The following is a 144,179-nucleotide window of genomic DNA, read 5'->3' as shown; positions in this document are numbered from 1 at the left end:
GACTACACAGCGATTCTTCAAACAGCTCTTGTTTATTCAGAGGCCAGAACAGAACTAAGCTGAAGGGTTCAGCCAGCCTGCTTATATAGAGCTCCAGTACACATAATTGTAACAACTTTCTAAAACTATCCAATCACTGAACGTCACTTTTGATCCCTTATTTGCATAACTATCTACAGTATCCCCCTGCTGGCCCAGGGTGAGAACTTCAGTATATAACACCCCTCCCCACCGAGATAAGGCGTTAGTTACAATTGTAATGGTTTCCTTATATACAGCACTACACGTAATGGTTCAATTAGGCACAAAAGCATATTGGTTACATTTCACATACTTCCATTAGACCAACAGTATTACATGTCCAACAACATAGTCCTTTAAATAAGTTGGACGCTTGGAAACTCTGCCAGACTGCCGGGGAGCGGTACCCAGGTCTGGTGGGCTGCCCGATTCTTGCTGAGGCTGTGGAGTGACCCTAGAAACCAAGTCCACTGGAACCGCTGCTGTGGGTGGAACCTCCACAAGTGGAGTTGGTGGAATGTCAGGCACGGCAGTGGTCTGAGTCTGTGGGAAGTCCGGCAGACCCTCTGAAGCGGCTTGGTTCAGCTCCACGCCTGCAGTTTGTGAGAGAGGTGTAGGTGGAGCCTCGCCATCTGTAAGTGTCTGTTCCAGAGCCATGAGCGCAGTTGGGGGCACTGCGGTAGTGTCAAAGTCCCCAACCCTGCGCCTAAGCTGGTCTATGTGCCGGTGCCACAAACGTCCGTCTTCGAGTGCCACCTGGTATGAGCGAGGTCCAGTGACTCCCACTACTGTGGCTGGCACCCAAGGAATGTCCCCCACAAAGTTCCGGGCAAAGACCTGGTTTCCTGGAACAAATGATTGTGGTGCGTTGACACAGCCTGGGGGTTTGGCCACGGCAAAGTTTGGGCAAAGTTCGAGCGGAGACCTGAGGTGGCGACCCATAAGCAGTTCGGCAGGACTCCGCCTTGTGGCCGCATGAGGGGTGATGTGTTGATGTGTTGCACGAACAATTATTCAGCAACCCGCACATGCCAGTCTCCCCGGTCCTAGCGCACTAGTGCCTCTTTTGCTGAGCGCACCATTCTCTCCGCTTGCCCGTTGCTGGATGGATGAAATGGTGCCGTTAGGGCATGGCGGATGCCCAGTCCCAAAAGGTATCGCTCAAAAGTGCCTGAGGTGAACTGCGGTCCGTTGTCAGAGATGAGGACATCAGGACACCCATGCGTTGCAAAGAGGCCTCGCAGCACCCGTATAACTGCCTGGGTAGTGGTGGAGGGCATCAGGGCCACCTCCAGCCATTTGGAATAGGCGTCCACCACTACCATAAAGGTCCGGCCACGAAAGGGGCCGACCAGATCGATGTGCACCCTTGACCAGGGTGTCTTGGGCGTCTCCCAGGTGTGTCCCTTAGCTGCCGGTGGCGCAGGCCTCGATTCTTGCCATGCTTGACAGGCGGAAACCCAGGCAGTGATGGCATCGTCCATGTTAGGCCACCAGACGTAACACCAAGCCAACGCCTTCATTTTGACGATTGCCGGGTGGCCAAGAGCTTCAAGGATGCATTGACAGAGTCTTTGGGGAATCACAACGCGGTCTCCCCATAGCAGACAGCCGCGAGGAACCGAGAGTTCGTGTTGTCTGGTTGCGAAGGGCTGGAACACCGATGCAAAAGGCCCTTGTGGCCACCCCACCCCCACACCCAGTTGAGCACATGGCTAATGGTGTGATCCTTGGCAGATGCAGAGGCCACAGTGGCAGCCGATACAGACGCTGCCGGAAGATCCTCAGTCAGGAGAAGCGATGAAGCAGGAGCCGGGTCTTCCACAAATGCTGGAAGAGGGCAATGGCTGAGGGCGTCGGCATGGCCCATCAATTTCCCAGGGCGATGGACGAGCTGGTAATGGTAGGCAGCCAGGAAAACAGTCCATCGCAGCAAGCCTGGCGAGAGGACCAGTGGAGTTGGTCGATCACCAGCGAGGAGGCCCAGCAGCGGTTTATGGTCGGTGATGAGGTCGAAAGCCCTGCCGTAGAGGTATTCATGGAACCTCTTCACTCCAGCCACAAGTGCCAGTGCCTCCTTGTCAAGCTGGCTGTAATTCAGTCAGAGATAGCGTCCTGGAAAAGTAGGCGAGCGGTGCTTCTCTTCTGTCTGGAAAACAGTGACTAAGAACAGCGCCGATGCCAAAAGCTGAGGCGTCGCAGGCAAGGACCAGCAGCCTGGCTTCACTGTACTGTACCAGCACACTGTCCGATGAAAGGAGAGCCTTGAAGGCCGCCATCTCCCGATGACCCCAGGACCAACGTATCTTCATGCTGAGGAGTCGGTGGAGAGGCTCAGCCACCGTGGCTTTGTGGGGCAGGAACATGTTATAAAAGTTCAGCAGTCCCAGGAATGCCTGCAACTCCGTCTTGTTCTTTGGGCTGGGGGCCTGCTGGATAGCGCGGATCTTGGATGTGGTCGTGTGAAGGCCGGAGGCATCGATAAGATAGCCCAGGAACTCCACCTGTGGAATGGCGATCTGGCACTTCTCCCTCTTTACCTTGAGCGCGGCCTCCTGGAACCTGGTCAGCACGGTGTGGAGGCGCTTGAACGCAGCAGGTGTTAAACAACAGGAACCGGGTAAGCGTGCTGCTGAAGTGCCTTGTTGATTGTGCACTTGTAGTCAGCGCAGATTCTCACCAACCCATCCGGCTTGACAGGCGTGATGATGGGGGTTTCCCACTTGGCGTGGTCAACCAGCTCCAAAACTCCTTGGGCGATCAGCTTGTCCAGTTGTTCATCCACCTTAGCCTTGAGAGCAAAGGGAACCCGGCGTGGCTTTAGCTTGATGGGGGCGACTTGTGGATCAAGGCTAAAGGAGATGTGTGTACCTGTATATTGCCCCAAGTGCCGTCAAAAACCTCAGCAAAGTCTTTGACCAGATCCTCAGTCTCTGCGTTAGAGATGCAGTTGATGCCGGAGACTTCCATCAAACCAGTCTAGCCCTAGGAGGCTTGGCCACTGACCTTCAACCACCACCAGTCAGAGCAGGCCTGAAAAATCCTTGAAGGCGATCCGGAACCGGCCAACGCCTACCACAGGAATGTCATTTCCCTGGTACTCTTTCACTCTCAGCGGTGAGAGTCGAGTTGCCTTTTAGACACTCTGGGTACCAGTCTTTTGATGGTGCTCCAAGACACGATGGACAGGGCAGACCCAGTGTCAATCTCCATGTCACATGGAGCTCCTTCAATGAGCACTGTGACGTTTAGCTTGTGTCGCGTAGGCGAGTCGGTTTGGCCAATAGTGGTTCCAGACGGGCAGTGGCGGTTGGTGAGAGTGAAACAGATTTCCTTGGCGGACTGGAGTGAAGACTTGGACTTGCAAGTCGGTGAAGGGGGGGTGCCGGATGGAGCCGATCGGCAGACCTTAGCAATGTGGCCCCTTCTGGAACACTTCCGACAGATGGCATCTCTTAATCAACACTTGGCACGGGAATGGTTGCCTCCGCAGCCGGCACATTCCGATTGACCTTTGGACTTCTGTTGGAACTTCCTGCGCTCCCGCTTTGTCTGGTGCACGTCATCGTCTTCACTGGAGGATGCCTCATCACTGCTGGCCTCTTCGTGATGCACTGGAACTGTCTTCCTAGCAAGACGCGGGCTGCTGGCCTTGCGGATCTCCTGGGCAAAGTGTTCAGCAGCTTCCGAGGCCACGGCCTCCTCAATGGCTTTCTGCAGCGTGAGGTTTGGTTTGGCGAGGAGACACCGTTGCAGACGGATGTCCCGGACCCCGCAGACAATTTGATCCATCAGGGCATTGTCTAAGTCTCGGAACTTGCAGTGCATTGCAGCCTGTCGCAGGGTGGTGGTGTAGTTGTTGATTGACTCCCCCTCTGCCTGGTTCCGGTGGTAGAACGCATGGCGGGCAGCAATCTTGGACGGCTTTGGCGCGTAGTGGTTGAGGAGCTTCTCTTGAATTGTGTCCCACAGTGCTGCCTGGACTGCTTCAGGTGCAAGCTGCTTCAGGTGCAAGCAATGCTCAGGCCATCTCAAACACCTCAGGCCCACAGAGGATTCTTTTTCTATGTAGATGGAACCCAAAACAACCTGTTTTGCTTTGTTTAGCCTTATTACACTTCGTTTTGCTATTTGTGGGTGAATGAACACCGAAAGAACAATCCAAGCTTATTCGTCCTCTTTCTACTCAGATGGAACCAAAACTCGTATGCTTGATTTGGGCTGATAACAAAGATGTCACTCTGCGGTTTTTGGGTGAATGTGCATTCTAACCCAAAAAAAAAACAATTTGAAATAAGCCTGATCAGAGCTTCATCATCTTCTTTTTATGTAGATGGAACCCAAAACACCTTTTTGCTTTGGTTGGGGGTGATTCTGGTGCACACACAAAAAACACCATGCGAATTGAAATAAGCCCAATCAAAGCTTATTCGTCTTCTTTCTACGCATATGGAAGCGAAAAGACGGTGTTTTGTTATTTTGGTCTCATTATATACACTTTGCGATTTCTGGGTAAATGTGCATTAACACCAAAGAACACGACTTGAAATAAGCGAAATCCAAGATTCTTCTTTCTATGTAGATGGAACCCAAAACAACCTGTTTTGCTTTGTTTAGGCTTAGTACACTTCGCTTTGCTATTTGTAGGTGAATGAACAATTTGTTCAGGACCTGAGACAGTGGTGGGCAACCCAAATTCCCTTCTAAATTCAATCCTGGCAGGAACTACATGGTAAAGCGCTGCAGATCTATGCTCTGCGTTCTTCAGTATCCCTCTAGCCCCTGAGAGTCAATTCCTCTTCGCCTTCACCTGGGGACCTAGTTAAGTAACCTGGACCAGACTACCCCAGGGTTATGCGGAATCACCCGCTATATTTTCTGCAATATTACACCAGGATTTACAGGATGTACATCTGTCTGGTCTACCTATCTGCTCTATGTAGATGACATTTTAATATGTTCTACCAGCGAGGGCGCGTGTAAATTAGACACAAAACACCTCCTTCTCGAGCTAGCATATAAAGGACACAAGGTGTCCCCTAAGAAGCTGCAATACTGCAAGCAGGAAATAAAATACCTCAGACATATCCTGGGGATAGGCACCCGAAGCCTAGCAACTGACAGAATAGAGGCAGTCACCAAAATCCCCCTCCCCAAAACAAAGAGACAATTGCGGGGCTTCCTTGGTATGGCAGGCTTCTGCCAAGCTTGGATTGCCGGCTACAGCGAAACAACTAAACCCCAGTCAGCTATGACCCGCCAAGATCATCCTGATGAACTTGTTTGGGAAGAGGAAGCCTATAACTCCTTTGAACGCCTTAAGAGGGAATTACGATCTGCCCCCGCCTTGAGCCTCCCGGACTATCGCATCCCTTTCAACCTATTCATTCATGAACAAATGGGGGCAGCCTCAGGAGTTCTTACCCAGCCCTTCTGAGATCAAGAAAGGCCAGTGGCATATTACAGTCTACAACTCAATACTGCAAAGGGAGCAGTGAGTTGCTTGAGAGCCATTGCTGCCTCTACGCTCCTCCTTCAAAAGGCTCAAGAGACAGTGTTAGGACATGAGATCACAATCCATGTTCCCCACGCGGTCTCAACCCTTCTAACTCTAAGGGACTGCCACCACTTCTCAAATCCACGTCTAAACCGTTATGAAGCCCTCCTGTTCACTCCATCCAATGTCACTATTAAATGGGTCAACTCCCTAAACCCAGCAACCCTACTATCCCTCCTGTTGCGTTTGCAAAGTAAAGGAAGGATTGAACTCTGATTAATAAGAATACACACAGAGGCTTGAACCAGCAAGATTCTGGGAAGGGTGCGTATAAATCGTCTCTCTCTCTGTGCCTGTCCATGTGCAGCCCCTGGCCCAGGCCGTTTTATTCTGGGGTAAACAAAGAACAGAACTACAAAGAAGAGCATCTGGCAACCCATCTAGTAATAAACAATCAGTACATATGATAAGAAGGATGACCAGGAGGACAGCGGATCATTATCACCTTCATGTGAGATCTGTTTCCTGGCCCTAAGATTAACATCCTAAGATTAATATATAAGAAACTGCTTCAAAGAAACTTGCCCACTATCTTTATGGCCCAGGATGCCTGCCTGGCGAAGCAACTGCTGTGTACGTGACATGTGAAGAAGAGAGGAATAGAACAGGGATGCAGGGGTGTAGAGAATCATTTCAAAATAGTTTAAACCCAGTCAACGCAATGCTTTCATTGCTGACACAGATGGCTTACCCTATATCTGTTATAATTCCTCATAGCAATCCCACCTGATCACTACATCTCTGGATATTTGCACACCTACACCCTCCCAGATGATGGCACCCTGCACCATGATTGTACAAAGATAGTCCACCAAGCTGAGAAACCCCGAGAAGATTTAGACCACCTCCCTCTAGCAAACCCTGATCTAATACTCTACACAGACGGCAGTTCCAAAGTCATAAACGGGGAAAGGAAGACTGGATATGCCGTAGTCTCTGACTTTGAAGTCTTAGAAGCCAACCCTATAAACCCTCAATATAGTGCCCAGGCGGCAGAGTTAATTGCCCTCATAAGGGCTTGTGAGATTAGCGAAGGAAGAAGGACAACCATTTACACTGACAGCAAATATTGCTTCGGACTAGTACACACAACTGGCCATATATGGCTCCAAAGAGGCTTCCTGACCGCAGCTGGTTCTCAGCTCTCCCACGCCGCCCTAGTGGAAAGATTACTAACAGCCATCCACATGCCCAAAGCAATAGCTGTCGTCCACTGCAGAACACATACAAAGGGGAGGGACTCAGTCTCCAAAGGTGACAGGCAAGCCAACAGGGCAGCCCAAATGGCCTCACTACGCACCTCAGAGGACGAGACTGAGTTCCAAGGTATACAACTCCCTGCCGACATTGACTTCAAACAAATGTACCAATCGGCCACTGAAGAGGAAAAAACAATGTGGGAAATCCATGGGTGCCAACAAAACGGATGGCGTCTGGCTCCTCCCAGACGGCAGAACCGTCATGCCAAAAGCCTGGACTCCAAAATTTGTGAGGGTCCTCCACCAACAGACATATTGGGGAAAGGGAAGACTAATAGACCATGTCCAAAGGTGCTGGTATACTCCAGGGATAGCGGCTGCAGCCACAGCAGCCTCAAAGAATTGCATAACATGCATAACATGAGAGTTTACAGCTGGATTTCATCGACTTACCCCAGTGTCAGGGGTTCAAACATGCCCTAATCATAGTGGACAAATTCTCCTGGGTGGAGGGATTCCCTTGCAAGAAGGCAACCGCTTCAGTACTCGCCAGGGCCCTTTTACAGGATATCATTCCCCGGTATGGAGTACCCCGTCGACTGGACAGTGACAGGGGAATCCACTTTACTGCAGAGGTAGTCCCACAGGAGGCCCAAGCTCTTCGAATAAAGTGGGAATTCCATACACCCTACCACCCAGCCTCATCAGGACAAGTAGAGAGCATGAATCAAGAGGATAAAGGTTCAGCTAGGGAAACTTTGTAGTACCACCAGACTAAAATGGGTAAATGCACTCCCACTAGTTCTCCATAATATTCGGAGTGACCCCACTGGACTGTTAAAACTGTCCCCCTTTGAACTTCTGTTTGGGAGACCCTCTCCCCCTATTTATAACACTTTATTTCCCCTCTTAGAACTTGAGGTGGAGGAAGCAGAACTTACTAATTATGTCATTCAGTTCCAAAAACAGCTACAACATCTCCACAAGTATGCTGCCATAGAGGGACAGAATCTACCAATCAACGTCCTAGCACACTCCTTCCACCCAAGGGACTGGATCCTGGTTAAAGTGTACCAGAAGCTGCCCCTTCAACCTGCCTGGGAGGGCCTGTACCAAGTGCTTCTAACCTCACCTACTGCTGTGAAGGTGGGAGAAAAGAACGCCTGACTACATCACACTAGGTGCAAGGCAGCACCACCGCCCCAGGAGGCGCAGGAGAGCCAGGGAGAGGACTACACCTTTGATGCCCCGCCTCCCGCCGCAACCTCCTACATCAACAAGGACCAGGACCAACAGACCGGACCAGATCGGGGTCAGGATCGGGCCCAATAGACCGGACCAAATACCACCTCTGAGCCCATCTGGACCTCCGAAGTTCTCCCGGACACAACCACCATCAAACTACACCTCAAACATGTTTGACAGCTCCACTGACAGCTCATTGCTTTGTCGCTTTCCTTCAGCGCTCCGTTTGACAGCTCAACCGACAGCTCCACTGACAGCTCACCACTTCATAGCTCAACTCCTCTTTTCCGAGCGCCAACCCAGCCCTCCGTTCATCCTGTTTACCACCCCGCTGTTGAACATGGAATATTCCCCACCCTTTTTATTTATTTTATTTTTTTAAAGATATTTATTAAAGTTTCAAAAATTATATAAAAACAAAACAACACAACAATACAAACAAACACAAACAAAAACAAGTATAATTTCAATCCCTTATTTTCTTGTAACTTACTTCCCCGACTTCCTCATACCTCCCCTTTCTGTATTCCAATTTCTAATTATTAATTCAGCAAATCCTCTCCCTTGTTTTTCATTTAATTTTTAGCCTTTCTTTTCTTTTTACTTAACCATTACAGCTGGAAACCACATAATTTCTAAACCAACGTCATTCTAACATTCATTAATTTTGCAATGTTTCCTAAGATAGTCCTTAAATTTCTTCCAATCTTCTTCCGCTGTCTCTCTTCCCTGGTCTCGGATTCTGCCAGTCATTTCTGCCAGTCCCATATCACCTTCACCTGCCATTCTTCCAAGGTGGGTAGATCTTGTGTCTTCCAATACTTTGCGATGAGTATTCTTGTTGCTGTTGTAGCATACATAAAGAATGTTCTATCCTTCTTTGGCACCAATTGGCCAACCATACCCAGGAGAAAGGCCTCTGGTTTCTTCAGGAATGTATATTTAAATACCTTTTTCATTTCATTATATATCATTTCCCAGAAAGCCTTAATCTTTGGGCATGTCCACCAAAGGTGAAAGAATGTACCTTCAGTCTCTTTACATTTCCAACATTTATTATCAGGTAAGTGGTAGATTTTTGCAAGCACCTTCTATTTTTGGCACCTTCTATTTCCTGTTCAGTTATTTTCTGATTCAAAACTATTTTGCTTTCATATTCCCCACCCTTTTTATCCTCTCCTCCCTGACCAGGATCTCCGCTTTCGCATCGAGCCACTGCACTGGATTACAAACAAACTACCATTTCTTGGACTTTCACAGTATCGAATCTGGGGGGAAATCCAACCCTGACTGAATGGGGGACTTTGACTTCTGTCTCCCTGAGTCACTGACTCTGTTGCACCATTCATTAGTACCCAGACTTACCAATAACCAGTACTGGGAACTCTTTATACGAGAACAAAATCTCCAACGTATAGGGTCAGCCGTCCTCACTCTCAACCATCAGTATTGGTACTGATATGTACCATGGGGACATATTCACCCAGTGCTTTTCAAGCTGCACTGGCTCCCGGTGGAATACAGGGTCAGATTTAAGGTGCTGTGTCAGGGAACTGACATCAGAGTGAGAGGCGGAGGCAGGGCTCCAGAGCGATGCCGGAGAGGGGACCAGCAGGGGGGAAGGAATTCAGCGCAACACCAGTAGAGAAGGGAGGGAGATGGAGGAATTGGAGACTGGTCTCCAAGACCCTGCATCAGAGACTAGTGGAGAGAGCGCTGGCACACCCCTGCCTTCCCCTTACTTGCGCAGACGAGTTCCGCGCAGGGAAAATAGGAGGAGACTTGGGGTCAAACAGCTCTTATGCTGGAAAAGGTTCAAGAAACGCCCACTGACAGATTCTGCAAGCGACTGACTGGCCACGGAATGTGGGCTGTCAGCCAAGGCATGGTGAACCAGGCGATCGGACACAACTAGCCGGCAACTTATGCACAAGTAACCCCTTACAACCATTACAGCAATCTGTCAGTCTCTGAAGTTACTTGTGCACAGGCAGGGAATCATGAGCCAGACTCGAGGTGCCGGTGCAGCGGAGCAGGCTGCGGGTGTGCAGGACTTGGTGAAGAGGAACCAGGACCTGGAAAGGCATGTAGCTCTGCTGACGGCGCGGCTGGATGAACGGCGGACCCAGGATGCGCAGGTTAGACCCACCCCAGTGGCAAAGAAGGTACCAGGGCTGGTACACAAGTTTGGGGGGAAGCCCCAGGACTATAATGGGTTCCGAACGGAAATAGAGTACGCTTTGGAGCTGCAATGTGATGACTTTGCTGACGATGCAGAGAGGGTGGCGTATATCGTGGGGCACCTTCAGGATGGCGCGCGGGAATGGGTGAGGCCCCTAATGGCCTCGCAGAACCCCGCCATGAAGGACGTTCGGAAGTTCTTCCAGGCAATGGACGCAATGTATTCAAGCCAAATTGGGCAGAGTGTAACCCAGCGGGAGCTGATGAGATGCAAGCAGGGGGATCTATCCGTTAGAGACTACTGGTCCCGCTTTGCAATGCTAATACACCGGCTCGAATGAGATCTAGATGACCCGCCCATACGGATGCTGTTTGAGGAGGGGTTGTCCCCAACCGTGAAGGAGGAGCTCTCCCGCGCACCCCGCCCGCAATCTATGGATGAACTGACCAAAGCTGCACTTGCGATAGGAGCGAGGCAGGAAGCGCGCGCTTTGGAAAGGCGGGAAGGGAGATGAGAACGTTGCCCTGACTACCGCATTCCGGAGATGCCAAGGCAGCCTTCTGGGGACGTTGAGCCAATGGAAATCGATGGTGCGCGTGCGCGCGAGGCTTCGAGCGCCAACCAAGGATTCAAACGGGAGGGGAAGGCAGCCAAAAGCACCAAGAAGTGTTTCCTCTCCCAACGGCCAGGACACTTTGCCAGGGTATGTCCACAAAGAAAGGCTTGGCAAGGGATGGTGGGGGCCGCTGGGAGCGAGGAGGAGGCGGAGGAGGACAAGGTGCAGGGAAGCGCTTGGCTGCCCACAGGGGGGCGCAGCAGCCAGGCGAGCAACTAATGGAAGTGCCCCAACCAGACCCACCCAAGGCGTCTATAGCGATAGAGGTGATGCTAGAACTCCCAAACGGACACCCAGTCAAGGTTAAGGCAATGCTGGACTCAGGCAGCTCTTGCAATTTTTTCAGCAAGGAGTTCGCACTAGAGCACCAAATACACCTGCTGCCACTTGATTTTCCCCTTCAGGTCACCACGCTAGATGGCAGGGAGCTGCTGGGAGGGGAGGTGACACATCAAACACCACCAATGAGTATGAAGGTTTCCAGACACACCGAAACCATTGCCTTTCATGTGGCCAAACTGGCGGGACCCCCGATAATACTGGGCATGAGCTGGCTAGTGCTACATGATCCAGTGGTGGCTTGGCATCAACAGACAGTCACCTTCGGGTCAGCGCACTGTTTGGAACACTGTCTGGGGGGGAAAGGCCAAGGGGGAGGTTGGCCAGGCTGGCAGCAACTACACTGGAGCCGAGAGCAGAGGTGCCGCCCCAGTACGTGGACTTACAGGAGGTCTTCAGCGAGAGGGAGGCGGACAGACTGCCACCACATAGGCCCTTTGATTGTCAAATCAACCTACTCCCTGGGGCGCAGCTGCCAGTGGGTAAGCTGTACGCCATGTCGGACCGGGAGATGCAGGAGATGCGGAACTTTATCGACAAGAACCTAAAAAGGGGGTTCATAAGGGAATCTAAGGCAGTGGGGGCAGCCCTGTGTTCTTCGTGGACAAAAAAAACATGGATCAGCCTAGCCTTGTAGTGGACTATAGAAGATTAAACCTCGTATCGGAACCCGTGACCTTCCCAATGCCCAGAATTGATGATATTCTAACTCGGGTAAGGAAGGGGAAGATCTTTACCAAGCTGGACCTCAGGGGAGCGTACAATTTGATTAGAATGAGGGAGGGGGACGAATGGAAAACCACCATGTTTACCCCCCTTGGGGCCTTTGAGTACCTAGTTATGCCATTTGGATTACAGTCGGGCTCAGCCTGTTTTCAAAGCTTCATGCACCATGTGCTGGGACCCCTGCTGTACAAGAACTGCGTAGCATTTCTGGACGACGTCCTGCTCTATTCGGACAATGAAAAGCAGCATGTCCAGGACGTCAGGGAAGTGCTGAAGCGGCTGCAGAGGCATCAGTTGTGGGTCAAGCTGGAGAAGTGCCAGTTTCACGCCAGAGAAGTGGAATTTCTGGGATACAAGTTATCAGACAAGGGCCTAGCCATGGACCCCAGCAAGGTGCAGGCAGTGCTAGAATGGAAGACCCCCAAAACCCGGAAGGATGTGCAGAGGTTCCTAGGGTTCGGCAACTTCTACCGGAAGTTCATCAAGAACTTCGCCCACTTGACCGCACCCATCATGGATTGTCTCAGTAGCAAAAAAAGGTTCATCTGGACTGAAAGTGCTCAACGATCCTTCAAGAGGCTAAAGAAGGCGTTCGCCTCGGAGGAACAGCTCCTGCACGTGGATCTACAGAAGCCGATGAGGCTGGAAACAGACGCATCAGACCGGACGGTGGGAGCGGTGTTGCTGCAGCCAGGAGGGAGCCAACACACCTGGAGACCGTGCGCCTTCTACTCGCGGAAACTGAGCAAATCAGAACAAAACTACACGGTGTATGATCGCGAACTGCTCGCAATTTACATAGCCTTTCGGCAGTGGAGACACCTACTAATAGGGGCTCAGCACAAGATTCAGGTGTGCACGGATCACAAGAACTTGGAATATTGGAGAACGGCTCGAGTGCTCAACCAGAGACAGATTCGATGGGCACAGGAGTTCTCCAAGTTCTTCTTTGAGATCAAGTACGTGCCGGGAGAAGAGAACGTGAGGGCAGACGCACTGTCCCGGAAGCCGGAGTACATGGAAGGAGAAGGACCGCCGGAAGTAAGACACGTGTTCCCAGAGGAACAATGGGTGTGTGGGGGAGCGTTGGTTGGGAAACGAGAACTGACCGCGCTGATTCGCCAGGACGAATTTGCCCAAACCAGAATCAGAGAACTCAGGGAAGCGAGGGGAGACCAGGGAGGCTTTGAGGAAAGGGAAGGACTGCTGTACTACAAGGGAGCAATGTATGTGCCCGGGGAAGCCTTGCGGGAAAGGGTGCTCAAACAGCTTCACGACAACCCAACAGCGGGGCACTTTGGGCAACACAAAACTATGTTACTGGTTACTAGGCAGTTCTGGTGGCCAAGGGTGAGGGAAGATGTACGAGAGTATGTACATGGCTGTGACCGCTGCCAACGGGCCAAGGGGGAGAGGGCGGCCCCGGCAGGGTTACTGGAACCCTTACCCACACCGGGAAGACCAGGGGAGGTGGTGTCGATCGATTTCATGACAGATTTACCCAAATCCAGAGGGAGGACAGCAGTCATGGTAGTAGTAGATCTGCTAACCAAAATGTGCCATTTTATAGCGTGTTCACATGCAGTAACGGCCGAGGAAACCGCCTGGTTGTTTGTGGATCACATCTTCAGGTTGCATGGAGCTCCTTCGAGGGTTATCTCCGACCGAGGGAAACAATTTACCTCGAGGTTCTGGAGGAGGCTCATGAACTTATTGCAGGTGGAGGTGGGATTCTCGACGGCGAGACACCCGGAGACCAACGGGCAAGCAGAGAGGGCGAACAGCATTTTACAGCAATACCTGCGCTGCTACGTCAACGAGAGACAGAACGATTGGGTAGAGAAGCTAGCCCTAGCGGAGTTTGCGTATAACAACGCTGAGCATGTGTTCACGGGGATGAGCCCGTTCATGGCTAACTATGGGTGCCATCCCAGGGCCTTTCCCGGGAGGGGGGAGGAAGGATGGAGCGTACCCGCTGCAGAGCAGTTCGTGGAAGAAATGGAAGCCCTGCACCATCAGGTTAAGATGAACCTGGAAAGGGCCAAGGAAGTGTACAAGAGGCAAGCAGCCAAACGTCGCCGGGAAGGGGACACTATAAGGGTGGGGGACCGGGTGTGGTTATCCACCCAAGGCCTACCCTTCAAGGGATGATGTAAGAAACTACAGCCAAAACGGCTGGGGCCCTTCTTTTTTTTATAATAATATTTATTAAAATTTTTGTTTAAACAGTAAGAAAACATACAGAATAACATATAATTTTCCAATATCCACATTTCATTCACCTCATTGGACTTCCTCACAACTCTTGTTCCTGCGTTCCAAAATCTTAAAATTTACCAGCAATTTATTAACTTGTTTCAATTCTTATAATATAATTTTCCAATATTATATCCCTAATTTTAGATAATTTAAATCCCGGTTTTAAAAACTTAATTTTAACATAGTATTTATCCAAAATTTATCTTTTCTTTTAATTACATTTATCTTCATATTCCTTTTAACTAATTTATTGGTACCGTATTGTTGCTAATCTTACATCTTTCTTAACATTCATACAATTTGCAATGTTTTTGTAAATAATCCTTAAATTTCTTCCAGTCCTCCTCCACAACTTCTTCTCCCAGGTCTCGGATTCTGCCAGTCATTTCCGCCAGTTCCATGTAGTCCATCAGTTGCATCTGCCATTCTTCCAGTGTGGGCAAATCTTGGGTTTTCCAGTATTTAGCGATGAGTATCCTTGCTGCTGTTGTAGCATACATAAAAAAAGTTCGGTCTTTCTTTAACACCCTCTGGCCGACAATGCCTAAAAGAAAGGCCTCTGGTTTCTTAGGGAAGGTATACTTGAATACCTTTTTCAGCTCATTATATATCATTTCCCAGAAAGCCTTAACTCTAGGGCAGGTCCACCAGAGGTGAAAGAACGTTCCTTCAGTTTCTTTACATTTCCAACATTTATTATCTGACAAATGGTATATCTTTGCAAGCTTGACTGGGGTCATGTACCACCTGTATATCATTTTCATAATATTTTCTTTCAAGGCATTACATGCCGTGAATCTCAGGCCGGTGGTCCATAACCTTTCCCAGTCAGCAAACATAATATTATACCCTATGTCCTGTGCCCATTTTATCATAGCTGATTTGACCGTTTCATCTTGTGTGTTCCATTTTAGCAGCAAGTTATACATTCTTGAAAGTATCTTAGAACTGGGTTCTAACAGTTCTGTTTCTAACTTTGATTTTTCCACCTGGAATCCTATCTTTTTGTCCAACTTAAAAACTTCTTTAATCTGAGCATAATGTAACCAATCTCGCACTTTATCCTTTAGTTTCTCCAAACTCTGCAACCTCCAGTTATCTCCATCTTTTTCTATTATTTCCCAATATTTCGGCCATTTGGCCTCCATATTGAGTCTTTTCGGGGCCTTAGCTTCCATTGGTGATGTCAGAGCTGCCTCCAGGTCCCAGCTCACAGAGGACCAACGCTAGTCAGTAATAATGTACAAAAGTCTTTATTGAAGTCCAGTTTCCATTTCCAAGCCGCAGCGTGCAGCTCTACGTCTTAGAACCTAGATCGGCGAAGCTCCGTCTGAGTCTCCACCCCCTGTACACCAGTTTAAGACTCTAGCCTTACTCCACCTCTTCCGTCGCTCTTTTCTCCTCTGGGTCCTTCTGCCCCCCGGGGTCTCCTCCTTTCTGGACTCTTCTGACGCTGACCCCCCTGACTCTTGTCCCTCCTTCCGGCGGGCTTTAGGACCTGGCTCCCTATCCGGGCTACCTGCTGTGCCGCTCGCCTGTACATTTGAACTTGGCGCGCGCGCCCAGCCTCCAACCTTCCTCTTGACCGTTTCCTCACTCTCCGATAGAGGCGTGGCCAATCCTGACTCATCTCCTCCCGCTGGCGGTGAGCAGCCTGATCCCGATACCTGGGACTCCTCCCCTCTACTGCGCTCTGGTGGGGAAGTTTTTCCAACTGCTGCTCTCTGAGTCCCCTCTGGCCCCTTCTTCCTGGGGTGTCCCCCTAGGCACCCCCCTTGCTCTGACCATGGGAGCCCCTTTCTGTGAATCTTCCGATTCGCTGGAAAGACTCAGAGACCTCGGACCACTGTCATCGCTTACGCTTCCTTCGGATTCCTCCCCCTCGCTCTCCATTTCCTCCCTTTCCTTTGCCTCTGCTCCTGAGCCCCTGACAGGTGATAACCACCTTGGGGTCTTATTTTCCAATAAGTCTTTATATTTTGTCCAGACATTGAACACTGTTTTTCTGACAATATGGTTCTTGAAAGCCGTATGGATTTTAACCTTGTCATACCACAAATATGCATGCCATCCAAAAGCATTGTTAAATCCTTCCAAATCTAAAACATCAGTGTTTTCAAGAAGCAGCCAGTCCTTCAACCAGCAGAAAGCTGCTGATTCATAGTACAACTTTAAGTCTGGCAGGGCAAAGCCCCCTCTTTCTTTAGCATCAGTTAATATCTTAAACTTAATTCTGGGCTTTTTGCCCTGCCAGACAAATTTAGAGATATCTCTCTGCCACCTCCCAAAACACTCCATTTTATCCACAATCTGTAAAGTTTGAAACAAAAACAGCATTTTTGGCAATACATTCATCTTTATAGCAGCAATATGTCCTGACAAGGAAAGTTTCAATCTTGACCAAACTTCTAGATCCCTTTTAATTTCAGACCAGCATTTTTCATAATTATCCTTAAATAAACTCATGTTCTTCGCTGTTATGTTTACCCCTAGGTATTTTACTTTTTTAACCACGTTTAGCTCTGTCTCTTTCTGAAACCTTTCTGATTCTAAAGAAGTCAATTTTTTTTCCAAAACCTTGGTTTTCTGCTTATTAAGTTTAAATCCTGCCACCCGACCAAACTCATAAATCAGTTGCAATACCCTTTTGGTACTTGACTCTGGCTCCTGTAGGGTCAATATTAGGTCATCTGCAAATGGTTTAAATTTATACTGTTTCGCTCCGACCTGAATTCCTTCCACCAACCGGTCTCCTCTAATCATATTCAAGAGCACTTCCAGGACCGAAATAAATAGCAAAGGGGAAATAGGGCAACCTTGTCGTGTTCCTTTTTCAATTTTGAACTCTTCCGTCACCACATTGTTCACTATTAATTTAGCCTTTTGCTCCGAATAGATTGCCTCTATCCCATTCTCAAACTCCCGCCCCACTCCCATCCCTTCCAAGTTTTTCTTCATAAACTTCCATGAGATATTATCAAAGGCCTTCTCCGCATCTATGAATATCAACACTGCTTTTGTATTGATATTTGTTTGCAAAAGTTCCAAAATGTCAACAATATTCCTTGTATTAGCAAACAAATGTCTACCTGGGAGAAAGCCTGCTTGGTCCTTGTGAATTACTTCATTTAACACTTTTTTGAATCTACTTGCTAAAATGTCTGCAAATATTTTGTAATCCACATTTAGGAGAGAGATGGGGCGGTAGTTCTTAAGTTGTGTCTTTTCAGTTTCTAGTTTGGGTATCAATGTGATGAAAGCTTCTTTCCACGACTCAGTTCAGTTTTTGTCTCTTTTTCATGCTAGCAGCTTTCCAAATTTATTTGCCGATTCAAAGGATCTTTGTTTCATTATCTTAACTTTCCATTCCACTTCCTGATTTATCAATTTTGCATATTGTGCTTGGTAAAGTTTAATTTCTCTTAAAATCTCCTTTGACTTTGGTCTCGTTCTTAACTTCTTCTCACCTTCTTTAATTTTCTCCAGAATCTTCTCTTTTTTCTCATTCTGTGCTTTTTTCTTTATAGTGTTCTGTTGTATCAGAAACCCCCTCATAACCGCCTTACTTGCGTCCCAGACAGTTCTTTTTTCCACCGTGGTGTTCAAATTTATCTCAAAATAGTCCTTCAAAGCTTTTTGGGCCTTTTTAACAATCTCCTGATCTCTAAACAGATTGTCATTCATCCTCCATCTGAAGGAGCCGGTTGGAGTTAGTCTCATGTCCATCTTTACAGCGTTATGGTCGGAGCAGGTCTTTGGGCAGATTTCCACTTTTTTTATCTTGGGTGCCAGGCCTCTAGTTATCCATATTTGGTCGATTCTTGTCCATGTCAGTTGGGCTTCAGAAAAGAATGTTCCTTCTCTTCCTAGAGGGTTCTTTGTTCTCCAAATGTCAATCAAGTCCATGTTGTCAGTCAGTTCAAAGAATGTTTTGGGTAGTCTGCCATCTTTTGTTACGTTTTGGCTATGTGAGTTATCCATGTTGGTTGATACCACCCCATTCATGTCTCCCATCATAATGATGTTGTCATAATTCAGATATTCCAGCATTATCTCATGCAGCTTCTTGTAGAATTCCGATTTTCCCTCATTTGGCGTGTAAATTCCTAATATCAAAAACTTTTCACCTTGATTTTGAATCTCAATTGCCAAAATTCTTCCTTGTTTATCTTTAAATAAAAGTTTTGGTGACAGGCTCTCTTTTGCATATATCACCACACCTCTTTTCTTTACTCGATCCGAAGAGATAAATTCTTGGCCTAATCTTTTATTTATTAACACTTTTATATGCAGCCTGGTCATATGTGTTTCTTGCAAACAAATAATGTCCAATTGTTCTTTTTTCAATATATGAAATATCCTTCTCCTTTTCTCCGGGGAGTTGGCGCCATTTATGTTCCAGCTCAGAAGTTGCAGAGACATCCTGGATAAATCTGTTATTGCTCTGGTGGTGGTATCTTTTTTTCTGGTCTTCAGACCCCGAAGGTGTAGGTGTAGGTACAGGCAGTGGTCCAGCCCCTGAGGGTCTTTCAATCCCTTTCTGAAGGTCCTCTCCGTAGGTATTCAAAAATTTCTCTTTATCTTCAGCTGTTTTAATTTTCACCTTCTTCCCTCTGAACGTAAAAGATAGTCCTTGGGGGAATTCCCACCTAAAAATAATTGAATTACTCCTCAGCAGCCTTACTAGTTCAGTGTAGGTGGATCTAAGGTCCAAAAGTTGTTTTGGAATATCTTTGTAAATCTCTGCTCTTTTATCCAAAATTTCAAGTGACTTTTCGTAGTTGTCAGGGACTGCCGCTAGGTCCCAGCTCACAGAGGACCAACGCCCAGTGGATCTTATATACAAAAGTCTTTATTGAAGTTTAGTTTCCATTTCCAAGCTCTGGGCGCGCAGACCCCACGTCTTGACGCTAGATCGGCTAAGTCCCCTCTGACTCGCTGCTAAAGCCACACCACTTTAAGATTCTCGCTTTGCTCCACCTCCTACGCTGCTCCTTCCTACGCTGGGTCCTTCTGCCCTCAGGGGTTATCTCTTTCCTCGATTCCTCTGACGCTGACCCCCCTGAGCTCCACCCTTCCTTCCGGCGGGCTTTAGGACCTGGCTCCCTGTCCGGACTCCCTGCTGTGCCGCTCGCCTGTACATTTGAACTTGGCGCGCGCGCCCAGCCGGTAACCTTCCTTCTGACCGTTTCCCCGCTTCCGGATGTGGGCGTGGCCAACCCTGCCTCCTCTCCTCCCGCCGGTGGCAAGAACACTGGTCCCGACTCCTGGGACTCCCCCTCCCCACTGCGCTCAGGTGGGGAAGCTGGTCCCGATTTCCAGCTGCTGCTCAGAGACTCCCCGCTGGCCCCTCCCTCCTGAGGTTTCTCCCCTGGAACCTCCCTCGCTCTGGCCATCGGTGCTCCCTTCTGTGAGTCCTCCGATTCGCTAGAGAGGCTTGAGTCACGACTCTGGTAACTGTCACTGCCTGCACCCCCTTCGTCCTCTTCCTCCTCACTCTCCATTTGCTCCCCCTCCTGTGTCTCTCCTTCTGAACCCCTGACAGTAGTGTAGTCCTAATATTTTGTCTCTTTCCTCCTTGGATCTCAGGGTAATCAAACAGTCTCTGGGCTTGTCTTTCCTTGTTGATTTTCCAAGTCTAAAAGCAGTCACAATTTTAAAGTCCTTTTCTTCCTCCAAAGGCCACCACTTGGAAAATTCCTTTGTCAAAAACTCAATTAAGTTCCCTTGTTCAGGTTCAAGTTCTGGTATAAACCTCAATTTCAAGTTGTTATCCTGAGCCCGTAGTTCGATCATAGACAGGTAGGCCTGCTGTTCTCCAACCTGCTTATGCAGTGGTCTAACCTCCTGCTCCAGTACCTCAGTTTTCTGGATGGCTTCCTCTGCCAATTTCCGATTTTCTGCAGTGGATTCAAATAGTTTGCCAATTGATTGTGCATTCAAGGTAACTTGTTCAGCTAGTTTATTGACACTGTCTCTAGTCTGATCAATCTTTGGAAATCAAATTATTAAAGCCAATTATTTAAAACTTCAAACTTTTCCAAATTCCAATACTTCAAAAGCAATGTCCAAACAGCCTTTAGTTTCCAAGGAACCTTCAGTTTCCTTGTGTTTAGCAGAGTTGGTCTCAAGGTATAACAATGTCTCAACAAGTGCAGGATGGAATAATTCAATGTAACAGTTCCACTAGAGCTCAGCTTGTAATAGCACAAAGCAACAAAGTGTCAAAGTTTGCAATCTGACAGTTCTATTATATAGGCAGTCTGACTGCCTGGGGTTCTCTGTCAATTTGTAAATCCAGCAGAGAAGGTAAAGCCCAGTTCATATTACGAAGTAAACCTTTTAAAGGGTTAAATCTTAGAAGCAACTTTAATAGATGTAAGAATTGATTGCCTTTTAGCGCCTCTTCAAAGGCTCCAAACATCAAAGTCCTTTGCTTTGAATCGTAAGCAGTGACAAGAGACGGACTTCCTGGTTTCGTCTCTCGCTTTTAGCCGAATTAGCAATAATTTAGCCTCCAAATCTTTCTTTTCTTTTCTTACTCACGAGTTGTTGTTTTCGGATCGGATGTTCCCAGGAAAAGAGGACAGCGCTCGCCGACAGCAGCTACGCGGCTTCACTCCACAGAAAGAGCGATTGACTCACAGCACTGCGCCAACCCTTCCACGTTCCGGGACCTCTTACGAGGTCCCTTCTGCGTTTCGGGGGGCGCTCCTGGTGCCCGCCGAGTCCCACGGCCACAGGCTTTCGCTGCCTGTGGTTTTCCGACATGGGTCTCCGCTTCGCCGTAGCGGACGACCCGTTTCTGCAGAGCTCCCTCTTCGCAGTTAGAAGAGGGCAAAACGGCTGGGGCCCTTCGAGGTAACCCGGTGGCATTCCAGCTCAAATTGCCAGACAGCATGAAAATCCATCCGGTGTTCCATAGGTCACTGCTCTCACCGTACAGGGGGGAGCGGAGGCTCCGGGGGGAAGTAGGGGAAGGGCTCACACACCCACAAGTGGAGGAAAGGGAACACCACCAACAGGTGACGGAGATCCTGGATTCGCGATGGCGGGGGCGGCAGGTGGAGTACCTGGTAGCGTGGGAAGGAGAACCCGAGTCTGAAAACACGTGGGTTCCCGCGGGGGAGGTAGATGATGAGTATCTGGTGGAAGAGTTCCACAACAGGTATCCGAGGAAGCCCAAACCCCTGGAGAGATTCTGGGAGGAGCAATTTGCCACCACCGATGAGGAAGAGGAGGATTTTGCGGGTTTTCCAGCTTCCGAAGAGGAAGGAGGGGAAGCGTCAGGAAAGAAGGAATCAGACTGGGAAGCCCGTCCCGCACGAAGAAATCAGAGCGGGTGGGAAGCGGGGTTTGAATCCTCGGACAACGACGGCAGCTCCTTTCGGGGGTTCCCTGCATCGTCGGCTGAAGAGGGGGACAAGGTTACGTCACCGGGTCGCGCCGGGGGTGGAGGGGGTCCTGGGGGGGGTGGATGTCAGGGAACTGACATCAGAGCGAGAGGCGGAGGCAGGGCTCCAGAGCGATGCCGGAGAGGGGACCAGCAGGGGGGAAGGAATTCAGCGCAACACCAGTAGAGAAGGGAGGGAGATGGAGGAATTGGAGACTGGTCTCCAAGACCCTGCATCAGAGACTAGTGGAGAGAGCGCTGCCACAACAAAACAAATAAAAAAAAAGCCCTGGAGATTGCTTAGTAATTTTTAATACCATCGAAATGAAGAATACAATACTAAGAACGAGCTTTAAAAGAAAGTTAGTGATTGGAGACCACCCAATCATCATTTTTAAAGAAATTCCAGTCAGAATTCTTCGCAAAAGGGAAGGATACACTCAGCTGACAAATGTGCTGAAGAGAAACACAATCCAATATAAATGGGAATTCCCAGAAGGGGTTTCTTTTTATTACAAGAATAAAAAAATCAAGTTGACAGATACACTTGAAGCAGAAAAGTTCCTGAGAAGATATGAAAAAGATCTGGGTAGAGAGGAGGCAAGACAGCGAGGAGGTGATTTGGTTGTGGGAGGGGCGGGGGGGGGGCAGAGCTGGGGGTGGGGGGTCGGAGGAGGAGACGGAAGATACAAAGTCAGAAGAAGAAGGAGAAGGTAGAGAATCCAAAAGAAAGAACAACACTAGATTATAAAGCAGAAACAAGGATAAAGTGTACTTAGCAATAACCCGAAATGTCTCTTAAGTTTTTTTCGTGGAATGTGAATGGTTTTAACGATAAGTCCAAGAGAAATAAATTTGAAAAGATTATAAAGAAAAAAAACATTGATGTCATTTGTTGCCAAGAAACCCATGTTGCTAAAAAACACAAACATATTTTAATATATAAAAGGTTGGGAATAGAATTCATCAATTCAGACCTTAAGAAAAAGAGAGGAGTAGTAATCTATGCGAAAGAGAAACTAGAGCCCAAACAAATATGCAAGGATGAGGAAGGAAGAATCTTAGGAATTCAAATTAACCACCAGGGAGAGAGAATAAATGTGGTAACAGTTTATGCCCCAAACTCAAATAGAATGGAATTCTTTAAAAAATTGGAGCAACTATTATTAGATGTAGATAACAACAAATTGATCCTACTCAGAGATTTAAATGCGGTACCGACACCAGAACTAGATAGAAGTACAAGGAAAAAAAATCTAAATCAAGGGAAATTACCGAAATCTTTCAACGATTTGGAAGAAAACCTGGACTTAATAGATATATGGAGACACAGAAACCCTACAATGAAACAATTCACCCACTTCTCTGAACCACACCAGAGTTGGAGCAGGCTGGACCAGATATGGATCTCGAGAGAATTAATAATTAGAACGGAGAGATGTGAAATCTTACCCAGAACTTTATCGGATCACAGCCCAATAACATTACAATTAAAATGGAAGACCCAAGGGATGTACAGATGGAGAATGAATGACTACCTATTCGAAAAAGAAGAAGTGATCGAAAAAGCAAAAACCACTATAAAAAACTACTTTGACTTAAATATCAATAAAGAGATTGGAATAGACACAGTATGGGATGCCAGTAAGGCTGTGTTAAGAGGTCTTCTGATACAACAAAACTCTCAAAGGAAAAAGGCTAAGGAAAGAAAAAAAGAAGAATTAATCCTCCAACTGAAAGAATGCGAAAAAAATATGATAAAAACCCAAAAGATGACGGCCATAAGCAACAATATAAAATGCTCCAAACACAATACTCCAGTGTTTCCCAACCGGTGTTCCGCGGCACACTAGTGTGCCGCGAGACGTTGCCTGGTGTGCCGTGGGAGGGAGGCGGGCGAGGCGGGCGGCCTTTCCCGAGGTGCGCAGGCCGAGTGGCGGCCGGCGAGGGGCGGGCAGGAAGCAGCCGGGCAGCGGAGCTCCTCCCGGGCCGGACGGGGAGGGGCTGCGGGGACTCGCCCCGGCGCCCCGTCCGCGCCTCCAGGTGAGGCGGGTGGCCGGAGGGCTCGGCTGCCCTGACCGACCCAGTCGCCAGTTCCCGCTTGGCCCTTCCCGGAGGAGCGCCTCGCGCGCCCCTTGCGGAAAGACTTCCTCGGGAGTAAGCCCCACCCGCCGCCGCTGGAGTTGCTGCCGGGAGGAGGCGGCTTTCCCCTCGGCGGGGCGGGGCGCGCTTGGCGACGAGGAGGCGGCCCCCCGCTTCTCTTCAGGTGCGCTGCTCTTCGCTCCGGGACCAGAGGAGTGAGGTGCGCGGCGGCGGCGGGCGAGGTTGCGCCGGGTGGACGCTGGGCGACCCGGGGCTGCTCCGAAGAGGCGGCTCTGCCGGGCGAGGTAACTCTTGGGAGCGGAGCCTGGCGCTTCTCAAGCCACACTTGCTAATTTATGAGCAGCCACATTAAAATAAATCCCCGGGGCATCTTTTCGGGTGCCCTCCACTCTCCATTTTCACTCCCTCGTTGGATTCCCCTCTCCCAGCGCAGAACCAGAAAAGTTGACATTTCTTCCCTCTCACCCTCGCCTTTTGTGGAAACCTCCCTTAGCGGGGTTGCTGTCTGAACAGACAATTGTTCCGATTTCATTTTGAACAGTAACTTTAAAATTAATGTGCCTTTTCCAAAATCTTTGGCTCCGAGGCGGTTAGTTCATTTTGGCATGCGGAGTGACCTGCTTATTTATTGGCGGCCGTGAGGGTGAGGATAAACGGGGAAACCTTCCTTCCCCCCATTCCAGCTTTCCCCTGGCAGTGCCCACTTCTTGCACTGAGAATTTGCCCTTGTTTTGGAAACTCTTTGCAGTAGCCGCACTTGGGCAACAACATTTTCTAATGGTGGTGTGCCTCGAGATTTTTTTCATGAAACAAGTGTGCCTTTGCCCAAAAAAGGTTGGGAAACACTGCAATACTCAACATTTATAAGCCAAGAGGTAGAATGGGGAATAAAGTTAATGAAACAAAAGTTCTTCGAGTCGGTAAATAAAATTGGGAAGCTCCTGGCGTGGCAACTGAGAAAAAGAAGAAAACTTAGCACCATAAACAAAATAAAAGTAGAAGAGCAAGTTCTGGAAGACCCTAAGGAAATAAAAAAGAATTTCTTTAAATTTTATGAGAACCTATATAAAAGAGAAGAAGAAGATTTAACGAGTATTATAAAATACTTAGAAGAAAACAGCCCCCAAAAAATAACGGAAGAAGAAAGAACCGCCTTAAATAGACCTATAAAAATAGAGGAGATTCGAGAAGCAATTAAGAGGATGAAATTAGGAAAAGCCCCAGGACCAGATGGGTTATCTGCCAAGTATTGCAAGGTCCTAGCGGAATATATAACACCAGTACTATGTGATGTAATAAACAAGATTTTAAGAGGAGGAAAAATGCCAGCATCTTGGAAAGAAGCCTACATCACGTTGATCCCGAAACCAGATTCAGACAAACTTAACATTAAGAATTACAGACCGATTTCTCTACTGAATAACGATTATAAAATCTTTGCAGACATAATGGCACATAGACTTAAAAAGTGTTTAATTAACCTCATTCACAGTGACCAGGCCAGCTTTCTCCCCAATAGACAAATAAAAGACAACATCAGACATACAATAGACATCATCGAATATCTAGAATGTCACAACGAAATTCCAGCCGCTTTAATGTTCGTTGATGCCGAGAAGGCCTTCGATAACGTTTCCTGGGGCTTCCTAATAAAATGTTTGGAAAAAACAGGGATAGAGGGAACATTCCTAGGAGGAGTTAGAGCAATCTATACACAACAAAGAGCTAGATTAATTATAAATAACAACTTGACAGAACAATTTGAAATAGCAAAAGGTACTCGACAGGGGTGCCCTCTATCACCGCTGTTGTATATCATGGTTTTAGAGACAATTACAAATAAGATAAGGAAAACCCCAGAGATCCATGGTATAAAAATTGGAGTGAAAGAATATAAACTGAAAACATATGCAGATGATCTTATGTTGTCATTGGAAGAACCAAAGGAGAGTATCGGCAATGTTTTAAAATTACTAGAAGAATTTGGAAAATTATCGGGATTTAAACTGAACAGAGAAAAAACCAAAATAATGACTAAAAATATGAAAGAAGATACAAAAAACGAGCTTGAAAGACAAACTGGAATTAAAATAATTAAAAAAGTAAAATACCTTGTGTCAGGGTTTCAGGGAGAGAAGAGCAGATGGGGGAGGAGACAGAGAGCGAGGGGGAAGAATCCCAGAGAGATGAGGAGGAGGATGACGATGACCAAAGGTCGTCCATGAGTCTGTCCAGTGAGTCAGAGGACTCCCAAAAGGGGGCCCCCCTGGTCAGACCAAAGGGAGGCCAAGGGGGAAGCAGTGAGGAGCAGGGGAGCGAAGGGAGAAGCCCCAGTGGGAGTTGGACACCGGAGCCGGCTTCTCAGCCGGAACGGAGTGAAGGGGGTGGAGTTACCAGTGTGTCAGAGGGAGCAGAGCAAGAAGGAGACAGGGGAAGGAGGTCGGAGCAGGACGCTCAGCCGGAAGGGGTGGAGAGCAGCACCGGGAGCAGTGTAGCGGTCGAGAGAAAGGTCAGAAGCAACGTACGCACGCCAAGTTCAAATGTAGAGGCACGCGGAAGTGAGGAGAGCCCTGGGGAGGAGCCCGGCCCCAAAGCGAGAAGGAGGGAGGCAGAGGCGTCAGAGGATTCAGCCTCGGGCGAGTCCCGGCGAGGGGGAACCCAGGGGGGCAGAAAGACCCTGCGGAAAAGGAAGGAGAGGAAGAGGTGGTCCAGCACAAGCCTCTTAAATTGGTGTAGAGGCGGTACGGATTCAGAGGGTACTTCAGCGGTCTAACGTTACAGACGTAGAGTCACAGAGATGGAATGTAAATGGAGCAATGATCTTCAATAAAGACTTTTGTAAATAAACTGGATCGGATTTGGGTCTCTTGTGAGCTGGGACCAGACGGGTGGCTCTGACACCTTGGAATCTGGATAACTATGAAAAATATAAATTTGATTGAAAATAATTATAAGAAAACATGGAAAGAAATAATGAAGGACTTGGATACATGGAACAGATTACATCTCTCGTGGTTGGGCAGAATGGCAGCGATCAAAATGAGTTTATTACCTAAATTACTCTTCTTATTTCAGAACATCCCAATAATCAGGGGAACTTCAATATTTAAAGATTGGCAGAGATTACTTTCCAAATTTATCTGGCAGGGAAAAAGACCCAGAATCAAATTCAAACTGCTTACAGATCAAAGAGATAGGGGGGTCTTGCGGTTCCAAATTTGAGGTTGAGGCTGCATGCCTCTGTTGGGTAAAAGACTGGATCGTCATTAAAAATAAAGATTTGTTAGACCTAGAGGGGTTTAACCTAAGGTTTGGTTGGCACGCTTACCTATGGCGAGATAAGGGAAGGGTTCATAAAGGTTTTTCTAACCATATCTTTAGAGGGCCACTATTGGAAGCGTGGGAAAGGAATAAAAAATTGTTGGAGCAGAAAACGCCCTGGTGGTTATCACCAATCGATATTTTAACAATTAAAAAATCAAACATTGAGGGAGAAAGTTGGACATATGAGGATTTACTAACTAAAACAGAAGCCGGGTGGAGGATTAGACCATACGAAGAAATAAAAAATAAGTTGACCGGCTGGATCCAATACCACCAAATAAATTCAATGTGGATGGAAGATAAAAAGATTGGAATAAGTGAGAAAAAATCCAGATTCCAGATTGAAATAATAGAAAGTAAAACGAAATTATTATCAAAAATGTATAACCAGTTGCTTGAGTGGGACACCAAGGATGAGGAAGTAAAGGAGGTGATGGTGAAGTGGGCGGTAGATCTTGGGTACAATATAGAGTTTGACAAATGGAAGGCACTATGGTGTAAAGATATGAATTTTTCTGCATGCACGACACTCAAGGAAAATATGTACAAGATGATGTACAGATGGTACATAACGCCGATAAAATTGCATAAAATTTATAGAACGGGAGATAAATTGTGCTGGAAATGTAAGAATAAGGAGGGCGAATTCATTCACATGTGGTGGACGTGCGAGATTCTTAAAAAATTTTGGGAATCCATCTATAATGAGCTAAAAAAAATTCTTAAATACACGTTTGCTAAAAAACCTGAAGCTTTCCTGCTGGGGATAATTGGTAAGGACATCAAAGAAGAAGATAGAACCTTTTTTCAATATGCAACCGCGGCCGCCAGAACCCTCATAGCACAGCACTGGAAAACATCAAAAATCCCAACACTACAGGAATGGCAATTAAAATTATCTGATTATTTAGAACTGGCAAAATTGACACAGAAAATAAGAAACCAAAAAAGTACAAAATTTAGCAATGAATGGGATAAATTTAGGACATATATGGAAACAGAGACAAGGGGAAAAACAAAATGTTAATCAGTAATATATATGTATTCAAAAAATCACAGTAGGCACGAGATAGCGCTTACTACGCAAAAAATTTATTTTGGAATAGATACAGCAGATAGATAATTAAGATAACATTATCCAAAATCGAGATAAAAGGAAGTCGATTAATGTTGTTGTAAAATAAATGTAAGTTGAGTTGTTTATGTTGTATGTATTTAATGTTTTTCTTTTTCTTTTTGTTTTTTTCTTTTGTTTGTTTGTTTTGTTTGTTCCTGTCTTCTGTATGTTTTGTGAAGTATACCTATGCAAAATCTAAAAAAAAATTTAAAAAAAAAAAAAGGAGAGAGCGCTGGCACACCACTGCCTTCCCCTTACTTGCACAGACGAGTTCCGCGCAGGGAAAATAGGAGGAGACTTGGGGTCAAACAGCTCTTATGCTGGAAAAGGTTCAAGAAACGCCCACTGACAGATTCTGCAAGCGACTGACCGGCCACGGAGTGTGGGCTGTCAGCCAAGGCATGGTGAACCAGGCAATCGGACACAACTAGCAGGCAACTTACGCACAAGTAACCCCTTACAACCATTACACGCTGCTTTTGACCTTTAAAGCCCTTCACGGCCCAGGACCCTCGTACCTACGGGACCGCCTCTCCCAGTATGCCCCACGGTCCATAAATAGTAACACTCTAGTGGTCCTGGGCCCTAAGGAAGTTAGATTGGCTTCAACCAGAGCCAGGGCCTTTTCAACTCTTTTCTTTTCCTTTTCCTCCTGCGAGGAGGCTACATTTTAATATTTCAATATTTCAATATTTTATTGTTGTATTTTTAATTTTGTTTTTAAGTTGTAATAATTCAACTTGTTTTTATTATTGCTTGTAAGCCGCCCTGAGCCCGGCCTTGGCTGGGGAGGGCGGGGTATAAATAAAAATTATTATTATTATTATTACTGCCTGAGATGCAACAATGGGACTTACCTACTTTATGGCCAGGGAGAGATCTCTAGAAATCCGAACTGGACCGAAATTGAAGCCGGAGGGGCTACACACGTGTACACAGACTCACACCACCCTTCCGAAAATTTGATCTTTGGTTTCCAATGCCTTTTTATGACCCCTGAGCCACGAAAACCCTAACTGCAAGGACTCCGCCTAAGGCGATTCTGTTGCCTATGGAACCTTGGACTCACTCACGATTGGAGAGGGGCAGAGTACCTGGAGGGTTGGCACCATCCTATACACCCCTCCCACACCCCTGTGTGGGACAACACCGGTCCTTTGAGATGTGGCGGGATTGCTAAGGACAGATGGCTCCTGAATACCACTGACACCTGGTTGGCACCGCGCCCCGGCAGCTTGGCACAGACCTCTCCTTCCCGGGAGAAGATCTCCTTTTGTCCTGGGAGCAGAACTCTTACATCAAACTTCTTAGCCAGGTGGCTAAAGAAACTCCCTACTTGAACTGTTGGATCTGTGCCCATGCACCCAGCCACCTCCAGCAAAGTCTTCCGCTAGTTCCAGTAGCCATAACACTGGAACAATACTGTTCCGGAGATGTTGCCTCCTGGAACCTAACCACTTTAAACCTTACCCACAAATATCTGTACCTCACAGGTCCCACCAAGGGACCCCTCTATTGCCACTTCACCAGAGAAGGGACCGCTATCGGAACTAGCACCTGCAATGTCAACCTCGAGATTCTAGCCACAGGACAAGTGACTGTCACCAACCCAATGCGTTCCCAGACCTTTCCAAACCTCACCCTTGCTTGGGCCAACGCAATCGGCCACCCACCCACTTGGAAGCCACAACACTCAGACCTTATGCTATTGCAGACCTTTGCATCTGGCAGAATGGAATCGTTCCTCAGTGGCTTGTTCTGGGTGTGCGGACACCGGGCATACACCTGGATAAGCCCACACATGTCTGGGTTCTGCTTTGTCGGATACATTGTGTCAGGGGCTCAGGAGCAGAGGCACAGGAGAGGGAGGAAATGGAGAGCGAGGGGGAGGAATCCGAGGGGAGCGTAGGCGATGACAGTGGTCCGAGGGATTCCCTGAGTCTCTCCAGCGAATCGGAAGATTCACAGAAGGGGGCGCCCATGGCCAGGGCAAGGGGGGTGCCTAGGGGGACACCCCAGGAAGAGCGGGCCAGAGGGGACTCAGAGAGCAGCAGTTGGAAATCAGGACCAGCTTCCCCACCAGAGCGCAGTGGGGGGGAGGAGTCCCAGGTATCGGGATCAGGCTACTCACGCCTCCATCGGAGTCGGGCACTGTTGCCTGCTTACGGAGCTGGATCTAACCACGTCAACATTCTCAGACTCACTGAAGTTCATGCAAGAAGCCACTCAGATAACAGACTCTTCGGTATCTGAGCTCTCTGAGGTAGGTTACAAACGAGGATTGCTACAGACCTTTTATTGTCAAGTCAAGGGGGGACCTGTGCTTTGATAGGCGCCGAATGTTGCACATATGTGACTGACCAATCGTTGAACATCACCGGGCACTTAAATAACATACACAAATTTGCAGGGAGGCTCAGTGACATTCAACATGAAGGACTGTCAGACTTTGATCTTTGGGGTTGGCTACCCAAGTTAGGCTGGCTTCGACAACTACTCAAAGGGATCGTTTTGACCCTAGGCACCTAGGGTTTTAGACCCCCCCCCAACTGTCAATCACTGTGCTCTTATTAAGAGGTCTGTTCTGCAAAATACAGCAGTCGGACCTTTAGTTTTGTGGCACCTGGCCTTTGGAATGCCCTTCCCTTGAATATTACATTTAGCAGGAGCTTGGACTAGACGACTCTACAATTTTGTGATTCTATGACTGGAGAGGTGCCACCTCTTTTTGGTACCAGCTGAAGACCTTCCTCTTCCAACAAGCCTTTTAAGATTAGATATTTCCCAGACTGGAATGGTCTGTTTTTAAGAGGTTTTTATCATTTTATCACGTTTGCTGCCTTGGGCAACTTTGGGATAGAAGTTTAATAAACAAAAAATGCACACACAAACAAATACATTAATAAAAAAAGTCCCTGGCAAGAATACCACTGAATGCAGGAAGAGCAGAGGACTGGAGTTATAGGAACCAATTCATCTTTTTCTCTCTCAGTCCACTTCTTTTTTGCTTTGATCCATTTTTAAATCTGTGAGTCCTTTGATTCCCTTTGGCAACAGAATCAATTTTTGGAGCAAAGGGTGAGCTGCTGAAAGAAGAGAGACAAAAGCTATTTATTTTTCCACTCCCAAACCCCTGAAAAATGTCAGATTTTGTGCAGACATGTGGATGCCCTGTAAAGTGATTGAATGAAGCAGGATGTGCCTCACTAAATAGCTGGTCTTGAAGCAGCCTGGTATTCAGTTCTTCCAAACAGGCCAAGATTCTGCCTAGTCCAGATCTCATGGAGACCTCCTGTATGAAAGAGGCAAGAAACCCCACAGAGAACAAATGAGGACCTGGAAGAACCTTCAGAAGCCCCACAAGGCAGCCTGAACCGCCTTGGCTGTTCTTACCACCACCGAAAACTGCCCTGACCACATTCTGAGCCCTCTCTTGATCCCTGATGCTCCCTCTCTGGACCTCAGGAGATGGCAGTGGACCCTGATGGGAAGCTCAGAGCTGCAACAAGGTACTTGCTTGGCTGCCAGAAGGCACCATCACAAGGCATCTTTTGGGGAGCAAAGGTCTACTCAGCTCCTGTGCCCACAGCATACACTTAAAGCACTATGACACCACTCCAGACAGTCATGGCTTCCTGGGAGCTGTAGTCTGTTGAGGATGCTGAGAGCTGTCAGGAGATTCCCCCTCACAGAACTTCATTAGTTTGCAGAGACAACACCCTTCTGTTGCCCGCAATACGGTGAAGATATAAACTAGGAAGTATCTGGCCTAGTCAAGCTACTTTCATGAGAATCAAACTTTTCCTGATGTGATCTTGCTGGAAAAGATTATAACAGAGATGAACTCACCTACGTATGTCTGAAACTTCCTCCCCTACCCTCCCAGAGCTACAGTTCCCAGAGTAGCTATACAATCAATCCCTCTTCCCAGGAAACTCTGAGAACTGTAGTTCTGGGAGGGGTATAGGGGGCTCCTGACAATGCTCAGCACCCATAATCCTTTGGGGAAAACATGACTGTTTAAAGAGGTATCATAGTGCTTTAAAGGTATGACTTGAATGTGGCCTAAGCGTTGGCCATGGACAGAATGGGCAGGTTGCATTCAACTGATGGCCACTGATAAGACCTTTCCCTTTTGCTGTAAAGAGCTGTGTGCAATGAGCTGGAGAAGAAGCAGAAGCCGCAGCAGCAATCACCACCTTAGTAATAACCCATGAACTTTAGTGGTAATTTTACTATTGGAAACCAAGCTCCAACTATTCAAAATGCAAGGGAAATCTCCATGCAGTGTGTCACCCATAATCACCAAACTATCATGTGACAATTGCAGCAATAAAAAAGCAGGAACATGGGGATGCAATCACACTCTTTGCAATTCCCAAGTAATCTTCAAAAATCTGGAATGAAGCATTACAGGGCAATGAAGTGATCCTCTGTTTAGAAATCAACAAGCCACTGCTGTCAAAAGGGAGGGATATTGCCTTAGACAGGGTATCAAAGGCTTGATTCCAGAACTGAACCCAGAGCCTCACAAAAATTCCTGGATATTTCATACTATCTACAGGAAACTCTGGTATTAAGCATTTGGCAGGTGAAGGACATCATCCTAAGCAGTGAACTTTCCTAATTTTAAAATAATTATAGTTGATTAATGGTGCTGTGACATGCTACAGAGATGTATATAAATGCCCCCCCCCCAGCTGATTTCGCAACACCGCAGTCCCAAAGTGCTTTGAATCCAAAGTACATAAATCACCAGGAGCTGTCTTTAGGTTAGAGCACATCTTTAAAAAAATTATGAAGAGCACCACCTTCACTCTCACTTTCTCTGCATTTAAATAAAGTCTTCACAAGCACGACTTCCACTACTTCCACTGAAGATTCTTCTTGCTATAATTCAGACACAGCAACACCAAATCATAATCAGAAGAAAATAAAATACATTTGCAAGGCCAGGCAGAGTTGATGGCACCTGGGAGACTGATGGGTAGGAGCTGATAGAGGAGCCAGCAGTGTCAGACTCGACTCTGTTCATTACCATGATAAAATGGTAATGAAGGCTGAGGGTGCAAATTCAAAATGGAGCCAGATGGATAAACAAGTGCATAGGCACAGTGGCAGAGCTTCAGTGCATAGGCACTGGGGGCAGAGAGCAGGTGGGGGCAGGGTTGGCACGCGTCCTGGGGGCGCGGTATGCCGCCAGTGGGGGTGGGGTGCCCAGCGCGGGCGGGGGGGGGGGGCAGCCACGCTGGAACCCCACTGGGATTGTGCTGCTGGGGGCGGTGCGCTCCCCCCGTCCCCTCTTCCTCCACCAGTGCATAGGCAGCACATGACTCTGCCTCTGGAACAGAAGCATTGCTTGTAGCCATCTCTGATAATACACTTTCATGATCCTTGTATGATTTTGCTATCCTCTTGGACTACTGTTGTGCTGAATATTTAGCCCACATTTTAATTTTAAGGGAGCCAAGGTGTGGCTGTGAGAGTCCCTTCTCTCATTCTAAAATTATCACCCCAGGGATTTGCATTCTGCAGCTTTCCTAGGCAACCACTCTTCAAAGCCCAGAGAAAGGCACAATAAGGGAACTCCTACTAGGAGGCATATTCAGATCAAGAAGTGTGAGCAGCCCGGGAGGCTGAGGGGTGTTAAGGAAATCATAGCATTGTAAAGTTGGAAGGGCCTCCCCAAGGGTCATCTAGTCCAACCCCCTGCAATGCAGGAATCTCAACTGAAGTATCTATGCCAGATGGCCATCCAACCTCTGTTTAAAAGCCTCCAAGGAGTCTGTTCCACTTTTAAATGGCTCTTATCTTCAGAACGTTCTTCCCAGTTTAATCAGAATGTCCTCTTTTGTTATTTGAATCTGTTGGTTCGGGTACCACTCTCTGGAGCAGCAAAAAACAGGCTTGTTTCTGTTGGGATACTGCCAGGGAGATATCAGCCATCATGACTCCACGTCGCCTCCGGACGTCCATCAATTAGCGACACGAGCTCCAGAAATAGCTTGCCACATTCCAGAGCTGATGCACGCTCTATCAGCAGAATTTGCACAGCGAAAGATGCACTAAGAAGAGTGCATCTTTATAACTTTATTCAGCGTTGGTCAGAACATAGGAAAAAATATGACTGCCTGCTTGCGGGTTCAGGCACAGAGAGAGAGAAACGAAAGCAAAAGAAAACATAAACTTCCTGTGAACAGGAAATACGCAGACTCTGTGACTCACAAAGCCTGCTCCCTTTTAAGGTGGAACGGAAATATCCTAACAGTTTCCATGAGGCAGCCCTCTACAATTCTATGGTTCTATGTAAGATAGCAAGTGGCTTTTTTGCCAACTCTGCAGTGGGTGGCACACTCTGCTTGCTGGCTCAGACAGAACACATATTGGAGGGTCTTGCACTTTCTCTGGCTCTCCTCCCACTCCAGGGATCTCCAAGAGCAGGCCTTGTGCAAGACCAGCATTATATGAAAACAGCAGCCTCTCAAGCAGAGAGGCTGAACTGAGATCCATTGACTTTCTGTAATGCTCCTAGAAGGATAGGCTAAAAGGGGAATTCAGACAAATGAGCCCAGGCAGATGGCTTGATTTTCTGAAATGCTGCACCATGCAGAGATGAGAGACAGGGACATCTCCATCATCTCCTTCCTCAGGTTGCAGCAGATGGATCCAGCACAGCAGTCTCCTTGTAGAACCACCCAGCCCAAAATGCCACCTTTGCCAGCCGTTGGTCTTACCTTTGCAAGCCCCTGCAGCACCCAGGTGGCAGGTGGCGGTCAAGACTCGCCAGATGGCCTTCTGCTCCTCCACCACAATTCCCAGGATCTCCATGGCAGCCTGGAGCTGAGCAAATGCAGCTGAGGCCTTCTGCTTCTCTTCAGCCTGCAAGGAGAGAAAGGAACAGCCAGGTCTATGGCATGAGGGCATGGGTTGGGACCAGAGATACCAAGGTACCAAGGTGCCTTCAGAAAGAATGGCAGCATACAAAGCACCCTTAAAAAGAACCCGACAGGGCCAGAACCTCTCCAAAATACATCACCTACATTGATTAGTCTTAAACCAGCATGTGAACATAGGAAACTAAGAAAAACCTGCTGGGTCAGGCCAATGACCCATCTAATTCAGGATCCTGCTCCCACAGTGAATGCCCCAAAGGGAAACCCATAAGCAGGACCCAAGCTCAAGAGCCCTCTCCTTCCCTCCTGCAGCTTCCAGCCCCAGGTTGGCGAAGGTTCCAGTAGAAGGAACCCCCAAGCTACAGAACTGAATGAGAGATAGTTCCTAGGTTACTTCCCTTGTAAGGATGGTAGAAACTTTCAGTTTCAGTTTCTTTAGTCACAGGCAAAAATACACCATAAATAAGACATTGTGGGGGCCAGGCGTCTGCTGAGGGGGAGCAGAACCTCAGATAATGGAGTACTTTCAATGCTTTTCAATAATATTTGTGGATCTGCCCCTCCTTGGCTATACCCATGTCTTAAGTTTAGCTCTCCTCATTTCCATGTCACCTTAAAAATATTTTGCCACATTCCCACATCAGTTTGCAATTAAAAGAAAAAATCACCAGCATTTTTAGTGCAAATTTCTCAAAACATGCACATAGTTTGTATGTATAATTTGCCTAATGTATTTTTGTAAAACAATTTAAATTAATGTAATACATTTCTGTATGTTATTTCCCTAATACATGCATTTCTGGACACATGGCTTGACTGGAGGACAACCTTGCAAAATTCAACAAGTGTGGATTTCAAACAATGGCTGCACTTCTGTACTCATTTTGTTTTGGGAAGTGCAAATTAAGTAGGTTTGCCTTTAAATGCCAATTGAATCACATTTCTCCTCCATCCCTAGTCCCTTGTTGTGTTTGAGTGTGATCAACAGACAGAATTCAGTATGGCTGGGCTAAGCAGTTGGGAGGAGGTGCAATTCCTTATTTCTCCTCCCAATAAAAACATTACAAGTGGCAAGACTATTTGAGGAGACAAAATATTCTCGTTACTAAATACGCTAGCTTTGTGTTCTCCTGGGGAGGTGGTGGTATTGTCAAAGGCTGCCCCTGTCAGGAGCAACCATGACTCTTCTGCACATGGTTGTGTGGAGGCAAACATGACCCCTCCAAGGCACCTACAATATATGGGTCTCCTCTTTTGCCTTATCCACTTTTCTGAGGAAAGGCTTTTACAAAGGGGGAGCCATTAAGATTCCAAATGGAAAACTGGATAAAATAAAGGAACCTGTCAGGGGTTCAGGAGCAGAGGCACAGGGGAAGGAGGAAGCGGAGAGCGAAGGGGAACAATCCGAAGGCAGTGTAGGTGTGGATGACAGTGGGGCAAGAGATTCCATGAGTCTGTCCAGTGATTCGGAAGATTCCCAGAAGGGGGCACCTATAGCCAGAGCAAGGGGGGTCCCGGGGGGGACGCACCAGAAACAAGGGACCAGCGGTGACTCCCAAAGCAGCAGCTGGAGATCGGGACCAGCTTCCCCACCGGAGCGTAGCGGGGGGGGGAAGGGTCCCACGTGTCAGGGCCGGCTTCCCCTCCAGGGGAAAGAGAAGATGAGTCAGGGCTGACCACGCCCCTATCGCTGAGTGAGGGAACAGAGGGGAAGTCAGAGCCAGCTAGCCCCGCCAAAGGGGGAAGCAGTGAAAGGAGCAGTGTAACGGTCAGGAGGAAGGTTGCCGGCTGGGAGCGCGCGCCAAGTTCAAATGCACAGGCGCGCGGGACAGCCGGGAGCGCAGACTGGGAGCCAGGTCCTAAAGCACGCCAGAGGCAGGGGGAAGAATCCGGGGACTCAGCATCAGAAGAGTCCAGAAAGGGCAACACCCCAGCGGGCAGAAGGACCCAGAGGAGAAAGGAGCAAAGGAGGAGGTGGAGCAAGGCTAGGGTCTTGAACTGGTGTCTGGGGGGAGGAGATTCAGACGGAGCTTCAGAGGTCTAGGGTTGAGACGTAGAGCTGCGCGCCGCGGCTTTGGAATGGAAACTGAACCTTAATAAAGACTTTTGTATATAACAAGAACTGGCGTTGGTCCTCTGTGAGCTGGGACCTTGGGCAGCTCTGACAGTAAGCTCCGTCTCCATAAAACCTTCGCAGCGTGAGTTGGCGCAGCGGGGGGCAAAACTTGGTGTTTTGCGAGCTCACGAAGATCGGCAAGGATGGCTACAGAGCAAAAAGTGGCAGCCCTGCAAGAAGCAGTCACGAGGCTGTCCATGGAAGTAGAAGCATCCAGAAAGAGAGAGGAAGAAACAGCAGCGCATTGCCAGGATCTGCAAATCAGGTGGGAAATGTTGAAGAAGGAGGGGCTGCCAGGACCCAAGCCGGAGGGAGTTGGCCTCGGGAAGAGGGGGGGCAGCATCGTATCCCATTTCGACGGGAATTTGCAGCAGTATCCTAACTTCAGGGCAGACATAGTTTTCGCGCTCAGTTTGCTTCGGAAAGACTTTAGAGATGAGGAGGAGAAAGTGGGGTTCATAATAACTCATCTGCATGGGGAAGCTAAATCGTGGCTGCGCAATTTGTGGCGCGAAAATGACCCCGCCCTCCAGGATTCAACAGCCTTTATCAAAGCGATGGACGCTTGTTTTCAATCAACAGTTGATGTGGATCTGGCCAGAAGGGAAATGCATGGGTTGAAGCAAGGGAAAGCCACTGTGAGACAATATCACTCCCGCTTTTTTGCGTTGGTAAATGCACTGGGCTGGGAAAAGGACTCAGCAGCCGTCCGAGACCTGTTCTGGGAGGGGCTGAATGGGGCTGTGAAGGATGAAATTGCAAGGGGGGACAGACCCAGCAGCACAACGGAAGTAGTCCACAGAGCGCTGGCGATAGGAGTGCGTCTGGAAGAACGCCCTTGGAACAAAGATGACGGACGTTTGGGACGCACGCCAGCCAGATCAGCTCCTTTCCTGCCCAGAGAGCCAGCGCGCGCCCAGTCCACGCCTCCACTGGGAGGGAGAGAAGAGCCGATGGGGATAGGTGGCGCCAGGGCTCAGACAGCAACCAGAGCCCAAACACCAGGAGCAGTCAAGGCGAAGCCTCCAAGAGGGAGCAGGAAGTGCTACATCTGCGACAGTGCACAGCACATGGCCAAAGAGTGTCCCCAGAGGCTCCAAAAGCACACTGCAGCCTCAGCAACAGTAAAAGGAGCAGAGCAGCGAGAGGCACAGCTGCAGGGAAATGACGAAGCCTGGCTGGAAGCGGAAGCACTGGGGCCCAGCCAGGCGAGTCAGTGAAGCGGTCCCCAGAGATTTTACAGCCCACAGACCCACTCCCGCCCAAACCAGTGGTGCAACTCACTGCATCGCTCCAGCTACCCAATGGACTCACTATGGAAGTGCCCATTACCATTGACTCTGGTAGTAATGCAGACTTTATAGGAGTGGATTTCATCAAGCAACATCGCATAGCGCTACTGCCAGCCACGATGCCCCTGAGAGTCGTCACGGTCGATGGAAGAGACTTGCTGGGGGGACAGGTGGTCAAGCAAACGCTGCCGATGGTGATGCAAATTGGAAATCACCGGGAAGTCATCAGCTTCAATGTCACCCACCTGTCGGACACGCCTGTAGTATTGGGCATGAGTTGGCTGCACAGGCACAGCCCGGCATTGGCATGGTACCAGCGTCAATTAACTTTCGGCTCCTCCTACTGCGCAGAACACTGCATCTTGACTAGCCCGGAGGGAGAGGGGCAAGAGGATGACCTGCAGCTACACTTAGGCACGCTGCAAGCAGTACCCCACAAGTACGCAGCGTTTTTGGAGGTTTTCTGCGAGAAGGAAGCGGACAAGCTGCCTCCCCACAGGCCCTACGATTGCAAGATTGACCTCCTGCCGAGGGCGACGCTGCCGACCGGGAAACTGTATTCCATGTCAGAAGACGAACTGCAAGAACTCAGGGAGTTCATAGATCACAACTTGAAGCGAGGTTTCATACAGGAGTCCAAAGCAGTGGGGGGCAGTCCCGTGTTTTTCGTGAAGAAGAAAGACACGAACCAACAGAGATTAGTGTGTGATTACAGGGTCATAAATTCGAGGACGAAGCCCACGGCATTCCCCATGCCCAAGATCGACGACCTACTCGCGACGGTGAGGAAGGGACGCATCTTCACCAAGTTGGATCTTCGAGGGGCGTACAACCTCATACGTGTGCGAGAGGGCGATGAGTGGAAGACGGCCATGTTTACGCCCTTGGGCACCTATGAATACAGAGTTATGCCATTTGGTTTACAAAATGGCTCCCATTGTTTTCAAGCTTTCATGCACCACGTCTTAGCGGGACTCCTTTACAAGAAGTGCGTCTGCTTCCTGGACGACATCCTGATTTTTTCCTGCAAAGACTACGGGAGCACAGACTTTACGCCAAACTGGAAAAGTGCCAGTTCGACATGACGGAGGTGGATTTCCTGGGCTACAAGCTGTCCGACAAGGGACTCGCCATGGACAGCACCAAGGTCCGCTCGGTGTTGGACTGGAAGAGCCCGTGCAATCGGAAGGAGGTCCAGAAATTCGTCGGCTTCGCCAACTTTTATCGCAAGTTCATCAAGGGGTTCGCGATGGAGACGGCAGCCATCACGGACACCCTCAGCTCCAAGAAGAAGAAGTTCACCTGGACGGACCAGGCGGAACAGTCCTTTCAGAGACTCAAGCGTCTCTTCGCTTCCGAAGAACAGCTACTACATGTCAACCCCAGCAAACCAATGAGGGTTGAGACGGACGCCTCGGACAGAGCGGTGGGGGCGGTCCTGTTGCAACAAGATCCGCAAGGGGACTGGAGGCCGTGTGCATTCTACTCCAGGAAACTCAGCAAGTCGGAACAGAACTACACCATCTGGGACAGGGAGTTGCTGGCCGTTCATGCAGCCTTCAAAGCGTGGCGGCACTTCCTCGTCGGAGCCAAACACACGGTGCAGGTACGCACGGACCATAAGAACCTGGAGTACTGGCGCACGGCGCGGTTCCTGAACCAGAGACACATCCGCTGGGCGGAGTTCTTCGCGGATTTCGACTTCAGGATAGAATACATCCTGGGAGGCAACAACGTCATGGCGGATGCGCTATCCAGGAAGCCGCAGTATCTCGAGGAAGCGGCACCGGTGGCAGCCAAACACATTTTCGCACCGGAAGCGTGGGCGTGCGCTTCGGCCACCGTGGACCTGGACGCCGTACGTCGCGCGCTGCAGACGGATTCCTTCGCACGATCCAAGATGGAGGAGGTGCGGAGAGGCACAGCGAAGGACGACGAGTTCCAGATACGCAACGGGCTGCTCATCCGCAAGGGGGCCCTCTACGTGCCGGGGGACGACCTCCGCGCGAAAGTGCTGCAGCAGTTACACGACGCACCCAGCGCCGGGCACTTGGGCAAGGACAAGACGGCGGAATTAGTAGCCAGAGACTTTTGGTGGCCCAAGATGAGGGGAGAAGTCGCGGATTACGTCACGAGGTGTGACACATGCCAAAGGGCCAAACCAGTACACAGGCCGCCAGCGGGACTGTTGGAACCGCTACAGACGCCTCTCGAGCCGTGGGAGAAAGTGGCCCTGGACTTTGTCACAGATCTGCCCAGCTCACGAGGCAAGACAGCGGTGCTAGTGGTCGTGGACCTGTTCACCAAGATGGCGCACTTCATTCCTTGCGCGAAGGTGGCCACGGCGGAACAGACAGCCAAGCTGTTCATAGACCACGTGTTCAAGGTTCACGGCTTGCCGCGGTCCATCTTGTCCGACCGGGGTCGCCAATTTATCTCGAGCTTCTGGCAGAAGCTGCTGGGCATCCTGAACGTCAAGATCAACTTAGCGTCGGCAAGACATCTGCAAACCAACGGACAAGCGGAGAGGGTCAACGCCATCATGCAGCAGTACCTGCGATGCTACGCGAATCAACAGCCCTCGACCTGGGTGGACTACCTACCGCTAACCGAGTTTGCCTACAACAACATGAAGCACGTATCCACAGGGGTGACACCGTTCTTCGTCAACAATGGACGACATCCCAGAACCTTCCCGGGGTTAGAGAAAGTGGGGGAGGGGGAGACACAGGGAGCGGAGGCTTGGGCAGAGGAATTGCGGGAGGTCCACGAGCAGCTCCGAAGGCATTTAGAACGGGCAAAGCAAGCATACAAGGTGCAGGCAGACAGGCACAGGAGAGTCGGGGAAGACATACGGGTAGGGGACTGGGTCTGGTTAGCAGCCCAGGCAGTGCCAGCCAGGACGTTAGCTAAGAAGAAGCTCAGACACAAACAGCTAGGACCTTACCAAGTCGAGGCACAAATCAATCCGGTAGCCTTCCGGTTGACACTCCCGGAGGGTTCCAGAATGCACCCGGTCTTTCATAGATCAGTGCTTACACCCTACAAGGAACCCCACAGGTTCCAGGCGCCAGGGAACGTACCAGACCCACCCCGCAGATCGCCAACAGGGGGAGGGTCGCCGAGAGCAGGGCCACTCAACGAGGTCACGGAGATTTTGGACTCGAGATGGGGGGAAGAGGGGGTTGAGTATCTCCTCGCCAGGGAAGGTACCCCGGCCAGCGCCAACAGCTGGGTGCCATACTATGCGGTGGAGGAGCACTACCTCAAAGACGAGTTCCATGCACTCTTCCCACACAGACCTATGCCGGCAGATTACTTCGACGAATATCTTTTCACACCCACAATTTCAGCCAGCACGTTCCAGGGGTTCTCATCAGACGAGGAACCAGCACCAGACACACGTTCCCCGGAGGGATCACTCTCGGGGTTTGCCACAGACCGCTCTTATTGGTGGGACAATCAACCGGAGGTGGGGTGGAGCAGGGAGCTGCTGGAGGGGCCTTGGCAGGCAGCATCCCCCGAGACGACCGGGGGGGAGACGGACATGGACGTGTTGGGGGAGGACCCTGGGTTCGAGCACAGCTGCAGAGAGATGGAAGCAGAGGAGATCGATGTCGATGAGCCCATTCCGGACTGGCCGGACCCAACCAGCCGGCTGCACATCAGAGGGGAGGAACTGTATCCCGCACTCACCCTCACAACACTGGAGCACCTGGAACCCGCACCCGAAGAGGAGGAGGGGGGAAGGGGGGGGCTTCGAAGGGGGGATGGATGTCAGGGGTTCAGGAGCAGAGGCACAGGGGAAGGAGGAAGCGGAGAGCGAAGGGGAACAATCCGAAGGCAGTGTAGGTGAGGATGACAGTGGGGCAAGAGATTCCATGAGTCTGTCCAGTGATTCGGAAGATTCCCAGAAGGGGGCACCTATAGCCAGAGCAAGGGGGGTCCCGGGGGGGACGCACCAGAAACAAGGGACCAGCGGTGACTCCCAAAGCAGCAGCTGGAGATTGGGACCAGCTACCCCACCGGAGTGTAGCGGGGGGGAAGGGTCCCACGTGTCAGGGCCGGCTTCCCCTCCAGGGGAAAGAGAAGATGAGTCAGGGCTGACCACGCCCCTATCGCTGAGTGAGGGAACAGAGGGGAAGTCAGAGCCAGCTAGCCCCGCCAAAGGGGGAAGCAGTGAAAGGAGCAGTGTAACGGTCAGGAGGAAGGTTACCGGCTGGGCGCGCGCGCCAAGTTCAAATGCACAGGCGCGCGGGACAGCCGGGAGCGCAGACTGGGAGCCAGGTCCTAAAGCACGCCGGAGGCAGGGGGAAGAATCCGGGGACTCAGCATCAGAAGAGTCCAGAAAGGGCAACACCCCAGCGGGCAGAAGGACCCAGAGGAGAAAGGAGCAAAGGAGGAGGTGGAGCAAGGCTAGGGTCTTGAACTGGTGTCTGGGGGGAGGAGATTCAGACGGAGCTTCAGCGGTCTCCGGTTGAGACGTAGAGCTGCGCGCCGCGGCTTTGGAATGGAAACTGAACCTTAATAAAGACTTTTGTATATAACAAGAACTGGCGTTGGTCCTCTGTGAGCTGGGACCTTGGGCAGCTCTGACAGAACCAGTGAGCTAAAACTTGGCATCATTCATACAAGAGAAAAGGTTTGTGAATTTTCAGAAAATGTGCATAAAAGTTGAAAACCTTGGAGGCAGAGATGACTCTACTTCAGAGCAGTAGATGGAAGTGGGGCTTCCATTTGATGAGCACCTACAGCTCTTGACCACAGACAAAGTTGCTGAAAGAGCACAGGGTGGTTAATCCTGCCATGTCTCTCCCACACTGGACATGACTGGGGTCATTCCCCAGCACTGGGCAGCTTTTTCTAATTTCAGAAAAGGTTCTCCGTTGCATCTCTGCATGATTGATTGTTGCTGAATTCCGTACTTCCAAGCAGTCTCCGCTAGGATGATTAATTCTAACTCTGGCAATTCTCTGCGTTGTGATTACTGACTCAGATACATGGCCAGAATCACCAGTCCTCCTCCAGTGAGGTTGCCTGACGCCTCTCTGTATGTCACAGCTCTGTGCTTCTTTCTACCCATTCAGAATGGATGAGTGACCGACAGGTGAGTGACTCTGGCAGTCACAGGTGAGTGACAGAAACCCAAGGAAGTGGCTTCTCCAAGGCTGAGTAATTCTTACTTAAATGTATTTGAAAAGTAAACCTTTTCAATAGTGTTTTCAGTTCTAATTAAGCCATGCTCTTGGCTACCAAACATTTGAGACTTGAGATCTTGAAGCTTTCAAAGGGTAGTGTGTTTGGCTCAAAGCAACTTTCTGAGACACTACAGCTGGAATAGACAGAAGGGCTGAGCATCCGCTGAGGACGGCAGAAAATCCCATTAACCAGCAAGTCCCAGAACTCTTTCAGACATCTAAGGGCCCCTCCCCATTCAACTTCAACAGACAGCATGTGTCACCAGATCAGAGAACACACAGCAAAGCTCCAATCTGTCACATTCCTCCTCAGTGCTTCCTTGGAGTAGAGCCTCTGGCTGTGAGGCAGACCATTTCATTGGGAATCCTGTTTTGCTAAGGTTTTTTTGTGTGTGTGTTTATTTTTTTGAGCCATTCTTTGAAGTGTTGCTTTTAAAGCAGGGTGAAAACAATAAATTGAGAGGAAGTTTGTTTCATGATCAGAACTTCAGAACATGGTGTGAAAAGAAGCATGATTCCTGGCTTGGCACTCACTCCAGCTACTCTCAGTGACACACCTCTGTTTTGTTTTGGGGGTTGAGAGCATTGCCTGCTGAAAGACCCGATGCCTCACTCCTCCAGATTTGCAGGTTAGTTGGCTGTGTGCCTTTGGCAGTAGAGGCATAGACACAAGCAGCAAGGCTCCTCTCTAAATCTCTGCCACTGGGTGGCTTCCAAGGAATAATAATGTAAGAACCAAAGAATAGTCTGCTGGAACAGGCCCACCTGCTAGAACATGGCCCACCTAGTCCAGCATCCTGTTCTCACAGTGGCCAACCAGATGACAATGGGAAACCCACAAGCATGGCTGCTTCTGACTGTGGAGGCAGAGCAAGGCCCTCTCCTCCATAAATTTGTCGAATCCACTTTTAAAGCCATCCAAATTGGTGGCCATGTCCCATCACTGCCTCCTGTGGAAACTTCAGTTGGGGTGGGGGTCAGGACAGTATGTGGGAAAGGGAGACCTACAATAGCTGGGAGTGCTCACCCCTTCCCCCATCTTCCCTGCCTGCCTAAGAGAGCCACTGTAACCCTCTTCATGTGTCCTTGTAGTTTGCCTTCCATTCTTGTGCAAGGACACAGCCTTTCAGGGGGATTCTTCATGCAGTGGTGCTTAGAGTCTGCCTCCCCCACTGCAGTGTCCCTCCAGACACACAAAATCCTCCACTCAGTGTTTCTGCACAAGTCAGCAGAATGAATCGGGCTCTGGTGGAAAGTGCTAACAGCACAAGTTCAAGGTGGGTCGCCCAGCCCAGACACACAGAGGGTGTTGACAGCAGCAGACTCAATGATAACAGAAAAAAACTGAAGGGGTCCTGGCACAAGCCAGTCATTTCACTCAGCAGGGAAGCTCAAAGCAGCTCTGGCATAAATGGGATGCAGATTGGAGCCTACATTGGCCAAAGTGCATATTTGCATCACTAATCTCTCACCCTCCCTATTTCTTCCCTGTGAACAATCAGACGCTGACATCAAATGTGCCAGGGAGACAATTAAAATCTTCACATGTGAAAAAAAACAAAAAACCAGAAGTCAGGAAGCAGACTGAAGGGTATTGCTCTGAGGAAGAATGGTGTGACCCCCCTCTCCCTCTGTGCAAGGGCCTAATCCTGAAGCTCCTCTGGAGCGGGGGGATAGTATCGACCTAGAGCAATGGTTCATGGAAGGACACAGTTCGGGAACTGACAGTTGGACGGAGCTGGGAGAAGAGCAACCAAGGGGAGAGGAACGGGAAGAGAGAGAGCTGGTTGAATCTCCCTCACTAGAAAGTGTGCTTCCCATGAGCCCTAGAGCCACGCCTCCAGATAGGGCAGCCTCTCAGAAGGCTCAGTGGTGAAGGGATCACGTGGTGAGGAGACAGAAAGACGGAAGTAACTAGAGGGAAGTGGGAGGAACTTAATTGGGAGCACCTGCACAATGAGAATGGACGCTGAATGTTTGTGCTGTGTTCAATAAACCTCTCTACTGTGGCAAAAGACTGCTTTCGCTTCATGCTGTTATCCACAGAGAGGGGGAAGGTAAGCCTCGCCTGGCAGCCTGACACCAACTGAAACTTGAATTCTCCAAATCTGCAACTGACACTGGCCTGTTCAGACATAGAATCACAGAACTGGAGAGTTGGAAGGGAGCCCCAAGGGTCCTCTAGTCCAACCCCCTGCAATGCAGGAATCTCAGCTAAAGCATCCATGACAGATGACCATCCAACCTCTGTTTAAAAACCTCCAAGGAAGAAGAGTCCAGTGTTGAACAGCTCTTCTGTCAGAAAGTTCTTCCTGATGTTTAGTTGGAATCTCCTTTAATGTAACTTGAAGCCATTGGTTTGAGTCCTGCCCTCCAGAGTAGGAGAAAACAAGCTTGCTCCATCTTCCATGAGACAGCCCTTGAGATATTTGAAGATGGCTATGAAATCTCTGTCTCCTCTTTTCTAGGCTAAGAATACCCAGCTCCTTCAACCGTTCCTCATAAGGCTTGGTTTCCAGACCCTTGATCATATTGGTTGCCCGCCTCTGCACACTTTCCAGCTTGTCAATGTCCTTCTTAAATTGTGGTGCCCAGAACTGGACACAGTATTCCAGGTGTGGTCTCACCAAGGCAGAATAGAATGGGACTATTACTTCCCCTGATTGGGACACTCTACTGTTGATGCAGCCTACGATGACATTAGCTTTCTTTCTTTTTTGCAGCTGCATCACACATGTTAAGCTCCTTTCACATTTACTGCTAGTAAGCCAGGTGACCCCCATTTATGCATCTGGTTCTTCCTGCCTAAGTGGAGAACCTTACATTTGTACCTATTGAAATTCATTTTGTTAGCCTGGGCCCCGTTCTCCAATCTGTTAAGGTCATTTTGAATCCCAGTTCTTTCTTCTGCGGCATTAGCCACCCCTCTCAGGGGATGCTCATCATATGTGTAATCTGCACATTTGATGAGCATCCCCTCAATTCCTTCATCCAAGTCATTTATAAAGACATTGAACAACAGTCCCAAGACAGAACCCTGCAGCACCCAACTTGTAACATTTTTCCAGGATGATGAGGAACAATTAATGGGTTCTCTTTGGGTTAGGTCAGTACTGGTGTACGGAGGGGGGTGGGGGAGTGCACCGCACAGGGTATCATTTGGGGAAAGGGTGCCATCATGGCCGCCACACCCCGGGACACGCGCCACACGCCATGCAACCTCGGGATGTGCACCAGCCACGCCCCCGCCTGTTCTCCGGTCTGGGGGCTGCAGCAGGTTGCTCCGCCACTGACTGTGGGTGAGGACCAGGTCCAAGATAGATGATTCCCTTGTTGCTTCTTCCAACTTCTGGGAAATGAAATTGTCAGCTAGATAATGGAGGAATATGTTGGACCTTACAGGAAACCCATCTGCAATCCATTTTTCCCAAGCTCACAAGCTTCAAATGCAGAAAACAACATCTTAAACTTTTTCAGACCTGGAACCCACGCTTATTTCTTTATAAGAATATTTTTAAAGTACCAACTCATTTTTAGAAATTGATGTGGTATAGCTTTCATTCAAACATGAATTTGTGGACTCTCCTCTTAGCTGGTCCCAGGACAGTTGTTGTGAGCCACCTTCTGTAAGCTCTGGCCGCAGACCCACCCACTGAAGATCCAAGCTTTGGCCCAAGTGTTCTGGAATAGAATTCCCATCAGCCCCAGCATCATATGGCCATGCTGACAGGGGCAGATGGGAGCTGCAGTCGAAAACATCTGGAGGGCACCAGTTGTGGTGGGAGGATGCTACTGTTCACAGAAAACCTTCCCATTAGGAAGCACCATAGCTCCGTGACCGAGTATCTGCATTGCAAACAGAAGCGCCCAGCATCTTCAGGTAGGGTTGGGAGAGAATCTTGCCTGAAACCTTAGAGCAGGGGTCCCCAAACTACAGCCCGCAGGCTGGATGTGTCACGCCACGGTCCTGGATCTGGCCTGCCCGAGGTCAGGAGAGGAAAATGCCCGGAGTTGCTGGAGGACGGTTGCCAGCCTCGGCCGCAGGTTTGGCTTGCCTTCCGCTGTGCATGGGGGCATGAAAGGCCTGCACATGGACTGGGCCATGGGAGTGAGGGAGATCCATGTGTAGGCTGAGTTGTAGAGACGAACATTGGTGATATTGACCATCTCATTAGCCAAAAGCAGGCCCATACTTCCCATTGAAATACTTATAAGCCAATAAAGCAAGATGAGCGCCGCAACCCCAGAGTCGGCCACGACTGGACCTAATGGTCAGGGTCCCTTTACCTTTACCTATTCACCAAACTAAATGTTTTTCCTTCTGCAGTGTTGGATGGCAGATTGAGAGGAGTTCCCTTCCAGGACAGACTTTGCTCGTGTGACCAAGACATCGATTCTATAGAACATATTTTGCTGCACTGTGCGAAATACGAGCAAGCCAGGGCTGAACTGATATTACCCTTGCTGGTACCTTTCCCAGGAAAATCAGAGGCTCACTATGTCAGGTTCCTATTGGAAGACTGGACAAACGCTAGAACATTAGCAGTGGCAAAGTTTTTATCGGTGGTTGCAAGAACCAATGATCCCTATCTTTAAGTCTGAACAAAATGCTTGTTTAACCTGGTGGTAGGCTGTCTGAATTGTGTACAGTGGACGCTCGGGTTGCGCACGTGATCCATGTGGGATGCACGTTCGCAACCCGCAGTGGCTCATCTGCACACGCGCGGGTTGCAATTTGGCGCTTCTGCACACACACAACTGCCGAAACTCGGAAGTAACCTGTTCCGGTACTTCCGGGTTTCACCGGGTCCGTAACCCAAAAAAAATGCAACCTGAAGCATCTGTAATCCCAGGTATGACTGTATTGTTTTGTAATGATTTGTTGGGTCTCTGGACCGTAATAAAGACTGATGATGATTTACTCGAAACTACTTTTCAAAAATTAGATACTGCTTCTTATAATGCCAAAATCAACATCTTGACATAATATATTAAAATGTAGCTTTCCAGTTGACCACCAAGTCCAGTATGTACAAAACACAAGTCCTATATTGTCAGCACCATAGTACATTCTTTTCTAATTTCTTCATCTTCTCTTGTATTTTGCTGTCTGTCCTATTGCTTAGAAGAGTGGTGTGAAATAATCTTCTAAGTGTCTAATGAAGATGATTGGGTTGGCAAACAAAAGAACTTGGCACTGATGGAAACTGGCACAGGCAGACAAGACAAGGATTCCTGGATATTTCCCTGTTTCGCCCAAGGGGGCTTCATCAGCTGTGCATGGTTCTAAATCATATAAACATAGACACTTTGTAATATAATAGCTACACAAATTCCAAAGTAACATACAAAGATATAAAAAATGTACATACCAGTACTATATATAATAGCTACATGAAGCTTATTCGTAATGGATTCTCAGTCGTGGTGACCCAATAGGCAACAAGTGCAGATAATTCATGTTAATTCACTCTTAAAGGAACATTGTTCAATGACATACTACAAACAGTAAATTGTTACAACAGGCATACTATATGGTCATAAAGGTTTTTCCAACATATAACTTAAGAAAACAACTATAATCTATGGTAATTTAGTGTTTAACCATAAAGGATGAAGCATATTCCATAGGAAAACAAACCTACTTTCTTTCTCTTGTAGAACCTTCCTTGCTTTGATCTAGAGGCCCCTGGTAAACCTAAAGAACAAAAAATGTTAGATCATCTTCAGTATGTGATTCCTGAATGAAGTGCTGTACCAAAGGTGCATCTACGTTTCTGTTTCTGATCCTACTGCGATGCTCTGATAGGTCCTGATAGGTCTTATGATTTGCCCAACATACAGTAAGCCACAAGGGGACTTAATTATATAAACAACCCGTGCTGTGGCACACATGACTGTATGGTAAAGTTGAAGTCTTAACTATTCTTTTACTAGTAATGCAAACCTACATGTGGTGCAATGTCCACATTTGAAAAAAACCTGTTGTCAAAGTCTACTGTGTAGATGTGTGTTTTAAGACAGTGTGTACTCACATATCCCTAAGTAATCTAGTACGTCGTTTGGCGAGGCAGGGAAAGACTTCACAGCCAGGAATTTCTTTCAGAATATACCAATGGCTTCTTGTTATTTTTTCAATTTTGGCTGTCATGTAGTTGTACTCAAAGGAAACATAAATCCTCCTATGACTCTTGTTGGTATCAGAGCGGGTTTTTAAAAGTGTTGACCTATCTTGCATTGTAGTTCTCTGCATTGCAGCGGAGACTACTATGCATGCGATGTTGATTTTGGCATTATAAGAAGCTGTATCTAATTTTTGAAAAGTAGTTTCGAGTAGATAGCTTTGCAATTGTTACTATATGGCGTTTACGTATCTAAACTTCCAAGCTGCAAATCACGACTCAGAGTTCAAGGGCCAATGGCAGAGGCCCAAATCCTGAAATGTTCTGTGATTGGACATCATTTATCAAATCAATTTATCAAATTATCACAGGAGCTCAGAATCCTTAGTCCAGATTCAAGCTCAGGCAAAGACAGACCACTGAATACATAACAGTGAAAATATATTATTCCTTTCCACTTGGGATAATCTTGCCATAAATGCCCAAAACTAGCCTGACTAAGGAGTGGTGGAGAGGTATACTTCTGAATATTCAATAATTCCATAACATTTGCAGTATCAGATTGAGGTCTGCTGCTTCACATCAACAAGCTGAATGGATTTTCTCCATGACTTTATACTTTCCTTAATGGTAAATATTAAGTAGGGTAGACAAATTGCAACATTGAGCTATTGTAGTTCCCATGCCAATATTGTAGTTCCCCATTTAAAATTCCTTCTTGATCCATGTCAGTGGAGGCTTGTCCTTAAGGGGGACTGGGGCACTGCTCCACCAAGCTCAATTGTTTCTCGGCTGTCCTCCAACAGCCTGCTTCTTTCTTACATCCTTTCTAGGGTTGGCATGAGCAGTGAGCTCTTTCCTCCTCAGTCTCAGGGCTGCCTTTGCAGAACTCAACAAGGGGGGGAGGGCATGCCCACATGCCCCTGTCCAGGGGAGGAGAGGGGCAGGGAAGCTGCTGCTCAGGCTCCTTGAGTGTGCCAGGTCAGAGGTGACCCGGAGGTGGAACTGCTGCTGTGACTGAGAGCGAGGTGCACTGCGGCCACCCACCCTCCTGCTCTCTTCCCCGGGTCAGGCCTAACCTAAGGACAGAGCTGTGGCCAGCAGAAGCACAGCAGCTTAGGTCAGCTCCTTCTCACGTGGAGCCAGGCACCAATGAGGGAGCCTGCTGTGGGGGCACCTGTTTGTGCCCCCTGCCACAAATTTGTGCCCCCACGGCCCACACATGCTACACTTCTGGGTGGGGACAAAACCAGAATTACTGTAGTTGGCTCCATCCATGGGCGTAGCCAGGATTTTTGTTAGTGGGGGCAGGCCTTTTGTTAGGGGGTACATAGTTAGCTATGTATTTTTATTTATTTTTATTTATTTGGCCCCCCTTGGCTACACCCATGGCTCCATCTATCATAACATTTTGGAAATGCCCTGACCCACCCACCCCAACACTGAGGTTGATTTTCTGAGATATCAGGTGCTCAAGCACAAGTCATACATAAAGAATCACTGCTGTTTCTTTTTGTGTAGCCTGTTTACCTCAGTTTTTTATTCTCTAAGGAAGGTTCTGTAAAGTGCAGGATAATGTAGTAGCTCACAGCATGGCAGGATGATCCCAAGAAGCTCAGTTAGTTGGGGAAATGGGCATAGCCAGGGGGTGAAGCAGCCACCCCTAAATCAAGTAAATAAATAAAAATACAGAGAGTTTGATATTCCAGATGCAATCACACTTCTTCCTTAGAGCAGCCTCCTATTCATTTATTTCTTGTTGAAAGATAAAGAAGTGTTTTGTAGAAACTAGCAACGACCTTATATATCAAGACGACACATGTCATAGTAACTGTTTTTCAGGGCAGTTTGTCTAGTAACAAAAGCAACTGTTGCTATGAACACTGACTAGTTACTAGAATAATAAGATGAAAGCTGGAGGTGGGGTTCGGGGTGGGGTTAGTCTTTCTTTAAACAAACATGTAAGTATGGATGCCAAGAAAAATAAGTAAGACAAGCGTTTCTGTGGGGGAGGGAGTTTATTGACTGCTCAGATATAAGACTCACAACATCATTTTATAACCAAAGAAAGTGCCTTTTTGTGACCATTAAAACAAATCAACTGGAATTATATTCACAGAAAGCCTTTAGCAGAATCATTTCCTGTCCTCGGAATCCAGCTGGAAGTGTTGGGCTGCATAATCAAAAAGGCCAGTAAGTTACTGTGAGACAAACAGAGGAAGCTGTGTTCCTTTTCAAATCTGTCTGTCAACAGTCACACACACCAAGCAAAAGCCACCCATAACAGACATTTTCCTTGATAAATGGGAGAACTGTCCGATAATCAACAACCATATAATTTTATCAAGTAGTATTAGTTTGATCTGACGGAAACGGCACATTTCCTGAGAAGCACTGAAAGAACGCTTCATTTAACTACAAATCCCCAAATCTGGGATCCCATCAAAACTGATGTTTGGCAAAAGTTTTGCAGCAAACCCCCCACATTTTGTAACACCCCACAAACAGAGTAATTGATACATCAAACCGGGGTTCATAATTAATATCCAAAACCCAACATTGTCCGATTCACTCCAAACTGGTGCCAAAGTCTGGCAAAAGTTTTGTAGCATTTTGCAGCACCCCACAAACCAAGTAACTGACAGGGGTCATGAGGTCAGCCAAAAACCCAACGTCGTCTGATTCACTCCAAATCCAAGCCAAAGTCTGGCAAAATGTTTGCAGTAAAAACCGCATGTTTTGCAGTGCCCCCCAAACGGAGTGGTTCCTAGCACATCAGGAAGCAGAGTCAAGACAACCAAAAGTGGATAAATATAACAACTTGAGGATCGGCAAAACTAGTCAGATTCGACCAATGTAACCAAATCAAATTAAGTCTGGGCAGGTGTGCTTGGTCACCTCCACCCACAAACACACAAGAGCTCAAACAGAGCTCTTTGCAGATCCTTAAGAATCATGTCACAACCGAAATCAGAAAGATGCATACCACCAGATCTATACAACTGTGGGGCACAGAACATAATTCTGCCATGAGGGATATAAGCAGCCACATTTTCAAACACAAACGTCATTGTAGAATGATTAGCTTTATGTCTTGCCCATCCACCTTCTTAGGAAGGCTGCCCCCACTCCATAAGCACCTCTACAACATTGCAAACCAAACTATGATAAGCTCACGGATGAGGAAGCACAGCTGATGGAGATATTTAGTGATCTCAACTGAATTTACCTCACCAGATTGTTATCCCCAAGATGGATGACCAGAATATCAGGGTTAGGGTTAGGGCATGGGATAGGTGGACGTTCAGGGTTAGGGTTAGTGCCTGGGTTTTTTTTCATGCTTTTTAAGCTTCTAATAATATTGCTGTCACGGCTAAAATGGCCGCTGTTTCTTTAATGCGAATAAAGCTGGGTCAGCATGACTCAGCAGTCTGCACCAAGTTGTATACATAAGTGAGAAATGTTAGTTTGTTGCTGAGGCTGGTGTTTGGGTTGGTTGGTTGGTTAGTGCTGGTGTGTATAGTTATTCAAACGTGTTTTGCACAAAGTCTTTTAAGAATAAAACTCTGCAAGGATATTCTTCTGGACTCTTTTATGCCGACAAGGGTCTGAGGACCAGGCTGAGGAGACAAAGGGAGGTCAGAACCATTTCCTTCTTTTTTTTTTGCTTTTTACAAACACTGACAGGTTATGGGCCCAGTGTTTCTGAGCATGTGCAGAGTGTATAACGACTGATAGCATCTCAGCAGGGAGCTGGTGAGTCCTGGTGGTGCATGGAGCCAGTGGCTGTGTGTTGGAGCAGTTGGTGGCAAGCTGTAACTGTCTGCAACGACGCTGGAGCGGCTAGGATCTGAGGATCAGGAAAGCACTCAGCGTCGGCTACTGGAACAGTTTGAACTGCTAGAGGACCACAGTAGGCGACTCACAGAGGGGCTACACCAGTTGCAGAGCCAGGTGGGACCTGAGGGTCAACAGAGGCGGCAGCTAGAAGCCGATGAGTGCCAGCCAGGACCATCCAGTTGGACTCTAAAGAGAGAGTCAGGAGAGATTGCTGAAGACCCCACAGAAGGGGCTCAGCAAGCACCAGCAGAGATGGCAGATTTCCAGTCTTCCCAAGTTGTAAATATTGGGGAAGACATCCCTTTTGAACTTCTCTCAGAAAACAACTGGCTGAGTTGGTCAATTAAAATGCAGCAGTTGTTAAGGAGAGATGGACTATGGGACTGTGTTGAAACTGAGGTTTTGAGGACTGACTCTGCTGAGAAAAAACGGCTGGATGAAAGGGCTCGTGCCCAAATTATGCTGTGTTTGAGCAACTCTCAGTTATTGCATGTAGCAAATGCCAGCACAGCGTTTGAGTGCTGGAATTTATTAAGGGCAATGCATGTCAGAGAAACTGCTGGAACTATAATTTCTCTGACCAGAAGGCTGTTCAGGACTGTTATGAAAGAAGGTGAGAGTTTGCCCAAGCTGAAAAGCTCTTCGCTCGCCCTGTTGTGCAGTTGCAAACAGATAGGGGCGGAGAATTTCTGAACAAACAATTTGGGACATGGTTGCGACATAAGGGGATCACTCATCGCTTGACTAACCCTTATAGCCCTGCTGAAAATGGTCTGTGTGAAAGACGTGGGGCTGTAATACAGTCAGTAAAGGACTGCCTGCTAGTGGATGCAGGATTGGGTCACAACCATAGGCTGTGGGGCGAGGCTCTCCTTACCGCAAACTTTTTGATTAATAGAACCTGGTCTAGCTCTATAAAAGATATTCCTTATCGTGTGTTGTTTGGGAAAGAACCAGAGTGGACAATGCTCCATAACTGGGGTGCTTGGGCACATGTAAATATCCCCAAAGCTCAGCGCCAGAAAGGGGGTTTGTGGGTGTCAGGGAACTGCCATCGGAGCCAGAGGCGGAGGGAAGGCTCTAGAGCGATGCCAGAAAGGGTCGCAGCAGGGAGAGAGGCAGCCCATCTGCTGGGGAAGGAAATCAGCGTAACACCAGTGGAGAAGGGGGGCAGATGGGGGAATCGGAGACTCCAGGACTCTTCACCGGAGACCAGTGGTGAGAGCCTGGGTACTCCAGACTTCCGCGCAGGGAGAGTAGGAGGAGACTTGGCGTCAAAGAACTTCTTTGCTGGAAGAAGTTCAAGAAACGCCCACTGACGGATTCTGCCAGCGGCTAAAACAGCCACGAAGTGAGAGGCTGTCCAGACAGAAAGGGTTCAACCAGGTAACATAGCCAGGAGTGGCGGCAACTTACGCACGAGCAACCCCTAGAACCATTACAGTGGGATATCAGTCCTATGGCAAAGGGTGGCGTTTTAATTTACGCCCAGGACGCATGGTTCTGTCACGAAGTGCAGACTTTGCGGACCAGGACAGATGGACTGCGATCCATGCCAACCCTGATTGCCTACTGCCCCTACAAGTAAGAGAAGAGGCTTCTTTTCAGCCATTGGCAACACAGGAGCAGCATGAGGAGGAGGCACAGATTTCCCCAAAAGATGTGGCAATAGATAATACTTCTCTAGAGGAAGAGGAAGAAGAGCCAGAGATAAGGGGGGAAGAAGTAGTTGTGCCTAGGCGCTCCCAGCGTTCAAACAAGGGTGTATCTCCTCAGCGTTTGACCCTAGGAGGAGTGAGAGTATGCAATGTGAGTTGTGTGGAACCACAAAGTTATAATGAAATCTTAGACTTGCCCCCTGGAGAACGTGCTTTGTGGGAACAAGCTATGAAAGAAGAAATGGACTCTTTTAAACGTAACAAAGTGTCACTTCCGGAGGCGGCGCGAAATGGCAATGGCGGTCCTCTTTAGTCTCTAAAGAGGGGCTCCGCAGAAAAGGATCGTCCGCTACGGCTCAGCGACGATCCATCGAGAAAAACCACGAGCAGAGTGAGCTCGTGGCCGTGGGACTCAGCGGGCACCTGGAGCGACCCCCGAAACGAAGAAGGGACCCCGTAAGGGGTTCCGGAAGCGCAGAGGGGAAGCGGTGCTGAGAGTTCATCGCTCTTTCTGCGGGAGCGAAGCCGCGCGGCTGCTGCCGATGAGCGCCGACCTTTCTTCTTCAACCATTGGATTCTAAATCATCTACTCGTGAGTAAGTGTTACTCTATTTTGGATTTACAAACTTAGAAATTCGGCTGAAAGCGGGAGACGAAAAAGAGGAGGTCCGTCTCCCGGCAAAGCTTACAGATCAAAGGCAAAGGAACTGACAGGCTGGAAGCAGTAGAAAGGATTTTAAAAGTGGAAGTATTATGCGTCTGACAGAACTGAGGATTGAAATGAAAGGCAAGTTTTTTTTTTTAAATTAATTTACTCTACAGTGTGGAACCTTCTCCTTTGGTGGACTTTAAAGTTTAAAACCCAGCCTCGGGATGGCAGGGGAAAAGAATGTCTTTTGCGGATACAATTTATAAAATTGAAATAGATACATAGAGGCAACTCTGGATTACATAACTAAGTAACTGTATCCTGCGCCTTGGAAGGTGACATTTGTGGCAATTTTGGAAGGGCTCTGCTTGTTGAAAAAATGTTTTAAGGACTATTGGTAAACTATTTAGACGCAGGAACTTTAATGGCGACCAAAACTTTTTTCCTTCTCTCCTGAACTCCAATTGTACTCCCTCTAACTGTACTCCCTCTAGTGGAGACTGGGATTTACAACTTCTTGGGAACTAACTTTGTTTTGTCTCTCCGCTGTGGTTATCTACACTGAGGTCTGTCCTTCCCATGGAACATTGGACAGCTTGACCTTGACTCATAGACAGGTGGGGAATGAGTGGCCAACCGAAAACAAGATCTGCAAAAGCGAAAGCAGCAAAAGGCCAGCTTGTGCAAACAACTTTGACTTCCCAGTCACGTAGATCATCAGTTCCTGCTGTACTGAAGGGAACTGAACTTCCAACAGTAGCTGAATTGAAGGGAACTGAACCCTCAACAACAGCTGAACTAAAGGAAGCTGAACAACCAGCAATAGAGGATATGGCTGCAGGTGGATCTGATGTACTTCTGAAGGAAATGCTACAACAATTTGCAATTTTAAATAAGAAGGTTGATGACCAAACAGCAAAAATTGATTTAGCCACATCCTCTATTACAAAGCTATCTGAACAAGTGGCACAGCACTCACAAGCAATTGGGAATCTAAAAGACGCTACTTCTGAGAATCGGAAATTGGCCGAAGCTGCGAACGAAAAAGCTGACCAAGCAATTCAAAAAGTGGATGAATTGAAAGGAGAGGTAAGGCCACTACATAAGCACATCAGTGACCAGCAGGCCTACCTGTCTATGGTGGAATTGAGAAACCGGGAAAATAATTTAAGATTACGTTCTATCCCAGAGCTTGAAAAGGAAGATTTGACTGGTTTTTTGACAGTAGAATTTTCCAAATTCTGGGGAATAAAGGAGGACGAAGACTTTAAAATAACAACGGCATTTAGATTGGGAAGTGTCACCAGGAAGGACAGACCAAGAGACTGCCTGATTATCCTAAGGACCAAACAGGAGAGAGACAAAATACTTGACCTTCACTTTAATAAATCACTTGAGATCCAGGATAGAAGAGCGGAAATTTACAAGGATATACCAAAACAATTACTGGATCTCAGGGCCATCTATACTGACCTAGCAAGACTTTTGAGAGGCAACGGAATACCTTATAGGTGGGAGTTCCCACAAGGCCTATCTTTTAAATACAAAGGAAAGAAGGTTAGAATCAAGACAAAAGAGGACAACCAGAAGTTCCTGCACGACCACGGAGAGGATCTTCAGAAGGGAACAGCAGTTCCTTGGCCTCCGCCACAGCCTGGATTGGAACCAATACCATCTCCCTCAGACCCGGACAAAAAGGAGGACACCCCATAGAGAGCAACAACAGATTGATACAGGATGTCTCTGCAGCTGTACAGTTGGAATATTAATGGCGCAAATTCCCCGGAAAAACGAAAAAGGATTTTTCATATTTTGAAAAAGGAAAATTTGGATGTAATTTGCTTGCAAGAAACGCACGTGACTAGGCTCCACAGGAAAGTACTAATTAACAAAAGACTAGGCCAAGAATTTGTTTCATCAGACAAAGTAAAAAAGAGAGGCCTGGTGATCTACGTAAAGGAGAACCTAGCACCGAAATTTTTGTTTAAAGATGAGCAAGGGAGAATCTTGGCAATTGAAATACAATCTCAAGGAGAAAAAGTTTTGATATTAGGAATTTATGCACCAAATGAGGGGAAAGCAGAATTTTATAAGAAGCTACATGAGACATTACTGGACTATCTGGACTATTCGAACATCATTATGATGGGAGACATGAATGGGGTAGTCTCCACTTTGATGGATAAGTCACAGAGCCAAAATTTAACTAAGGATGGCAGACTACCGAAAACTTTTTTTGAACTGACAGACAATATGGATTTGATTGACATTTGGCGGACAAGGAACCCCCTAGGTAGAGAGGGAACTTTCTTTTCTGAGGCCCACTTATCATGGACGAGAATCGACCAAATCTGGACAACTAGAGGGCTGGCACCGAAGACTATAAGAGTGGAAATCTGCCCAAAGACTTGCTCCGACCATAACGCCCTGAAAATGGAATTGAGACTTACTCCAGCCGGATCCTTCAGATGGAAAATGAATGACACCCTCTTTAGAGATCAAGAGATTGTAAAGAAGGCCCAAAAAACATTAAAGGACTATTTTGAAATCAACTTGAACACTTCAGTGGAAAAAAGAACAATCTGGGACGCTAGTAAAGCTGTAATGAGGGGGTTTCTGATACAACAAAACACAATTAAGAAAAAACTCTGGAATGGGAAAAAGGATAAAATATTAGAGAAGATAAGAGATGGAGAGAAAAGATTGAGATCTAAACCAAAATCCAAAGAGATCTTGCGAGAAATCAAATTCTATCAGGCACAATATTTGAAATTGATAAACCAAGAAGTGGAATGGAAAATTAAACAAATGAGACAAAGATCCTTTGAGTCAGCAAACAAATGTGGAAAACTGCTGGCATGGCAGTTGAAAAAAAGACAGAAATTTAATTACGTTACCAATTTAGAGGTGGAAGGGAAAAATATCCAGAAACCAGGTGAAATTAGAAAGTGTTTCCAGAAATACTTCAAAAAGTTGTATACACAAGGGCCTGAGGAAGTGTCTGAGATGGAACGATTTTTGAAACTCAATGGTTTACCAGAACTATCCCAGGAGAAGAGATCAATCTTGAACTGTAAAATAACACAACAGGAAATTGAGGATGCCATTCAGAATATGCAGTTGGGCAAATCTCCAGGCCCAGATGGGCTCACCTCCAAGTATTATAAGATACTAAAAGACTACTTGACTCTTCCATTAATGGAGGTTTGCAATCAGATTATGGGGGGAGGAAGGGCACCGGAAACGTGGAAAGAAGCTTTCATTTTTTTTTAATATAATTTTTATTAAGTTTATAATATACAAAATCCAACTTCCAAATACATATTTCCATAGATCTAATAGACTCCCCCCATCTTCCGAGCACTGCATTCTCTATCGATTCAAAACCTCAGCAATTTGTTAACTTATTTTAAACATAATAATATGTCTTCCATTTTATCGTGATATCTGGTCTCTAAACATTACAGTCCAAATCCATTAATTTTTAGTTTCAACACAATAAAATTATTTCATTACACCACTTCTGTCTTGTTATACCTTATTTTCCAATTCAAAAATTTTCCGATGCTGAAGCTGTAATTTCCTAAAAAGGAGCATTTTTTAACATTCATACAACTTATAATGCTTTTTCAAATAATCCTTGAACTTTTCCCAAACTTCCTCCATTTCTTCTTCTCCCGAGTCTCGAATTCTGCCAGTCATTTCAGCCAGTTCCATATAGTCCATCAGCTGCGTCTGCCATTCTTCCAATGTGGGTAGATTTTGTGTCTTCCAGTGCTTTGCCATCAAGATCCTTGCTGCTGTAGTAGCATACATAAAGAAAATTCTATCTTTCTTTGCCACCCTCTGGTCCACCATGCCCAGGAGGAAGGCCTCCGGTTTCTTGGGTAAGGTAAATCTAAGCACCTTTTTTAGTTCATTATGTATCATCTCCCAGAAGGCCTTCACCTTCGGGCAGGTCCACCAGAGGTGTAAGAATGTCCCTTCCTCCTCTTTACATTTCCAACATTTGTTGTCAGACAGGTGATATATCTTTGCAAGCTTGACTAGGGTCATGTACCACCGGTATATCATTTTCATAATATTTTCCTTCAGGGCACTACATGCCGTAAATTTCATTCCGGTGCGTGGAAAGAAGCTTTCATCACATTGATACCCAAAGTGGAAACTGAAAAGAATCAACTTAGGAACTACCGTCCCATCTCACTCCTAAATGTGGATTACAAAATATTTGCAGACATTTTGGCAAGTAGATTGAAAAAGGTCTTAAATGAAGTAATTCATAAGGACCAAGCAGGCTTTCTTCCTGGTAGGCATTTGTTTGACAATACTAGGAATATTATTGATATCCTGGAACTTTTACAAACAAATATTAACACTAAAGCAGTGTTAATTTTTATTGATGCTGAGAAGGCCTTTGACAATATTTCTTGGAAATTTATGAAGAAAAACTTGGAAGGGATGGGAGTGGGACGGGGGTTTGAAAATGGCTTAGAAGCAATTTATTCAGAACAAAAAGCTAAGTTGATAGTGAACAATGTGGTGACAGAGGAGTTCCATATTGAAAAAGGAACACGCCAGGGGTGCCCCCTATCCCCACTATTATTTATATCAGTCCTGGAGGTTTTGCTGAACATGATTAGGAGGGACCGGCAAATACAGGGGATTACGGTCGGAGTGAAACAATATAAATTGAAAGCATTTGCAGACGACTTAGTAATAACACTACAGGAGCCAGAATCTAGTACAAAAAGAGTTCTGGAATTGATACAAGAATTTGGTCGGGTGGCAGGATTTAAGTTGAACAAACAAAAAACTAAAGTTTTGGGGAAAAACTTGACGCCTTTAGAAATAGAGGGGTTTCAGAAGGAAACAGAGCTAACTGTGGTCAAGAAAGTGAAATACCTGGGGGTAAACTTGACGCCTAAAAATCTGAATTTGTTTAAGGACAATTATGAGAAATGCTGGTCAGAAGTTAAGAAAGATTTGGAAACTTGGTCGAGACTGAAGCTTTCCTTGCTGGGCCGAATTGCTGCTGTTAAGATGAATGTTTTGCCAAAAATGTTGTTTTTATTTCAAACCTTACAGGTCGTGGACAGAGTGGAATGTTTTGGAAAGTGGCAGAGGGATATATCAAAGTTTGTCTGGCAGGGCAAAAAGCCCCGAATAAAGTTTAAAATACTAACTGATGCAAAAGAAAGAGGGGGGTTTGCCCTGCCGGACTTAAGGTTATACTATGAGGCGGCAGCCTTCTGCTGGTTGAAAGATTGGATCTTATTAGAGAATACAGATGTCCTAGACCTGGAAGGTTTTAACAATTCGTTAGGATGGCATGCGTATCTGTGGTACGGCAAGGCAAAAACACATGGAATGTTCAAAAACCATATTGTCAGGAAAGCAATCTTTATGGTCTGGATGAAATATAAAGACTTACTGGAAAGTAAGACTCCGAGGTGGTTATCACCAGTGGAGGCCAAGGCGCGGAAAAAACCCAATATGGAGGCCGGTTGGCCGAAATATTGGGAACTAATAGAAAAAATTGGTGACAATTGGAGGTTGCGGGGCTTTGAAAACTTAAAAGATAAGGTGCAAGACTGGTTTCATTATGCCCAAATTAACGAGGTTGTTAAGTTAGATAAAAAAACAGGATTCCAGGTGGAAAAATCGAAACTTGAGACAGAGCTGTTAGAACCAAAGACCAAGGTATTATCGAGAATGTATAACTTGCTGCTTAAATGGAATACACAGGATGAGACAGTTAAATCAGCCATGATAAAGTGGGCTCAAGACATTGGTTATAATATCATGTTTGAAGACTGGGAAAGGTTATGGACCACCGGTATGAAATTTACGGCATGTAATGCCTTGAAAGAAAACATCATGAAAATGATATGCAGGTGGTACATGACCCCAGTCAAGCTTGCTAAGATATACCATTTGTCTGATAACAAATGTTGGAAGTGTAAGGAAGCTGAAGGAACATTTTTTCACGTTTGGTGGACTTGCCCAAGAGTGAAGGCCTTCTGGGAAATGATCTACAACGAGTTAAAAAAGGTGTTTAAGTACACCTTCCCTAAAAAACCGGAGGCCTTCCTCTTGGGTATTGTCGGCCAAAGGGTGTTAAAGAAGGATAGAACGTTTTTTATGTATGCCACCACGGCAGCAAGAATTCTGATCGCCAAATATTGGAAGACTCAAGATTTGCCCACACTGGAAGAGTGGCAAACGCAACTGATTGACTATATGGAGTTAGCCGAAATGACTGCCAGAATCCGAGACCTGGGAGAAGAAGCAATGGAGGAGGACTGGAAAAAATTTAAGAACTATCTGCAAAAATTTTATAAGCTATATGAACTATAAAATGACGCATAATTTGAAATGCTAGCCCCAGCAATGAGTGTGTAACATTTATGAAATTGGATAACATTATTGAAAGAATCAAAGTTTAAATGTTAAAAATGATAATACGTTTTGTTTTTAGAGTAAATGAGCAATAAGGGATTTAAACTTAAACTGCAATTGAAAGTACAAAAGAAACACATGAAACAAGGTTATAATTTGCTGATAAATTTATTGTTAAGAATGCATTGTGCGGGAGATGCGGGGAAGTTCGATAGAAAGTTGAAATAAGTTGTTGAAGGGTTATGAATTTTTTATCTTCTTTTTGCCTATTTTTTGTTTTTTCCTCTTTTTTCTTCTTTTTTCTGTCTATGTCTGAAAAAACACAATAAAAACTATTTAAAAAAAAAATAAACGTAACAAAGTGTTTGAGGTTATAATGCCGGCACCTGGTGGCAGAGTGGTGTCATGCAAGTGGGTTTACCCTTGCATCTGGGGAACCACGTTTTCGAGCCAGATTAGTAGCCAGAGGGTTCACTCAAATTAAAGGGGAGAGTTATGATGAAGTGTTTTCTCCCACTGTAAATAGTGAAAATTTTTGTTTAACGCTTTCCATTGCTACTGTAAGACAACTAGCTGTGCACCATTTTGATGTTGATGCTGCATATCTGCATGCAAATTTAGACCATGAAGTGTTAATGAGACAACCCCCTGGGTTTGAAGAGGATAATGGTGCAGTCTGGCATTTGAAAAAAGCTGTTTACGGTCTCAAACAAAGTGGAAGGTGTTGGAACCAGTGTTTAAATGAAGCCCTTGTAAAACTTGGATTTAAAAGGAGTGTGGCTGATCCATGCCTGTTGTAATGGTTATAGGGGTTGCTCGTGCGTAAGTTGCCGCCACTCCTGGCTAGGTTACCTGATTGAACCCTTTCTGTCTGGACAGCCCTTCACTTTGTGGCTGTTTCAGTCGCTGGCAGAATCCGTCAGTGGGCGTTTCTTGAACTTCTTCCAGCAAAGAAGTTCTTTGACGCCAAGTCTCCTCCTACTCTCCCTGCGCGGAAGTCTTCTGCGCAGGGAGGGTGTGGGCAGCCGAGCACCCGTGCTCTCTCCACTGGTCTCTGGTGAAGAGTCCTGGAGCCTCCTCTCCGATTCCCCCATCTGCCCCCCTTCTCCACTGGTGTTACGCTGATTTCCTTCCCCATCAGATGGGCTGCCTCTCTGCCTGCTGGGACCCTCTCCGGCATCCCTCTGGAGCCTTCCCTCCGCCTCTGGCTCCAATGGCAGTTCCCTGACATCCACCTCCCCCCCAGGACCCCCTCCACCCCGGCCCAACCTTCTGATTCAACCTCGTCCCTTTCCTCGGCCGACGATGCGGGGAATCCCTGGAAGGAGCTGTCGCCCTCCTCTGAGGATTCAAAACCCGCTTCCCACCCGCTCCGATCTCTTCCCGCGGGGTGGGCCTCCCAGTCTGATTCTTCTCCCTCTGACACCTCTCCTCCTTCCTCTTCGGAGGCAGGAAAACCCACAAAGTCCTCTTCGTCGTCTGTGGTTCCAAATTCTTCCTCCCAGAATCTCGCTAGTGGTTTTGGTTTATCTGGGAACAGGCTGTGGAACTCTTCCACCAGATACCCGTCATTGATCGCCTCAGCGGGAACCCACGTGTTTTCTGACCTGGGTTCTCCCTCCCAAGCTACCAAGCACTCCACCTGGCAACCTTGCCACCTTGAATCGAGTATTCTGGGCTGCATCAATAGGAGTATAGCATCTAGATCAAGGGAAGTAATAGTGTCACTGTATTCTGCTCTGGTCAGACCTCACCTGGAGTACTGTGTCCAGTTCTGGGCACCACAGTTCAAGAAGGACACTGACAAACTGGAACGTGTCCAGAGGAGGGCAACCAAAATGGTCAAAGGCCTGGAAATGATGCCTTATGAGGAACGGCTAAGGGAGCTGGGCATGTTTAGCCTGGAGAAGAGGAGGTTAAGGGGTTATATGATAGCCATGTTCAAATATGTAAAAGGATGTCACATAGAGGAGGGAGAAAGGTTGTTTTCTGCTGCTCCAGAGAAGCGGACACGGAGCAATGGATCCAAACTACAAGAAAGAAGATTCTACCTAAACATTAGGAAGAACTTCCTGACAGTAAGAGCTGTTCGACAGTGGAATTTGCTGCCAAGGAGTGTGGTGGAGTCTCTTTGGAGGTCTTTAAGCAGAGGCTTGACAACCATATGTCAGGAGTGCTCTGATGGTGTTTCCTGCTTGGCAGGGGGTTGGACTCGATGGCCCTTGTGGTCTCTTCCAATTCTATGATTCTGTGATTCTGTGATTCTGTGATTCTATGATTCTATGATTCTATGATTCTATGATTCTATGATTCTATGATTCTATGATTCTATGATTCTATGATTCTATGATTCTATTTCTGTGGCTTGGTTGTGGTGTTCCCTCTCCTCTACCCGCAGGTGGATGGTGACTCCTCCCTCCCGCCCCAGAAATTCCCGCCCCTCCCTGTACGATGAGAGTAGGGACCTATGGAACACCGGGTGTATCTTCATGCTGTCAGGCAACTTGAGCTTGAATGCCACGGGGTTCACCTGCTGTGTTACCTCAAAATGTCCCAGCCGCCTTGGCTGCAAATTCTTGCACCCTCCCTTCAGAGGTAACCCTTGGGTTGACAACCACACCCGGTCTCCCACCCGTATGGCCTCCCCCTCCCGACGGTGCTTGTCTGCCTGCCTCTTGTAAACTTCCTTGGCCCGCTCCAAGTTCATCTTGAGTTGCTGGTGCAAGGCCTCCATTTCTTCCACAAACTGCTCTGCTGCAGGTACACTCCATCCTTCCTCCCCTCTCCCCGGGAAGGCCCTGGGGTGACACCCATAATTGGCCATGAATGGGCTCATTCCTGTGGACACATGTTCAGCGTTATTGTACGTAAATTCAGCCAGCGCTAGTTTCTCTACCCAATCATTCTGTCTCTCACTGACGTAGCAGCGTAGGTATTGCTGGAGTACACTATTCGCTCTTTCTGCTTGCCCGTTGGTTTCCGGGTGTCTCGCCGTCGAGAAGCCCACCTCGATCTGCAGCAAGCTCATGAGCTTCCTCCAGAACCGGGAAGTAAATTGTTTCCCGCGATCTGAGATGACCCTCGAGAGAGCCCCATGCAGCCTGAAGATGTGATCCACAAACAACCTGGCTGTTTCCTCTACCGTCACCGCATGTGAGCATGCTATGAAATGGCACATTTTTGTCAGTAGATCGACTACTAGCATGACTGCTGTCTTCCCCCTTGACTTGGGCAAATCTGTCATAAAATCGATGGACACCACCTCCCAGGGTCTTCCCGGCGTGGGTAAGGGTTCCAGTAACCCTGGGGGGGCAGCCCTCTCCCCCTTTGCCCTCTGGCAGCGGTCGCACCCCCGTACATATTCCCGTACATCTTCCCTTGGCCACCAGAACTGCCTGGTGACAAGCAGCATGGTTTTGTGCTGTCCAAAGTGCCCCGCTGTTGGGTTGTCGTGGAGTTGTTTGAGTACCTTTCCCCTCAAAGTCTCCCCCGGTACATACAGCGCCCCCTTATAGTACAGTAGCCCTTCCTTTTCCTCAAACCCTCCATGGTTTTCCCTTCCGTCCCGGAGTTCCCTGATTTTAGTTTGAGCGAACTCGTCGTTTCTAGTAAGCCCGGCCAGTTCTTGTTTCCCAACCAACGCTCCCCCCCACACCCATTGGTTCTCGGGGAACACGTGTTGGATCTCCGGCTGTCCCTCTCCTTCCATGTACTCCGGCTTCTGGGAGAGAGCATCTGCTCTTACGTTTTCCTCTCCCGGCACGTATCGGATCTCGAAAGAAAACCTGGAGAACTCCTGTGCCCATCGAATCTGTCTCTGGTTAAGTACTCGCGCAGTCCTCCAGTATTCCAAGTTCTTGTGATCCGTACAAACCTGGATCTTGTGCTGCGCCCCTATTAACAGATGTCTCCATCGGCGAAACGCTGCATAGATCGCAAGCAGTTCGCGGTCATGCACCGTGTAGTTTTGCTCCAACTTGCTCAGCTTCCTTGAGAAAAAGGCACACGGCCTCCAGCCCTGCTGGGCCCCTGGCTGCAAAAGTACCACTCTGATGGCTCGGTCTGACGCATCGGTCTCCAGCCTCATGGGCTTCTCCAGATCAACGTGCAGGAGCTGCTCTTCCGAAGCGAAGGCCTTCTTCAGTCTTTCGAAGGATTGCTGGGCTCTTTCTGTCCAGGCGAACTTCTTTTTGCTACTGAGACAATTTGTGATGGGCGCTGTCAAGTGGGCGAAGTTCTTGATGAACTTCCTCTAGAAGTTGCTGAACCCTAGGAACCTCTGCACGTCCTTCTGGGTTTTGGGGGCCTTCCATTCCAGCACCGCCTGCACCTTGCTGGGGTCCATACCTAGGCCCTTGTCTGACATCTTGTACCCCAGAAATTCAACCTCTCTGGCGTGAAATTGGCATTTTTCCAGCTTGACCCACAACTGGTGCTTCTGCAGTCTCTTTAGCACTTCCCTGATGTCTCTGACATGTTGCTTCTCATTGTCCGAATAGATTAAGACGTCATCCAAAAAGGCTACGCAGTTCTTGTACAGCAGAGACCCCAACACGTGGTGCATGAAAGCTTGAAAGCAGGCGGAGCCCGACTGTAATCCAAATGGCATAACTAAGTACTCAAAGGCCCCCAGGGGGGTAAACTGTTGGAATTCTGCCTGGGTCAGAGGAATGTGCCACAGCGTAGGCACCGGCAGATATTCCTTGGCGACCTCCCCGCTGCTACTCCCGACAGATAAGCAGCTAGGTCTCGGCGATTCTTCCCAGATGTTTGAGAAGAACACACCGTTCATTCTCTCTCCCCTTTGGTGTCCCCCAGGGAGGGGAAAGAAGCAGACAGAAATCTATTTACATTCTTTATTTCTGTCTCTTACATCAGTACAGAGAAAACATGTCTGCACTCAACAGCAGTAAGAATAAACTCCACCCATGTACTTCCAGTACGGGTCATATGACACACACACTGAGCTAACATCCGGTGCTCAGTACAGAATGGACTGCCCCTTTGTTCCCATGGCAACAGTCACAAACATCCTGTTTGGCTTTCCAGCCACAAGCAGCTGGCTTGGCTGCTAGAGCCTTTGCTTGCTGCAGCATTGGTGCTTTATGATATCAATGCGTGCTGCAAGCAAAGTGTCATCCAGAGAAGAAAACAAACAGTTGTTATACTTATAACACTTCCCTGTTGTTTCAGTTCCACCCTTGGAACTACCCGCCACTGGTTTTACCAATGGTACCTCTCTGGTTGTGTGACTTCCAAGGAATGAGTGCTTCTGCATTACCTTGGTTAACAACTCCCTGTTGTGCCTTTGTCTCTGACTCAGACACAGCTTCAATCTGTCCTTGGTCGTTTACAACAGCAACACATGCAATAGCTAGGTTTGCAAACTCTTTTGAATACCTCTTTGGTGGTACACCCTTCGTTGCTCTCTCAGACCTACGTAAGAGTTGCTGCTCTTCTCTGCTTTCTGGTTCAGCCTCTGAACTCTCTGGAGAACTAGTACTAAGCTTAATCAGTGGTTCATCCTCCTCTTCTGAGGGTCTAGTCATTATGTGAGATTTCTTCTCAATGACTGTGACAACTGAGCTGTCTGAGCTATCGCTGTCATCATCAGTACTACTGAACTCAATAAGATCAAACTCATCATCAGAATCATCAGAATCATCTCCAGTGGGAAATGTGTGAACAATCACTCTCTCCTGTTCAGGAGCACTCTCTAGATATTTTGTGAGAATCACTTGACCAGATTCAGACAAAATTACTCTGTAGAGACCCTTTTCATAACCCACAAAAATGCCCCTGGCATTCTTTACCCCACCTGGAGCTTCTGTCCTCACATGAGACCCAAAAACCTTGAAATGGGCAACTGAAGGTTTTCTATGGAACAGTTTCTCAAAAGGAGAACATCCCAACTCTTTTGAAACCTTTCTCAACCACGTATAAGTGAATGACATTAGTGATTCAGCCCAGTACTCATTTGGCAGATGTGAACTTAGCAATTGCGCCTCCATTCCCTTTTGCAATTCTTTGTTCACCCTAACACAAACACATCTTTTCCAAGCTTCTTTGGAGCTAGCAATTTTGTGTCTTATCCCTTTCTTCTTCAGGAACCTCTGGAAATCCTGTGAAAGAAAAAGCGGCATCTCATCTGTACAAAGACAAGCAATGTTAGCATCATGCATATTTTTAACCTTGTCACAAAACTCTTTAAACCTTTCTAAGGCTTCTTTTGGTTTCTGCAAAAGATAAATCCAGACATAATTTGTGAAAGAATCCATACACACAAGGTAATATTTTGCATTGCCCCTAGATGGTGCTAGAGGACCAATCACATCAGCATACACCCGCTGAAATGCTCTGTCGACCCTCAAGGTCACCTTCTTGGTGTTCTTCTTGGTCAGACCTGCAAAAGAGATCACGTTAGAATCACAAGAATTACATTCCATGTAATCACTTTGATCAAAAGTCAACAAATACAGTCCATCTTTCTCTTTGGCAGAAAGATACAACTCTCCATCTTTGTAGATCTCGCAGTTCTCATCATCATAGGACAGTTTTAGTCCCTTCTTGGCGATCTGCGAAACGCTGAGCAGATTGAACTTCAATTCTGGAACCAAGTAAACATTGTTTATAGTCAAGTTCAGACTCTCAAGATACACAGTCCCAATTCCGGTGGCTTCCAACTTCTGACCGTTGGCCTGTTGTACAGCGAAGCTTTGCTTCTTAAACGACGAAAATAGCTCTCTGTTCAGGGACATGTGAACCGTGGCGCCCGTGTCTATGACAAAGAAATTCCCCGCTTCTGGTGTGGCTTTTAGCGACATCAAAGCCTTTGCAGTCTTTGCCTTTGGGATGGTATGACTTTTGTCTGACGCCTCAGACTTTGTGGAGCTTCCCTTGTCTCCTTTGTTCTGACGTGGCTTCTTGCAGTACCGCTGAAGATGCCCAGTCTGGCCACAATTGTAACATCGGACAACGTTTAAAGCTATAGCATTTTCTCCAGTAGCAACAGCAGTGGGGGTGTCAGAACTCCGTTCTTGTCTCCCCCTGTCCTTGACCTCCAGGGCAGCAAGTCTGTCCTGTTCATTCAGAACCACGGCAAAGACCCTCTCCGAGGTCAAATCATTCGCCGGAAGGGACCCAAGCTGACTGGCAACGGATTTGTAAGTCCGATTCAGGCTGTTTATCACCATGAAGCAAAACACTTCCTCCTGCAAACGGAAATTGCGTTCCACCATCTGTTGACGCAGATATTTCATTTCCGTCAGATGCGCTTGAACATCTCCATCAGGCGCAAGCCTCAGATTGGTCAGCTTTTCAAAATACAGCAACGCTGAAGAACCTGCATCTCTCTGATGTGTCCTTCGCAAAGTGTCCCAAAACTCTTTCGCGTGCTCTAAATCCTGAATATGCACAAGCTGCGAGTCTGACACACACAGAATTATAGCCGTTCTGGCCTTCACATTTTGTGACTCCCAAGCACGTGTTGGTGCTGCAGGGATGGGGTTCTCAATCACTTCAAACAGTCTCTGATTCTGCAGCAGGGCCTTCATCTTAATAGACCAAGATGCATAATTGTCATTGGTCAGGAGGGGTGGAGAAGGCAAGCCTCCGCCCTTCTTAGCATCCATTTTGAGTCCTTGCATTAATTCTCAAACACAGGCCTCTAAAATCCAAAAGCTGGTTTGTTTACACTCTTGTGCACCTGGCAGCTCAGACACTGGCTGCGTTGGAAAGTCCCTTCCAACAGTTCATGAGATACTTTAGTCAAAACATTCCATTGTGACTTTCACTTCTCTGACGAGCGTTGCTTAGCAACAGTGCATTCCTTCCCTTGGACAGGAAACCACAAGAATGTCTGGAATGCAGGCCTCTTCTCACTTGGAGCTGTTTTCCCAAACGCTGCTCCCCGTGAACCAGAGAATAACTCAATCTGCGTTCACTCTTTTAAGCCCGAAAATCTCATACCTTGGGCTCCTGAGGCTTGGCTGTCAGCGCCTTCTGGTCAGCTTCTGGCTGCAGAGGATCAGCTTTCTCACTTCAGGCGTCCATGGAGCGATGAAAACAGCAGCTCTGCTACTCTTTTGTTGTTGCAGACTCCCATGGATCGAAGAAACCAGCAACCGGCATCTGCTACCACTGTTGGAATTCTGCCTGGGTCAGAGGAATGTGCCACAGCGTAGGCACCGGCAGATATTCCTTGGCGACCTCCCCGCTGCTACTCCCGACAGATAAGCAGCTAGGTCTCGGCGATTCTTCCCAGATGTTTGAGAAGAACACACCGTTCATTCTCTCTCCCCTTTGGTGTCCCCCAGGGAGGGGAAAGAAGCAGACAGAAATCTATTTACATTCTTTATTTCTGTCTCTTACATCAGTACAGAGAAAACATGTCTGCACTCAACAGCAGTAAGAATAAACTCCACCCATGTACTTCCAGTACGGGTCATATGACACACACACTGAGCTAACATCCGGTGCTCAGTACAGAATGGACTGCCCCTTTGTTCCCATGGCAACAGTCACAAACATCCTTTTTGGCTTTCCAGCCACAAGCAGCTGGCTTGGCTGCTAGAGCCTTTGCTTGCTGCAGCATTGGTGCTTTATGATAACATGAACATGGTGGTTTTCCATTCGTCCCCCTCCCTCATCCTAATCAAATTGTACGCTCCCCTGAGGTCCAGCTTGGTAAAAAATTTCCCCTGCCTCACCCGTGTTAAAATGTTGTCAATCCTGGGCATTGGGAAGGTCACGGGTTCTGACACCAGGTTGACGCCCCGGTAGTCCACGACGAGCCTGGGCTGATTAGTATCCTTTTTGTCCACAAAGAACACCGGACTGCCCCCCACCGCCTTTGATTCTCTTATGAACCCTCTCTTCAGGTTCTTGTCAATAAATTGCTGCAACTCCTGCATCTCCCGGTCAGACATGGCATACAGCTTACCCACCGGCAGCTGAGCCCCTGGGAGTAAGTTGATTTGGCAGTCAAAGGGCCTATGGGGGGTAGTCTATCCGCCTCCTTCTCGCTGAAGACTTCCTTCAGATCAGCATATTGTGCTGGCACCTCCCCTTTTGGCTCCACAGCCATTCCAGCCACCCTGGCCACTGTCCCCCAGACAGTGTTCCAAGCAGTAAGCTGACCCAAAGGTGACTGACCGCTGATGCCATGACACTACTGGATCATGCAGTGCCAGCCAGCTCATCCCCAGTATTATTGGGGGTCCTGCCAGTGTGGCTCCGTGAAAGGCAATGGTCTCCATGTGCCTGGAAACCCTCATTCTCATTGGCGGGGTCTGGTGTGTCACTCCCCCCCCCCAGAAGTTCCCTGCCATCGATGGTGGTCACTTGCAAGGGAAAATCCAGGGGCAGCAGGTGGAGTTGGTGCTCTAGAGCGAAGTCCCTGCTGAAGAAATTGCAGGAGCTGCCTGAATCCAGCAGCCCCTCCACCTTGACTGGGTGCCCATTCGGGAGTTCTAGCACCACTTCTATGGCTATAGCTGCCCTGGGAGGGTCAGGCTGGGGCACTTCTATTGGTTGCTGGCCTGGCTGCTGCTCCCGCTGGTTGGCAGCCAGGCGTTGTCGTTTTCCTGCGCCTGCCCTTCTTCCCCCTTCTCCTCACAGCCAGCAGCTCCCACCATCCCTTGCCAGGCATTTCTTTGAGGGCAGACCCTGGCAAAATGTCCTGGCCGTTGGCAGAGGAAACACTTCTTGGTGGTTTTCCAATCCTTTCCCTCCCTCTTGCGACCTTCACTGGAGTTTGAAACCTCGCGCGTGCGCACGCCATCTATTTCCATTGGCTCAGCCGCCTGGGAAAGCTGTCTCGGTATTTCAGGAATGCGGTAGTCATGGCAACGTTCCCCTCTCACTTCACGTTTCTCCTGAGCCCGCGCTTCCTGACGTACTCCAATCGCAAGCACAGCCTTGGTCAGCTGATCCATCGACTGCGGGCGGGGCGCGCGGGACAGCTCGTCCTTCACAGTTGGGGACAACCCCTCCTCAAACAACATTTGAATAGGTTCAGAGTCCAGATCCCACCCGAGCCGGTGGATCAACATCGCAAAGCGCGACCAGTAGTCTCTAACTGATTGGCTCCCCTGCTTGCACCCCATCAATTCCCGTCGAGTCACTCATCCATTGCCTGATAGAATTTCCTAAGGTCCTTCAAGGCAGCATTTTGCGTCGCCATTAGGGGCCTGATCCATTCCCGTGCCCCATCCTCTAGATGCCCCACAATATAGGCTACCCTTTCCCCATCATCAGCAAAGTCATTATGCTGCAGTTCCAAAGCGTACTCTATTTCCGTTCAGAACGCGTTGTAGTCCTGGGGCTTCCCCCCAAACTTGTGTACCAGCCCTGGTACCTTCCTTGCGATGGGGGTGGGTCTGACCTGTGCATCCTGAGTCCGTCTTTCGTCCAGCCGCGCCGTCAGGAGAGCCACATGCTGTTCCAAATCTCGGTTCCTTTCTACCAGATTTTGCACTCCAGCTGCTTGCTCCGTCTCTCCGGCTTCTCTGGTTTGGCTCATTATGCAGCCTCCCTGTAGCTGCACACAAGCAACGTCGGGGACTGACGGATTGCTGTAATGGTTATAGGGGATGCTCGTGCGTAAGTTGCCGCCACTCCTGGCTAGGTTACCTGGTTGAACCCTTTCTGTCTGGACAGCCCTTCACTTCATGGCTGTTTCAGTCGCTGGCATACAGTAATCCGTCAGTGGGCGTTTCTTGAACTTCTTCCAGCAAAGAAGTTATTTGACGCCAAGTCTCCTCCTACTCTCCCTGCGTGGAAGTCTTCTGCGCAGGGAGGGTGTGGGCAGCGGAGCACCCGTGCTCTCTCCGCTGGTCTCTGGTGAAGAGTCCTGGAGCCTCCTCTCCGATTCCCCCATCTGCCCCCCTTCTCCACTGGTGTTACGCTGATTTCCTTCCCCAGCAGATGGGCTGCCTCTCTGCCTGCTGGGACCCTCTCCGGCATCCCTCTGGAGCCTTCCCTCCGCCTCTGGCTCCGATGGCAGTTCCCTGACACCTGTACACCAAGGGGACAGGCAACAAATATCTAATGCTCTTAGTCTTTGTTGATGATTTGCTTGTAGCAGGGAGTTCCACAGATGAGATCCAGAAGCTCACAAGTCAACTGAAAAAGAGGTTTAAGCTCAAAGCCTTGGGGCCTGTAAGCAATTACTTGGGAGTAGAAGTAAGGCAGGAAGCTGATGGAAGCTTCCTATTGAGTCAGAAAGAGAAAATTCTTCATTTGATAGAGCAGTTTGGCATGGAAAACTGCAAGCCAGTTCAGACTCCCATGACACCAGATTTCCCAAAGACAGTGTGTGATGATGAATTTGATCAGCCTGAGTTGTATCACTCAAAAATAGGATCACTGCTGTATTTAAGCCAGTGGTCAAGGCCAGACATTGCATGTGCTACAAATGTTCTAAGCCAATGTGTATCTAAACCCAGTACTGCCGATTGGTGTGCTTCGAAAAGGCTTATCAGATATCTAAAGGGGACATTAAATGTATGTGTCAGAGCTGCCTCCAGGTCCCAGCTCACAGAGGACCAACGCTAGCCGGTTGTAATGTACAAAAGTCTTTATTGAAGTTCAGTTTCCATTTACAAGCCGCAGCGTGCAGCTCTACGTCTTAGAACCTAGACCGGCGAAGCTCCGTCTGAGTCTCCGCCCCCTGTACACCAGTTTAAGACTCTAGCCTTACTCCACCTCTTCCGTTGTTCTTTCCTCCTCTGGGTCCTTCTGCCCCCCGGGGTCTCCTCCTTTCTGGACTCTTCTGACGCTGACCCCCCTGACTCTTGTCCCTCCTTCCGGCGGGCTTTAGGACCTGGCTCCCTATCCGGGCTACCTGCTGTGCCGCTCGCCTGTACATTTGAACTTGGCGCGCGCGCCCAGCCTCCAACTTTCCTCTCGACCGTTTCCGCGCTCTCCAATGGAGGCGTGGTCAATCCTGACTCATCTCCTCCCGCTGGTGGTGAGCAGCCTGATCCCGATACCTGGGACTCCTCCCCCCCCCACTGCGCTCTGGTGGGGAAGCTGGTCCTGATTTCCAACTGCTGCTCTCTGAGTCCCCTCTGGCCCCTTCTTCCTGGGGTGTCCCCCTAGGCACCCCCTTGCTCTGACCATGGGCGCCCCCTTCTGTGAATCTTCCTCCCCCTCGCTCTCCATTTCCTCCCTCTCCTGTGCCTCTGCTCCTGAGCCCCTGACAGTATGTTTGAAGATATCTAGTACACAAGATGAAATACTAGAAGTATTTGTTGATGCGGACTGGGGAAGCTGTGTAGCTACCAGAAAATCTACAAGTGGAATGGTTATGATGTTTGCCAATTCCATAATTGGATGGAGGTCAAAGAAACAAGGATTTGTTGCGACCTCATCCTGTGAGGCAGAATATGGGAGCCTGTCGCTAGCATGCAATGAAATCATGTGGTTTATACAGATACTAAAAGATCTAGATTGTAAAGTAGATTTACCTATCCAAGTGTATGAAGATAGCCAATCGTGCATTGCATTAACAGGCTTGGAAATAATGAAATCCGCATCAAAACATATTGCTATCCGTCATGTGAATGTTAGAGATTGTGTACAGAATGGGGTAATCAAACTGGAGTATTGTCAATCACAAGATAATCTTGCTGATTTGTTTACCAAGCCTTTGCCAGCAACATGCCATAATGAATTGATGACAAAACTGGGTTTATGTATATAATGTATGTATGTATTGTTTCTGTTGGTTTTTTTTGCATTTAAGAAACAGAAGGGGTGTCACGGCTAAAATGGCCGCTGTTTCTTTAATGCGAATAAAGCTGGGTCAACATGACTCAGCGGTCTGCACCAAGTTGTATACATAAGTGAGAAATGTTAGTTTGTTGCTGAGGCTGGTGTTTGGGTTGGTTGGTTAGTGCTGGTGTGTATAGTTATTCAAACGTGTTTTGCACAAAGACTTTTAAGAATAAAACTCTGCAAGGATATTCTTCTGGACTCTTTTATGCCGACAAGGGTCTGAGGACCAGGCTGAGGAGACAAAGGGAGGTCAGAACCCTTTCCTTCTTTTTTTTTTGCTTTTTACAAACACTGACAATTGCTTCATTTTTGTGAGACTGGATAATTCCAAAAAGTAAGCAAACTACCTGAAACGTAGCAAAACTAAGAGAAATGTGAAAACCAAAAGTGAGATACCAGAAACCCAAGAAGGAAGGAATTCATGAAAAAGGAAAATTGCCAGACAGAGACTTCAATCAAATCATTACCAAATTCACCAGAATCCCAAAACCAATTGAAAAGAAGCAGATTTATAACTTTGTAATCAACTTTGCATCGCCTCCCCTCTCCCACGAAGTGTTGCTATCTTTCCTTTCCGGGGATTTCTGTTTGTCTTTGGCTGTGGACTGCCACGGACGCTTAACGGAGTATAAATCAATTTTACAATGGCTAAGAGTACTTCTGCTGACTCACGTGCTCTGACATTTTCTTAGACCAACATTTTCCTGGTTTGAGGAACGGAAATGAATTGTATAAGACTGACATAGATTGAGAAGGGGGTTGAAAAATCACAGAGAGGGAGCGACTCAAACAGTGACATCAGCTGGTGAATAAAAATTTTGCACTCTTTCGAAAAAGACGTTCCTCTAACAAGACTTATAAGATCAATTACAGGGATTTTTGCAAGATCAGCAACTAGTGAAGATACCAAAGTGCTGCATCATAATGTGCTGAAAGAGACAAGGTTTCATAATTTTTTATAGACCTTATACCCCATTACTGGAATAGCATTCCTGTTGCCTCTGGAAGAGTAACATCTAGAGAGAACTTAATAGTACATAATATTATTGCATTGTACATCATTAATTGAAAATACTCACCAGCTCCTTTCTTATTATTTATATATACTTTTCAAATTTTCTTCCCCCTCTTTATTCCTTTACAAATTATAAATAGCATTATTATTATTACGTTCTCTTGCTTTATTTCTCTCTTACCCTCCCATCTTTTCTTTGTTTCTTTTGTAAAAAAATTTGGGGTATTTTTTGTTTGGTTTTGTTTGTTTTGTTTCTCTGCTTCATTTTTGTTGTTTTTCTGGTTTTGTTTTTGTGTGCTTTTTGATTTGTGTGGTTTTGTCTTGTGTTTTGTCTTTTGTTTTTTTGCATTTTTCTGTTTTTGTTTGCTTTGCCTTTCGCCATCTATTGGTAGCTAATGCAGCTGATATTAGCATCAGATGTCATTAGTTTTGTTGTAAGGTGCTGATTAACTGAACCGCTAACCTGTTTAAAGATTTATATATATGATCTATCACCCTGAATGAGTAAGTGAACGCAAGGATTGCAATCATTTATTATATTTATTTGATCTGATGAATTTGTGATAGTTCTGTATTGATGATTGGCTGTAACTAATTAGATAATTGTTCATAATCAATTTTAAATATATTTAGTGAAACTGGTGAATATAAAGAATTAGTGGATACATAGGCCGGAGATTATTATCAGATTGGTAAAACTATCGTGATTGCATTAAGAAAGATTGAATTTCGTTGATATTCAGTCTGTAAGACAGAAAGAAAGAGAACAAATTACCTTGTGAGCTAACTGAATTTCTTAGTGATGTCTGGTAAAAAAAAACAACTGTGTCGGGTTCTGCGGCAGTTTCAGCCTCACAAATCAGGAGAACTTCTGTAATTGACATGGATCAACCACTAGATATGAGAGAATTAATTTTAAGTTTGAAGAAAGATATCCAAGATTTAAAAAATAATGTAAATGAAAAGGCAAAAGCAACAGAAGAAAAACTTATTTCAATGGGTGTTAAAATAGATGAAAATGTGAAAATAACAGCTGAGTTATCAACTCAGGTCAACAATTTAGTACAAAAAAATTCAGAACTGACGAAAATAGTGCTAGACCTTAAAGGTAAAACACAGAACCTAGAGGAAGCTCAGAAAAAAATACAAAATGAAAATAGACAGTTGAAAAGGGAATGTGATAAGATAAGGAACGAAACAGTAGATCTGAAAGCGCAGCAGGATTCAACTCTGGACTCTATTGCGATGTTGCAAATACAGAGAAGGGAGAATACCCTAAGATTCAGAGGACTAACAGAGGACGCAGAAGAAATAACTGGGGGGAAAATCTCAAAAGAGCTGGCAGCTTGGTTAGACCTAGAAGAAGCAGAAGTAGCACAAAAAATAGAAAAAGCATTCAGAGTCAAATCTAATGTAGCAAAAGCAAATAACTGGCTGGCTGAGTGTTTAGTCTCTTTTAACTCTTTAAAGGAAAAGAAGAAAAGGTTAAAAGGTGGCAACTTAATGAGAGTATGTTAAAAGATGAAAAAACTGTACAGAAGGCCAAGCAAATCTTAGAAGAATATTTTAAGTTTAATTTAAATCAAGGAGTAGATCTAGAGACGGTTTGGGACGCGAGTAAAGCCGTCATAAGAGGCTTCTTTATCCAACAAAACACATTCCAAAGGAAAATAGAGGAGAAGAAAATGGAGATCTGGGAGGAAATTAGAAAAAAGGAAAGGATCCTTTTCCAAAAACCAGATGATGAACTAATTAAGCAAAGTATAAAAATTTTACAGATGCAATTCTCCATGATAATAAACGAAGAGATAGAATGGAAGATAAAATGGTTGAGACATAGAAATTTTGAGTTTGCAAATAAACCTGGCAAACTTCTGGCCTGGCAATTAAAGAAGAAAAAGGAAGATAGAATTATCAATAAAATTAAAACTGAAGACAAATGGATCCAAGAACCGAAGGAAATTAGTAAAAACTTTGCTAGGTGGGGTTTTTTTTTTTGTTTTTTTTTGCAAAACTATATAAAGACGTTCCAGAGACTCTAGAGAAAATAATTGATTATTTGGTCAAAAATAAACTACCTAACCTAAGGAAAAAATTTTGAACTCACCAATAACAGCTATGGAGGTGCAACAAGCTATACAGAGATCAAAATTAGGAAAGACACCGGGCCCAGATGGTCTCCCAGCTAATTACTATAAAAAGTTAGAACAAGCATTATTTCTTCCCATGAAAGACCTAATGAAAGCTACCGAAAACCTGGAAGGACAGCTTTATTACTCTTATCCACAAACAGGGAACAGATGCCTCAAACATGGCCAATTACAGACCCATTGCACTGCTAAATAACGATTACAAGATATTTGCAGACATTCTTGCAAATAGATTAAAAATGGTGCTGAAAGAGATAATTCATAAAGATCAAACCGGATTTCTTCCCGGACGATTTATGCAATCCAATCTTAGATGTGTGATTAATGTATTAGAATATTTGGATATTAACATTGATAAACCAGCAGCTATTATGTTGGTGGATGCTGAAAAGGCTTTTGACAACGTGTCCTGGAAGTTTATGAAAAAATTAATGGAAGAAATCAGACTGGGAGAAAATATTTGTAAAGGAATAAATGCCATCTATTCAGAACAATATGTAAAATTGATCATCAACGGAAGAATTACTGAGGAGTGCAAAATAAACAAGGGAACCAGACAGGGCTGCCCACTGTCACCACTGATATTTATCTTGGTGATGGAAGTCTTGAACAATCAGATAAGAAAGGATCAGCTTGTTAAAGGCATCACTCTGGAAAACAAAACATAAAATTAAAGCTTTTGCTGACGATTTACTTGTTATGACTGAAAACCCTAAAGAAAGTCTGAAAAGAGTGCTGGAATTGATTAAAGAATTTGGAGAAGTGGCAGGCTTTAAGCTGAATATAACAAAAACAAAAATGCTTGTTAAAAATGTAACCACGGAAGAAAAGGATGACTTAGAAAAAATATTGGGCCTTAAAATCTCCTCAAAAGCGAAATACTTGGGTATTTGGATCACCCCCAAGAACATAAACTTATTTCAGGATAATTACACCAAAACTTGGTTAGAGTTTAGAAAAACTTTGTAACCTGGAGTAAACTAAAATTAACATTTCTGGGTAGGATTTCCTGGGTAGGATTTGTGCTTCCAAAATTCATCTTTTTATTTCAAATGGTTCCAATACTGGGCGAAGAAGTTGTCTCAAGATATGGCAAAGAGAAATTTCCAAATTCGGGCAAATCTCCGGGACCGGATGGGCTGACTTCCAGATATTATAAAGCTTTGAAGGAGTGGTTATTACAACCTTTGAAGGAAGTCTGCAATGAAATTTTGGAGGGGGAAAGAGCACCAGAATCGTGGAAAGAGGCTTATATTACACTTATACCAAAGACAGAGACTGAAAATACTCAACTTAAGAACTACCGATTACAAAATCTTTGCTGACATTTTGGCCAAGAGACTGAAAAAAGATTTGATGGAGGAGATTCATAGAGACCAAGAGGGCTTTCTCCCAAGAAGACATTTGTCAGATAACGTAAGGAATATAATCGACATTTTGGAAAAACTAGAAGTGAATATAAACACTAAAGCAGTTTTGATATTTGTGGACACGGAGAAAGCCTTCGACAATATTTCTTGGAGTTTTATGAGGAAGAATCTCCAGGGGATGGGGGTAGGCCAAGGGTTTGAAAATGGTATAAGTGCAATATACTCTGAACAAAAAGCAAAGTTAATTGTAAATAATGTGGCTACGGAAGAATTTAAGATAGAAAAAGAGACACGTCAGGGGTGCTCAATCTCCTCACTACTTTTTATATCAGTCCTGGAGGTTTTGCTGATCATGATTAGAAGGGATCAGCTGGTTAAAGGGGTACAGGTCGGAGCTAAACAGTATAAATTGAGAGCATTTGCAGATGATCTGGTACTTACATTACAAGAGCCAGAATCTAGTACTAAAAGGGTCTTAGACTTAATTCAAGAGTTTGGTCAAGTGGCAGGATTTAAATTGAATAAGTCAAAAACTAAGGTATTAGAGAAAAACTTAACAGCTATTGAAAAAGACAGGTTTCAGAATGAGACAGGTTTAACTGTGGTTAAGAAAGTGAAATATTTGGGGATAAATATGACAGCAAAAAATGTGAATTTATTTAAAGATAACTATGAGAAATGTTGGACAGAAGTGAAAAAAGATCTAGAAATCTGGTCAAATTTGAAGCTTTCCTTGTCTGGTCGAATTGTGGTTATTAAGATGAATGTATTGCCTAGAATGTTGTTTTTGTTCCAAACATTGCAAATTGTGGACAAGATGGACTGTTTCAAGAAGTGGTAGAAAGATATTTCTAAATTTGTCTGGCAGGGCAAGAAACCCAGAATAAAATTTAAGATTTTAACTGATGCAAAGAAAAGGGGGGATTTGCCCTGCCAGACTTTAAACTTTACTATGAATCAGCAGCTTTCTGCTGGTTGAAGGATGGGCTGCTTCTTGAGAACACAGACATTTTGGACTTAGAAGGTTTTAACAATATTTTTGGGTGGCATGCATATTTATGGTATGACAAGGTTAAAGCTCATAAAGTTTTTAAAAATCATATTGTCAGGAAAGCATTATATAACGTCTGGATTAAACCCAATACTAAGAACCCAATACTGGAACCCAATACTAAGAATTTGTCAAAAATGTATAACTTGCTGTTGAAATGGAATACGCAGGATGAAACGGTGAAATCAGCCATGATTAAGTGGGCACAAGATATTGGTCATAACATGTTTGCTGACTGGGAAAAGTTGTGGACCACCGGTATGAAATTTACGGCATGTAATGCCTTAAGAGAGAATATTATGAAAATGATTTATAGGCGGTACATGACCCCAGTCAAGCTTGCAAAAATTTACCACTTATCTGATAATAAATGTTGGAAATGTAAAGAGACTGAAGGTACATTCTTTCACCTTTGGTGGACATGCCCAAAGATTAAGGCTTTCTGGGAAATGATATATAATGAAATGAAAAAGGTATTTAAATATACCTTCCTGAAGAAACCAGAGGCCTTTCTCCTGGGTATGGTCGGCCAATTGGTGCCAAAGAAGGATAGAACATTCTTTATGTATGTTACAACAGCTGCAAGAATACTCATCGCAAAGTATTGGAAGACACAAGATCTACCCACCTTGGAAGAATGGCAGATGAAGGTGATAGACTATATGGGACTGGCAGAAATGACTGACAGAATCCGAGACCAGGGAAGAGAGACAGCGGAAGAAGATTGGAAGAAATTTAAGGACTATCTTAGGAAACATTGCAAAATTAATGAATGCTAGAATGACGTTGGTTTAGAAATTATGTGGTTTCCAGCGGTAATGGTTTAAGTAAATCGAAAAGAAAGGTTAAAAACTAAATGGAAAATAAGGGAGAGGATTTGCTGAATTAATAATTAGAAATTGGAATACAGAAAGGGGAGGCATGAGGAAGTCGGGGAAGTAAGGTATAAGAAAATAAGGGAATGAAATTATACTTTTTTTTGTTTGTGTTTGTTTGTATCGTTGTTTTGTATTGTTTTTATAAAAATTTTTGAAACTTTAATAAATATCTATAAAAAAAGAGAAATTTCCAAATTCCTGTGGGGAGGGAAGAAACCTAGAATTAAACATCTGATCTTAATAGACATAAAAGAGAGAGGAGGCTTTTCTCTACCCGACCTAAAACTTTACTACGAGGCAGCCTGTTTCACCTGGCTAAAAGATTGGTGCACATTGCAGGATCCGGACCTCCTGGACCTGGAAGGTTTTGACAACTGTTGGGGATGGCACGCCTACCTGATATATGGAAAAGTGAAAATTCATTAAAAATTTACCAACCATATAATAAGAAAGTCACTCTTTGCTGTATGGGGAAAAAAATATAAAGACCTGGTGGAGCCTAAAGTCCCGTGGTGGACTTCTCCAATAGAAGCCATAGCAGTAAAACGGAAAAATACCCAGGAAAGCTGGCCAACATATAAAACACTTCTAAAAAATGAAGATAACCAAATAAAATTTAAAAACTTTGAGGAAATAAGAGAACACATCTCAGACTGGTTACAATACCATCAGCTATTTGAAAAATTTAAATCTGACAAACAAAAGGGGTTCTCAACAGCAATTTCCCGATTCGAATCTGATCTGGTAAATTCTAAAAGAAAAACTCTTTCCAAAACTTATCGACTCCTCCTTGACTGGACAGTCAAGGAGGAGGAGGTAACAGTGGCAATGGTGAGGTGGTCCCAGGATTTTGGCCATTCAATAACCATGGCACAATGGGAAAATTTATGGACGATCAATTGGAAATTCACAAATTGTTACACGATTACAGAGAACTTTCAAAAAATGCAACATCGATGGTATCTAACACCATGGAAACTTTCAAAAATGTATAAAAATGTGTCAAGTAATTGTTGGCAATGCGGGGACTCAGGAACATTCTACCATATGTGGTGGATATGTAGGAAAATACAGGTATTCTGGGAGAGTATACATGCAGAACTGCAAAAAATGCTAAAGATCTCTTTCAATAAAAAACCAGAGGCCTACCTCCTGGGAATAACAGATTTACATATTCCACAAAAGAGGAAGGGTATCTTTTTATATGTGACGGCGGCAGCAAGAGTTTCGCAGAAAAATGGAAGAGTAATGAAATCCCCTCTATACAAGATTGGATTCATAAGCTGACAGAATATGCCGAATTAGATGGTTTATCAGAAAAAATAAAGAATAAATCAAAACAGGAATTTGTTTCAAAATGGGAGGTTTTCAAAGAATATCTGAAAAATAAATATAGATGTTTAAATTCTGTTGCAGCATTCGAGGAACTTCAGTAATAGTTGCTAGGTAGATAGAAGAAATTAGATTTATTGAAAATAAGTTTAATTATGGAAAAAACGTGTATTGGCAATAAGTCATATGAATTTGAAATATGGAACAGACGGGAAGTTGGGTCTTTAGTGTTAAGACCAATAGATGTTTTATTATTTGCTAAGAAAATTATGTGTCTATGGTTGTTATTGTGCGTAATTTGTGTTCTTTTTCTTTTTTGTTGTTGTACCAATAAACTTTATTTTTAAAAAAAGAAAAGAAAAGAAGCAGAAATGTGAGAAGCAGAAGAAATACCACCAGAAACCCCTGACAAGAGGGGAAAAGTAAATGGCGCAGACACCCCAAAGCCAGTTAAACCTTCGTTTTGCATGGTGTGGGGGTGATTTCGCTTTTCCCTGAGATGTTTACTGCGTGGGTTTCTTGTGGTTCTATTCAATTGGTTTTCTCATCTTTGGTGGATGTGGTTTGTTTCTGTTGTTTCTGGTTCGTTTTTGGGATTATGTTGAATTTGTTTCTTTTGGGGCGGTTTTCGTTTCTTTTTTATTATTATTTATTTATTATTGATTTTAATTCGTTTTGCTACATCAAACACTAAAACAAACAAAAGAAACATACATAACACATAAACACAAAAAAGAAATACATAAAAAAGAGAAATAATAATAACGAAAACAAAAGAAAAAACATCTCCTAACATAAGATACCAACAAATTAACTTACATTTACTAAATAACACACAACACTGATTGACTTCCCTTCATCTCGGTTTCAGAATATATTATATGATTTTTTATCTGCAGTTTCTTTTCCTCAAAAAACTCTTTACATCACAAGTGTTACGTCACACCTACTGTGATTTTTAGATTTTTTACCTCTGTTTCCATGTATGTCATAAATTTATTCCATTCTTTGTTAAACTTTATATCTTTTTGATTTCTTATTTTCTGTGTCATTTTTGCCAATTCTAAATAATCAAATAGTTTGGATTGCCACTCGTTTATAGTTGGGATTTTTGATGTCTTCCAATTCTGCGCTATTAGAGTTCTGGCAGCCACTGTCGCGTACTGAAAGAGTGTTTGATCTTCCTTTTTGATTTCCTCTCCAATTATCCCCAGCAAAAAGGCTTCGGGTTTTTTTATAAAGGTATATTTGAAGATTTTTTTTAGTTCATTGTAAATAGATTCCCAGAATTTTTTGATAGGCTCACACAACCACCACATGTGATAAAAATCGCCCTCCTTGATCTTACACTTCCAACATAATTTATCACCAGTTTTATATATTTTTTCCAATTTTACGGGCGTTACGTACCACCTGTACATCATTTTATACATATTTTCCCTGAGTGTTGTGCATGCCGAGAATCTCATACCTTTGTTCCATAATGCCTTCCATTTGTCAAACTCTATGTTATGTCCAAAGTCCATTGTGGGGCGGTTTTCGTTTCATGGATTCTTTTATATAAATTACGATTGTGAAATATACTTGGAGTCCTGTATGTATTTCATGCTGTTTATTGCCCCCCCCCCAACCTCAGGCTTCCACATTTCCCCTAGTGTGTGTGTGTGTGTGTATTATATATATATATAATTGATATGTGTGTGCGCGCGCATATACAGTCAAACCTCAGTTCCCAAACAGCTCCATTTTTGAATGTTTCGGCTCCCAAATGCTGAAAACCTGGAAGTAAATGCTCCAGTTTTTGGAAGTCAAACTTCCAACGCAGCTTCTGCTTGAGTGCAAGAAGCTCTTGCAGCCAATTGGAAGCCATGCTTTGGTTGTCTAATGTTTTGGAAGCCGAACAGGCTTCCGGAATGGATTATGTTCGACAACCAAGGTTTGACTGTGTGTGTGTGTACATAAAATGGATTTATGGATATATGTATGTGTATGTGTATCTATCTATCTATCTATATGCATGGATATATGTATATAAATAAAATGGATGTATGGATGTGTGTGTGTGTGTGTGTGTGTGTGTATGCATATATATAATATGGATATGTGTATGTATATGTGTGTGTGTGTCCATAGATAGATAGATAATTTATATTGATCAACCATCTTGGGGTGAAGGGCGCTCTATATACAGTGTATAGAGTGTCACAACAAGCAGTTTGGAAAGCTCTGGTGTAAAAAAAGATATATATAATATGATATACTGTATGTTCTATGGTGATGCCTCCTGCAGTCCACAAAATGAATAAATATTACCCTTGGGATGGCATCTTGCTGGCTGTGCCTCAGCACAGGCTACTTCATCTATGTCGCCGGCACCCACTCAGGTTGAGCTGAGCTGGTCAGCCCCACCCTGGCGGCAAACGGGTCCTGCCATGTGAGTCCCTTTGTTGGGTGGGCAGGCAGGGACACACACATGTGTGTGCGTTTCATGAAGGGGAAACAACCCATTATTTTTATTATTATTATTTTATTATTATTATTATTATTATTATTATTATTATTATTATTATTATTATTATTATTATTATTATTACTATTACTATTACTATCATCATTTACTATTTATTATTTACAGAAATATTGGGGCAGATTATTATCATCATTTACCATTTATTATTTACAGAAATATGGGAGCCACCACCACTCTGTTGTCTCACCCATCTTTCAGCACTGATATTTCCTCCCTCTGACCCGGATTTAGCTTTCATCGGGAGGCCAATATGATGAGAATTATTGAATATTAATAATAATGGCTGACCCTATAATAGGCCTGTGCTCCGTGCTGCCAAGCGGGTTGGACCCTTGGCTCTAGCGCTACGTTTCCCCTCCAGTTGCATGGGTTGGCCAACTGCCTGAACATCTAGTCCCAGACGGAGAAGAAGAGGGAGCTGATCCGCAGCCGTGCCAGCAACTTCTTGTTCCCCGAGGAGGCCACTTTCAAGAGGACCAAGGACTTCCAGGTGCCTTTTATGTTCCTGTCCCAATCCATATAACGGCAGATGAGTGCTGCTGCTGCCAGGAATTTGACAACCATAGTGGTGGGTTTTGCCCCGCCCTAACATCAGGGTTTGACATTCGCCAGGTGCATTTTGCCACAGGTGTGGGGCCAAATGCAACTGCATGGAGATCTCTGGGTGCCAGGTTGGCAATGGACATGTCCGTCTGGCTGGGCCCTCCAACTTCATTAAGCAGAAGAGCTTACTTCAAAAAACTTAGAATGATAGAGTTGGACGGGAGTGTGGCGGTCATTAGTCCAACCCCCTACAAGGCATGAATCTCAGTTCAAGCATCCAGGACAGACAGCCATCAAAGCCCGGCTTCAAAACCTTCAAGGAAGGAGAAGCTTCCTATTGCCTTGGTCCCCCCCCCCCCGCCCCGTTTTCTCCAAGGAGTCCATGGTTTGCCCCGCCTATTATTCCTTGCAACAACCCTGTGAGGTAGGCTTAGAGGATAACGCAGGTTGAAGGGATCCTTTGGCGATGGGTTTCTATCTGCCTTGCTCCCTCCTTCCAGATTGTCCTTGAGGGCGGCTTCAGGAAGGATCCCCAAAGCAGCATAGCTCTGGATGACCTGATCCTGTCTCCCGGTTGCATCCAACAAAGCAGTGAGGCAAAAAGGAGTAGAAATAAGGCTCTAGTTCTCTTTAAAGCAGTTCTTTCTTCAAAAATATTTTACATGGGTTGTATATGTGTGTGTACCCATGTATGTGTGAGTGGGTTTCTCTCTGTGTGTGTCTTGTGAACCGCCTTATGGGAATGGGAGAATGGGAAGGGACACTGAGTGTCATCCAACCCAATCTTTTCGGGGACATTCCCAGGGGAACTGAAGGAGGCAGTGGTGTGCCCGCTCTTAAAGAAAACATCATTAGATCCTTTAGATCTATCCAATTACCGCCCGGTTTTGAATCTTCTGTTCCTGGGTAAGGTGATTGAGAGAGCGGTTGCTGAACAGCTTGGTGGGTTTCTGGATGAAACATTGGCTCTGGATCCATTCCAGTCTGGCTTCCGCGCTGGTCATGGGACCGAGACAGCTCTGGTTGCCCTAACAGATGATCTTCGTAGACAGCTGGATCGAGGCGGGTCGGGGCTGCTGATTCTTTTAGATCTGTTAGCAGCTTTCGACATGGTCAATCACGAACTCCTGGACCACGGCCTTGCCGACGTGGGGATCCAGGGCACAGTCCTTCAATGGCTGTGCTCATTTCTCTCTGGTCGGGGACAGAGGGTGGCGCTTGGGGGGGAATTGTCATCGCACCACTCCTTGGTGTGTGGAGTACCTCAGGGTGCGATACTCTCCCCGATGCTTTTCAACATCTTTATGCGCCCCCTCGCCCAACTTGTCCGGAGTTTTGGGCTGGGTTGCCATCAGTATGCCGATGACACCCAACTCTATCTGTTGATGGATGGCCATCCTGACTCGGCCCCAGACACACTGACCAGATGTTTGGAAGCTGTGGCTGGGTGGTTACGTGGGAGCCAGTTGAAGCTAAATCCTTTGAAGACAGAGGTCCTGTGGCTGGGACGGGACGATATGGGATGGGGGGGGCAACTCCCATCTCTTGCGGGGACGCAATTAGTGCCAGCACCGTCCGTTAAGAGTTTGGGTGTAATCTTCGACACCTCCCTTTCCATGGAGGCGCAGATTGCAGCTGTAACAAAGGTGGCATTTTTCCATCTCCGCCAAGCTAAGCAGTTGGCTCCTTACCTCTCTCGCCCTGACCTAGCCACTGGGATCCACGCGACGGTCACCTTCAGACTGGATTATTGTAACTCGCCCTACGTGGGGCTGCCCTTGAGACTGACCCAGAAACTCCAGCAGGTGCAGAATGCTGCAGCGAGACTCCTTACGGGGTCTTCACTGCGAGATCACATTCACCCGGTGCTATACCAGCTGCACTGGCTCCCGGTGGAGTACAGGATCAGGTTTAAGGTGCTGGTTTTAACCTTTAAAGCCCTATACGACCTAGGACCCTCGTACCTACGGGACCGCCTCTCCTGGTATGCCCCACAGATCTTCAAATAAAAACATCTTGAAGGTCCCAGGCCACAGAGAAGTTAGGCTGGCCTCAACTAGAAACAGGGCTTTTTCGGCTGTGGCTTCGATCTGGTGGAACACTCTGTCACAAGAGACTAGGGCCCTGCGGGACTTGACATCTTTCCGCAGGGCCTGCAAGACAGAGCTGTTCCACCAGGCCTTTGGCCAGGGCACAGCCTGACTCCCTCCCTCGGCAATCTTCGCGGAGCTCTGGCCCAATGGTTGCTAGTGGCTTGATACGAATTAATTTTATAATGAATGATTTTAGAATGTTATTTGTGCTGTACTTTTGTACTGTTTTATTGTTGTTAGCCGCCCTGAGCCCGGCTTTGGCTGGGGAGGGCGGGATATAAATAAAATTTATTATTATTATTATTGGCTGGAACCCAAAACCCACAGATGAGGAGTCTCATGGGATGGAGCCATCCTCCCATATGTATTCCTCCCACCAGTCCCGGACATTGACACCTCCTTCCCTCCCCATCTAGGCCTGTTCTCTGCTCCCCCCAGCAAGCCACACACACCCCGGCACCTGCAAGGATGGCCAGTTTGACTGCGACGACGGTGTGCACTGCATCAGCAGAGAGCAAATGTGCGACTTCGAGCCTAACTGCCATGATGGCACAGAGGAGAGCCAGTGTGGTGAGCATCTGCAGAGAATTTGAGGCCTGTCACATGCCTTTGTGGAACTGACCGCCATAGGAGACAGGAAAGTGTTTTCTCCTCATGTATCTTGTCGTGCCAGAAATGGGGTGGCCATGTTACATGGAAACCAAATTCCCTGCTGGGTCTGAGCCCACCCAGGGGCAGCACCCTGTGCGGCACTAAAATCCAGCACCCTCTGCTTTGAGCATGTCCTGCTTTACAACGTCACAGAATGATAGCATTATAGAGCTGGAGGGCACACCCTGGGTCATCTACCCTGCAGATGGGCGCTGGGAGGCAAGGAACAGCTCCAGATCCCATCAGATCTCCTTTACTACGAGCCGGCCCCACCGGGTGGGTGTGGTGGGGTGGCACCTTGGAACAAGGTCTGCTTGACGACCACACCCTGGGCATGCCGGAGGGTTTCCAATCCAGAAGAAGATCCAACTGGAACACATCTCTTCCCTTCCCTTCCCCAGGGCACTACATGGTTGCCAACACCAGCACTGGCTTTCTGGCGGCAGGTCAAGCAGTGGCACTGAGGATGGGGATATACCCGCCACTTGGGGCACCCACTGCATCAGCTTCTGGTACTACCTGAGCAGCAGAGACTCCGGTAAAAGCTTGGGGTGGGCTGGATGGCCCACAGAGTTCCCTCTTGCCTCCAAGCTAGAGGACCCGAGTGAAACGATGCCCTGCTTTCCCTCGCCATGCTCTCTGCATGTTTGCGTGGAGAAAGAGGGTGAGCGGCAGGCTGAGGCAAGGCGGGAGCTGGCACTACAGGAATTTCACTGCGGAGGTCAGTGGCGAGTGTTGGGTGAGCATCAGGGTTCGAGCAACACTACCGGGTTCGAGTTTGCAGCATGCCGACACACAAACACCCCGGCGCAGGTGGCAGGGACTGTGCCATCATACATGGCACTCGACAACCTCAAGGTGACATCGGGGAGCTGCCTCGGTGCAGGTAAGTCTTAGGAGCTGTAGCACCTTGGGGTGGAGGGTGCCCACCCCAAGACCAAAGGGTTCCAGGTGCAAAACGGGGACGGAGAATAGACTGCTCTGGCTTGTCCCCCCCCCCCCAGGCTTGTGCAATTTTGAATCTGGCACCTGAGGCTGGAGGATGCCCCATGGCGATTGGTGGAGCCGGGATTGGGCCGAGGCGGGTGCCGAAGGTGGGGCTCACACAAGGCACCCCTAATTGGTCAGGAGGGATGACCATTGAGTGCCTCCAGCTGACAACCCTGCGTGGTGGGCTGAGGGGATGGGAATGAATCATCCCAATAATAATTTACTCCCAGCCAGGTGTGAACGGAGCTGATCCAGCCCTGTCTTTCTCTCCCAATTAGTATTTTCAATTTTCTAGGGCACTATGTCTCTATCCAGGCGGGAGCCGTGCCGCCCGCCTTGCAAGCGGGACTCTTCCACTACCATGACCCGCATGGCTTTCCATGGAGAAAGCGGCAAGTCAGGGTTTGCTTGGGCCAGTGGAACTCCCTGCCAAAGGAAGAGCCTCCGGCACTTGAATCCACTGCCCACCTGACTCTTCTTTTCATCTCAGCCGGCACCGAGTTCTGGTTGGGCCTGGCAAGAGGAGAAGCTTCTGGTCGACAGCGGTGGTGAGTTACAGGCAAGCCTTCTCAGAAAGTTTGGGGGCTGTGGGACTGCCTGCCACTGGAGTTGCTATAATAATGAATTGTCCACTTTTGGGACTGCCTGCCACTGGATGCCCTATAAAGATGTGGGGCTTTTCAGTATGAAAAAGAAATCCCAATGACCCCTTTGGGACTCCTTGCTACAGTGCCGGGGGGCTTTGGAACTCCCTGCCATTTTGGAACGCCTCTCTGGGTGTTCAGCAGGTGGTGGGTTCAAATTCCTCCCTGGCAGGAATGAGGAGCAGTGCCAGGGGAGCATCAAGGAAGGTGAAGAAGCCCAGCACTTTGCGGATCCGGGGTTTGAGAGACAGTATTTTTGCACGGCTTCTTTCCGGCCAGAGCAAAGAAAAGTGGCCATGAGAGTAGAGATAATTTATTAAATTTATCTGCTTTATCTGGCTCAATAATTATAATAATTATAACTATTATTTAATTATATATTCTAATTTTAATAATTACAATTACAATAAGAAAAGTAATCAAAATTACAATAAGAAAAATTGCTATCATTATTATAATTATGTCCAGGGACTTCCGGAGGCGGCGCGAACGGCAATGGCAGTCCTCCTCGAGCTGTGAGGGGGAGGCTCCACGGAAACGGGTCGTCCGCTACGGCGAAATGGAGACCCGCATCGGAAACCCACAGGCAGCGAAAGCCTGTGGTTGTGGGACTCGGCGGGCGCCAGAAGCGCCCCCCGAAACGAAGAAGGGACCCCGTAAGGGGTTTCAGAACGTGGAAGGGCTGGCGCGGTGCTGTGAGTCGATCGCTCTTTCTGTGGAGTGAAGCCGCATAGCCGCTGTCGGTGAGCGCTGACCTTTTTTCCTGGGAACATTCGATTTGAAAAGCAACAACCCGTGAGTTGGAGACTAAATTATTTTAAATTTGGCTAAAAGCGGGAGACGCAACCAGGAAGTCCGTCTTCCGCTTCTGGTTAAGACCTAAAGCAAAGGACTTTGATGTTTGAAGCCTTTGAAGAGGCGCTAAAAGCAATCAATCTGCGCATCTAATGGAGCTGTTTTCATGGAGATTTAGGATTTAATCTCTTAAGTGATTTATTTTTTAGCATGGACTGTGTTTTACCTCTTCTTTTGGAATTACAATTTTACTGAGAAACCCAGGCAGTCGGACTGCCTGATTAACAGAACTGTCAGATTGCAGACTTTGACACTTTGTTACTTTGGTCTGTTACAAACTGAGTGTTATTGGAGCTGCTACATTGAAACACTTTTTCTGGCACTTGTTAGAGACATTGTTGTGTTTTTAAGAGCAACTCTGCTAACTACAAGAAAACTGAAGGTTCTTTGGAAATTAATGGCTGTTTGGACATTGTTTTAGAAGTTTTGGAGCTTTGGATTAACTGGAGTTATAAACTATTGATTTCAACAATTTGGCCTCTTCCCTCAAGACACATTCGAACTCCCTCTAGAGGATTTTGGATTTACAACTGTATGTGACTTTGCTTTCTCTTTCCTTCCCTTCTATCTGGCTGTTTACCCTCTGGGCTGGTGGATTCCTATGGGAACATACTCAGTTTGACCTTGACTAGTAGACAGAACTGGAATGAGTGGCACTGGGAAAACAAGAGCGGCTAAAGCGAAAGCTAAACAAACAACTTTGACTTTAACTTCACAGCCGCGTAGATCATCTGTCCCTGCTGTTTTGCTGGCAGAGGAAGAAGGAATTGAGCAACCTTTGCTGGAAGATATGGCAGCAGGAGGATCCAACTCAGTACTAGATAAAATCTTTGAAAAATTGGAAGCTTTGGATAAAAAAGCGGATGAGCAAACGGCTAAGATTGATTAAAATACAGCCAGTGTTAACAAACTAACTGAACAAGTCGCTTTGAATGCACAATCAATTGGGAAACTATTTGAAGCCACTACAGAAAACCGCAAATTGGCCGAGGAAGCCAATCAAAAAGCTGAAGAATTAAGGCAGGAGGTAAAACCATTGCACAAGCAGATTGGTGAACAGCAGGCTTATCTGTCTATGATAGAACTACGGAGTCAGGAAAATAATTTGAGATTGAGGTCAATATTAGAACTTGAACAAGGGAATTTAATTGAGTTCCTGACAAAAGAATTTTCCAAGTTTTGGCCATTGGAGGAAGAAAAGGACTTTAAAATTGTGACCGCTTTTAGACTTGGAAAATTAACAAGGAAAGACAGGCCCAGAGACTGCTTGATTACTTTGAGATCTAGGGAGGAAAGAGATAAAATACTAGGCCTACATTACGAAAAGTCACTTGAAATTCTGGACAGAAGAGCAGAGATATATAAAGATATCCCAAAACAACTTTTGGACCTTAGATCCACCTATACTGAGCTAGTAAGATTGCTGAGGAGCAACTCAATTGTTTTTAGGTGGGAATTTCCCCGAGGATTATCTTTTACATTCAGAGGGAAGAAGGTAAAAATTAAAACAGCCGAGGATAAAAAAAAAAATTTGAGTGCTTACGGAGAGGACCTTCAGAAAGGGATTGAAAGACCTTCAGGGTCTGGGCCATCGCCTGCACCTACACCTTCGGGATCTGAAGATCAGGAGAAAGAGATACCATCATCAAAGGAATAACAGATTTGTCCAGGATGTCTCTGCAACTTCTGAGTTGGAATATTAACGGCTGCAATTCCCCGGAAAAAAGGAAAAGAATATTTCATGTATTGAAGAAAGAACAATTGGACATTATTTGTTTGCAAGAAACACACGTGACTAGGCTCCACAGAAAAGTGTTAATAAACAAGAGATTAGGCCAATAATTTATCTCTTCGGACCGAGTTAAAAAAAGAGGAGTGGTGATATACGCAAAGGAGAGCCTGTCACCAAAATTTTTATTTAAAGATGAGCTAGGAAGAATTTTGGCAATTGAGATACAAAACCAAGGAGAAAAGTTTTTGATATTAGGAATCTACGCACCAAATGAGGGGAAATCGGAATTTTATAAGAAGCTGCATGAGATAATGCTGGACTATCTGGACTATAACAACATCATTATGATGGGAGATATGAATGGGGTGGCATCAACCAACATGGATAAGTCACATAGCCAAAATGTGACAAAGGATGGCAGACTACCTAAAACTTTTTTTGAACTGACTGACAATATGGACTTGATTGACATTTGGAGGACAAAGAACCCCCTGGGAAGAGAAGGAACATTCTTTTCTGAAGCCCAACTGACATGGACAAGAATCGACCAAATATGGATAACTAGAGGTCTGGCACCTAAGACAAGAAAAGTGGAAATCTGCCCAAAGACCTGCTCCGACCATAATGCCGTAAAGATGGATATGAGACTAACTCCAACCGGCTCCTTTAGATGGAAGATGAATGACAATTTGTTTAGAGATCAGGAGATTACCAACAAGGCCCAAAAAGCTTTGAAGGACTATTTCGAGATAAATTTGAACACTACGGTGGAAAAAAGTCATCTGGGATGCAAGTAAAGCGGTCATGAGGGGGTTTCTGATACAACAGAACACTATAAAGAAAAGAGCACAGAATGAGAAAAAAAACAAGATTTTGGAGAAAATTAAAGAATGTGAGAAGAAGCTAAGATCGAGACCGAAGTCACAGGAGATCTTGAGAGAAATTAAACTTTACCAAGCACAATACTCCAAATTGATAAATCAGGAAGTGGAGTGGAAAGTTAAGTTAATGAAACAAAGATCATTTGAATCGGCAAATAAATGTGGAAAACTGTTAGCATGGCAGTTGAAAAAGAGACAAAAATTAAATACGGTCACAAATCTAGAGATTGAAGGAAGAAATATTCAGAATCCTGCAGAGATCAGAAAGTGCTTCCAGAGATATTTCAAACAACTATATACTCAAGGGCCGCAAAATGAGGTTGAGATAGAACAATTTTTGATAAGGAATGGATTACCAAAGTGTTGGTTTCTGCTTTCTTCTCTGTGCAGCGAAGTGCTTGTCATGAGACAGGTTGTTTACATTCCACAGAGTCTGTACTGTTGGAGGTTTTCCCACGGGAACAGGAGACTGGATATGACGTACACTGGTTTCCTGTTTTTCACTGCTCTTTGCAGTTTCAGTTTTGTTATTCTCTCCGTGCTTTAGAGGAGAGATGATGCATTTCTCTGCTCCGGCAGAGGGAAAATGTTTTTCTGTAACTTACCAGCTTTGAACTGTAAATAAAGTAGTATAGAGCATGTTGGCACATACTTCTCATCATTCCGCTGTGCACTGGATACTGCTTATCAACAACATTTGGTTTCGGGCCCAGAAAAATGCAGTGTTTTGAGATTGGGCTTCAGAAGTCGGGCTCCTGGCAAAGGAACAAAGGAGCACAGAGACGAAGTGCCGGCAAAGCATCGGAAAGCAGCAGAGAGACGGAACGCACGGTATCTGCTCTGCGCGTCAAAATGATTGATGAAGGTATGTGCTACTGCTCCGGGCAGCCTGCCAGCTTCTAATTAATGGCTTTATGGCTGGACTTTGAACTTTTAAAGCCGTTTTCCACGGCACAAGCGTAGTGGCTTGGATGGCTGGGAAAGTGAAAGTAACTTTTACAAATGCTGCAGTTTCAAAGCAGCTGCAGACATGACGCAGCTAGAATTAAAGGGCTACATTGAGAAAGCACTTGGGGACTATCACTTTTGAGCTTGCTTTTGGAATGCAGTTTGAAACAGCTGCAGATAAGCAACGCAGCATACAGAAAGGCGCAGGCTCATAAGCAGAGGCTGTTTTGAAATTGCCTTTGGATTGAAGCAGCTGTACACAGAAGCAGCATGTATACAGCAGCTTGATTTAAAGCAGCATAGATGACGCAGGAGGCAATTGCCAAAGTCATGATGGCTAGCTGCAGAAGGCTGGATGAAGCAAGTGGGGAATTTGATACCACTGATCAGCCAAATGCTCAACTCACAGTAGCCTGTGAAACTGCCATGATTCAGAATGAAGCGGTTCGGCGGGGTGCTGGCTGCATGGGAAATGGGGAGTCTTCACAGTCATCATCCCATAGTGCAGTGGAACCACCAGATGGCGCCAAAGCTTTGAAGGCAGTGAAATGCTACTCATGTGGACGTCTAGGCCATATGAAGAGGGATTGCAAATATCCCAGGGCCAAGACAGAGCAGCGCAGCGGAAGCTCATCGCGTGGAAAAGGCCAGAGCAAAGGCAAAGGTCCGGTGTCCAGGACAACGCAGCACAAGGCAATGGTCTCACGCTTCGCTCCAAAGGTTGCAAAGATTGCAGAGGTTGCAGAGGTCCAGAAGACGTCTAGATCTTTCTTCGTTGTTGATTCGGCTGCAACGCATCACATGTGCAACGATAAGCGACTGTTCGTGTCTTTTACACCGCAGGAAGGTGCGATTCACCAGGCGGATGACCACACTATCCCCAGTAAAGGCTACGGAACTGTTGTTCTTCACAGTTTGGACTTATCGATACAGGACGTGCTTTATGTGCCGGACGCGAAACATAATCTGCTTAGCGTTGGACAGCTGATTGAGAAGAAAATTGACGTTTCTTTTAAGAACAATAGGTGCATCATCACCAAGAAAAATGATTATCAATTGTATGCTGAATTTGTTGATCGTTTGTTTCTTTTGTATTATGATGATGTTGTGCAGGATGACACTTGTTGCATTGCAGGTTCTAACAAAAGTTTGCATGCAGAATGCATTCACGATTTTCATCGAAAATTTGGACATTTGCATTTTGAGGCAGTATCTAAAATGCCTGCCTTGGTTGAAGGTATGACTATTAAACCCTGCAGGTACCACATGAAGTGCAAGGCATGCGCAGCAAACAAGGTGAAAATGGCTGCGAAAGGTAAGGTGTCTAGTAGGCAAGCTACAGAACCATACCAGGTTGTTCATGCTGATTTGGTTGGACCACTAGCGCCCTCTTTGGGTGGGAATAGGTACTTCATGGTTCTTGTTGATGCATTTTCCAGGTATATTTTTGTGTACAATCTCAAGCAGAAATCAGAGGCTTTTCCTAGGTTCAAGGAATTCTGTGCTTGGTTGGGAAATGTGCATGGTAAGAAGATTAAGATTCTTTTCACCGACCGGGGGGGAGAGTTCACTTCTCAGCAGTTTGAAGCTTTTCTGGCTGAGAAAGGAATTCAACACGATTTGTCTAGTCCTCGCTCGCCATGGCAGAATGGACTTGCGGAACGGGCAAATCAGACATTGCTTCAAGGGTTAAAAACCTTGCTGCATGATGCAAATCTTCCAGAGAGTTATTGGGCCGAAGCTCTCTCGTGTTTCACTTACAGTTACAATCGCAGGTTATCTTCAGCGATTGGTTGTACCCCCTATGAGAAGATGTTTGGCAAGAAGCCATACATCAAACACATGAAAATTTTTGGTTCGGACATGTGGGTTCACTCACCACAAAACTCCAAGTTAGACAAGCGTGGTTTGCATGGTATCTTTCTAGGTTATCAGAAAGGGTCTTACAGAATAATGATGACTGACTCTAAGGAAATTAAGCTCACAAGAAGTGTTGAGTACAATGCCAAGTGGGGGGAGAATGTGGGAATTTTCCAATGTTATCCTGATGACAGTGATGAGACTGAGGATAGTCAAAAGCAATCACAACAACCCACACCCACTGATGAAGGTTCTGATTCTGAGTCTGAAACTGAATCAGATGATTCAGAGGATTTCAAGAGTGCGAAAGCCTCTATGCGACCCTCTGAAAGCTCTGATCAAGAATTGGAGGAACCATTGTTCACAATAGGTCACTTTTCTCCTAAGAAGGAAGAGGAGAGTGTTGAAGACTTAAGGCTAATTCGCAGGTCACAGAGAGCCACAAAAGGCAGACCTCCAAAGAGATTTGCTGATGAGTTTGCTAAGATAGCAGTAACAGCTGTTAAAAGCTCCAAGAAGGTTTTTGAACCTTCAAGTTTCCAAGAAATCCAGGATTTGGATTCAAAGGAAGCTGAGCCATGGTTAAATGCCATGAAGGCCGAGCTTGATTCCTTGGAAAGGAACAAAACATGGGACCTAGTTCCAGTAGTTCCAGGAATGAAATTGCTTGGAAGCAAATGGGTCTTCAAAGCGAAGACTGATCAAAATGGCAAGATAGTCAGACACAAAGCCAGATTGGTAGCCAGAGGATTTGCACAGGTACCAGGTGAAGACTATCACGAGACCTACTCACCCACAGTGAGGTATGAGAGCATTAGGCTTATGCTCAAGCTAGCTGCAGAAGAAAATCTACACATTAGTCACCATGATGTAAATACAGCTTTTCTGTACGGATCTCTAAATGAATCACTTTATATGCTTCCACCTGATGGCGTACAGGTAAAACAGGGATTTGTTTGTGCTCTGAAAAAGTCGATTTATGGTCTCAAACAAAGTGCACGGTGTTGGCACACAAAACTCACTGAAGTATTGTTTTCTCTAGGTTTTCAGCAAGGGAAAGCTGATCCATGTGTGTTTGTCAAAGAGGAGGGGCAAAAGAAACTGTATTGTTTGTTTTATGTTGATGATCTTTTATTCTTTTGGAAAGATGTCACAATGTACAATAACGCCCTAGCTCAACTCAAAGAGCACTTTGACATGAAAGATCTTGGTGAGGTAAACAACTACCTATCTCTGGAAATAGAGAGAGATCAAGATGGTAACATTCTAGTACACCAGTCACGGAAAATTGCTGATGTGTTAAGCAAGCTAAACCTGATGGATGCTAACCCTGTGGACACACCGATGATAACAGGTTATCAGGTAGATGACACTGAAGAAGCATTTTCTGACACTACACTGTACAGAAGTGTGCTAGGCAAGCTAAACTTCATTGCCAGATGTTCAAGACCAGACATTGCTGTAAGCTGTAATTTGCTAAGCAGACAAGTCAACAATCCTACTGTTAAGGATTGGAAAGCTCTGAAACGCATAGCGCGGTATTTGAAAGGCACTATGCATTACAGACTGAGATTTAACAATCAGAAGTCTGGTGGTCTTGAGATATTTGCAGATGCAAGTTTTGGAAGTGACACTAGAGACAGGAAAAGTACGTCTGGAGTTTGCTATAAGTACAATCAGGGTCTATTTGATTGGTCATGCAAGAAGCAAACAACAGTTAGCTTAAGTACTTGTGAAGCTGAACTGAATGCACTGTCTTATTCACTTAAAGATTGTGAATGGTTGTTACAATTGTGCAAAGACATGAAAATTCCTGTCAAATGTCCAATCCAGGTTTACCAGGACAACAAAGCATGTTTGGCTTTGCTGAATTCTGAAGGTTGTAAGCAAAGCACGAAGCACTTGCAATTGAAGTTGCAACATGCTAGGGAACGTATTCAGAAGGGACTCGTAACGGTGTCCTATATGCCAGGTAATGAAATTCCTGCTGATGTATTGTCCAAGATTGTATCAAGGGATCAACACTGTACCTATGTGCAGAAGTTGGGTTTGTACTGATATTGTACGAACACGCTGCCCAGTGATGTTCACAGAAAGGGGGAGGATGTTGGTTTCTGCTTTCTTCTCTGTGCAGCGAAGTGCTTGTCATGAGACAGGTTGTTTACATTCCACAGAGTCTGTACTGTTGGAGGTTTTCCCACGGGAACAGGAGACTGGATATGACGTACACTGGTTTCCTGTTTTTCACTGCTCTTTGCAGTTTCAGTTTTGTTATTCTCTCCGTGCTTTAGAGGAGAGATGATGCATTTCTCTGCTCCGGCAGAGGGAAAATGTTTTTCTGTAACTTACCAGCTTTGAACTGTAAATAAAGTAGTATAGAGCATGTTGGCACATACTTCTCATCATTCCGCTGTGCACTGGATACTGCTTATCAACAACACAAAGTTGTCTCAAGAAAATAGGACAATCCTGAATTATAAAATAACACAACAAGAGATTGAAGAAGCCATTCAGAATATGCAATTGGACAAATCTCCAGGACCAGATGGGCTTACCTCCAAATATTATAAGACATTGAAAGATTATTTGATACATCCATTAATAGAGGTTTGCAATGAAATTATGGAGGGGAAGAAGGCACCGGAATCGTGGAAAGAAGCTTTCATCACATTGATACCTAAATTAGAAACTGAAAAGACACAACTTAAGAACTACCGTCCCATCTCCCTCCTAAATGTGGATTATAAAATATTTGCAGACATTTTAGAAAGTAGATTTAAGAAAGTTTTAAATGAAGTAATTCATAAGGACCAGGCAGGCTTTCTCCCAGGTAGACATTTGTTTGCTAACACAAGGAACATTATCGACATTTTGGAACTTTTGCAAACAAATATTAATACAAAAGCAGTGTTAATATTTATAGATGCGGAGAAGCCCTTTGATAACATTTCATGGAAGTTTATGAAGAAAAACCTGGTAGGGATGGGAGTGGGACGGGGATTTGAAAATGGGATAGATGCTATCTATTCAGAACAAAAGGCTAAATTGATAGTTAACAATGTGGTGACGGAAGAATTTAAAATTGAAAAAGGAACACGGCAAGGTTGCCCTATCTCTCCTTTGTTATTCATTTCGGTCCTGGAGGTGCTCTTGAATATGATTAGAGGGGACCGTTTGCTTGAAGGAATTCAGGTCGGAGCGAAACAATATAAACTTAAAGCTTTTGCAGATGACCTGGTTTTGACCCTACAGGAGCCAGAATCTAGTACGAAAAGGGTATTACAACTGATTCATGAGTTTGGTCGGGTGGCGGGATTTAAACTAAACAAGCAAAAAACTAAGGTATTGGAAAAAAATTTGACATCTTCAGAATCAGAAAGGTTTCAGAAAGAGACAGAGTTAAATGTGGTTAAAAAAGTAAGATACCTAGGGGTAAACATAACAGCCAAGAATCTGAGCTTATTTAAGGATAATTATGAAAAGTGTTGGTCAGAAATTAAAACGGATCTAGAAGGTTGGTCAAGATTGAAACTTTCCTTGTCGGGCCGAATTGCTGCTATAAAGATGAATGTTTTGCCAAAAATGCTGTTTGTGTTCCAGACTTTACAGATTGTGGATAAAGTGGAGTGTTTTGGGAGGTGGCAAAGAGATATTTCCAAATTTGTCTGGCAGGGCAAAAAGCCCAGAATTAAGTTTAAGATATTAACTGATGCTAAAGAAAGAGGGGGCTTTGCCCTGCCAGACTTAAGGCTGTATTATGAATCAGCAGCTTTTTGCTGGTTGAAAGATTGGCTGCTTCTTGAAAACACTGATGTTTTGGATCTGGAAGGTTTTAACAATGCTTATGGATGGCATGCATATTTGTGGTATGACAAGGTTAAAAGTCATAAGGCTTTCAAGAACCATATTGTCAGGAAAGCACTGTTTAATGTCTGGACAAAATATAAAGACTTATTGGAAAACAAGACCCCAAGGTGGTTATCACCAATGGAAGCTAAGGCTCGGAAAAGACTCAATATGGAGGCCAAATGGCCGAAATATTGGGAAATATTAGAAAAAGATGGAGATAATTGGAGGCTGCAGAGTTTGGAGAAGTTAAAAGATAAAGTGCGAGATTGGTTACATTATGCTCAGATTAAAGAGGTTTTTAAGTTGGACAAAAAGATAGGATTCCAGGTGGAAAAATCGAAGTTGGAAACAGAATTGCTAGAACCTAAGACTAAGGTACTCTCAAGAATGTATAACTTGCTGTTAAAATGGAATACACAAGATGAAACGGTCAAATCAGCTATGATAAAATGGGCACAGGACATTGGGTATATCATGTTTGCTGACTGGGAAAGGTTATGGACCACCGGTCTGAAGTTCACGGCATGTAATGCCTTGAAAGAAAATATTATGAAAATGATATATAGGTGGTACATGACTCCAGTCAAGCTTGCAAAAATATATCATCTGTCGGACAATAAATGTTGGAAATGTAAAGAAACTGAGGGAACGTTCTTTCACCTCTGGTGGACATGCCCTAGAGCTAAGGCTTTCTGGGAAATGATATATAATGAGTTGAAAAGGGTATTTAAGTATACCTTCCCTAAGAAACCAGAGGCCTTTCTTTTGGGCATTGTTGGCCAGAGGGTGTTAAAGAAGGACTGAACATTCTTTATGTATGCAACAACAGCAGCAAGGATACTTGTCGCCAAGTATTGGAAAACCCAAGATTTGCCCACACTGGAAGAATGGCAGATGCAACTGATAGACTATATGGAACTAGCAGAAATGACTGGCAGAATCCGAGACCTGGGAGAAGAGGCTGTGGAGGAGGATTGGAAGAAATTTAAGGACTATTTACAAAAACATTGCAAATTGTATGAGTGTTAAGAAAGATGCAAGATTGTAAATAACATGGCACCACTAAGCTAGTTGAAAGGAATATGAAGACAAGTGAAATTTAAGAAAAGATAAATTTTGGATAAATATTATGTTAAAATTAAGTTTTTAAGGTTTGGATAAAAGTATCTAAAATTAGGGACACATTATTGGAGAATTATAAAATAAGAATTGAAACAAGGTGATAAATTGCTGGTTAAAGTTTTATAAACCAGGAACGCAGGAACGAGAGATGTGAGGAAGTCCAAAAAAGTGAAGAAAATATGGCTATTATAAGATGTAAGTGTTTTTTCTTTTTTCTTTTTTCTTTTTTCTTTTTTGTTGTTATTTTGTTTTTTCTTCTTTACTGTATTAAGAAAATCTTTAATAAATATTTTATATAAAAAAATATAATTATGTCCAGAAAAGAGAAGTCTGTCTCAGAGATAGTAGTCTGTCTAGAGACAGCCTGTTAACAGTAGGTGTAAGATAAGGATTGGTTGAGCTCAGCCAATCAGTGTTATACTGTAACAGAGCAACTCTATATATATATATATATATATATATATATATATATATATATATATATATATATATATATATATATATATATATGCCTGCGTTCTGAGAGAATCCCTCTGTCTGTCTGTGGTGGTTAGAGTATGAGGGATTGCTTAATGGCAGTTTGCTGAGAGACTGTACATGCTGTTAACACTCTGTATCTGTATATAGTAATCTATGTGTTTATTACTGTTTACTACAATAAACACTAGTTGTAACTTTCAAGCCGTTCTTTCCTTCATTGTCCAGAAGGACAGTGTTCAGACTTCAATAGGCTTCCAACAACATTGCGTATTCTGCAAAGCTCACGCCAGAGGAAGCATGTGGGCACAAGATTTATTATCACACTTCGCTTGCAATAAATCTCTCAATGGGATTTGTCCAGCCGGCCATTGATCAGAGGTAGAGTGTCAGAAGGTTGGCATCAAAAGCTGGCCAGCATGCTTGGAGTTCTGGACGTCTGACTAGACGAAGTGACTGGCTGAAGGAAGATGGCCCAGCTTTGCCGTTTGAAAGGCTGAACAGTCACACTACAAAGGGAATCTCTCTGGAAAGTGAAAATCTGATATCTGAAGAAGTGTGCATGCACACGAAAGCTCATACCAAGAACTAACTTAGTTGGTCTTTAAGGTGCTACTGGAAGGAATTTTTTTGTTTTGACTATGGCAGACCAACACGGCTACCTATCTGTCTCTGGAAAGTGATTACTGATCCTCCCCAGCAGCTGACTGCTGCACAACGAGAAAGAGACCAGAAGGCCAGAGCCACCATTATCTTGTGGATTGATGATATGCAGCTGCCATATGTCAGAGGACAGGCATCTGCAAAGGTCTGCAAAGGGCCTATTAAGGAGACTCCACGTTCATGAAACAGACGGGTCCAAGCTCTCGATAAGGAAATCTCTTTACAAGGACATGCTCAGACAGGGGGAGAGTATGCAGGACGACCTTCATGGCCTGAACTTGAAGTTCATGGCACTCCAGGAGGGTGGAGTTGTTTTACCTGAGGAAGAAAAGGTCTGCATTGTTCAAAGCTCTCTGCCCAATAGCTGGGACAATTTGGTGTTAATGCTGGAGGCAATGCCTGCTACTGATTTGACAGTGGATTATGTCAGCGGGAGGCTTCTGGAGGAGCAGCAGAAGTGGGAGCACAGGCAGCCAGCATCCTCGGGTGTTTTGGAGGGCAGTCGGGATTTCTGAGCAGCAGCGTTCCCGGGAGCCAGCCGGAGAGGAGACAGCGTTTGTCATTCATCACTGCTTCAAGTGTGGATCGCCTGGGCATCTGCGAAAGTTTTGTTTAGAAGGAGCCGGTACTGGAGGCCAGAAGCAGCAGAAGCGCAACAAGAAGCAGCAGAAGGCACATTTTGTTGCAGCTGTGGTCAAGTGTGCAGACGAGATGCAGCCGAATACTTGGGTCATGGACTCTGGCAGCACCAACCACCTGGTAAATTCTGAGGCTTTTTTTGCCAAGAAAACATTAGCGCCACAGAAGCTAATAGTGCTAGCCAATGGCAGAAAGACTGGAGTGCAATCAGCGGGATCTGTGTACGTTTCCTGTTTACACACACAATTGAACAATGTGATGTGTTCCTTCTCTTGAGAGTAACCTAATGTCTGCTTCTTGTCTGGTTGAATCTGATTTTTGCGTGGTGTTCAATAACACGTGTTGTCTAATCCAGAAGGACAGGAAAACACTTGGGAGGGCTCTACTTGAGAATGGCCTATACTTACTGAGGAGCGGCATACAGGAGGCTGCTTTAAGCAGCAGTGATGTGCAGCTTGAGTGTAAAAATGTGGCATTCCACAATTTCTGTGTACATCAATGGCACCATCACCTAGGCCACTCAAACTGGAGAAATGTGGTCAAGATGGCTGATTTAAGTAATGGTTTTAAGCTAAAAGGCTGCAGCAAGTATCTTGATTGCAATGTCTGTAAGCAGGTCAAAAGCCACCGTGGTTCCTACCCACACAGTGACCAGGTGAGTGAAAAACCCATGTAGTTTGTGGCCCTTTTAATCCCAGCAGAGGCAATTCTCGTTATGTGTTGACAATCACGGATGATGCCACACGTTTTTGCTGGGTGTATCTGATGAAACACAAAAGTGAGTCATTTTCCATGTTCAAAGAATGGGCTGTGTATGTGGAAAGACAGTTCCCATACAAAGTGCTGAAATTGCACTCAGACGGGGTGGGGGGGAGTTTCTTTCTAGTGATTTCCAGGTTTAGCTTAGAAAGTGTGGGATTGTATTATGAGGCTGCATGTTTGGTATGGCTCAGGGACTGGATAAAACTGGAAAAGAAAGAAGCATTGGACTTAGAAGGTCATGATAACAGATTTGGATGGCATGCATACTTATGGTATGGGAAAGGAAAAGTACATAATGTCAGTTTGATCCATCATTTAGATTTAGGGGAGCTAGTCTCAAACGTTTGTTGGGGGAGACCTAGGTTTTTTTGGGGGGTGTTATTTGTCCTGTCTTCACGCTTTTTATGATGGAGGACCGCTGTAGTCACCCCCAACGACACGTTCTCAAGATGGAGGGTGAGGGAACAGCTGCAGTCGCCTGCGGTTCCTGCGCAATGTTTGCCATCTTGCCAAAGGTTGCAGGCAGCTTTACCTGCAGCAATTGCATGTTGATTGCCCTCTTACAAGACAAAGTCCAGCAACTGGAGGAACGTGTAGCTACGCTCCAAAGAATTAGAGAGCTGAAGCTCTTCTTGGAAGCAACAGAGCACACCGTCTCCACCAAGGAGGAGACAGGGGACTCCCCTGAGAAGGAGGCTAGTTCACCAACACAGGAGCCAGATATATGGAGAAACGTGACTCAAAGAAGTAGGAGGCCCAGGGTTCGCTCTGATTGTTTAGAAATACACAATCGCTTTGAGGTCCTCTCCCCTAGCATGGAAGACGAAGAGCAGACTCCATTTGAGGATCTCTCCCTCATTACAGTTGATCAGGTATATGAAGACGAGCAGCAAAGTCAGTCCTCAGGGAACGTGCAGGCAACCTTGGAACAGACAGCTCACGGAAGAACCCCGACCAGACCTAAGAGGAGGCGTGTAGTGGTGATAGGGGATTCCCTAGAGGGGAACAGAAGCAGTGATCTGTGGGCCTGACAAGATGTCTCGGGAAGTGTGCTGTCTCCCCGGGGCTAAGATCCAAGATGCAACTGAACGACTGCAAGGAATCATAAAACCCACTGACAAATACCCCTTCCTCTTGGTTCATGTGGGAACCAATGGCACTGCAAGCAATAGCCTCCAGAAGATCAAAAGAGACTACGAGGCTCTGGGCAGGAAATTGAAGCAATTAAATGCACAAATTGTCATCTCATCTGTCCTCCCAGTTGAACGACGTGGCCCAGGGAGAGAGGGAAAAATAGTGGAAGTGAACAGCTGGCTTCGCAAATGGTGTAAACAGGAACGGTTTGGATTCTTAGATCACGGACTGCAGTTTCTTGAAGATGGACTTCTGGCAAGCGATGGGCTGCACCTCACAATGGTTGGGAGGAATGTTTTTGCCAAAAATCTCAGAAACCTCATCAGGAGGGCTTTAAACTGACTAATGTGGGGGAGGGAGACAGTGCTCCTGAAGGTAGGAGTCTATCAATTGATGAAGATGATCATCCAAATGTCATAGACCAAATGGAGCAAACAGCACGCAGACCTAGTGGTGGGAGGAAAAAATCCTTAAATAAGAGACACGGGGGAATGATTAATGGACTTCAATGTCTCTACACTAATGCGCAAAGCATGGGAAATAAACAAGATGAGCTTGAGCTTTTGGTACAGCAAACTAAATATGACATAATAGGCATCACTGAAACCTGGTGGGATAAGTCCCACGATTGGAATGTAATAATGGAGGGATACAATCTATTTCAGAGAAACAGACCAGACAAGAAAGGAGGAGGAGTGGCGTTATATGTCAGCGATGTGTATACCTGTGAAGAGATCCAAGATTTAGAACCTCAAAGCCAAAGTGAGAGCATTTGGGTCAAAATTAAGGGAGAGAAGAATAACAGGGACCTCATTGTGGGAGTTTACTATAGATCCCCAAGCCAAACGGAGGACATAGATGATGCCTTCCTGGAACAGATGGCCAAGCATGCAAAAGGAAGGGAGATAGTAGTAATGGGGGACTTCAATTACCCTGATATTTGTTGGATGTCAAACTCAGCCAAGAGCATAAGGTCAAACAGATTCCTCACTGGCCTTGCAGACAACTTCATTGTCCAGAAAGTGGGAGAAGCAACAAGAGGGACAGCCATTTTAGATCTGGTACTAACCAATGTTGATGACCTGGTTAGTGGGGTAGAAGTGGAAGGATCATTAGGTGCGAGTGATCATGCTCTTCTGAAGTTTACTATACAGCAGAAAGGAGCAGCCAAGCATACTAGAACTCAATTTCTTGACTTTAAGAAAGCCGACTTCATAAAACTTAGGGAAGTGCTGGGTGAGATCCCATGGACAGTAATACTAAAAGGAAAGGGAGTTCATGATGGCTGGGAGTTTGTTAAGAGGGAGATAGTAAAAGCACAACTTCAGGCAATACCAATGAGACGGAAACATGGAAGGTGCCTAAAGAAGCCAGGGTGGCTATCTAAAGAACTTTTAACTGAGTTAAGATTAAAAAAGGATGTGTACAAAAAATGGAAAAGGGGGGAAACCACCAAAAAGGAATTCAAACAAATAGCCAGCACATGTAGACACAAAGTCAGAAAAGCTAAAGCACAGAATGAACTCAGGCTTGCTAGAGAGGTTAAAAGCAACAAAAAAGGCTTTTATGGGTATGTTCGTAGCAAAGGAAGAACAAAGAAACGGTGGGGTCACTCAGAGGAGAAGATGGTGAAATGCAAACAGGGGACACAGAAAGGGCTGAACTCCTCAATGCCTTCTTTGCTTCAGTCTTCTCCAATAAAGAAAACAATGCCCGACCTGAAGAATTTGGAGCAAATGATTCAGCAGAGGAAACACAACCCAGAATAACTAAGGAGATAGTACAAGAATACTTGGCTAGTCTAGATGTATTCAAGTCTCCAGGGCCAGATGAACTGCATCCAAGAGTATTAAAAGAACTGGCAGATGTGATCTCAGAACCACTGGCAGTCATCTTTGAGAATTCCTGGAGAACAGGCGAAGTCCCGGCAGACTGGAGGAGGGCAAATGTTGTCCCTATTTTCAAAAAGGGGGAAAGAAAGGACCCAAATAATTACCGCCCAGTCAGTCTGACATCAATACCAGGGAAGATTCTGGAGCAGATCTTTAAGCAAACCGTCTGTGAGCACCTAGAAAGGAATGCTGTGATCACCAATAGTCAGCATGGATTTCTGAAAAATAAGTCATGTCAGACTAACCTGATCTCGTTTTTTGACAGAATTACAAGCCTGGTAGATGAAGGGAACGCAGTGGATGTAGCCTACCTTGATTTCAGCAAGGCATTTGATATTCTTGTAAAGAAGCTGGTAAAATGCGGTCTTGACTATGCTACCACTCAGTGGATTTGTAACTGGCTGACTGACCGAACCCAAAGGGTGCTCATCAATGGTTCCTCTTCATCCTGGAGAAGAGTGACTAGTGGGGTGCCACAGGGTTCTGTCTTGGGCCCGGTCTTATTCAACATCTTTATCAACAACTTGGATGATGGACTCAAGGGCATCCTGATCAAATTTGCAGATGACACCAAACTGGGAGGGGTGGCTAACACCCCAGAGGACAGGATCACACTTCAAAACGACCTTGACAGATTAGAGAACTGGGCCAAAACAAACAAGATGAATTTTAACAGGGAGAAATGTAAAGTATTGCACTTGGGCAAAAAAAATGAGAGGCACAAATACAAGATGGGTGACAGCTGGCTTGAGAGCAGTACATGTGAAAAGGATCTAGGAGTCTTGGTTGACCACATACTTGACATGAGCCAACAGTGTGACGCGGCAGCTAAAAAAGCCAATGCAATTCTGGGCTGCATCAATAGGAGTATAGCATCTAGATCAAGGGAAGTAATAGTGCCACTGTATTCTGCTCTGGTCAGACCTCACCTGGAGTACTGTGTCCAGTTCTGGGCACCACAGTTCAAGAAGGACACTGACAAACTGGAACGGGTCCAGAGGAGGGCAACCAAAATGGTCAAAGGCCTGGAAACGATGCCCTATGAGGAACGGCTAAGGGAGCTGGGCATGTTTAGCCTGGAGAAGAGGAGGTTAAGGGGTGATATGATAGCCATGTTCAAATATATAAAAGGATGTCACATAGAGGAGGGAGAAAGGTTGTTTTCTGCTGCTCCAGAGAAGCGGACACGGAGCAATGGATCCAAACTACAAGAAAGAAGATTCCACCTAAACATTAGGAAGAACTTCCTGACAGTAAGAGCTGTTCGACAGTGGAATTTGCTGCCAAGGAGTGTGGTGGAGTCTCTTTCTTTGGAGGTCTTTAAGCAGAGACTTGACAACCATATGTCAGGAGTGCTCTGATGGTGTTTCCTGCTTGGCAGGGGGGTTGGACTCGATGGCCCTTGTGGTCTCTTCCAACTCTATGATTCTATAAAGGATTCTACAATCATATAATTAGGAAATCATTAATGAGGGTCTGGGAGTGATATAAAGACTTAATAGAACAAAAGACACCTTGGTGGCTCGCACCAATTGAAGCTTTGTTGTTCAAACCACTTGGCAAAAAAGGGAAGTGGCTTACATATGGTGATCTATTAAAAGATCAAGAAGGAAAATGGAAACTAAGAGAGTATGAGGAAATAAAAGAACATCATCAGAGTTGGTTACATTGCAGGCAATTATATGAGATGTACAAAGAACACAACAAGGATTTAGTTACACCACTTCTAGATTTCAAAAGGAAGTCATAGACGGGAAAGTGATATTGCTGAAGGGTGCATATAGTATTCTGTTAGAATGGGAAACAAAAGACAAGGAGGTGAAATCGGTCATGACCAAATGGGCACAATATATAGGACATAACATACAATTTGAAGATTGGGAAAAACTGTGGAAAACAGATTTAAAATTTACAGACTGTTCTCTTTTGAAAGAAAACTATATGAAAATGATGTATAGATGCTATATAACACCAGTACAGATAGCAAAAATGTACAAAACCGGGTCAAACTTATGTTGGAAATGTAAAGAAAAGGAAGGGACCTTTTATCATATGTGGTGGGAATGTAGAGAATTTTTTTTTAAATGAGAAATTATATATAATGAATTGAAGAAAATGTTTAAAATGACATTTGGGGAAAAGAAAATCCAGAAGCATTTTTGTTAGGGATTGTAGGACAAGACCTGCCAAGGAAAACAAAGAATTTATTCATGTATGCTACAAGTGGCAAGAGTCTTGATAGCACAAGGATGGAAGAATGAGGAAACCCCGACAAAGGAACAGTGGCAAGAGAAATTAATGAACTATGTAGAATTGGGTAAACTGACATACAAACTGCGAGATAAGGACAACTGTGACTTCAAAGAAAAATGGGAACTTTTTACAAAGTATTTAAAAAGACAACAAAATGAATTGGACTCCTTGGCAGGTTTTGAATAAACATACACAAATTTAGTGATTGATAACATGGTAGATAGATATATAAGGATTGATATAATTTTATAATATGCAGAGAATAATGTGCTGAGAAATCAGTGAGAGGAGCTGAGGGAAGTCTGGGGGGAGGGAGGGTTTGATGGGGAATGGAGAAAAAGGGGGGAAATAATGAATATGATATGTTTTGATATATTGTTATGTTGAAATTGTTAATAAAAAAATTATTTTTTTTAAAGGAAGAAAGCGTGGGATAGGCCACAGGAAAGCAAACCCCCACAGCCCCAAGGAAAACAGGGTGGCAGAGCGTAAGCATAGATCTCTGCAGGAGATGATGAACGCAATGCTTGCAGATTCAGGCTTGTCCAGGGGTTTTTGGGGTGAAGCTATTTTGTGTGCCAACTACGTGCAAAATAGGTTGTCCCATGCCACTGTGGAACCTACACCCTACTACAAACTGTTTGGCAAGAAGCCAAAAGTAGACCATTTGTGAATGTTTGGTGTTCAAGCATGGGTCCATGTGCCCAGGGATCAATGCAGAAAAGGGTACCCCAAAGCACAGAAGCTCATTATTTATTGGGTATCAATTACTCAGTAAGCGGTGGAGGTTTGCAATTGGGCAAAATGGAGTGGTCATGTCACGAAATGCAATTTTTTGTGAACAGGATGGATGGGAATGATTGCATGCAAACTCTGAGGTCTGGTTCCAGGACACAAAGGGTGAATCTGAATCCTCAGACACAAAGAGAGAGGCAGACACAAACAGCTCAGAGAGTGAGTCTGAGGGGGAAGATAATAGGCCGGATGTTCCTTCATCTCCCATAGAAGGGAAGCCACATGCTAAGAAGAGTCTCACTCCTTTGGAGAAAAGATGAGCCCAGTTCTCCTGGAGGGGGGCCAGACTCTGAGAGGGATGATGAGGGGGAGGCCTGACTTTCTCTCAGGAGGTAAAAAAGAAGCAAAAAGGGGGTGCCACCTGACCAATACAAGGCTGATTTAGCTCAAGTGTACCTGGTAGCTTGTGAACTCCAAAGCTATCAAGTAGTGTTAGAGTTGCCACAAGAAGAAGCATTGCTCTGGGAAGGGGCAATGAAAGAAGAGGTGCAATCTCTTTGGGAGCACAAGGTGTTCACATCCACTTCGCTGCCCAAAGGCGAGAAGCTGGTGGGGTGTTGATGGGTATTCAAGTTAAAGCCTCTTGCTTCAGGTGGGGTTAAACACAAGGCACGCCTGGTAGCAAAGGGTTTTTCCCAGAGGCCAGGGCTTGATTTTGACGAGGTATTTGCACTGACTGCATGGAGTGAGAGCATGTGCTTGCTCCTCGCCATTGCAGTGAAACTCAAATACAGTAGCACCTCAGGTTAAGATCTTAATTCGTTCTGGAGATCTGTTGAGTAGGCTAGTGGCCAAACCCACTGTTTTGGCTTGGAAGGCAGTTAAAAGAGTTCAAACAGCTGAGTTATCATTAAAACTGTCCTCAACAGGCCAAGAAATACTGACATGTTACTCAGACAGCGATTGGGCTAATTTGTCTGATAAAAAAATCAATACCTGGTTTGGAGGGTCCCTAGTGAGCTGAAGTCCAGGAAGCAGGGCATTGTGAGTGTTTCTTCCACAGAAGCAGAGTACGCTGCTCTAAGTGAACTTTGCAGCGAACTGGTTTTCTACAATCAATTATTGATTGATTTGGGCATGAAATGTGAATTTCCCATTCAGGTTTTTGTCGATAATAAGGCACGTATTGCGTTAAGCAAAACTGACCAATTTAGGGGGAAGACAAAACACATTGAGATCAAATATCAAAATGTAAAATGCAATGTAAAAGGAATGTGATAATGTGTACATATTGTGAAACCAAGCCTCTAACGTTTTTGAGGTGTAAAATGCTGATTGAAAGCATGGGTTTAGACCAGTGTTTCCCAACCTTGGGCCTCCAGATGTTTTTGGCCTACAACTCCCATCATCCCTAGCTAGCAAGACCAGTGGTCAGGGATGATGGGAATTGTAGTTCAAAAACAGCTGGAGGCCCAAGGTTGGGAAACACTGGTTTAGACAACGAAGTCTAATAACACTCTCTGTGAATGCACAGGGACCAGATGTTCTCTGCAGGCTGGGGGGGGGGGTGAGATACTATTGGCAGCCTGCCCAGAGACAGCCTGTTGGTTGGTTAACAGTAGGTGTAAGATAAGGATTGGTTGAGCTCAGCCAATCAGTGTTATACTGTAACAGAGCATAAATATATATGTGCGCCTGTGTTCTGAGAGTCTGTCTGTGGTGGTTAGAGTATGAGGGATTGGTTAATGGCAGTTTGCTGAGAGACTGTACATGCTGTTAACACGCTGTATCCGTATATAGTAATCTATGTATTTATTACCATTTACTACAATAAACACTAGTTGTAGCTTTCAAGCCGTTCTTTCCTTCATTGTCCAGAAGCACAGCGTTCAGACTTCAATCAGCGTCCAATGACATTGCGTATTCTGTAAAGCTCACGCCAGAGGAAGCGTGTGGGTACAAGATTTATTAGCACACTTTGCTTGCAATAAATGTCTCTTAGCTGTAAGTGGTTATGGATTTGGGGTTAGGCGTTAAGGGTTAGGGGTATGCGATCAGGGGTAAGTGGTAAGGGTTTATGGGTAAGGAATTGGGGTAAGTGATTATGGGTTTGGTGTAAGTGTATAGGGAATAGGGATTAGCTGTAAGGGGTTAAAGTAAGGGGTATGTGGTTAGGAATTAGGGAATAGGAATGAAGGGCAAATGGTTAGAGGTAAGTGGTTAGGGGTAATGGATTAAGGGTATGTAACCACAAATTATTGGTTGGGGTTGGGGTAAGAGATAAGGGGTAAGAGCTTAGGCATTAGGGGGTAAGTGATTAGTGTCACAATCTGGGTTACAGGCAGTCGGAGTCCCGGCTCCGTACCTCGGGACAGGGGTGGAGGTCGGGAAGCAGGAATCAGCAGTCCAGGGGTCTGGAAGCCAAGAGTCCACAAATCAGGAAACCAGGAGTCAGGAAGCCAAAGCACAACTAGGTGGGTAGTGTGTTGCTGTGGCAAAGAGCCAGAGGGAAATGCTGATCTTATATACCCCTCCTGGCCCTTGCCACCAGGTGCTACAAATCTTCTGTCAAGCCTCACCTGTGCGTCCGCACCTTGCCCTTCCAGGCCAAACTCAGGAAGGCCCCAGTCCTGCAAGGCCCTACCAGTCACAGGGCCTGGCTCCTGCACGCACTCCTGACAATTAGGGGTAAGTGGTTTAGGGTGGGGTAAGTGGTTAGGGGTAAGTGATTACAGAAAAGGGGTAAGGGATGGGGTAAATGGTTAGGGCAGGCATACGCAATTCCCATCATCCCTAGCTAACAGGACCAGTGGTCAGGGATGATGGGAATTGTAGTCTCAAAACATCTGGAGGGCCAAGTTTGCCTATGCCTGGGTTAGGGGTTAGCGTAAGGGCTTAGGGTTAAATGGGGTTAGTGGTAAATGGTATGGGGTTGAGGGAAAGTGCTTATGGGTTAGAGATACAGGGTAGGTGGTTGGGGATAAGGAATTCGAGTAATGGGTAATGGGTAAGTGATTAGGAGTCATTGGTAAGAGGTAAATGGTTAGGGTTTAGGGTAGTTCTGTTTCCCCTCAATTGTTTTTCATGATTCTGATGTTTCTTATTTGTTTTGAGTTCTTCTGCTTCGTTTTCTGTTTTGTGGTAAATTTGGCTTTATGGGGATGATTTTTCATCTTTTTTGTGTTTCCTCCGGTGTTTTGTCATTTCAAGGGGGCAGTTCCAATTTTTGCATTTCTTATGGTATTGTATCACAGTTGTGTCATTGTTAATTTTGAAAAGAAAGCAAACCACCCCAAACCAAGGAAATCACCAAAAACGCAGAAACTGCTTGGAAAGAACCCAAAGAATCAAGCATAATTCTAAAAAGCAAATTCAGCAGAAACCCCCAAACCAAAGCAAAATCTGTTAAAATTGCAGTTACACTAAATCTGTGTCAGCACATTCTTGGGCATTAGCTGGCTTCACAGCAAAGGTATAAACAAATTACACAATCCCCACTGTAGCATGGAAGGTGCCTCTGGTGAAATTATTGTCCCATTGTTTTCAGACACTAAATTGTTCCTGGTAACAAGACAACTTTTTTTTTACCAACTTTCCATTTCTTCAAGTCATGCTATTATAAAGCTCGGTCCCAGCCAAAAATGAAACTTTATTACAAGATGCACATGGTGCAAGACTGTGTGGTGAAATTAATCAACATGAATTTTGTTCTTCATTTTTGGGGAACAGATGTGGTGAAAAATAAATGCCTGATTACTACTGACCAACGGGATTATCAACAAGAAGTGAAAAAGAACTATAACAAGTTGAAAGAGAACCTCAGGCTAGTGATTGAGCTCGGGCTTCCCCACCCCAGCCCTGCGGCTGGGGGGCGGGAAATAATTTTTTTAAAAAAAATTCCCACCCAAAAAACTAGGTGCGCCCTATGGGCCAGTGCGCCCTATAGGGCGAAAAATACGGTAATTACATTTTTACCTGTATTGTATTTTATTTTATTGCTATGGCTAGTGGCTGATGCAAATAAAGATTCTTCCGATTCTGAAAAAGGGCTGTCACATGGAAGACGGAGCAAGCTTGTTTTCTTGTGCTCTGGAGGGCAGGACTCAAACCAACGGCTTTAAGCTACAAGAAAGGTAAACATACAGAAAAACTTTCTGACAGTAAGAACTGTTTGATAGCGGAACCAACCTCTCTTGGGAGGTTGTGAAGCAGAGGTTGGATGGCCATCTGTCATGGATACTTTAGCTGAGATTACTGCATTGCAGGAGGTTGGACTAGATGACCCTTGGGTCCCTTCCAACTCTAAGAGTCTATGATTCTATGTGTACATTTGTAACACTCATACCAATGCATACCATCTGAGCCATACGTTGTCACTGCATGTTGCTGAAGGCTCTGTGCTTGCTGCATGCTATATTCCTTAATCCCACAACAGCTTGCCCTGCCTGCACTAGCTTTGAGAGCAAGATCCGCTAGTAAATTGACCATAACTATTTCCTTTCTTAAAATGTAATAAAATGGAGAGACTCCACTGCTAAACAAGGATAGATAGGGTTGTGTCAGGGAACTGCCATCGGAACGAGAGGAGGAGGCGAGGCTCCACGACGATGCTGGAGAGGGGCCAAGTAGGGAGAGAGGCAGGTCTCCTGTTGGGGAAGAAAATCAGCGCAACACCAGGGATGGAGGGGGGCCAATGGGGGAAGCAGAGAGCAGGTTCAGAGACTCTTCACTGGACACCAGCGGGGAGAGCACAGGTCCTCCGCTACCCACGCCCTCCCTGCGCAGAAGACTTCTGCGCAGGGAGAGTAGGAGGAGACTGGGAGTCAAACAACTTTTATGTTGGAAAGGGTTGAAGAAACGCCCACTGTCGGATTCTGCCAGCGACTGAACAGCCACAAAGTGAGGGGCTGTCCAGCCAGGAAAGGTTTAACCAGGCCACCTAGCCAGGAGTGGCGGCAACTTACACGCGAGCAACCCCATATAACCATTACAGGTTGTTAGTTGCAACCCATTATTCACCCACTTTTAAATCTGCTGATGAATCGACTTCCAGTTGGGCGTGGCCACCAGCAAGAAGTGCGGAATAACCTCTCGGGGAATTCTGAGCAGCGTGGCAGCTTTTTAGAGGTCTGTAAGGACTCTGTGGACCTCAGAACCCCAAGGGAACCTTGGAGGACGGGGCACCCAGCGGCGTCCAGACATGCTCTCCTGCTTCTCAGGTTTAAATAATAATCCAAGGATGGGATAGAGCTGTGTACATGAAGGGGAAGCTGTCTCTGGCTTCTGGTGAAAGCGGCAAGCTTCCACGATAAAAACAAATTCCTTATAATTGGATATTTTAAAAATACTGCAGTGGACTATCGGGAGGAATTCAAAGAATTTGACTAGCTGAGGGACGTTAAAAGGGAGTCCATCCTGGCTGCGGTGTAAAGATGGCACAGAGAACAAAGACATAAGAACGAAGACGGAAGTGAAAGTTTCTGCTGAGTAAGTGTAAAACTGAAAGTCCTCAGAGGCAGCGTGCTGAGGCAAACGCCAATTAATAATGTTGAAGGTTGGAAAAGAGTTTAAAAAGGACTTTTCTTACAAAGACTGTGGTTCGCTGGGAGAAACAGTAACGTTCTGAGCTCCAGCCCAGAAACTTAGAAACTTTGTTCTAAGCAGGCAACATCAGAAGGGATTGAGAAGGGAAAGTGGGACAGCGCAATAAAAAAGCTTTAAAGAACGCAGCAGAGATCCCTAAGCTTCTCATCCCCCATTAAAGTGATATGGAAGGTTTTTCTTTTCTTTTCTTGGGAAGACCCTGTGGCTCTGTGAGAGAAACAGTAACATTCTGAGCTGCTGTTCAGAGATATAGAAACTGTGTATAAAACAGAGGGGAGCGCTGGCGACATCGGAAGGGAATGAGAAGTGAAAGTGGGATAGAGCAACAAAAAAGCTTTAAAGAACGTTGCAGAGATCCCTAAGCTTCTCACCCCCCATTAAATGGACATGGAAGAGGTTTGAATTGGGACTGTGATAGACTTCCGGTGGAGCGCGATCTTGCCGCAAGCGAGGGATTTCTCGGAGCGAGGAATCCCAGCTATTTCGGGTGGAAAGGGGGGCTACAGGGCGCAGTAGCTCCCCAGAAAACCTCTGGAGAGTGTCCAGGGGGTCAGGTTCTCGGCAGTGCCTTAAAACTGCCCGTCCGGTCGTTAGGTAGCCCCTAAAAGGGTGAAGAGTACGGTGGAACGGGTTAGCGGGCTATCGGGAAGCCATTGCTGCATCCGAATAGCGAAGCCCCGAGCTTGCGAAGAATAGCGCTCCGCTCTCAAAACTAAGGAAATTCGGACTCAATTTAAACGGTAACTCCTAAATGTGGAACTAAGGAAGGCTCCGGATTAATAAGATCTTTTTTTCTGAGTTCGGCTGTCATCTGGAATCAGCTTTGACACAGCAACCTATGCAGATCTGGAAAATGAAAGTAAGTTGCCATTAGCGGCTATTGTTTCCGTTTCCCCTGTAACTTTTAGAAAGGAGATTAAGAAACAAAGACAACTTTTTGAGAACTGGGAAGAACGGAAAGAACGGAAAGAAGTAATTGGCTTAATTGGGGAACAGAATGTAACTATGGGACTATATAAAGATATTTGATGGAACAGAGGATAACTAAAAGAGTGAGTCTCCGGCTGCATCACTTTCACTTCTAAAGACTAAGTGCAACCTGCTAAGGCTACAGTTGCAACGATTTGGCATATCCCCCTGTTTTCTTCACTTTTTAAATTTTTATTCTTCAGGGAACTGGATTTAAAATTTGGACATTAAAATAACAGACAGAATTTGGGTATTTGGATTTACTAACCAATTTTTTTCCCTCCTTGTCCTCTTAAATCTGGCAACAAACTCCCTAGTGGAGGGACTGAGTTATTACAACTTGTTTTTCTCTGCCTCCTCTCAAGTCAGTAGAAAATTTTTATAAAGTGACCTTGGCTCCCTTCCTGCTTTTGTTTTTTGTTATCCTCTCTGTGGATTTCCCCTTCTTGGATATTTTAGAAGTATAACGGCTAATATTTATTATTAATATATTATTATTCCTGGGATGTGCAAAGGAAGAAGTTGAATTTGGCATCAAGTTCCTCATCTATTTTTTTTTGGGGGGGGTATGCAACATTATTTGGATTTAACCTCTGTTTGGGTGTCTCCTTTGGATTAATTTTATTTGGATTTTTAATGAACTCAACCCATTTGGATTACAAGTTTAAGATCAGAAGGAAGAACCTAAATAAGGATTAGCCCAATTGGGGGCAAGAAGATTGTTTTTATTAGTGTTGGCAGTGGTGTGTCCTCCATCCCCCTAAATTATTGAAGGATTAAGTACTTTCGCTCCTATTTATTATTGGTGTTTATAAGCTATCTTTACCAACAAAAGATCTTAATTATATATATTTGTCATTTTTTTCTGATTACACAATTTTGGTACTTTTTTTGAATTGAATTGTAAATTAGATACATTTGTGATTTGATTTGGAGGGAGTGTTCAGGGATTTGGAAATGGAAAAAAGGGGGGTGGAAGGGGGGACACCAACAGATAGGAGAGCATCCAAGCAGGAATCGGACTTTAGAGCAGAAATATTGAAAATGTTTGCAGAAATTAAACAAAGTCAAAATAATTTGGAATCAAAGTTGGAACAAGTGGATAATAAAATGGAACAAGTTGATAACAAAGTTGGGAAAATGGATTAAAAAATAGATGAGACAGTCAATGAATTGAAAGGACAAATTAAAGAGATGTCCAAAAGAACGCAATCAGTCAAAGAGGGGTTGAAAAAGACAAAATTGGAGATGAGGGAAGTGAAGCGAGAGGAAGAAAAACTGAAGGTGGAGATGATTGAAATAAATAAATCCCAGGAAGAGATTAAAGATGCAATTGCAATGAATGAATTGAGACAGAGGGAAGTTAATCTGAGGCTGAGATCAGTAACACAGAATGAAAACACAGAATGAAAACATCAAAGAGAGACTGATAACAGAAATTGCACAATGGCTGGAGTTGCCAGTAGAGGAAGTGGGGAAAACTGTACAAAATGCATTCAGGATGAGAGCAAGAACAACGAAGGCAAAGAAATTTCCAGGTGATTGTTTAATCACGTTTAAGGATAGAGAGATGCGAAATTTGATTTTACAAAAGAACAGAGAGAAAAGACTATATATTGACGGAAATTACATAATTATCTTTAAAGATATACCAATAAGGCTGTTGAAACGAAGAGATCCTTACAAGCCACTAGTTCAGATTTTGAAGAGAAACAAGATTGACTTCAGATGGGAGTATCCAAGAGGAATCTCCTTCTTCTATAAAACTAAGAAACGTAGGCTGACAAGCCCAGAAGAAATAGGGAAGTTCACGAGAAGATATAAGGAACTGCAAGTGGAAGAAGAAGAGGCAAAGGGAGCAGGAGGAGGAGCAGGATATAAAGATGAGTCAGAATCGGCAGAAGAAGAAGAAGATCAAGGAAAGAGATCTGAAGAAGAAGAAGTAGAAGAAGAGGAAGAAGAAAAAGAAGATAGGTTATAATTAAATTTAAATTAAACATATTTAATTCGACTCCAACATGGCTCTAAAACTATGGAATTGGAATATAAATGGGATGAATGACAAAAGAAAACGAAATAAAATTGAACAATTTTTAAGAAAGAAAAATTTGGATATTATCTGTTTACAAGAAACACATGTGGCAAGGAGGCATAGAAAAAATTTGATTAATAAAAGACTAGGGAACGAATTTGTATCCTTGGACAAGGAGAAGAAAAGGGGGGTTGTGTTATATATTAAAAGCAAAATTGAAGCTAAACAAATTTTCAAAGATGAAGAAGGAAGAATTATAGTGTCAGAGCCACCCGTTTGGTCCCAGCTCACAAGAGACCCAACTCCGATCCGGTTTATTTACAGAAAGTCTTTATTGAAGATCATGGTTGCGTTTACATTCCATCTTTGTGACTCTACGTCTGTAACGTTAGACCGCTGAAGTCCCCTCTGAATCTGTCCCGCCGAGGCACCAATTTAAGAGGCTAGTCCTGGACCACCTCTTCCTCTCCTTCCTTTTCCGCAGGGTCTTTCTGCCCCCCTGGGTTCCCCCTCGCCGGGACTCGCCCGAGGCTGAATCCTCTGACGCCTCTGCCCCCCTCCTTCTCGCTTTGGGGCCGGGCTCCTCCCCAGGGCTCTCCTCACTTCCGCGCGCCTCTACATTTGAACTTGGCGCGCGTACGTTGCTTCTGACCTTTCTCTCGACCGCTACACTGCTCCCGGTGCTGCTCTCCACCCCTTCCGGCTGAGCGCCCTGCTCCGATCTCCTTCCCCTGTCTCTTTCTTGCTCTGCTCCCTCTGACACACTGGTAACTCCACCCCCTTCACTCCGTTCCGGCTGAGAAGCCGGCTCCTGTCTCCAACTCCCACTGGGGCTTCTCCCTTTGCTCCCCTGCTCCTCACTGCTTACCCCTTGTCCCCCCTTTGGTCTGACCAGGGGGGCCCCCTTTTGGGAGTCCTCTGACTCACTGGTCAGACTCATGGACGACCTTTGGTCATCGTCATCCTCCTCCTCATCTCTCTGGGATTCTTCCCCCTCGCTCTCTGTCTCCTCCCCCATCTGCTCTTCTCTCCCTGAAACCCTGACATCCAGCAACTCAGATCAAATGGCAAGGCGAAAATCTAATAATTGTCGGGATCTATGCACCTAATGGAAATAAGACTGATTTCTACAAAGCTTTGGAAGAAAAACTATTCGAACATATGGATCAGAAAATCATAATAATGGGAGATATGAATGGGGTGGTATCATTGGAAATGGATAGATTAAGAGAAGGATTAAATAAAGAAGGGAAACTACCAAGGACTTTTTTTTTTTCGATGACTAAGAACTGTAATTTGGTTGATATCTGGAGACTTAGACACCCATTAGAGAAGCAATTTACTTATCACTCAGAGCCGAATTAGTCAATGTCAAGAATTGATCAAATATGGGTCTCAAATGAACTGACTCCAAGAATCCAGCAAGTAGAAATACAGCCTAAAGTAATTTCAGATCATAACCCAATAAAATTAGAAAGAAAGGGTTTTGAAGAAAGAACTTTTAGATGGAGAATCAATGATTATCTGTTGGACGATCAGAATATCAGACAAAGCACAAAAGAAACTATCGGATTACTTCACAGATAACATCAACAAAGGTACAAAGATGAACATTGTGTGGGACGCAAGTAAAGCAGTTATGAGAGGATTTTTTATACAACAGAATTCATTGAAGGACAAACACAGGGAAAAGGGGAAAAAGGAAATCCTAAAGCAGATTATGGACAATGAGCAGAAACTAATCAAAAAACCAAATAATGTAAAAATCAAACAAGAAATTAAGACTTTACAAACCCAATTTGCAATGATGATAAATCAAGAAGTTGAATGGAATATAAAGAGACTACGACAGAAAAACTTCGAGTTCGCTAACAAATCAGGAAAACTACTTGCTTGGCAAATTAAAAAGAGAAAAGAGCAGAATACGATTAATAAAATTATTGTAGACGGCGAAGAGATTGTCAATCCGAAAGAAATTAGGAAAGGATTCTTGGATTTTTATAGGCAATTATACAAAAATAAAGAGAGAAACAACTTGAAGAAAATAGAAAAATTTTTAAAAGATAAAAAGGTGCAGAAGATCCCGACAGAACAAAAAGACCAGCTGAATACCCCAATAGAAGTGGAAGAGATTAAAGAGGTGATAAAAGAATTGAAGAGAGGCAAAGCCCCGGGACCAGACGGATTTACTTCAGGATATTACAAAGAAATGAGAAATGTCTTGTTATCTCCATTGAAAGAAGTTATGAACAACATCTTAAAAGTAAGAGAAATCCCAGAAACGTGGAAGGAAGCATTCATTACTTTGATTCCGAAACAAGATGCTGATTTGACACAAGTTAAAAACTACAGACCTATCTCTTTATTGAACACGGACTACAAAATATTTGCAGGAATTTTGGTGAAGAGATTGAAAAAGATTTTGACAAATATTATCCACAAAGATCAAGCAGGGTTTTCTTGCCAGGCAGACAAATGAAAGACAATGTAAGGAACATAATTAATATTTTAGAATATTTGACTGCCAAAAATGAGAAACAAGCGATACTGATGTTTGTGGACGCTGAAAAAGCCTTTGATAATATTATATGGGATTTTATACTGAAAAAATTAGAGTATATGGAAGTGGGGAAAGACTTTTTCAATGGAATCAAGGCAATATATACAGAACAGCTAAGCTAAACTGATAGTCAATAATGTTGTTACAGAAGATATACAAATATCTAAAGGAACAAGGCAGGGCTGTCCGCTCTCACCATTGTTATTTATAATGGTCCTGGAGGTTTTGTTAAACACGATTAGACAAAACAAATTAATTAAAGGGGTGACAGTAGGTCGGAATGAATATAAAGTAAAAGCCTTTGCCGATGATCTGGTTATAACGATGGAAGAACCAGGGGAGAGTGTCAAAAAAGTGTTGGAGGAGATCGAACAATTTGGGAAAGTGGCCGGTTTTAGGTTGAATAAGAAAAAAAACTAAAATAATGGTCAAAAATATGGAGTATAATAAGATAGAAACAATGCAACTACAGACAGAGATAGAGTCTCCGTTAGAGGTTATAAGTGTTAAGAAAATCAACATGAGAGGGAAATGGGCCACATACGGAGATTTAATAACTAAAGAAGGAGGAAAATGGAAACTAAAACCATATGAGTTTGTAAAAGATTATGTGTACGACTGGTTGCATTATTTCCAAGTAAATGAAATGCTTAAAAAGATATAAAGAAAAGTGGATATGCAGAAAAAGATTCAAAGTTCCAAACAGAGATAATAAATAATGAATATAAAACTCTGTCAAAAATGTATAAAATACTGTTAGAATGGTTTACGAAAGATGAAGAGGGGAAATCAGTAATGATACAGTGGGCCAAAGGTTTTGGATATAACATTCAATTCGAAGATTGGGAAAAACTTTGGAAGGAAAATTTAAAATTTACTGTATGCATGGGTGTCAGGGAACTGTCATCCGAGGAAAAAGTGGTGGACAGGCTCCAGCAGAATAGGAGAGACTCTGCAGCAGCGGAGGGAACCAGCAGGGGGAGTGCCAGAGTCACTGCGGAGGAAGGGCTCTGGGACACTTCCAGTGGAAACAGTGAAGAGGTTACTAGACCTCCCTTAGGAACTCCATCCCTTCGCCGGAAACTGTCACGCAGAGAGTCACGAAGGCGCATGTCTGTCAAACAACTTTTATGTTGGCGTAAGTTCCGTAGCCGCCCACTGTCAGATTCTACCAGCGACTAGCGGAGTCATGCTTTGGGGGAGCTCCGTTAGTGCCTGGGTTTGGATGACCAGCCAAACCCCAGCGGGATCCAGCTTTTACGCGCAAGCAGCTCATTATCCCATCACAGCAATCTGACAGTCTCCGAAAGCAGCTTGTGCAAGCAGAGGGCATCATGAGCGAACCAGCCGGAGCAGGAGGAGGAGCGGGAGCAGGTCCAAGCCTGGAAGAAAGGTATAGGGCGTTGGAGGTCCAGCTTGCACTGCAAACGGCGAGGCTAGAGGAGAGGAGGGCTCAAGATGCAGATAAGGGGAAAACCACCCCACTTGCCAGAAGGGTGCCTGGATTGGTGCAGAAATTTGGGGGGGATCCCAGGAACTATCAAGCCTTTAGGACAGAGATGCAATATGCTCTCAATCTACTGTTTGATGACTTCCCCGATGAGAACTCTAGAGTGGCGTACGTGATTGGCCATCTAGAGGGAGGGGCGAGGGACTGGGTTCGGCCCCTGATGGCAGCCAATAACAAAATCTTAAAGGACACAATGAAGTTTTTTCGCGCCATGGACTTGATGTTTTCCAGCGAGATTGAGCAGGGGGTGGTGCGCAGGAAGTTAATGGCATGTAAACAAGGGAGCCGATCTGTACGTGAGTACTGGACTGAGTTCACCATGCTGATTCACAGACTGGGGTGGGACCTTGCTAGTGAACCTATTCAGATGATGTTTGAAGAAGGTCTGTCTCCGTCAGTGAAGGATGAACTTTCCCGGGCACCTAGGGCGGAGTCTATGGATCAGCTGACTAAAGCAGCGCTGTCCATAGGATCACGCCAGGAAGCTAGAGCTATGGAAAAGCGGGAAGAAAAGGGGGAACGTTGGAAGGATTTCCGCATTCCAGAGATTCCGGAGCAGCCTTTCCCGCCAGCAGAGCCGATGGAACTGGGAACAGCGCGTGCGCGCGCAGTTTCAAACACCAGGGAAGAGCGGAAGAAGGAGGGAAAGAGCGGCAAGAGATGCTATCTCTGCCAACAGCCAGGTCACTTTGCCAGAGTCTGTCCGCAAAGGAAGGAATGGCAAGGGATGGCAGGAACTGTTGGGGGGAAGGAGGAGGGAGAAATGAAGGAACAAGTAAAAGCCAAGGCCTGGTTGCCAACATCAGGGCACAGCAGCCAGGCCAGGGAGTAGTGAACGTGCCCACGCCGGAACCTCCAAGACCAGCGCTTGTGATAGAGGTGTTGCTGGAACTGGCAAACAGACACCCACTAAAGATAAAAGCGCTATTGGACTCAGGTAGCTCATGTAATTTCATGAGTAAGGAGTTTGCAGCGGAACATCAGATACAGACTATCCCATTAAGTAAGCCTTTGCAGGTTACCACAATTGATGGGAGGGAGCTGTTGGGAGGAGAAGTGAGCCAACAGACTGTACCTATGATAATGAGGGTGGCACGGCACACAGAACTGATTGCGTTTAACGTAGCCACCTTGGGAGGAGCCCCTATTATCTTGGGAATGAGCTGGCTGGCACTACACGATCCGCTAGTAGGCTGGCATCAGAGAGTGGTTTCCTTTGGATCAGCACATTGCCTAGAACACTGCAAGGAGGGAGAGGCGCAGGCAGGTGCCAGGGCCACTCTAGCAGGGGTGGAAGTGATGGACAAGGGGAAGGTGCCACCGCAATACGCTGATTTAATTGACGTATTCAGCGAAAAAGAAGCAGATAAACTGCCCCCGCACAGACCCTTTGACTGTCAAATCACCTTACTCCCAGGAGCACAATTGCCAGTGGGCAAGCTGTATGCAATGTCAGACAGTGAGATGCAGGAGTTAAGGGAGTTCATTGACAAGAATCTTAAGCGAGGTTTCATCAGAGAGTCACGAGCGGTGGGGGGCAGTCCAGTGTTCTTTGTGGACAAGAAACACACGGGCAAACCCAGGCTTGTGTGTGATTTCAGGGCCCTGAATGCAGTGTCAGAACCAGTGACTTTCCCTATGCCTAGAATTGATGACATTCTGACACAGGTGAGAAAAGGGAAAATTTTTACCAAGCTGGACCTTAGGGGGGCATATAACTTGATACGTGTGAGGAAGGGGGATGAGTGGAAGACCACTATGTTCACCCCCTTGGGGGCCTTTGAGTACCTCGTTATGCCCTTCGGATTACAAGGAGGCTCCGCCTGTTTTCAATCATTCATGAATCACGTCCTGGGGCCATTGCTCTACAAGAACTGCGTAGCGTTCTTAGATGACGTCCTGGTGTACTCAGAGAATGAGGAGCAGCATGTGCGAGATGTAAGAGAGGTACTGAGCAAACTTCGAGAAAACCGGCTGTGGGTGAAACTGGAGAAGTGTCAGTTTCATACCAGGGAGGTGGAATTCCTGGGGTACCGGTTGTCTGACAAGGGATTGGCCATGGATCCCAGCAAGGTTCAAGCGGTACTGGAATGGAAAACACCAAAGACCAAGAAGGACGTGCAAAGGTTCCTGGGCTTCGGAAACTTCTATAGGAAGTTCATCAAAAACTTTGCCCATTTGACTGCGCCCATCACGGATTGTCTTAGTAGCAAAAAAAAATTTGTTTGGACGGAAGAAGCGCAGCAGGCGTTCGAACGCCTAAAGCAGGCGTTTGCGTCGGAAGAGCAGCTTCTGCACGTGGATCTACAAAAACCAATGAGAGTGGAGACTGATGCGTCAGACCGAGCGGTGGGGGCCGTGCTTCTCCAGCCGGGAAAGGATACGTCTGAATGGAGACCGTGTGCATTCTTTTCGCGAAAATTGAACAAATCCGAGAGGAACTACACGGTGTACGACAGAGAACTGCTCGCCATTCATGAAGCATTCCGGAAATGGCGGCACTTGCTGATTGGGGCGCAACACAAGGTTCAAGTCCGAACTGACCACAAAAATCTGGAATATTGGAGAACAGCTCGAGTGCTGAACCAGAGACAAGTGCGATGGGCTCAGGAGTTCTCCAAGTTCCACTTTGAGATTCGTTACGTGCCAGGCTCAGAGAACGTGAGAGCGGATGCCCTTTCCAGGAAACCTGAGTACTTAGAGGGGGAGGGAGCGCCTGAGGCAAGGCATGTAATATCTGAAGACCGCTGGGTGTGTGGGGCGGCATTGGTGGGGCAAAGGGAACTGATGGAAGGGACGGAGAACGATGCATACGCCCAAGAGAAACTCAGAGAACTCAGGAGGACAGAAGAGAACACAGGGGGGTTTGAAGAAAAGAACGGGGCGTTATATTACAAAGGGGCACTGTACATACCAGATGGGGAACTGAGGGGGAGAGTACTCAAGCAGTTGCATGACAGCCCCACAGCGGGGCATTTGGGACAGCACAAAACCATGTGGTTGGTTACCAGGGAGTTTTGGTGGCCCAAGGTGAGGGAGGACGTGCGGGAATATGTCAGGGGTTGCGACAGGTGCCAGCGAGCAAAAGGAGAGAGGGTGGCGCCAGCGGGGCTATTACAACCCTTACCCACGCCAGAGAGGCCATGGGAGGCAGTATCCATAGATTTTATGACGGATCTGCCAAAATCCAAAGGCAAAACAGCTGTCATGGTGGTGGTAGATCTATTAACCAAAATGTGTTATTTTATAGCATGTTCACATGCGGTTACAGCGGAAGAGACCGCCAAGTTGTTTGTAGAGCATATTTTCAGGTTGCATGGCGCCCCCTTGAGGGTGGTCAGTGACAGAGGCAAACAATTTACTTCCAGGTTCTGGAGGAAACTTATGAGCTTACTGCAAGTAGAACTCAATTTCTCCACTGCCCGACACCCAGAAACTAATGGGCAAGCGGAAAGGGCAAACGGGATTTTACAACAATACCTGAGGTGTTATATAAAGGACAGAGAAAATGATTGGGTAGATAAGCTACCGCTGGCCGAATTTGCCTACAACAACGCGGAGAATGTGTCCACAGGAATGAGTCCTTTCCTGGCAAACTATGGGTGCCATCCCCGGGCATTCCCAGGAGAGGGAGGGGAGAGGTGGAGCGTGCCGGCGGCGGAAATGTTTTTTGAAGAGATGGAAGCGATTCACCGTCAGCTCCAACTTAACTTAGAGAGAGCCAAGGAGGAATATAAGAAACAAGCAGACAGAAATAGGAGGGAAGGTGAAACCATAAGGGTGGGAGACCGGGTGTGGTTGTCAACCCAAGGTCTACCGTTCAAAGGGGGGAGTAAGAAGTTGAGACCCAAAAGATTGGGACCCTTTGAGGTCATACAGCAGGTCAATCCAGTAGCATTCAAACTCAGACTGCCCAGTCACATGAAATTACATCCAGTATTTCACAGGTCATTACTGTCGCCGTACCGAGAGGGACGGGAGTGGGGGGAGCGTGAGAGAGAGGCCACCCAAGCGCCCGTGATAGAAGAGAGAGAACGCGACATGAACGTGGCAGGAATCATTGATTCCAGGTGGAAGGGGAATCAGGTGGAATATCTGGTAGAATGGGAGGGGGAAGTAGAGTCGGAAAACACTTGGGTACCAGCAGAGGTAGTCAAGGACGAGGTTTTAATAGAAACATTTCACCAGCGTTTTCCAAAAAAACCGCAACCCGTGGCACGATTTAGAAGGGAACACTTTGGGACCACCGATGAGGAAGGAGAGTTTGAAGGGTTCCCAGAGTCAGGGGTGGGTGAGGAAGCCGACTCCGACGAAGAAGAGGAAGACGGGGAGAGAGACGGTACGCCTTGGTTAGAAGTGTTTGAATCCTCGGATGACGAGGAGAGCTCCTTCAGGGGCTTTCCGCCCTCACCGCCAGTGGGAGAGGAGGTGGGGGGGTGTGAAGGGGGCCCTGGGGGGGAGGTGGATGTCAGGGAACTGTCATCCGAGGAAAAAGTGGTGGACAGGCTCCAGCAGAATAGGAGAGACTCTGCAGCAGCGGAGGGAACCAGCAGGGGGAGTGCCAGAGTCACTGCGGAGGAAGGGCTCTGGGACACTTCCAGTGGAAACAGTGAAGAGGTTACTAGACCTCCCTTAGGAACTCCATCCCTTCGCCGGAAACTGTCACGCAGAGAGTCACGAAGGCGCATGTCTGTCAAACAACTTTTATGTTGGCGTAAGTTCCGTAGCCGCCCACTGTCAGATTCTACCAGCGACTAGCGGAGTCATGCTTTGGGGGAGCTCCGTTAGTGCCTGGGTTTGGATGACCAGCCAAACCCCAGCGGGATCCAGCTTTTACGCGCAAGCAGCTCATTATCCCATCACAATGGGGTTGAAGGAAAATGTAATGAAAATGTTTTATAGATGGTACATCACACCAGCAAAATTGGCAAAAATGTATAAAACATGTAATAAGTGCTGGAAATGTAAAGAAAAGGAGGGAACATTCTACCACACATGGTGGGAGTGTAAAAAAGTAAAGAGTTTCCGGGAAGCAATATATAATGAATTGAAAAAGATTTTAAAATATACTTTTGTTAAGAAACCAGAAGCCTTTCTTCTAGGGATTACAGGAAAAGAAATAATAAGAAAAGACTATAAACTTTTCCAGTATGCAGTAGTCTTGTACATAAAGGAGAGATTAGAACCTAAACTGATCTCTAAAGATGAGGAGGGGAGAGTGATCGTGGTACAAATAATGCTGCAGGGCGAGAGGATAATTGTAGCAGGAATATACGCACCTAATGGAAACAAGGAAGAATTTTTTTAAGAGATGAGAGGAAAGATTGATGGACTTTATGGATCAGAAGATAATTTTGATAGGGGATTGAAATGGAGTGGTAATGCCGGAAATAGAATGTTAAAGGAAAAAAGCACAAAAGAGGGTAACCTGCCTAAGACATTCTTTGACCTAGTTGAAAATTTTGGCTTAGTAGATATTTGGAGGTTGAAGCACCCAATCACAAAACAGTTCACTTTCTTTCTGGAACCCCATCAACGCTCAAGTAGAATACACTATGCATGGGTCTCCAAAGAACTGGTATCAAGAGTAAGTAAAAATGAGGTTACACCACAGACTCTATCTGATCATAATTCAATATATTTGGAATTGAGAGGCAAAGAGCAATCTTCTTTCAGATGGAGGATGAATGACACATTGAGAATCCAAAAATAGTGGAGAAGGCAAAAGAGGCAATAAAAGAATATTTTAAGTGGAATTTACATAAAGAGACTGGACTGGATACAGTATGGGATGCGAGTAAAGCAGTCATGAGAGGCTTCCTGATACAGCAGAATAGAAAATGTCAAAATCAAAACATAATCAACAAAATCAAGATAGGAGAACATCTGACGGAAGACCCAAAAGAAATAAGGAGAGCCTTTCAAGGATTTTATAAGGAATTTTACAGGAAAGATAAAGAAGACATAAAAAAATAGAGAGATACTTAGAAGCATGTAAAGGAAAACAGATCCCATTAGAAGAAAGAGAACAACTAAATACCCCAATAACAATACAGGAAATTCAAAGGGCAATAAAGCGAATAAAACAAAGTAAAGCTCCAGGACCGGATGGTCTTACATCAAAGTATTGTTGTTGTTTAGTCGTTTAGTCATGTCCGACTCTTCATGACCCCATGGATCAGAGCACGCCAGGCACTCCTGTCTTCCAGTGCCTCCCGCAGTTTGGTCAAACTCATGTTTGTAGCTTCGAGAGCACTGTCCCACCACCTCGTCCTCTGTCGTCCCCTTTTCATTGTGCCCCCCATCTTTCCCAACATCAGGGAGTCGTCTCTTCTCATGAGGTGGCCAAAGTATTGGAGTCTCAGCTTCACGATCTGTCCTTCCAGTGAGCACTCAAGGCTGATTTCCTTCTGAATGCATAGGTTTGATCTTCTTGCAGTCCATGGGACTCTCAAGAGTCTCCTCCAGCACCATAATTCAAAAGCATCAATACTTCGGCGATCAGCCTTCTTTATGGTCCAGCTCTCACTTTCATATATCACTACTGGGAAAACCACAGCTTTAACTATACGGACCTTTGTTGGCAAGGTGATGTCTCTGCTTTTTAAGATGCTGTCTAGGTTTATCATTGCTTTTCTCCTAAGAAGCAGGCATCTTTAAATTTCGTGGCTGCTGTCACCATCTGCAGTGATCATGGAGTCCAAGAAAGTAAAATCTCTCACTGCCTCCATTTCTTCCCCTTCTATTTGCCAGGAGGTGATGGGCCCAGTGGCCATGATCTTCGTTTTTTTTGATGTTGAGCTTCAAACCATATTCTGCGCTTCCCTCTTTCACCATCATTAAAAGGTTCTTTAATTCCTCCTTACTTTCTGCCATCAAGGTTGTGTCATCTGCATATCTGAGGTTGTTGATATTTCTTCCGGCAATCTTGACTTCCGGTTTGGATCGCAAGCAGCAAGGGAGCGCGGTGAAGCCGCTGAAGGGCTTCTCCGAACTGCACGGGGTTTTGAGGGGCAACGCAAAGGCACTGCGACCCCAAAATCTCAAGGGGGGCCCCCTTGAGGGAAGCGCAACCAGCAGCGTTGGAAGGGTCCCGAAGTTCCTTTGGGTTTTTTCTATTTTTGGGGAAGACTCGGGAGCGATGGGACCGAGAAACGCGTTTCGGTAAGCTCTGCGGACCCCGTGCGGTAATGCCTCTAGCTCCCACTGAAAAAGGCGACAAATCTCCGTAATCTTAAGAACAGACGCCCTTGGTGCTGAGCGATAAATGTTGGAATTGAAAATTGAAAGATAGAGACTAAGGAGCGATGGATGTTAATAGATTAAGTTAAGGAGCCCAACCTGTATTTCGGATCTAAGATGGCGCTGGAACTATAATCGTAAGAGTGAAACAAAGAAACCTTTACTCACCCGCTGTAGAAACGTAGAAGTGAAAGTCCCCGTCGGTAGTTTAGCGGGGCAAGAGAAATTAGAAGAAAGTAGCTAAATAGAAAGAAAACCTTAGAGACTTTGTATCGTACTGGCTGAACACGAAAGAGTAAGAGGAGGATTTAAAGGGTATACTGAGAAGACCTAACGGAGGCTTTAACTAGAAGCGGAAAAAGCAAGAGGGGGAGAGGGGAGAGCCGAATAGAAGGAACGTATACGGCACTGAAGAAGTAAACGTTTCCCCTCCTCACCAGCCCTGACGGCGGTCAAAAAATAACCTCGGAATTTCGATCCCCCTCTTTCTAATTTTTCGGACTTTGCCCTCCTTTACATTTTATTAATAGCGGGAGGGAAACCCCGCGCAAGATCCGTGTCCATACGGCACACCAGCATTTATCTCCTCTTTGTAGCAACCCAGCTGGACCTCAGATACCTTGCCGGTTTATAAAGGACTCAATTACATTTTTGGAAATAACCCGTGCGACGAAGGCTGCTGTATCTTCTGGACCTGATCTACTTGTGAGCGGAACATTTCTCCCGGGGGAAGCAGAAGCCCCACCCCCCACCCCATTTTCGTCGGACGAACGAAAGACAACCACGATCGGAAAGTTCCAGTAGGGAAGCGTAAAGTTAAGAAGCTGGAACTCAACCTAGATTCCTCTCCCCCCTCTGCGGAATATTATTGCCTTGCAGAGAGACCCTGAAATCTTCTGAACCTCCTACCCCTCCTGTTCCTCCTGTTCCTCTCTCCTGTCCCCCTCTCCCCCTCCCCCCTCCCCCTTCCCCTTCGCTCCCCCCCTCCCCCCTCTTTCTTAGCTCCAACATTTTCTACAGGAACATCAACCAGATAGTTGCCTAAACACTGTCTTCACCACGCAGAAATGGATTAAGCCAAACAAGTGGCTGAAAAACCGATCAAAAGAAGGAGAAATAAACTGTCCTAACTGGAAATAGGACAAACAGAACAAACATAACAAAACTCAGACATTGAGTATATTTACAATCCCCTATCTTTACCCTTACTATTCCGCCTTTCTACCTTTCTCCGTCGCTTTCCTATTCCCGCTTGTTCTCTCGCCTTCTTTCTCTTTCTCCTCTCTCTTTTTCCCCGCTTTTTTTTTTTAACTATAGTCTCCCCAATATTTAAGTGTAACAACTCTCCAAGTTGGTGGTAGCGCATTACCATATCTCTAAATTGTTAATAAGTCGTGATTTTGCCTGATTATCGATGAGTAGTAGATGAGACCATAAAAAGGGAGCACGAAAGAGTTGGATAGGTTAAGACAATATTTATAACGTGGGAGACATTTGATTGTTGACTTAGATAAGGTAGCCCCACTTTGATTCAATAGGACAGACTAAATATAGTATTTGAAGGGAGAGAACCCCTGACGGTGGAACTTAACAACAGTGTCTTGACCTGATCTAAGGGCAGACCAGTGCATCCCCTGCTGAGATAACTAAAACTATTTAAGATTGTGCGCCCTCTAGGGGAGAGTTATAAGAAATTAAATTCTGTCCATAACTAAAGATAGGGGGTGAGGGAGGGTGAAGACCGGGGAGATGGCGGGAAAGGACGGGAGGAAGTCAGTAGGAACACCATTAGAGAGGAAAACCTCACGACAAGAGGAAATTAGAGACTTAGATGTACTATGGTTGAAAATAAAGGAAGAATTTAAACAGAACGAAATTCACATGGAGAAAAAGCTAGGAGAGATGCAGGAATCTATTGATAAGAAGATAGAGGGTGCGGTAGGGGAATTGTCAAATAAGATAAAAGAACTAACGATTCGAACAAAGTCCTTAGAAGACTCAAATAAAAAAATACAAAGAGAGATGAAAGATCAGAGAAAAGAAGCTGAGAAAATAAAGGAGAATTTTGGAGAATTGAGCAGGAGCCAAGACCAAGTTCTAGACAATTTAGCACTGATGGAAATGAAACAAAAACAGTTAAATTTAAAATTCAGAGGAGTAGGGGAAGAAATCAACGAAGATATTAAAGGAAAAATGACTAAAGAATTGGCGAGGTGGTTAGTTTTGAAGGAAGAAGAAGTCGCGCAAACGATAGAAAATGCCTTTAGAATAAAAATAAGACCCAAACAAAACAAACTGAAAAAGGTTCCAGGAGACTGCTTAGTGATTTTCAAATCGATAGAGATGAGAAACATAAGAGAAAGCTACCAGAAGAAACTGGTAATTGATGGAAGACCAATTATCATCTTCAAAGAAATACCAACCAGACTCCTTCGCAAGAGAGAGGGTTACAAACAGCTAGTCAATATTTTAAAAAAGAATGGCATACAACATAGATGGGAATTCCCAGAAGGGATTTCCTTTTTTTACAAGGAAAAAAGATTTAAGATTACTGAAAGCCAGGAAGTCAGTAAATTCCTGCGTAGATATGAGAAAGACCTTGGAAGGATGGAGGAGAGATACGGAGGGAGGAGTGGAGAAAAGGAGGAGAGGGGTGGTACAGGACTGGGGGGAGGGGGGAGGGCGGGAGGGGGCGGAGGGAGAGGGGGGGGAGAGGAGGAGGGGGAGAGGTAGGGGAAGAAGAGGTGGGAGAGGAAGAAGAAGAAACAGAGAGCAAAACCACCCGAATTTAAATTGGTAAAAACCCAAATTGGTAAATTACTGACTTATCAGTAGATAAAAGCAATAATGAATCTTAAAATTTTAACATGGAATGTAAATGGTTTGAACGAAAAAACTAAAAGGAATAAAATTGTAAATGTTTTGAAAAAGAAAAAACTGGATGTAATCTGTATACAAGAGACTCATGTAGCCAAAAAGCATAAACATGTTTTGTTAAACAAGAATTTAGGAACAGAATTTATAAGCTCCACGGCAGAGGAAAAAAAAGGAGTAGTAACATATGTCAATGAAAAATGGGAACCTAAACTGATCTACAAGGATGAAGAAGGAAGGATACTGGGGGTACAAATCAGCTTCCAGGGGGAAAAGATTAACGTGGTAAATATATATGCCCCAAATTCAAATAAGCCAGAGTTTTTCAAGAAATTAGAACAGAGTTTTTCAAGAAATTAGAAATTAGAACAAGTTTTATTAAAATTAGAAAGTAACAGGACGATATTATTGGGAGATTTTCAATGCAGAAAATATGGACCTAATAGATATATGGAGACACAAGCACCCAACAGAAAAGCAGTTTACTTTTTTCTCAGAGGTACATAAAAGTTGGGGCAGAATAGATCAAATTTGGACTTCGAGGGAACTTACCTTAAGAGCCATAAAATGTGAGGTCCAACCGAGAACCCTCTCTGACCATAATTCAATAACACTGGAAATAAAAGGTGCAACGCAGGGGGGTTTTAGATGGAGGTTGAACGAATATTTATTAGACAATGATGAGGTTATTGAAAAAGCCAAAGCCACCCTAAAAGAGTATTTTGACCTGAACCTTAACACAGGAACAAATATAGAAGTGGTATGGGATGCCAGTAAGGCGGTTCTAAGAGGTCTCTTCATTCAACAAAATAATCACAAGAAGAAAATAAGACAGCAAAAGAAGGAAGAAATTCTCAGACAGCTAAGGGAGTATGAGAAAAAATTAATAGAACACCCGAAAGATGAACAAAGTATACAAACAATAAAAATATTACAAACACAATATTCGATGTTAACGAACCAAGAAATTGAATGGAAAATTAAGCTAATGAGGCAAAGATATTTTGAATCAGCAAACAAAACGGGAAAATTATTAGCTTGGCAACTGAGAAAAAGACAAAAACAAAATGTGATAAACAAAATAATGGTAGAGGAAGAACTGATAGTAGACCCAAAAAGAATACAAAAAAACTTTCTTAAATTTTATGAGGAGTTATATAAGAAAGGAGAAGAAGATCCAATCCAAATAGAAAGATACCTAGAGAATTGCAAAGGGAAGATTGTTACAGAAGAAGAAAGACTTCAACTAAACAGACCCATAAGAATAGAAGAGATTCAGAATGCGATAAAAAAAATGAAATTGGGAAAGGCAACAGGACCGGATGGCTTATCGGCCAAAAATTATAAAGTTCTGGGAAATCAATTGTCACCAGCGCTCTGTGATACCATGAATAATATTTTAAGAGGAGGGAAAATACCTGAGTCCTGGAGGGAGGCATTTATAACGTTAATCCCTAAACCAGACACAGATAAATTGAACATCAAGAACTATAGGCCAATATCTTTACTAAATAACGATTACAAAATATATGCCGACATTATGGCAAATAGATTGAAAAAGTGTTTAATAAATTTAATCCACAAAGACCAGGCGGGTTTCCTCCCAAACAGGTTCTTGAAAGACAATGTGAGACACATCATAAATATAATTGAATATTTGGAGATTAATAACGATATACCTGCGGCATTGATTTTTATAGACGCGAAAAAGGCGTTCGATAACGTCTCTTGGTTGTTTCTATTAAAATCTATGGAGAAGGCAGGGATATAGGGCGAATTTATGAAAGGAATACAGGCAATATACTCAACCCAATTTGCCAAATTGGTAATAAACAATAATCTTACAAGCACATTTAAAATCGAGAAGGGAACAAGGCAGGGATGCCCTCTCTCCCCGCTCTTATTCATCATGGTATTAGAAGTATTGGCGAATAAAATAAGATCGATATCAGAGATACAAGGGATTAAAATAGGATTAAAGGAGTATAAATTAAAAGCCTACGCGGACGACCTGATGTTATCCCTGGAAGAGCCGCAAGGAAGTATTGGCAAAGCGCTGGAGACACTAGAGGAATACGGTAAAATATCCGGTTTCAAATTGAATAAATTAAAGACAAAAATGTTGATAAAGAACCTGGGAAACGACGAAAAAGAAAAATTAGAGAGACAATATGGAATCAAGGTGGCTAAAAAAATAAAATATTTAGGAATATGGCTTACATCAAAAAATATAAACTTAATTGAAGACAATTATTCGATAACGTGGAAAGAAATTAAAAAAGACCTGGACGTCTGGAATAGAGTCAACCTCTCGTGGATGGGTAGGATGGAGGCAATAAAAATGAATGCACTTCCAAAAATGTTGTTTTTGTTCCAAAATATTCCTGTAATCAGAGGGTCCAAAATATTTAAAGATTGGCAGAAAACTCTTTCAAGATTCATATGGCCAAGGATCAGATTTAAATTACTCACGGACCGAAAGGAGAGAGGGGGGTTTGCAGTCCCTAACTTAAAACTGTATTATGAGGCCGCCTGCCTTTGTTGGGTTAAAGATTGGATAACCCTAGAGCAGTGTTTCCCAACCTTGTGCCTCCAGCTGTTTTTGAACTACAATTCCCATCATCCCTGACCACTGGTCTTGCTAGCTAGGGATGATGGGAGTTGTAGGCCAAAAACATCTGGAGGCACAAGGTTGGGAAACACTGCCCTAGAGAACACCGACCTACTAGATTTAGAAGGGGCAGACAACAGGTTTGGCTGGCATGCCTACCTGTGGTCAAACAAAGAGAAGGTCCATAAAGGGTTTTCAAGTCACATCATCAGGGGTCCACTGTACGAAGTTTGGGGAAAAAACAAAAAACTGCTAGAATGGAAAACACCTTGGTGGCTGTCCCCAACAGATATCCTAATAATCAAAAAAATAAATATGGAAGAGCAAAGATTGACGTATGAAGATTTATTGATAAGATCTGAAGACAGTTGGAAATTAAGACCGTATGAGGAGCTGAAGGGAAAATTGACAGGCTGGTTACAGTACCATCAAATCAACGCAATATGGACAGAAGACAAAAAAATTGGAATGAATGAAAAGAAATCCAAATTCCAGATTGAAATAATTGAAAGCAAATCTAAGTTATTATCTAAAATGTACAATATATTACTGGAATGGGATACAAAAGACGAGGAAATCAAGGAAGTTATGGTCAAATGGGCGATAGATCTGGGGCACAACATAGAATATGAGAAATGGTCAAAATTGTGGAATGAGGGAATAAAATTCACGGCAAGCGTTGCAATCAGAGAAAACTTAGAGAAGATGATATATAGATGGTATATAACACCAGAAAAACTAAGTAGGATGTATAAGACTGGAAATAAGGCCTGCTGGAAATGCAAAACAAAAGAAGGTAATTTTATACATATGTGGTGGGCATGTGAGGAAATGAAAAAATTTTGGAACCAGATATATAATGAGTTAAAAAAAATATTTAGATACACATTCCCTAAAAAACCAGAAGCCTTCCTATTAGGTATTATTGGAGAAGAAATTAGGAAAGAAGATAAAACCTTATTTCAATACTCAACAGCAGCGGCCAGAATGCTAATCGCTCAAAACTGGAAAAGCACAAACATACCAACGGTGAGGGATTGGCAAACAAAATTATATGATTTTGTCGAATTGGCAAAAATGACGCAAAGAATTAAAAACCAAAAAAATACAAAGTTAAATGATGACTGGAATAAATTTATGGTCTATATTGAAGGTAATTTCAGAAACCTACCAACTATAGCAGGTCTGTTATAAAACTTTCGATGTATAAATAACCAATACCAGCTGTAAAAAATGAAATTATTAAAATCAGAAACTCGAAATCAGTAGGGAAGGAAGTCAGTCGGTGTATGTTAATTGTTATATGTATCAGTCTCCCCCCCCCCTTTTTGGTGTTCTTTTTAAATTTTCTTTGTTATTTCGTTTAGTGAGTATTTGTATTTTCTCTTTTTTCTTTAAATGTATTTGTTTTTCTTTGTGTGTGTATGACAAATGAAACTTAATAAAAAGAACTTAAAAAAAAAAAAAGATATTTCTTCCGGCAATCTTAATTCCGGCTAGGGATTCAGCCAGCCCAGCCTTTCGCACGATTAATTCTGCATATAAGTTAAATAAGCAGGGAAACAATATGCAGCCTTGTCGTACTCCTTTCCCGATTTTGAACCAATCAGTTGTTCCATATCCAGTTCTAACTGTAGCTTCTTGTCCCACATAGAGATTTCTCAGGAGACGGATGAGGTGATCAGGCACTCCCATTTCTTTAAGAACTTGCCATAGTTTGCTGTGGTCGACGCAGTCAAAGGCTTTTGCATAGTCAATGAAGCAGAAGTAGATGTCTTTCTGGAACTCTCTAGCTTTCTCCATAATCCAGCACGTTTGCAATTTGGTCTCTGGTTCCTCTGCCTCTTCTAAATCCAGCTTGCACTTCTGGGAGTTCTCGGTCCACATAGTGCTTGAGCCTACCTTGTAGAATTTTAAGCATAACCTTGCTAGCGTGTGAAATGAGTGCAATTGTGCGGTAGTTGGAGCATTCTTTGGCACTGCCCTTCCTTGGGATAGGGATGTAGACTGATCTTCTCCAATCCTCTGGCCACTGCTGAGTTTTCCAAACTTGCTGGCATATTGAGTGTAGCACCTTAACAGCATCATTTTTAAAAATTTTAAATAGTTCAGCTGGAATACCATCACTTCCACTGGCCTTGTTATTTGCCGTGCTTTCTAAGGCCCATTTGACTTCACTCTCCAGGATGTCTGGCTGAAGGTCAGCAACCACACTACCTGGTATAATTCCTCTGTGTATTCTTGCCACCTCTTCTTAATGTCTTCTGCTTCTGTTAGGTCCTTACCACTTATGTCCTTTACTATGGTAATCTTTGTACGAAATGTTCCTTTCATGTCTCCAATTTTCTTGAACAGATCTCTGGTTCTTCCCATTCTGTTGTTTTCCTCTGCATCGCTCGTTTAAGAAGGCCTTCTTGTCTCTCCTTGCTATATTTTGGAAATCTGCATTCAATTTCCTGTATCTTTCACTATCTCCCTCGCATTTTGCTTGCCTTCTCTCCCCCGCTATTTGTAAGGCCTTGTTGGACAGCCACTTTGCTTTCTTGCATTTCCTTTTCATTGGGATGGTTTTCATTGCTGCCTCCTGTATAATGTTGTGAGCCTCCATCCATAGTTCTTCAGGCACTCTGTCCACCAAATCTAAATCCTTAAACCTGTTCCTCACTTCCACTGTGTATTCATAAGGGATTTGATTTAGATTGTATCATACCAGCCCAGTGGTTTTTCCTACTTTCTTCAGTTTAAGCTTGAATTTTGCTATAAGCTGATGATCTGAGCCACAGTCAGCTCCAGGTCTTGTTTTTGCTGACTGTATAGAGCTTCTCCATCTTTGGCTGCAGAGAATATAATCAATCTGATTTCGACGCTGCCCATCTGGTGATGTCCATGTGTAGAGTCGCCTCTTGTGTTGTTGGAAAAGCGTGTTTGTGATGAGCAGCTTTTTCTCTTGACAGAACTCTATTAGCCTTTGCCTGTTTCGTTTTGATCTCCAAGGCCAAACTTGCCAGTTGTTCCTTTTATCTCTTGATTCCCTACTTTAGCATTCCAATCCCCTATAATGAGAAGAACATCCTTCTTTGGTGTCACTTCTATAAGGTGTTGTAAGTCTTCATAGAATTGGTCAATTTCAGCTTCTTCAGCACCAGTAGTTAGTGCATAAACTTGGAATACTGTGATGTTAAAAGGTCTGCCTTGGATTCGTATCGAGATCATTCTATCATTTTTGAGATTGCATCCCAGTACAGCTTTTGCCACTCTTTTATTGACTATGAGGGCCACTCCATTTCTTTTACAGGATTCTTGCTCACATAGTAGATATGATGGTCATCCAAACTGAATTCACCCATTCCCATCCATTTTAGTTCACTGCTGCCCAGGATATCAATATTTATTCTTGCCATCTCATTTTTGACCACATCCAATTTACCAAGGTTCATGGTTCTTACATTCCAGGTTACTATGCAATATTTTTCTTTACAGCATTGGACTTTCATTTCGCTTCCAGGCATATCCGCAACTGAGCGTCCTTTCGGCTTTGGCCCAGCCGCTTCATCAGCTCTGAATCTACTTGTACTTGTCCTCCGCTCTTCCTCAGTAGCATGTTGGATGCCTTCCGACATGAGGGGCTCATCTTCCAGCGTCATAACTTTTATATGCCTGTTGTCTTTGTCCATGGAGTTTTCTTGGCAGGGATACTGGAGTGGCTTGCCAGTTCCTGCTCCAGGTGGATCACGTTTGGTCAAAACTCTCCACTATGACCTGTCCACCTTGGGTGCCCTGCTCGGCATAGTTCATAGCTTATCTGAGTTATTCAAGCCCCTTCGCCACGGCAAGGCAGTGATCCATGAAGGGGAATCAAAGTATTACAAAACTCTTAATGAACAGCTGATACTGGCAGCCTGTGAGGTGATGAACTCAATTCTACAAGGAGGAAAGATACCAAATTCCTGGAAAGAGGCTTATATAGCACTGATCCCTAAACAGGATACAGATTGTTTGAACGTCAGTAATTTCAGACCAGTATCACTGTTAAACAACGATTATAAATTACTTGCAGACATTATGGCGAACAGATTAAAAATAATACTAAATGAACTGATCCATAAAGACCAAGTAGGTTTTTTACCAGGCAGACAACTAAAAGATAATGTAAGGCACATTGTTAATATTCTGGAATACTTAGAGATTAGAAATGATAAATCAGCTATATTAATGTTTACTGATGCTGAAAAAGCATTTGATAACCTGTCTTGGTTATTTATGAAGAAAAGTATGGGGATGATGGGGGTAAGTGGCTCTTTTCTGAGAGGAATTGAGGCAATCTATTCAGAACAGAGAGCAAAGTTAATAGTGAATAATGTATTGACAGAATCCTTTGACATCACAAAGGGAACCAAACAGCGGTGCCCACTGTCTCCGCTATTATTTATAATGGTATTAGAGGTATTAGCAAATTGTATGAGAGAAACATTAGAGGTAAAAGGAGTTAAAATAGGTGCCAAAAATTTAAGCTTAAAGCCTATGCAGATGATTTAGTATTAACTCTAGAAGAACCCCAGAAGAGTGTCAAAAAAGCAATGGAAGAAATTGAGAAATTTTGGCAACCGGCAGGATTCAAACTGAATAAGACAAAGACAAAAATGGTGATTAAAAATATGGAAAAGAATGAGATAGAAATATTGGAGCAAGAAAGTGGAATCAAGGTGGTTAAGAAAGTCAAATACTTTGGAATCTGGATGACGGCAAAGAATATAAATTTGTTCAATGACAATTATCAACCAGTGTGGAAAGAGATTAAAAGAGACTTGGAAATATGGGATAGACTAAAGTTGTCAATAAGTGGGAGAATGTCAGCGATTAAAATGAACCTATTACCAAAGATGCTATTTTTATTTCAAACGATTCCTATGATTAGAGGCACAGGACAATTCAGAGAATGGCAGAAGGTTCTCTCACGTTTTATATGGCAAGGGAGAAAACCAAGGATTAGATTTAAAATATTGACGGATAGAAAGGAAAGGTGTTTTTTCGGTACCTGATCTAAAACTTTACTATGAAGTGGCTTGCTTATGTTGGATAAAAGATTGGATAATTTTAGAAAACACAGACCTGTTAGATTTGGAGGCATACAATAGCAGATATGGGTGGCACTCCTATCTCTGGTATGGTAAAGTGAAAGTGCACAGAGGATTTACAAACCACGTGATAAGGAGTGCCTTGTATGAGGTATGGGATAAAAACAAGAATCTGTTACAAAGGAAAACACCGTGGTGGGTCTCACCAGTTGAAATGTTAACAGTAAAGAAATTGAACATGGAGAGACTTCCGGGTTGGCGCCTCCGGCAATGGCGGAGCTCCTCCGATCGGGAGGAACTTGCTCCATGAAAAGCAGGGTCTAACCGCCACGGCGAAGGCGGAGACCCATAGAAATCACAGGCGGGAGAAGCCTGTGAACTTGGGATTCGGCTGGCACCTCTTGCGCTTCCCCTACTCACGGGGAAACCCTGTTTTGGGAATCCGGAGCGACGTGGGGTGAGTGGCGTGGTGCTTTGAATCGACTGCTTCTTTCACGGAGTGAAGCCGCATTGCTGCTGCCGGAGAGCGCTGACTTTTTCCTGTGGACAATTGGACCTTAAACAACTACCCGTGAGTAGATCGGAAAATTTGGATCTTCAAATATTTTAATTTGGCAACGAAGCGGGAAGGCTCTAAACAGGAAGTCCGCCTTCCGCTTTTGTAAATAGACTGAAGCAAAGACGTTACAAACTAAAGTCTCTGAAAGTTTTTGACAAAGGATTAAAATTCCATCGGTTAAAAATACAAAAACCCCCTTGGAAGCAGGAGAAGAGGGGGGGAGTTGTTGACCTAGTGAGAACCTGCAGGAGAGAGTGAAAAGCAAACTACCACTGCTCTGAACCTGGAACGGTCTGCCAGATGACGTTTAGGGAAGGTTCATTGACAGAACGGATTTGACAGTTACTTAAAACTAGAAAGATACTGTTTCCATTGATCTCTTCTGAGTTTATTAAAGGGAGGGGGGAAATAACTGAAAATTGAAACTGTTTCTGTGCTTGAAAGAACTGATACAAGTTGAGACTGTTTCCCTCTAGAGGGAGCATGTGAAACTGTTACAGGAGTGTAACAGGGTAAGCTCCAGCTGCAAAATAAAGTTTCTGAGAATCAGAGATTGACCTTGGACTATTCAAAATGCTGATAGGAGAAGCTATTGTGACTGTATTATATAAGATAAACCATTCACTTGAACAGCTGCATAAGAAGGCAGATGACATGATTTCCAAAATTGACAGCCGGGAACAGAAAGTGACCAATTTGAATCAAAAAGCAAGCAACAATACAGAAATAATTCAGGACTTGGAATATACCTTGGTATGGTGGAGGAAAAGGAGAAAGATGCCGTTGCGAAACTTAAAGTAGTTCAAGCAGGATCCTCAGTTCTACAGAAGCAAATTGAGGATTATAGATTGAGGCCTTGCATGATTGATTCTAGCAAAAGCCAGATTTTGAGGATTGGACCCTGGCTTGGACTGAAGAACGAAAGCTGGAAAGATCCCTTTATCCAGGGACTAACTGACTTTTGGGACATGGGTTTGGGCCTGGAGGAGCTTGAAGCTTTGGGGGCCTATGGATTTGGAGGAATCCTAAAATACGTCCTGAAATACCCTATGGACCTTAGTTCCAATTATGGAAACTTGGCTGAGCTGTTCAGAAGGAATAAAAGTTCTGTTTGGTTGGAGTTTTCCCAAGATTTGCTCCTGAGCACTAAAGAATATGAAGAAGATTCGCAGAAGGGACTTGGAAAAGAATTAAGAGCCTCGGACATAAGATCTCCAGGTTGATGGACTATATGGATCTGACGGAAAGGACTAGCAGAATCCGAAACCAGGGAGAGGAGAGGGTGGAAGAAGATTGGGAAGTTAAAGTTCATATTTAGAAATTTTGTAAAATTAATGACTGTTAGAAAAATCGTGGAATGATATTATATGGATTTAGTAGAAATGTTAGAAGAAGTTAAGTATAGATAAGTAATTTAGTCTTAAAGGGAAATAAGGTTAAAAATATGTTATTTACAAGACGATAAAAAAAAGGGAAAGATGGAAAGGATTTGCTGAAACAATTAGAAGAACTGGAATACAAAAAGGGAGGTGTGAGGAAGTCGAGGAAACAAGGAAATGAAGGATAGAATATGGAAAAGGAGAGATGTATTTTAAACTGCTTTTGTTTTGATTTATTTATGTGTTTAGTCTAATGGGTTTGGGTTGGGTCTTATATTATTTGTATACTGTATTGTATTGTGGTGTTTTTTTCACTTTTTTGTTTTCTTTCTTTCTTTCTTGTCTCTATTTTTCTTTTTTCTTCTTTTTCTGTAACCTTTAAAAGTAATAGATATTATTTTTTAAAAAAAGAAATTGAACATGGAGGGGAGGGGAGCCACATATGGGTTTGGGGTTAGGGTCGGGGTTTAGGGTTAGGGTTTACGATTTAGGGTTGGGTTAGGGGTTTTCGGTTAGGGTTTAGAATTTGGGGTTAGGGGTTAGACGTTAGGGGTCAGTCAGAGTCTAGGGCAGGGGTTTAGGGTTAGGATTTTGGGTTTGGGCTAGGGTTAAGAGGTTAGTGTTTGGGGTTGTGGGTTGGGGTTACAACAGGTGTCTGCGACCTAAGGCAAGCGGTCCATGGGGGTCGTTTAACCGGCCCATGGACCCCCGCCGCCCCCTCGGGGGCCCCCACCGCCCACTTGGTTGGCATGGAGCTGTAAAATCGGTAAAATCTGGGTGCGCGGCTGCTCTGCCACCCAGCTCGTCGGACTAAGTCCGCGGGTCCCTGCGGAGGAAAAATGAGCTCAGCCGGAGACAGGAGCAAGCTGCAGAAGATCCAAGTTTATTGCGCAACAGGTTCAAGGCGAGATTGAACAGCGAGAAAGGGGTGACATGAGTTTTTGAAACTTCCGTCCATGTCCCAGAATACAGTGCAAAATACATCATAGTTACATCATGTATACATTAAAGAGAGGTTGGGTTACACAGATTACATCATGAATATTTTAAAGAGAGGTTGGGTTACACAGATTTACATATGGAGGAGGGAGGGGGAATATGCAGAGCTGAAGATATGCGCGGATAAGCGCTTCCTGAGTATCGGTGATGGGAAGACAATAGTCCAAGTATGTAAAGTCTGCCACCTGGCATTGCCCGGAGGAAAGGTTGGGCAGAGTGATTTGACCGGATTAGGGTCTTCCTGAGTACGTGACTCCTCGCTCGAGGGATTATGGAGGCAGAGGAGGTGTCATGGAGTCCTGAAGAAACTGAGTCGATCGGCACCAAAACCAAGGAAATCGGAGCTGTGGTTGATTTTATATGAATTTTAGAAGTTTTTAGTCCGTTTCAGTCCATTCTTATATTGATAATTGAAGTCGGTAACAAAATAGATACATTGTTGCGGGATTTGACACTTTTAGGAGTTCACGAGTTTCGGTTCCATTGTTCTCCCAGCGGGGAGCCGTCAGCAGCTTGTCAAGAGGTTAAATGAGGCGTGCAGCAGCTCGCTGAGCTAGCTCTGCAAGGCGAATGCATGGTTCTGATTGGGTAGAACGTAGCCATTGTAGCGGATGGAGGATACAGTTTGATACGGTCTACCCACAGTAAAGATGGAGCGAGAAAAGAGGCTTGAGAGAAAGAGGCT

General features: G+C 45.2%; 1 protein-coding gene across 1 annotated transcript; it reads left to right on the top strand.

Moving 5' to 3' along the window:
- Positions 1–85,935: 85,935 nt before the first annotated feature.
- Positions 85,936–89,167, top strand: LOC309361255 (uncharacterized protein; the record flags this gene model as incomplete). Its single annotated transcript, XM_081896163.1, has 3 exons — positions 85,936–86,324; positions 88,410–88,563; positions 89,046–89,167. The coding sequence occupies exons 1-3, from the start codon at positions 86,283–86,285 to the stop codon at positions 89,165–89,167; spliced, it is 318 nt and encodes a 105-aa protein (XP_081752289.1). The 5' UTR covers positions 85,936–86,282.
- Between the last annotated feature and the right edge of the window lie 55,012 nt (positions 89,168–144,179).

The sequence above is a fragment of the Podarcis melisellensis genome (genome assembly GCF_964234715.1).
Source record: "Podarcis melisellensis genome assembly, chromosome: W".
Taxonomy (NCBI): domain Eukaryota; kingdom Metazoa; phylum Chordata; class Lepidosauria; order Squamata; family Lacertidae; genus Podarcis; species Podarcis melisellensis.
This window is presented reverse-complemented; position numbering and strand designations above follow the sequence as displayed.